This window comes from Simochromis diagramma, unplaced genomic scaffold (genome assembly GCF_900408965.1).
Source record: "Simochromis diagramma unplaced genomic scaffold, fSimDia1.1 OVJJ01000293.1, whole genome shotgun sequence".
In the NCBI taxonomy this organism is placed as follows: domain Eukaryota; kingdom Metazoa; phylum Chordata; class Actinopteri; order Cichliformes; family Cichlidae; genus Simochromis; species Simochromis diagramma.
In genome coordinates this window covers 9,761,916-9,897,675 of record NW_024386801.1, presented here as the reverse complement: position 1 = coordinate 9,897,675, position 135,760 = coordinate 9,761,916, and the positions used below count along the sequence as shown (strand labels likewise).

The 135,760-nt window shown below is 40.3% G+C and overlaps 5 protein-coding genes across 9 annotated transcripts; 3 read left to right on the top strand and 2 right to left on the bottom strand.

Moving 5' to 3' along the window:
- The first annotated feature begins 13,168 nt into the window (after window positions 1-13,168).
- slco3a1 (solute carrier organic anion transporter family, member 3A1) lies at window positions 13,169-52,196 on the top strand. Of its 4 annotated transcripts, XM_040025668.1 has the most exons (12): window positions 13,169-14,097; window positions 14,760-14,868; window positions 18,269-18,452; window positions 23,291-23,747; window positions 42,881-42,979; window positions 43,071-43,343; window positions 44,735-44,899; window positions 45,005-45,203; window positions 49,248-49,410; window positions 49,851-50,023; window positions 50,118-50,182; window positions 50,573-52,196. In XM_040025668.1, exons 3-12 carry the CDS (start codon window positions 18,294-18,296, stop codon window positions 50,923-50,925), a joined length of 2,106 nt encoding a protein of 701 aa, XP_039881602.1. In that variant the 5' UTR covers window positions 13,169-14,097; window positions 14,760-14,868; window positions 18,269-18,293; the 3' UTR covers window positions 50,926-52,196. The 4 variants fall into 4 exon arrangements, with proteins under 4 accessions (XP_039881602.1, XP_039881601.1, XP_039881604.1 ...); XM_040025667.1 differs by having other exon boundaries at window positions 13,169-14,868; XM_040025670.1 differs by lacking the exons at window positions 13,169-14,097; window positions 14,760-14,868 and adding an exon at window positions 17,088-17,190.
- Window positions 52,197-65,084: 12,888 nt separating this feature from the next.
- Window positions 65,085-79,807, top strand: st8sia2 (ST8 alpha-N-acetyl-neuraminide alpha-2,8-sialyltransferase 2). Of its 2 annotated transcripts, XM_040025662.1 has the most exons (6): window positions 65,085-65,574; window positions 67,021-67,077; window positions 69,343-69,483; window positions 69,578-69,835; window positions 72,196-72,489; window positions 76,214-79,807. In XM_040025662.1, exons 1-6 carry the CDS (start codon window positions 65,477-65,479, stop codon window positions 76,524-76,526), a joined length of 1,161 nt encoding a protein of 386 aa, XP_039881596.1. In that variant the 5' UTR covers window positions 65,085-65,476; the 3' UTR covers window positions 76,527-79,807. The 2 variants fall into 2 exon arrangements, with proteins under 2 accessions (XP_039881596.1, XP_039881597.1); XM_040025663.1 differs by lacking the exon at window positions 67,021-67,077.
- A 1,648-nt stretch (window positions 79,808-81,455) lies between these two features.
- Window positions 81,456-83,757, bottom strand: fam174b (family with sequence similarity 174 member B). Its single transcript, XM_040025665.1, has 3 exons — window positions 83,118-83,757; window positions 82,305-82,436; window positions 81,456-81,551 (listed from the first exon to the last, which is right to left on the bottom strand). Exons 1-3 carry the CDS (start codon window positions 83,393-83,395, stop codon window positions 81,548-81,550), a joined length of 414 nt encoding a protein of 137 aa, XP_039881599.1. The 5' UTR covers window positions 83,396-83,757; the 3' UTR covers window positions 81,456-81,547.
- A 4,251-nt stretch (window positions 83,758-88,008) lies between these two features.
- chd2 (chromodomain helicase DNA binding protein 2) lies at window positions 88,009-115,669 on the top strand. Its single transcript, XM_040025666.1, has 41 exons — window positions 88,009-88,198; window positions 89,625-89,691; window positions 89,839-89,899; window positions 91,932-91,988; window positions 93,177-95,044; window positions 98,636-98,870; window positions 99,587-99,673; window positions 100,894-100,955; window positions 101,390-101,506; window positions 101,867-102,040; window positions 102,638-102,777; window positions 102,869-103,094; window positions 103,186-103,286; window positions 103,650-103,828; window positions 104,916-105,040; window positions 105,129-105,345; window positions 105,430-105,519; window positions 105,602-105,792; window positions 105,896-106,084; window positions 106,204-106,366; window positions 106,515-106,667; window positions 107,327-107,398; window positions 107,757-107,906; window positions 108,004-108,152; window positions 108,238-108,334; window positions 108,422-108,514; window positions 108,633-108,806; window positions 109,926-110,095; window positions 110,210-110,251; window positions 110,370-110,509; window positions 110,603-110,741; window positions 110,847-110,997; window positions 111,270-111,392; window positions 111,494-111,616; window positions 111,753-111,893; window positions 112,015-112,131; window positions 112,235-112,413; window positions 112,533-112,632; window positions 112,712-112,901; window positions 113,006-113,252; window positions 113,813-115,669. Exons 5-41 carry the CDS (start codon window positions 94,983-94,985, stop codon window positions 114,096-114,098), a joined length of 5,394 nt encoding a protein of 1,797 aa, XP_039881600.1. The 5' UTR covers window positions 88,009-88,198; window positions 89,625-89,691; window positions 89,839-89,899; window positions 91,932-91,988; window positions 93,177-94,982; the 3' UTR covers window positions 114,099-115,669.
- Window positions 115,670-117,988: 2,319 nt separating this feature from the next.
- On the bottom strand, window positions 117,989-130,293 carry rgma (repulsive guidance molecule BMP co-receptor a). The gene is made up of 4 exons (XM_040025661.1): window positions 129,718-130,293; window positions 125,973-126,088; window positions 124,030-124,547; window positions 117,989-120,979 (listed from the first exon to the last, which is right to left on the bottom strand). The coding sequence occupies exons 1-4, from the start codon at window positions 129,729-129,731 to the stop codon at window positions 120,287-120,289; spliced, it is 1,341 nt and encodes a 446-aa protein (XP_039881595.1). The 5' UTR covers window positions 129,732-130,293; the 3' UTR covers window positions 117,989-120,286.
- Window positions 130,294-135,760: the final 5,467 nt, after the last annotated feature.

The following is a 135,760-nucleotide window of genomic DNA, read 5'->3' as shown; positions in this document are numbered from 1 at the left end:
TTAAAATATGGAATAATATGGACCTCTGCAACATTCATTGGATAGTTATGTAATATAACCTCAACAACGTCCTCTCATCAAAGGCTGTTTCACAGGAACCTGCTTCATATCTGTATGTGCTTAAGCAAATAAATATTCTTCCTGACTTAACTCACACTCGCTTTATGTGTGTGATAATTCTACCTTTCCTTCTTCTGCGGATATGATAAGGAAATGTGGTTAAAAAAAAAACAAAAAAAAACTATCCTCACAATGAATGGAAAACCAATGGAAACACTGGAAAGCATTCCTTATTTATATCAACACTCTATTTGCAATTCCATGAAATTTCCCACTCTAAATAAAAATGTATAAAACTGAACTGAGGTGAGTACATCAGAGATATGAACATTTTAAATTAATGTTTAAGTTCAGCTTAATGACATGCTAGTTTGTTACAGCATAAACATGCATCATCCACTTTGTTATGCACACCTGTTAAATTGGTCATTGTCAGCTAAGAACAGGAAACTGCGGCTAAAATTCACACAGGCTCACCAAAACCGCACGACAGAAGAATGGATCAATCCTGTCGCACTTCAGTTCAGTTCAGGTTGCTGGTGGTTGTATAATGGGGAAAATAAATAAATAAATAAATAAATAAATATATATATATATATATATATATATATATATATATATATACACATACACACACACACACACACACATACATACATACACACACACAGTATATATTTAGATCTGGTCACCAGATCTAAATCCAATAGAGCCCCTTAGGGATGTGTTGGAACAGGAGATTTGCATCACTGAATAAAATGTTAACATGTCAGTATGGAAGTGCTTGGAATACCTTGTTGAATGGGTGCTGTGAAGAATTAAGACAGTTGTGATGACCAACCAAGTACTAGCAAGGTGCTACCAATAGAGTGGCCAGTGAGGAAGGCATGCAGATGTAACACAATCAGTCAAAGTGTATAGAGCCCGAGTATATGAAATGTCATCATATTGTAATAGCTGGAATTTCCCAGCTTTTAGTGCATGCATTTGTAGACGTGTGCTCAGGGTCAGCACAGATTTTTGTTTTTAATCTCCGTCTTACTGGTTTATATCTTTCCATGTAGCTTACAGTTACAGTTGCTGCTGTGAAGAAGTCATGTTGCACCATCTTCACCTCCCTAAGAAGGAAAACATTACTGTGGTGACTACCTATTTACATATTCAGGGGAATCATTCTGTGACGCAAGTGCAATGTTCAGCCTCCTTTTAGCATTTGGTTTACAGCAATCCCAAGAGAGAACTATCCAGCTATTTAGCTGTAAATTATTTTGGTACTGGGCAATGGAAGTAAAGTGAATTGCCGTTCTTATTCAAGCTTTATTACATACTGATTGAGCAGATGAGAATAATAAAAAAAGAAAATAAAAACTTCAGAACTATAGAGTTGTTAACCATAACAATATATCACTCCAACTATAGCTAATGTCATCTGTGCCCTTCCTAACTCGACATTAACAGTTGCTGAAATATAGGTTCAACCAATGTACCGCTCCATTCATTTAGCTTAAACTGTCAATTGATCGGCTTTGAATACATGTATTATGGTAACAGCAGAAATTTGCAAATGATGAAAAGATGCCTAACAGAACTCATTATCTGGATGTCTGAAGACAAAGACAGATGGATCTTTTCAGGCCAAAGCAAAGGGATAATTTCACCAGGACTACTGAAGCCAGTTGCTTGCAGCTGATAAAACTGAAAGCATCCATCATTAGCAGGCACTTATAGGCTGATGCTCTCATCAGACAGCTGTGATACAGGACTATAGAAGAGGGAAGAGCAGGCCATTAGCATATCATTTCCCATACAGGAAGGAAGCTTTCAGACTTGCACCATTAGAATTACTGAGACAATTAATCCACCTCTATCCTTTCCAGTATTGGCAGGAAAAGACAACCAGAGTGCCTGCTCAAAACAAAGTCCAGCAAAAATGGAGAGTGGCTACTAAACAACTACAATGCTTTACAGAGTCCTTATTTAAATCCTGTTTTTAGCTTGCATCTGATTTGAAATATAACTCGTTTAAGTTCCCCTATTTGACATATACAAATGTGATTTAACTGCACATCGCTTGACTCGACTTTACCTAAAAGCATATCTTCGAGGCTGCTGTCCCACTGCAAAGCGACCATATGTTCACATGTTGCATTTCGTTTGGTTGCATTTGACTTTCAAGAATGGTTATGTGCTTGCTGGGAAAAGTGCTGCTTGAATATTTCATAGTATAAATATGGTAAGTGGTTTGTAATGGCCCCTGAGAGCTCGTCAGAATTTTACATAAAGTCCTCTCCTATCATTTCCATGTTTGGTCTTAGCTTGTGCCACAGGATATTTTCAACACATAAAGAAAATTATACAATTACAGGCACACTTTTTTAGTAAATTGTCTACTATTCTAGCCATTATTTTGCAAAAGCACGAAGAAGTATCTAAAACTATTTGGATGGAAACAAGATTTTGTAAATCTTGTATATATATATATATATATGCCCGATTCTTAGAGAAATCCAATTTTCAAAACTGTCCAGCACCAAATACACATAGTTAACAATTAGTCAATGAAATCTGCCGCACATATACTAGTTAAGGACAGTGAGGACACACAGTATTTAGGTGACCAGAAACTACTCCAAATGAATGCTCATGAAAACTTTAAAAAAAAAAAATAAAATAAATCAAGGCTTTACTCATGAAAACCTCATCAATGAAAATTTTTAAATTTTATAGTTAGCTGAGGATAAAAACGGACATTTGAATAGAATAGAATAGAATAGAATAGAATAGAATTCAACTTTATTGTCATTGCACATGCACAGGTACAGGGCAACGAAATGCAGTTTGCATCCATCCAGAAGTGCTTTAGTGATATAGATATATTACAATATATATTAGCAATAATATAGATATGTGAGTATATTACAGAAATGGGTCTATTATGGTATGTTATAATGTACACGGTATGAAGTATGTTGTGAATATTCTATAACTATAAGTATGTACAGGCTGTAGTGAGTACAAGCTATGTACAGGCTATGAACAGGATATAAATATGAAAAACTATACAGAATATGAAATAAATAACTTTACAGAATCTGAGATATACAGCTATACAGAAATGGGAACTATGCAAGTTGTAAACAGTTGTAGGGTTAAAGATTATCGAATGTACAGAATGATTATTTACACAGAGCTATACAGTAGTGCAGTTAAGATAAGTGAGGGTGTAGATAGTTTCTACAGAGGCTATATAAAGTGCTAGTGGTTGTGAGTGGTGGTTCAGTCCATGTTATTATTGTGTGTTTGAGGGTACAGTTGTCCATTGTGTGTATGTTCAGTCCATGAGTTTAACGTGGGTCAGATGTCAGGAGGCAGAGTTCAGGAGTCTGACAGCTGTGGGGAAGAAGCTGTTCCGGTACCTGGTGGTCTTAGTCCGGAGGCTCCTGTGGCGCCTCCCAGAGGGCAGGAGGGTGAAGAGTCCATGTGATGGGTGACTGGGGTCTTTGATGATTTTCCCAGCCCTTTTCAGACACCGCTTCCTGTAGATGTCTTTTATGGCAGGAAGTGGTGCTCCGGCGATGCGCTGGGCAGTTTTCACGACCCTCTGCAACGCCTTCCGGTCCGAGGCAGAGCAGTTCCCATACCAGACTGTTATACAGTTGGTCAGGATGCTCTCGATGGTGCAGCGATAGAAGTTCACTAGGATGTCTGAGGACAGGTGGTTCTTCCTCAGAGTCCTCAAGAAGAAGAGGCACTGGTGAGCCTTCTTGACCAGCTTGGAGCAGTTGGTCGTCCAAGCTGGTCAAGTTTACTGTTCTTGTTTACTAAAGTTCTATATATGTGTAAAAATGGCTAGGGAGTATATATATTTTTACTTGTCATTAAAAAAAAAACGGCTGCCATTTAATATTTATACACATTATATTGCAAATTTGTCATAGAACAAAGGTCGGTCAGATGACTTGCATGTTTGCATACCTTTTGCAGACAGGAAGGTTGGGCGACATGATTCCTCTGTATTTGCATAGATTTACTTGATTGAGCTCAAACTGTCTGCCCCAGCAGTGCCATCAGACTTCATGTCTGTGTTGAGGGTACCAGGAAGTATTGAAATAATGAGAAATTTGAACTAAAACTAAGAATGTGAGGAAAAAACAGCAAAGATCTGCTTTGTGACCAGGATTACTATCGAGGCCAGAGAACTCGCACGCATATCTCGTTCTTTGCCGAGGGAAATTTGCAAGTGAATTATCTCTTCAGTTGCATGAAATCATCTTAACTCTGGCCAGCCTCCAGTGACAGCGAGTCTTTTGGACGTGGTGCCCAATTAGTCAGCTTTCCAATGTGAATTATCAGCCCACCACTTGCCAAACGCTGACAATCAAAATGTCACTGACTAAAATATCTTCGCTGCAAAATGAGCAATGAAATGTGCTGAGTGAAGCCTACAGAACTGTTTCAGTTCTTTCATGCTTAAGGCTGTACTGCAGAGTGCCGTTACTGTGTCTAATAAGGGCAGCTGTCAAATCTAACTTTGTGGATAATGTAGCTGATCTTAAACAATGCTTTGCTTTAACTTCCCCTGTGAGTGCAGAGTGGTGACACTGGATTTATGGATCTATTCCTCCATAATTGCCAGTCGTAGCAAAGACTAGAAGTCTTTAATTAAAGGGATTGCAGGCAACGTGGTAATTTACATGACTAAAAGTTTGCATGACTAAATGTATAGTTCTTGCACTCGCAGCACTCCATCCTCATCCAATACACTTCTTCCACTGGAGGAGTGCTCACTGTGTTTCTGATTAAGGGTTTTAGTTCATATGCATTTATTATTTATCTACACCCATTTTATCTAGATCTTACAATAAAATACACACAGGTTTTAGATATAAAGCAAGATCTTGGGGGTATCTGTGTATATCGGCTACAAACAAGGTCCTGGTGACATTTTATCAAGGGCTACACCCAAATGTGTATCTGAAGAAAGCCTATGTGCTGAAAGGAATTTGTTTTTTTCTTACTGTCTTGTGATATGAAATACTTTATATACATACATTCACTAGCTGGAACCACATCCTCATTTTGGGTTCGACAGCATTTCTAGTAGGTAATGGCAGATGGCTTGAACATAAATTGAGGCTGCAGTTTGGGGAAGGCCTCAGAGGGGACTGGCGGTGGCTCCTGGGCCGGGCAAGGGAATTAATTGAGAAAGTGGAGGGAGGGTGGGGCACAAAAGTGAGAATGAACAGGAGTGTCATATATAAATATAGAACACGAAGGGGCACGTATGGAGGTTTGGTCCCACTCCTGAAATTCAAAGAAATTATCTTCAACATATACATGTAATTGGGAGTACTGAAGTTCTTTAGTTCAACATTTATATGGTTCAGCACTCTGAATGGTTTGTTTGGAGTTGAATGTCATTTTTTGTTGTTTCTAATAAAAACACCTTTTCCACTTGTTTTTTTTAACATAAATATCTAATCATTCATATTACAGCAGCTCAAGACGTTTAGACCTGCAGGTGTGTTCAAGATGACATGCTTGAGCTGAAAACACAGTAGAGGATAAAGGTGATGTAAGTAACTCTGTGTGTGACTTGGTTGTTTCTGAGAAAATACCTCATTGATGTCAGAGGTCGGAGAAGAATGGTCAGACTGCTTGAGTCACGTTGAACCTTGAATCAGATGGTCTTCAGCAGCAGAAGACCAAACCAGGCGCCACGCCATCAACTGTGTGATGCTATTTTGTCAATCTGGACCAAAACCTCTAAGGAAGTTCCCAGCACCTTGTTGGATCTGGCAAAAGATGGCTCCATCCTGTACTAACAAGATTTAACTAATGAAGTAACAACTGAGAGGATATAGAATCAGAAAGACTTTATTTATCCTGTTACGTTCTTTGTCTAGACGTGTATTAGACGCAACAAAAAAAAAATTGGCCCACTCCCGCTCCAACAAAACAAGAACCCAAACAATAGTATCTTCTAAAATGCTAAGCAGCCATTTATTTGCTTCAGCAGTGAACAGTGCCAAAAATAACAAACAAAACTCCCTAATGGTCCCTATGCTTTCCTACACAAAATGAAAACCAAACAAAAGACAATTCACTTACCTAACTTTCTACATGAAAAACAGGAGAAAACTTAATCAACAAAAATGGCTTCTCACGCCTACTAGGCTGCTGCAGTGAACAATATATACAAGGTGAACAAAATACTCAGTTGCTACTTTACAAATCTATTTACAGCTATTTACAAAACTAAGATACCAACACATACACGGTTATACTTGCAACTCACTGGGCACAGACACTATCAAAAAACCGAATCAAAAGCTCATGCTATTTGTTGGGTGGTGGAGGCTAGTAGAGAGGGAGCCAGGTGGCTGTCATCTGGTAGCTAAATACTGGAGGTGATTAGCCAATTATCCAATCCAAGGACAGGAAGAGACTCCACCCAACTACTCGGCAGGCACGCCCAGGTGTCCAACTCCTAAAAGAGAAAGGGGAAAAAACCCACAGCCATCCTCTGGTGGGAGGAGTCACGCATAAAACAAAACACTGACAACATTGGATCATAACAATCCCCAAGGGACAATTAAGATACAATAGAGCAGCATGACGTTGAAGATAAGGACAGGGCATAAACAGGCATAGCATAAACTCTCATGTCTAACTGGAATCAAAAAAACATTCTTACTTCTTTTTTTTTTTAAACAGCTTTTCTACATCATTTAAATATCATACCCAGATTTGAAATTAGATGTATAATGCATGGTTTTCAAAATATCCAGAACAGTGCCTTGCTGTCGGGTGAGGTGTAATTTAAGGTGATATCAGGCCTGGAAAAGTGATGATGAAGCAACTGTGAAGAAGAAACTCAACAGCACCTGCAATTATATGAACAGATAATATGATTGTCTCCAAACACATAAACCAAGTCCAAACATGCACTTTGCATACAGTGAGTATCTCATAGGGGCAGACTAAATGAGTTTGAGTTCAGCTGCAGCACATTGTGGTAAGATGGTTCAGAGGCCTGTGGCTGCTGGTTGCATAAGGTGTTTTTTCTAAACTTCGTAGCACAAGCTACACAGTATATAAAAATTCTTGCAGTAAGCTCTTTAACTAACTCTGAATTTTAGTGTTCCAATCTGTTTGCCATGACCTTAAGGATGTTTCAGTTTCAAGTGCAACCGTGGGATTATCCCACAACACTTAAACAGTACTTTGGGATAATATCCATCTCGATGCAGTTCACCCAGGTCATATGAAGATGAGATCAGAGGGCCTTGACTCTTTCTTGCTGTCGGTGGCTGTAGCTCAGGAGGTGGAGCACGTCATCTACTAGTTAAAAGATTGGTTTGATCTCTGGCTCCTCCAGTCTGAATGCCAAAGTAGCCTTAGACATGAAAATAAACCAAAACTTGCTCCGCAATGCATTCGTTGGAGTGTGAATATTAGATAGAAAGCACTTAAGTGTAAAAAACCAGCTTCTATGAAAAAGCTTCTATGAATATTGTTAACTGTGGCATTTTCTTTTGTTTTGTTTTGATTTGAGTGTTCAAGTAGAAAAGCGCTGTATAGGAACCAGTCTATTTACTTGCCGTCTGAGTGAAGCAAACTCATGTTTGCATATATTGTTTTGACAAGCAAATAAAGGGCAACGCAAGAAAAAAAAAATAGTCTGACTCAAATGTCCTCTCGGAAGTTTCCATTTGCGATCTCCTCGATCTGTCCTGCCATTGTTTCCATCTTACCTCACTTGTAACTCAAAACTTTCCAGTGCATTTTTCCCATGCTCAGCTGGCTCAAAAGTCATTTTCCTTAGGTGACTTTTTTCATGTGCACCATCCAACTCGCTGGACTGGTTTTAGCAGTTACATTTTGTATGCTTGTGAATTGTATTCGAGGTGAGTCGCACATTACCTGGAATTCTCCCATGAAGAATCCTTAGCTATTGTTCAAAGATATCATCAAATATGAGAATGCAACATTTGGCTGCTGTGGATTGTGTTCAGAAACAACAATTTGGCACAAAGTCAGGAAAACAGCAGGCTTATCAAAGGCCATTTTGCGTTTGTAAATAAGCAAATATAGCCACTGGCTTGACTTTACCATGGAAAGGAAACCAGACCATGTTGCTTTATGTGTGTCATGCTTGAAACCCTCTCCCCAGTGGCACAGATAATATTACGCTATTTTAAAATCACACGCTGCCCTCTCTTTTGATATTGGTGTAAAAATAGAGATCAGTGCAGCAGCACGAAACAGTTTGAAATATAGAACAGACAGCAGGAAGCTATATTTAGAATGGACACAATCACAATAAGTGCCTGGTGACATTTCATCAACTCCCTACTGAATGCCATTTGGCTTTCCTTACTTTCATGCAGTTTTTATACACCCTTAAGATCTCTGCTAAAGTCTAAAAGGGGGTAAAATTGAGTTAGTGATTAAACTTCATTTGTCCTTACTCACAGATTATGACATTAGATATTGCTGCACCATTTGGGTCTCACTCTCTTTCTCATCTTATCTGTGTCGTAAGAAATTAGGGATCAATGTTGAGAGAACTATAGTCACATATTTAACAGTTAAGCATACGTCACTGGCTTACATAGCTGCGTTCCAGCAGCTAAAGTTGAGTTTTAAATTTGTGTCTTTGTTATGGTGCTTGGCACACGATTAAACATTAAAAAAAAAAAAAAAACGCTGAAGTCACTGAGTAGTATGAATGCGGGCAGGGTGATTTGACACCACGGGAAACATGTTGGAGGTTCTCCAGCGAAAACATTCCTTCAGCCATGCACGTTTTAAGTGAGCACATCCTCTGCAGAGGCAGCTCCCTCCAAGTGAAATTTAAGCTCAGCAGCATTGATCGGCACCCAGAGTCTCAGGATGTCACGTTGAAAACGTTCCACACTCAAAGAAGAAGAACATGCAATGAACTTCGGCGAGAATATCCACCAATATAATGTTGTTGAAATAAGAAACCTGTACATGCTACAACAACCAACCGGTTCAAGCTGCAACAATGGTAGCACTAGTAAAGATAGTTACAGCTTTATTCTGAGAAGTCAGCTTAAAAAGATAAGGAATGATAAGTTGATAAGTATATGATGGGTGTAAAATGCAAATATAAGGGGGAAAAAGTTGCCTGTGTCATAATGTTACCTACAGCAGTTCTTCTGGCAAAAGGTTTATGCACACATCATGTCATGGTAATTTTGGACTGTTTTTTTAAAGAATTGGATGAACACGTTTTTCTTTATCCCACACAGGGTCAAAAGTATACATACAGGTACTCATACAAGTATAGATACACCCCTGTTAATGTTTGGTTAAATGTCCCTTAGCAAGTTGCACCTCAACCAGAAGCATTTGGTAGTCATCACAAACCTTCTGGTATAATTCTGGTTGGATTTCTGACCACTCTGTAGCAGTACTACTTGAAGCAAAACATCCCCAGAACATGATGCCACCACCACCACGCTTAACAGTTGATACAGTATTCTTAAGACTTGAAAGCCTCACCTTTACTCTTCCAAACGTACCTCTTGTCATGCCAAATACCTCAATCTTTTTCTCATCTGACCACAAAATTCTTGGACAGCTGCAAATTTCAGTCAAGCAAAAAGGTGTCAGTTTTGGAGCAGGCTCCTCGGTCTTAGTCAGCACCCTCTCGATTTACGATGACGTAAAAACTCACTTCACTGTGGACAGTGACACTGTGGTGTTCCAGCAGTTTCCAGTTCATGGCAGGCTTGAGCCTGAGTGGTTCCTTGGTTGTTCCTGAATATTCTAAGTAATTTCCTATGAGGTTGGCAATTTGGGTCTTCTTCCAGACCCTGGCAAAGTGGTGATACATCTAAATAACTTGTTCCTATGTAGAATTTTTTGAACTGCTAAACTTGCATTGTCATTCATATATCTTAATTAAATATATCGTATTGTTTAATAATATAAAACATCTAGTGATCACAGAATATCATAAACCACTGCATTTTGTTAAGAAATATTTACAACATGTAACATTGTCTAACACTGGAAAATAACTCAAAATGTTAGAAATATTCCAGTGTTAGAAAATCAGCACTGCTCAGTGTTAGCCATTGTTAATCTTCAAAACTGACTAGGTTACTTTTAAACATATAACACTGTCAAAAGTGTTAATTTAACACTCAACGGTGTTGTATTTAACACTCAGAGGTGTGGACCCATATAGACACTCTCCAGTGTTAATTTAACACTGGAGATTTTGCTGTGTAATTGGATTATAGATTTCTGTAATTTTACAAACATTCTTACAATCATCGCTCAAATGATGATGAGAAGAATGATTTTTTACATTTACTACAGCAGCAGTTCTTTACCATGTAGAAAAACTGACACATAATGTTTAAATTGCTCTTATTTGTGTCATATTAAGATATCTCAATACATAGTTCAACTTTTTACACTGACAGAAACTGGAGTTTCACTGGTCTGCCCCACATACCCACTGCACAAAGTGACGTTGTAGTGACGTCTTTTTAAGTCATTTTTTGGAGGTGCAATTTTGGTCCGCAACAACTTTTGTTTTGATGTCTTTTTAAAAAATTTTTTTACATCTACTATACTGTACTTCTAGTGTTGACATTCATAGGACCTATGTGTACGGGCTATTTATAGTCCAACTGTGGTTGTTGACAGGCAGTTTGCAAAGTATGTCCAGTTCATACACACACACTTGCACATACTGTCGGTTGCAACTTCTTTCAGTCCTGCTACCGATCACAAACATGTAATAGCCTACTGAATAAAACAATAGGCTAATACATAATAAATTGTGTTTGTTTAAAAATAATCCACATTTATACGTATCATGTTGATAACAATGTTGAAATTTGTAAATAAAAAAAATTACATTTCTTAATCATGTAAGTTTCCTGCGCCTGCCATAGACATCCACATGATGTTCAAAAAAATTACCCAGTCCAAAGTTCAAATGTTGAACATCATACTGACGTCCAGGTTCGGTGATGGTTGGACATCCAAATTGTGGACCAAATTCAGATGTCACACAGATGTCCAGAATTGGTATATATATAAAAACATGATCTGCACATCTATCTGACGTCCACTGTTTAGTGGGTAAGATCAAAGTGGACCATATGTGGCCTGTGATTTAAAAAGAGTTCGACATCCCTGCATTAGCTGATCTCATTGGTTACCTCCCTGGACATTTTTGGGGGGCAATAATAATGTGCAGTAAACATTCACTCATTCTTTTATTTATTTATTACGTCAAGTCTTTTTTGCTCATACCTTTTTTGCACTTTAAAAAAAAAACCACTTTAACATCTGCTGTGTGTTGTTGTGTTGTGTTTTGTTGTGTTTAGTTGTACTTAGTGCTGACGTGGGACAGTTTTCAATTTCGTTGTACTATTGTACACGGTCATTTCTTATCTTATCTTTTCTTATCTTATTAGACCAACTCCACATCAGTCAGTTAGATGAAAACTGTTTTATACAGTTTACTTAACTAAATATTAAAGCTATAAAAGGATTCTTATGAGACAAAAATATTTATAAAAAATAAATACAGTCTTTATAAAGCCAATTTGGCATTAGCGGTTGCCCAAAATGACCAGTGGGGTTTTACAGCGAGTCACATCACATTTCCAATTAATCTGGTGATAAGTTCACAACATAAAAATAAAGTCCCTCTGCACGGAGCCTGCTGCCCATATCCTCCAGGAGCTGTTTCCATAGCCACAGTGGCGTAAGAGAAGGATGAAGAGATTTTGTGGACGATTGCTGAGGCCTAATGAAATGAAGACTGTAAAATGATTGGTTCTGTGTTCTGTGCAAACTATTGCATAACTCTAAGATCAGCACTGAGCTGAATATATATATATAGAGAGAGAGAGAGCTGCAGGTGTTCAAATTGTGGACCCTGCCTAAATTTGTGTTTGATGTTTCGGTTGCAACAAGGAGACAAAAACTGACAGCTGCAGGTAGCAGACGGGGAAGGAAAAACTGCCCCGAGCCCTTTACCAGAGGTGAAACCCTCTGCGGGACTCAAAGTGAGGTGAGCCGTGAAAAGTCAGAGACACTGCTGGTGTGTGAGAGTAATGTTTTATAGCTTTTTCCACATTGGCCCTGTGTAAGAAATATATTTCATAAAGGAAATATTTACACAGAAAAGATTAGATTAGAGTCTCCACTGTAGTAGCTTCTACTACAACCACAGTATTAGTGTTCAAGCCTAACTGGGCCAGTTGTGCTTTTCCTTGTTATTATATATCATATGTAATGTGGATGCTCATAATAAAGTTTTAAGTTTAAAGCCATGGGGCCAATGCAAAAATATTCATTCAGAGCCAAAAATCTCAAAACATTTAATATTCAAATTCTTTTCTCTCTTCATGGCTCTGTATGATGTCAGTAAGAGGGGATCTCCCTAATATGGTCATGTTAGTCTCTGTGAACAGAAAAGCCTCGAAGTTCTGTCTGTGAATGACAGCCAATCACAGGAAAGATATATTAAAGGGAGGGTGCCATTAAAGAGGCATCAGCTAAAAGAGTTTGTGTCAGAAAGCTGCACCAAGGGCCGATATGAGCTGATCAAAAAGGTTCTGAGAACTAAAAAAACACAGTTTTTTCACTGGTTGTTCATTTGATGTTTAAAGTTTTAACATCTAAAGTGTTACTGCTTGTCTAATTGTAATTTTAATTGCGAATCACTATAGTAGAGGCTACTGTAGCTTCTGCTATAGTAACATAGAGACCTAGAAGTGTGCCGTAATTGAATATCCGGGAGTTAAAGTAAGCTTTCTACATGACATAAAGATAATGATGACAGAAAAAGATAGATTTTGATAAGGAGTACTTTAAATGACTAAAAAAAATACATGTAGCTTTTCTTTGGCCAGCATGCTTTCCTTTGAAATTTAAACAGGAAAAGTTAAAGTACACGACTGTTTGTACTCCCAGTCATTCCTCAGACTCCTTCAGTTTTCCCCACTGTCTCCCAAATGGGCTGGGCTTTTTTCCCGCAGTCCACCCTTTTCCAAATCCTATAAATAGCAGCTGTTTCAGAAGGCAGAACAATACTCTGCAGACTTCTCCATTCATACATTCCTGGCACCGGACCAAGCTGTCTCCACCCTCTGCTGGTTACCTGACTCATGTCTCTGCACGTCTACTGTATGTAAACAGTGGTGCACACACACACGCACAGAGCAGGAAAGAACTCAACAGAACCACACACATATCTGCTTTACAAATGGCTCTTGTTAAAACTAATGTGAATCACAAAGTACAGACTGATGTAATGTATTTAAAATACTAAAATAAACTGTATAAACATGTTTTCTCTCTGGCAGATTTGTCCATGGATGTAGCATCTGTTCTTATCTTAATTTCCATCTTATTTGTTTCAAAAGAAACACTGCAAGACTCTCTTATCTCACTAAAATACCTAAAGCTCTATAATCTTCAGTGAAAAACAACATTGAATTTAAGAAGTAGATTTGTTTTCTTTGCCTGCTTTGCTTTTGACCAATGCAGAACATCACCGACGGTTCAGACGACTGAATCCTGATTGTAGTATCATGGTGGTTTGCTGATTTTGGCACGAAATGTAATTTAAGGTCAAAAATCCCCCTCTCCTTCTTCCTGTTTCCTCCTTCACTTTTGCTATTGCTCAGACTGATTCATCAGAATGGTATGAAACATGAGCTTCTTAATATATCTTCTCTTCATATAATACACAAATGGCATGTTTTATAATTGTAACATATCCCTAAAAGGAACTCTAATTTTTCATAAATGCACTGCAGCCCACTGCAGAGCAGTGAAAAAGCAAATGTCTCACAGTGTTTGCTAACTTGTTGGCTCCGTAGAAGTCTGTATGAGGTCAAATTGCGGCTATGTTGAGCCAGTTGGTGATATGTGTCCTGCACTCTCTGTCCTTGGCTAATTTAAACATTTCCAGCACTGAATCAGTTCTGAAGCAGACTACTTCTTCTGTGTGTCCGATGTTGAACCAAGGTAAACAGATTTCATTCTACCAAAATTTTATGGATATTGTGTGAAAATGCTTTAGAGTGTTTAAAGCATTGTGAGGAGGGAGAGGGGGAAATGCAAAAATTTTACTGTTTTAATAACTGCTTTTAGTTCAGTGTCTTGATGGCATCCTGCAGCATACAGTAGCTACACCCTCCTTCAAAATGACTGGAGATCAAATCAGTCCTGAGTACCTTAAAGCACCTATCAACAAGTGAAAAAGAAAGTCACAGAAATTGTCAGCTATGTATGAACAAATACCAGCACACTTGTTTATAAGCTGATCAGCATCCCCATTGGTGAAAGCAGGCAGACGGCAGCAGGCTAAAGAGGGTGGGAGCCTTCTGGGAAAAGCATCGGTGATGATGGAGTCACTGAATATCATTGATACTCCCCAAGTGTCACAGACACACGTTGTGCTTCAGCTGTGTAGGGTCTGTGAACAATTTGAAACTAGCAAACCACTCTGCTGTACCTTAGATTTCCATTTCTCACTACACTGCTCGTTTCAATATTTACATACATGTCTCGGTTTTGCCACATCGTTGCTCAGTCGGAACTTAAAGGCTATGCCACAGTTTGTATAATTGAACCATGTGACACTAAAACTGTCATCTTCACGCTCTGTGTTTTGCTTTTCCCGACAGGCTGAACGTAGGAAGCAGTGTGGGAAGCATTTTCGTGTGGGAGTGTGCCGGTCAAGAGTGAGGGAACGTCTACTATTCATGATCATCTCGCTTTGGACACCTGCCAAAGGTTTCTGAAAATGAGGGGGCTGGTGGCTGAAACACAGTGATCATTTATTGTTTTCATTGTGCTTTGGCTCCTCGTTTGTCCAAAGGAAGTGAGAAAGAGTCTGTTTCAGGTCTTCTGGGTTTGTCATACCAGTGGAACTGTAGGTGAATGTTGTGAATAATGTGAGATCAACTTCATTTTTAGGTTGCTTTTTTATTTTTTACACTGTCACTGGTTTAAAAATATTTATTATTGTTGACATTTCCCCATATTTATGCCATTAAAAAGGACACTGACACATACTGAATGAAAAAAAAACAAACACATTTCGCAGTTGATCGATTACCAACTCATCTCCGTGACCTTTACATGTGCTGCTTTTCCATCTCTTGCTGCTGTATCTAAAACTGTGCGTAGACCCGTGCAGAAAATCCTGACAGCCTTTACGCGATATTTTGTTTATCGTCCTGTTTATTTCCACACCATCATTATCACATTATGTGGTTACATTACATCATAGCCACTCCATTACCTCGTGCCAGAAATGTTGAGCATGATAATCCAGTGATAAAGGTTGGAAAAGGTTGTGCAAACATCACAACTCCTGCTATATGTTTTAGCAAGGCAGTGTTAAAGTGATGCAACTGCAAGGTTTAGCTGATTATTACCACATGCGACACCGTGCCTGGTGCTGTTTTTGCACTTACAATCCGCCTGTGTGTGTGTGTGTGTGTGTGTGTGTGTGTGTGTGTGTGTGTGTGTGTGTGTGTGTGTGTGTGTGTGTGTGTGTGTGTGTGTGTCATCCTGCCAAAATGTGGTCCTGGCAATATCTTCTATAGTAAGAAATACCAAAATGATGATTTGAAGTAGTGTTTGAATACCTCTTTGTGTTTCAGTGGAATTTTTTTTCCTTGGTGTAACATGGAAGTTCACAGAGTCACAGTGGTGTGGTGGTTAGCACTATCACTTGGGTGAAGGTTATGAGTTTAAATCCAATCTGGGTCTTTCTGTGTGGAGTTTATATATATATATATGTGACCTGTCCAGGATGTACCATCACCTCTCACTCCTTTGACAGCTTGCACATTCACCCAGTGTATATACTATATGTATATATATATATATATATATATATATATATATATATATATATATAATGTTCTTCCTCTACACCCCCCCCCCCCCCCCAATTTTTGCACATGTCGAGGAGCGTGTCAGGCTACATTTCACTGTGTGTTATACTTGTATAACTATGCATGTGACAAATAAAGAACCTTGAACCTTGAACCTTGTTCCAGCCAACCCACAACCCTGAGTTGGTTACGCAGAAGAAGATGGATCACAGAACTTTAGAATAAAGTCAAATTTGAAAATGTAAGCTCAGGGTTGGTAGCAGAGCATATGCTAATTGATTCCGATTCACAAGATATAAATTTGACTTTGCTATTTTAAACCATATATGCATACATTTATAGCCTGTCCATAGCACTGATGCTGCATAGGCTATACACGCATGTCCAGCAATTTTCTTAATTTATAATGTATTTGTAAATTCTCAATAAGTTGTATCTTTGTCTTTCATTTTAGAAATGGAGGTGGTCACACTTGCTGTGATGTCATTACAAGATGATTTTTAGTTTTATTATTCATGCAACTTCTTACAACTATTTTAATGATTGGATAACTATTTAAATGGCAATTCTTGAGGCTGCTGTCACTTTGCCGTGAGTTAGATAAAAAAGCAAACAGATGAATGCTAGCTTCCCATAAGCACTACAAACATGTAGGAAATGTGTCATAAAACTACAGTTCCTCACATGGCCACTAGAGGAAGGCTCCTAAAGTTTAATTATTCCCCAAATTTAAAATGGAACAGCTATTCCCAAACTCACCAGTGCTGTGGCACACTTAAAAACCAGAAAATCTCAATCTTACATTTTCACTCTAATTAAAATACAAGAGAAATTGGTATATTTCCTTGAATTTTTTGTGTTAAGTTATAAGCCCAATATGTGAGCCACCTGCAAATTAGACACAAAGGTCAATACATGTGTTGTACATTTAGGTCAGAGTATTGATTAATAGCACAAGCTAACCCCCTTATATTGCCAGTTTTATTTTTTTTATATGAATAAATGTATTTATATAAATATGTAACTGTACATTATTATTACTTTGGACCACCTGCAGTACCTTTGTGGCCCACTATGGAGCCCCTGCTAGCACTTTGGTAATCCCTTCCTACTGTGTGCTCAGTTTAGCTAATTATTTGTTTGTGGCAACTAACTATAAGGATATTTGTTTTAAAATAACTGACCTATTACAAGTGTAGGTTAGAGACAGGTGGGTTTCATTTCTGTCTTCTCTTATACTAAAAGACAGTCTAAGAAGTTGGCTGCCAGGTTTGTCCAACATGTATATAATTTTTTAGCCTGTTTTACATGATCGAAAGTTAGAACTGTATTACTGAAGTAAATTAGCGATTCTTGCTACTCAGTTTAGCTAGCCAGCTAAGTTAGCTTACAGCTTCTACAACTGGTGGTGTAGAAAAAGGGCACAAGATGGCGGTAGCTAAAATGCTTAACTCTGAAGCCTGTTAAAGTCCTGGTCCGTTTTTTGTCTTTATATTCTATTTCTATATTTTAATACTACTAGTATAAAGTATGGCATGTCAACCATATTGTATTCTTCACTTCATTTGCATTTTTCTTAGGTAAATTACTTAAAACTGTAGTTGACAAACGAATCGGTTTAGCAGCTAGCCTCAAACCAGCAAAAACCACATAAAAGTTTATGGTGTGAGAAGATGGCAATTTGTTATAGTTAAGTGTTTCTTAAACACGTGTGGACAGTACAAACACGAGGCCCCACAGGACTACTGTAGTAGATGTAAGTTGAGAGGAGTCGACGCTTCTCTGCAGCGCCTCTAGGGCCGCACTTGTGCTCGCAGAGGAGGAGAGTAGTACAGGGAGGTGGGAGCGCGGAGGCAGGGCAAGCTCTGTGTGAGTTAGGGATAATGACAGACCGGCACGGCCGGAGTTTAGCAGAAAAATAAGAACCTGGTGAGCAAAATCCAGAGCCGCCGCGAAAAACCACTAAAGTCCGCGGCGGAAACATGCGATCTGACAGGAATCTACGTGTCCGCGTCTCACTTGTGCCTTTGCTAACACCTTCAGGGAGTTCACATGTTTCTGCGCGTCGACAAGGAGGCAATGTTTAGACGCAGACGAGCGACGGAGCCCCGCGGAGTTTGGATGTGTGTTTGGTAGCTTGTCAGATGAAAGAGTACAGTTTGTTGAATCGAGAGGAACGGCGCCAAGGAGCACCCCGAATGTAGCCTCCAGGGGAAGCGAAAAGCGAAACACTGTACCTGCCAGTGTGTGCCTTTGGTCACCCTGCTGTGTGTTTCGATTTCTCGTAGTTCTGTGAGGCTAACGTAGGAGAGGATGCAGGTGAAGAAGCAAAGGGACCCGGACCGGAGCGGCGGGGACATGCTGGAAGCAGACGGTCCCCGCAAAAACTCCTCGTGCTTCTCAAATATCAAGATATTCTTAATATCGGAATGCGCCCTGATGTTGGCACAGGGCACCGTCGGAGCATACCTGGTGAGTACAACACAACCCGAGCTCACGCAGGACTCGGAGTGCCTGCAGTGTGAACTGAGACCCCACTGCAGTGGGGGCTGCTCAGATCTGTGTTTACTGGGACTAGGCTATTGCATTTGGGGCTTTTCCTGTTCTGCATGCTTTTGACTAATGCAGCAGAACAGTGTCAGGACAGAAACCTGCCTTCTTCTCAGTAAAGTCTGCCCTTTAGGATAGTATGCCCTTTACCACTCTTTTGCTTGTGTTTTTATTGTGAGGAAAACATCTATAGCTACTTTTCACTCATGTCTAATTCATCTCTAATGTGTCACAACTCAAACTAAATCATCATTTACCATCCATTTACCAGAGGGTGACTTTAAAACTCTGGTTAGCTTTAGTAATAATAGCCTAAACATATTTAGGATGTCAGAATTTGGCTGTTTTGACCCCAAATGACATTCAAGGTCAAAAATTTCCCCTCCATTACTTAAGCTTTCACATTTACTATTACTCATACAAATAAACTGTTAGTATGAGAAATAACATAATTAACACCTGCTCTCTTCTGATGAATCTTCGAAATGTGTCTTGGTGATGATGATGATGGAGTGTTACAGTAAAATTTGAACACAGGAATGCCTAATATAGATTTTGTTAAACAAAGCTCCCTGAAGTGCTTCAAATTTTTCCTCAAAGGGTCCCAGAGGATCTTTCACAACCTCGGGCGAACCACTCTGAACATTTAGTTTCAACATTAGCAGTGTTTATTCTCCAAGAATCACACTGATTTCTCAGCTTGCTTGTTCAATTATTAGAGTAAAACCCTAAATATCTTGTCCATATTTGGAGTGGAACATCTTATCTTAACTCTTACTGAACCTGCTGAGCATCAAGCATCCTGTGGCCCAGCAACAACAGAGCACAGTGGTGCCACTCGGGAGTCGCTTACGGGGAGGAGGGGGGTCTTTTTTTTCACTGTTTATTTCAGATTAAACAGGCAGTTGCAGTTTTTTTGTAGTTTATTGGCACTGGACACCTGTTTAAACAGGAAAGGAAAGATAGACCTGCAGGTGAGGTTTGGAATCATTCACTTAGTCAAACGTGCCAAGCTTTTGGGCCTGTTTTTGTTTGTAAAACCCACCGAGCTGATTTACATGGAATATCATTTACTCAGCCAGGACTGAGGTACCTGGCTTAGTGACAGTCTAATGAGCTGGTGTCGACCTGCATGAGCTAATGCGGTGTCTGATTGGATGAAGGTGCTTAGGAGTGTTTGCTGGCAGCAAAGGGGCAAAATTTAACTATCACGACCCCCTCTGATTTCTGTGAGCTGCTTACAGCACAAGACACTTACAGTAACAGCACGCTGTGCCTCCTGATTTAGCAGCTCGACTACAGGGGAACGGTTAACCTGCACAAACACATGAGAGCACACATGTACGTCTGCAGTCCGTGATTTATTAGGCCTGCTCTTTTTAGTTGTGCAAGTGAACAGAGGGAATTAACGGCTTTGAGTCTGAAGCAAATAATGAAAGATTGTTCTAGGCAGTTGAGTTCAATGGTCTAATGCACATTAGGGCTATAACTTTTTTCTTTTTTTTCCTGTCATTACTAGGTATGTTACAATACTAGACTAATAGTACAGACCCAAAGATATTCAGTTTGTGATGAGATATTATAAAGACATATAAAAGGCTAAAACCAGAATATTTCCATTCCTTCTGCTTGGTAAAATGACAGAACTGATTTATTAATTGCTAAAATAGCTGAAAAATGAATTAAATTTTTTGATTCTCCGGATTAATTGACTAATCATTTCAGTTTGGTGGACACAGAGTTTGAATCACAGTATTACAGGAAACTAAAGTCCTGGCTTACAATCACGCCAAAGCTTTTTAACATAATGTATGTGCACTCAGGATATGGGCTTTCAATAGGTAAACAAACAGCAACTCATCTGAAGTATGGCCATTTAAGCTGCTCTATTTTGCCGTGGTTAAAAAGGTATTTTGTTGCTGCCTTTTGATATCAATAGATCACATGCATGATGAATATATTCAAACATCCCTTAAATAGTGATGCCTGATTAAAATTTTAAACTTAGGGTGTGGTGTTATATGTAAATCTATAAATAGAAAGCATTGGTCAGTTTTTGTATGCAGGGCCCAAGAGTTCAAAATCTATTGCCTATGTTATCCATTCTCACAAAACCACCAAATCTGACACTTGAAAGCTTTGAGCTACAAAGTGCAACAACTGAACCTCAACAGTGTTTGTCTTGGCGCTGCAGGCCTGTCACACCAAGTGTGTTCAAACACAAATGTTAATTTGAAAACTGCAGTACATTTCTAAAGAAGTGTTCAAACTATGCTATACGAGTTATTTAAAAAGAGAAAGTACTAACTAAAAGTTCATCTCTTTGCCCATGGCCTAAACTGTGGAGGCAGCTTCTTTTGGATGCCACTAACAGAGCTCTTCAAAAATAACCTATGCAGTCCTGTTCGAATACCTTTAGATAACCTTCAACCTGCTGTAAGCCACACCTCATAAAACAGAGTGGATTCCATTCTAATAGCAGAAGCTTAGTTATAAACAGTTGCTCTCCCATCACAAATAGCACCATTTCTGCACATTTACATCAATGCTAAACCTCAATGTGCAGAAGTGACTGTCAGCAGTGAGCAGCTTTCTTCTGCATGTTGATAATTAAATGCCTGGTCAGTACATCCTGAGAAAAGTTGTCTCCTCATGCTCACATAAGGTTTGCTCTTCTCATATTTGATGGGTTGTCAGCACGACGAGGTTTGTTTTGTTGCTGTGAGACAGATTAAACATTTCCACAGTCTGAGTTGTGATGCGGAGAAAATGTGGCTTTGACCACTGACCATTAAGCATTCCTCTCAGTTTTTCCTGTGTATTTTATGCTTGTAAGTGAAAAAACAGTGATGGAAAGCTGGCTGTTGAAGTCAGAAACGTGTTGAACCTGCAGACCAGAGTATGACTCATCCAGAGGGTTTCCACTGCTCAAACTGTCAGTCACAGGTGCTGACTGCAGGCTCTCGATAATGGGATGAGATGATGTGGTGGCTTTATTCCCTCTGTTTCAATGTTAATGTCTGTGTAGAGCTGCAGCTGTTATGTTAACAGGTTGTTGGGGCTCACTATTGTTTCTAACAGCTGGGTAAAACAGGATTGAGCTTAGATCCCAGCTGGGCAGAGCCAGCCAGGCATAAATGCAGCCCATCTAGTGTGTTTGCATTCCCGAGAAAGAGCCACCCAAGGGGCAGAAACGTCATGACTCATTCTGAAGTTTTCAATCCAACAAACTTCACTGAAGGACTCCGGCATGAGCCGCTCCCAACAATCATCTTCTCCGCACTTTGATAAGTAGTGAAAGAGTCACTGCAGTTGTGTTCAGAGAAGTGCAAAAATGACCTGCTGTCACATCTAACTTCTAAAAGTCACAGAAGACAGCTTATTTTAAACCCAAATGGCAAAACAGATAGACTGTATAGCATTGTTTTTTTTGTTGGAAGTGACAGTCTACGCACCTGTTGTGTAGTAAGTATTGTGCACAGGTAAATAAAGTAAAGATAATGCACCCAGTAAACCCACAGATACAGATTGCAGTTCAATTTTAGGACAACACAGTGTGTTGAGCTGTCACTGAAAGGACAGCTGTGGAGGAAGTGAAGGTACTAAATACAAGAAAAGCTGAAAATATATTCTATGTTCTACTGTTTAAAAATATAAAGCTGATGCTTCACTGTGATTCCTCCTGCAAACCAAACACTTAAAATGTACAGCATCAAGGTAAGGAAACATTCAAGTGTGTTTGCATGATGGACGAAAAGAGCAGTTTTCCACATTTAAGCCTTAAGCACAGAGCCTCTTGGAGCCACAAAGATTATGTCTGCATTAAAACTGCTTATAAACCTAAATCAACTGTGTACATTAAATCACCATAATTGGAAAAGAAATGTGTAAAATGCTCCAGCAGCAGAAACCACAAGTTGACTGGTGGGGCCCTCTTTTCAGGGGATGTTTGTGTTAGTAGGATCTTTTCTTTCTTTTTTTTAGTAGCTCAATCAAAACTCCTTCATAGTGGCAGTTGGGAAAAGGGAAGTAGTTGTGCCCTTTAAAGGACAGTTTGAGCCAAATATATAAATAGCATTTTATACTCTCTAAAATGTGCCACTGTGGTTCACATTGCTCAGAGAGACTGTTCCCACAGATCCGTCTTTACTGAGAAATCATGGCATGCACACATCTAACTAAATTTAAAGTGTTATTTGTCCCTTTCTGTATATCCTGACTATAAATGTGGCCTCACAGTATTTATTCCCTGACCTCTGAATCGTATCTGACAAACAGGGTTGCCAAAAAACTATCCTATACAACCTTTCTGTTGTGTTTGCTTTGTTTAGAAGTTACTGGTAAGCTCTAACTCTTGCTCTGGATGACAGCTGGTGAACAAGAGAAGCAATGAAAGTAAATGTTGCTGTGCCCAGCTAATCAGAAACAGAGGCCTGTTGCCTGGGAGGAGCCACGGCGTGGAACATCTGAACAGCTCGTTATTCAGGATGTTCCAGTAGAAAGGCACACTTTAAAGCAATGTGACTGATGATGATGGAAACACGTGATTTATAGCAGTGCTTGAAAGAATCAAGCACAGGCCCTATTTAGATCCACTAATAGTTAATGTGTGTTTTTATGTTTGAATTGTCATGCTTCCTCAATGGCTCTTGTTTTAAAATCCAGATATGTATTCGACATTTTTTTTGTTCATTCCACATTATTCGCATGGCCCCACAATTTACTTATTTGTTCCTTTTTTTTTGTCCTCTTGTTTTTAGGTGAGTGTGCTGACCACCCTGGAGCGGCGGTTCAACCTACAGAGTGCTGACGTCGGAGTGATAGCCAGCAGCTTTGAGATAGGCAACCTGGCACTTATCCTGTTTGTCAGCTATTTTGGGGCTAAAGCACACCGGCCCCGTCTGATCGGCTGCGGTGGCATCGTCATGGCACTCGGCGCTCTGCTCTCAGCTTTACCCGAGTTTCTAACAAATCAGTATGAGATAGGGGAAGTGTGGAGGACTAATGAGGGTCGGGATTTTTGCTCCAATAGTAGCAGTTCAGAGGCTCAGCAAGCGGAGAAAAATGTATGCGACAACAAGGCCAACACCAACATGATGTACCTGCTGCTGATCGGAGCCCAGGTCCTGCTGGGGATTGGAGCCACGCCAGTGCAGCCCCTGGGGGTCTCCTATATCGATGATCACGTAAAGAAGAAAGACTCCTCACTCTATATAGGTGAGCCATATTAAAAATTCTTAGGGTGTCATCAAAGGAAGAAACGTTTTGCTCTTTTTGAGCAACACATTGATTTCCCGAGGAAATGTAACCTCGTGTGTTTGTTCATCGCCATCAGGTCTAATGTTTACATAGCTTAAGTCAACATATTATGCATGTGCACTTCTGCTGCACACCATCTCCCTTTGTTCCCAGCGCAGGCCTGTTCATGCGAGTGCCAGGTGAGCACATCTTGGAGCTGTTTAATCTCCATTGCAGTGGTTTAAGTGGTTAAGAGGCCAGAAATGGGTGAAATGTGTCGGTCTGCTGTGTTTGCGCTCCTCTCTCAAATCCAGGATGCTGCTGATGTGGCTAGGTTTAAGGTGAATTCAGAGTGCTTTCTGTGCAAAAGTGTGAATTCACAGTATCTGTTTAGAGATTAGAGAGCAACTAAATCTGAGGCCTTACAATTTGTAAGTTATACATGATTAATCTTTCCCTTTACATGTAAGCCACAGGCAAAAATCCCAATCAGTCTGTCTCTATGTTTTGACTGGGCCTGTAATTTGTTATCCAGATTGAAACATCAACCTTTGATAGAGTGCATGAGATGTGTCTGAATAGCAGGCAATGTTTGTTATCAGTGTGCAGCAGAGACAATGAGAGCCTGAATGTAGGATGAGTTCAGGCTGGTACACACCCTTCCTGATACATTTGCACAGCAGCGTGCTGTGTGTCACTCCAATACAGATGTGACCTGTGGACAAAGCCAGCAGTGTGCTTTGTAATCTCATGGCCAAAGCTGATGTTCTTGATTGCCAGTCATTGTGTTTATTTCAACATGTTTTTTGTTTTTTGTTTTTTAAAAAGCACATTGTCAGGATCTCTATGATTTCAAACAGAGCTCAGAGTATCACAAAAGGCTTTGACATTTTCGCACCACAGTGTCGATGCTTGTAATCGGTTTATAGTGGGAAGTGGACTGTGAGTGATTGAAGTTGGTAGGCACAGGGGGGGAGAGATTTGGTCCTGCCTTCCTCTGATAAGCTGCTAGGAGAGCTGGAGGAAAAACAAGCGGTGAGCAGCGAGGAACAATGTGGTATTGAGTCGTGCTCAGCTGATCGTCCTAATCCTTCTGCTGCAGGCTTGTCATGTGCCCCCAGCTCCATGAATGGTGTATATTGTCTGAATTTCCTTTCATATTTTGTTACATTTTTGGATTATTCATTCAGTTTACTTCAGTAATAACAATGTTGAGAAACACACCAAGTTGTGTTTCATAAGTCTTTGTTGTTCTTCCACTGTGTTTGGTTATTTACTGCACATTAATTAATTTTAAACAGGTTCTGTGGCCAATGTCTTTAGCTTCAGTTTCATAGTTCACTTTAGCTCCCTACACTGCAACCACTGCTGTCTCATTTTCAGCAGAATGATGATACATTAAGACTTGGACACGTTCACACTTGCAAGTGTTAACAAATAGTCAGGATTTAAAGCAGAAGAAATATGTTTTTACGTATTGTTTATTTCACTATCATATCATTTTAAACTCAGCACCGGTTTGAAAAATATTGGCACAATTAATGATCCTAATCTGTAAGTGATGGTGTTTTTATCTCAGCACAGCTGTTACCCGTCACTGTTGTCAAAGCATATTTCCACCCAGTGATGAGTTATTGTTAAGATTAGAGTCTGAACTAAATGGCGAGGTGACGAGCACATACCTTTGAAGAGGGCAGGTCTCGCGCCATGTTCAGTACAGTGGTTCAGGGAGAGTGTAGCATAGAGGCCTGGAGAGGAGTCATAATTACAGAGTTAGGCAGGAATGCCAACCAGCCAGCAATGAGGTGGGTCTGACTGGGCCGGGACGCTCACGCATACCACACAGGCCTATGAAAAACAACTCCTCGAGAGGCTCTGCCTTCCTACTTTTACTGTGTACACTGCAGCAGACATGTGTCTCTACTCTTTTAACAACAACTGTAAAACACACTAAAGGCTGGTCTGTTGTGACTCTTCAGAGAGCTTTTTGGTCTCTTTCTGATTATAATATGTTTTCTGTCATTGTTAATAGATTTTATTTTGCTAAGCCTCCATTGGTAAGTGGTAGGCTACATGTTCTACTTAAAAGAAAGTACCTTAGTGTTCTGAAGAAGTCAGTTTGAATCACGTTGCCACCGCAGAGTCGAGCATCATCAGGTATTTTATTGGATGCTGTTGTCTTGGTTTGTTTTCCAGTCTAGATGTAGCCACTGGTCGCTGGCCAAAGGAAATAAATATGATTGGACAGATTGCGTCAACAGGATCTCTATTCCCACTTCTCCATGACCTTTCATTATTCACTTCTAATTTTGGCTCTTCCCACAGGACCCCCAACTGCATAAATACAGTGTCCAGGACAGTCACACAGAAGCCTCTAGAGCTGATGTTGTGTGTCTTACTGACTTCACACAGCTGTCTGTTTAGGTGTCAGACGTTTTAAACAGCCTCTGATTACGTCATCGTAATGTAAAGCATGCGTTGCCTGCAGTATAGTACACACAAGGGTTGAGTGGAAGTATGAAATGGATTTAAAAAAAAAAGATGTAGTTATTTTAGGATAATGAATCAAACTTCAATCATTTCTGGAGCTAGACAACTAATATGGCACATTCAGGAATAAATTTGTAGGTTAAAATTATTTATATCATTCACAGTGCTCATTGTCTTTGCAGTTCAAATGTCTTTGTCTGTCTGAATAGTGAGAGAACATTTGTATATGCCCTATTGGCCACAGTCATCACTGAAAACACAATGAAAACACTATTAGGAAAAGCAGTTTGTTAGCTAGCAATCTGTGGTCTCTGTGATTTAATCTGCTAACAAACATCACAGTCTGTGATTCACACAGTTATAAGCACAAATTTGTTCTCAGTCTAAGCGTTGGTTAGGGAAGTTCCTGGTGACTAATTTCCTAATTGGGTAAATGGGAGGGAAGAAAGTCGGAACAAATCTACAAGTCTAAAAGTTACAAATAGTCAAAATGGAGTTCAGTTGAACATATATGGTTAAATATTGCATGTATAATCACAGACACAGTAATAGATCAGTTTGCTGAGTGTGGTTAATTGGCAGTGCTAGCACCACAGATTATATGGCTGCAACCAACATCCTTCTTTCCCTGCAGGAAAGCTTCCTTGCACCTGTATAGAAAGTGTTTACGCATTACTGTAGTGATTATAAGTTTTGGGGTGGGGGTTTCTTACGGCCTACATACAAACTTTCCTTTACAAGATCAATTCTATCTTATTCTATGCCGCTAAACTGTGGTGGTCTGTGTGGCTGTCACCTGTCTTACTTTCCACTTGTTGTTTGTGTACAACTTCCTTTCACACAGAGAGGTGTTTCTGTCTCCTTTTGACAAAGAGCTGTGGTAAACTTTCACAGCCACATCATACCAAAGAGACTTCTACCTGGAAAGTCTTTAAAAATGTGTTTCCTGTCTTTGTACTTTTCTTCCAATCACTTTTTTGTATTTTATCTTCAGCCCTCATTATTATCTAGGGCAAAATGTAGTGCTAATTTATTCAAACCTACATATTTTACCATTTTTGTTTACTTTAGCCCCTCAGAGATAAATTTAGCTTCAGGTTTGTTAAGAAAATTGTTGAGTGGTTGCAGTGACAACGGTCTCGGAGGGATCCTCGAGAAACTTGTCAACATTCCTCCTAAAATGCTTTGAATCCAAACCACTGCTGTGGTATGGCGTTTATATAAGCTACTTAAAGTCGGCGCATGGTAATGTCATCTTGAAGGATTAGATCCTAAATGGGTTTTTCCATCCATGGTATAAGCTGCATGCAAAGTTTGCCTAGCAACAGAAGTTTGGTTTATCTCAAGATGATAAATAGGGTTGCAGTAACCTTTCATCAATGAGCCGCTGCTTCCCTGCATCACTGTAATGAACACTATCTGTCCGCCATATGTGACAGCATGCAACCGTCTGCTGCTCTACAGGCTGATTGGCATAGAGGAGTTTACAGTGCATTGAGTTGCAGGCCCTGATACAGTGTACTCCCTGCTCAGTTACTTCTACTCTGGTTCTAGAGGCTATAGAGGGCAATGAACACGAGATTATCTTGTATCCAACCGGTCAACAACATGCGGTCCTAGAGCTAATCACTAATTATCCCTGAATACTCTGAGTAGCACGTCAAGTAAGAGTCAGAGAGGAAGCAAGGAGACATAGTGCAGAGCAGTGGGAGTCTGCACCCTTAACAGTGCTCCAGTTTTGGTAAATGGGGAAATCACTATAATTGATTAGCAACTTGCCCTGAGTGAAAGGTTCATTAAATTTGTGTAAAAGGAGTTGTTTGATGCAAGTCTTCCGCCATTCCTGCCTCTAATGAGGTAATTTCTCAGTCCCGTGCAGCGATAAGACAAGACATACTGATCAGTTTATAGTTAGATTTTGCACAAGCTGCTGTTTGCAGACAATGAGAGCCAATTAAAGAGTTTGTTTATCTAGAGGAATCAAATGAGGCCAGTTTGAAAAATTATCTCATAATGTTTCATTAACCTCACACTGGTGTGAATTTAGCACAAGGGGTGATTTGTAAAATTCCAGATTTCTGCTGTGTAGTAGGAGCACTCGTCATCTAAAGTGAATCACCTCCCTGTCAATTTGTTGTTTTTGTATTTAATATTGCACTCATGCTGTGATTATTCCACTTTATATTTGGCTGGGCCGATTAGATGTAAAGATAAACAGTTTCACTTGTTAACAACTAAATTGTTGTAATTTAATTACATTTACAAAGTTTAAAAGGAATCAAATAAAAAAAACAAAAACAAAGGATAAACGCCTTAAAATGTGTGAAAAATAGTGTGAGAATAGTGAGAGAAGAAACAATTAGCCAGTTAATGAGCATTCAATAGACAGTTACTATATTGACAAGGCTCCTTTACAGTCCTGTGCACCTTCAGAGCAACTCTACCATGCTAACATGAGTCCCATCCTTAACCTTTAAGATTAAGGTTTCAAGTCAGATTGTCATACAAAACTGAACAAACGGTTGAGACAATAGGTTCGTCCTTCTAGCTGCTTGTTCCCGACACTATCAGTCATGCAATACACATCTGCAGAGTTTGACCAATTTGTGACTGTTTTTTTTATTTTTTTTTATAGTTCCGCTGATGGTGAAAGACCTTTTACAGTCTGCAATTGCACCATCAAGGAGTGAAAAAAAGTGTACATTTGGCCTTTAAAAAATAGGTCAGATGATATGGATCATCACAGGATGGCATGATATGAAAGCCTTAACCTCTGTCACTGAAACCTACACAGTCGTACACTGAAGCTCCTGGCTGCAACCCATCTAATCTTATTATTAATTTTTTCATTATTATCTCTATTGTATTTTTGGCACCCTGCTGTATTCACAGCCACTGTTTTGGTCTGAATATGCTTGTGACACCTTTTCCTCTTCATCACGAATTCCTGCCAACTCTGCTGCCAGGCAGTCTTCTAGAGGCAATCTGGGTCAGGCACCGTCACTGCTGATTAAAAAGGGGATTTTTTTTGTCATCCATTGAGGGAGGAGCACTGGGATAAGAGGTGGGATGAGACAGATCATAAACACAGCGGCATCAACAGACTGTTGCCACAGAAACGTCCGGTTGTTAGGCTTCTGTGTTTTTTTTGGGGGGGTGGAATTTTTCCTATCCTGATGCAGTGATGGATACAGCCACTAGTCTGATCTTAAAAACAAAAATCACACACAGATACACCTTTGACTTTCCATACCTGTACCTGTCCTTTTTAAGAACTTTATAGCAAGCCCTCTCCTTGGACAAGGTCTTACATGGATTCACATGGCTTTACCACAAATCCCAAACCTCATTGATTGAGTGGTGCGTAAGTGGTTGCTCTGTGGGCTCCTAGGATTACACAGAAGCATGTTCAGCACTTAATCCCCATATCAGTGATGGCAGAGACTGAAGGATAACAGTGCCTAATTAAATGGACTCTGATCAATAAGTAGGCAGTAATCATAAGTGACTGTTGGACTCGGTCAGCCTTTATTTATTTCTCCAGTCCCACTGTGTTATGCTCCTTTCAATAGGTGTTGAATCAGAAGGCTTTCTGTGACACTGCAGTTTGATTGACATTAATCTGTATTAATATCTGCATAGAAGCATAATCTGAAAGGGACAAGATTTTGATTTAGCTTCGGTGTCTGTTTCTGATCATGTTTGAACAGGCTTTGGTTTCCTGTTGCTCTCCCTTGGAGCAAAATAGGGATTGTATAATTTTAACCTGAACAAGTTGCACTCCTTTAACCATTTGCTATTAGCAATTTAGCTTCTCCATTCATTAACAATGACCATGAACACTTCTTGGCCCAGATATCTGCTGGCTAAGGTGAAATTTTGGCCGTTGTCCTCAGAGGCTGACTCAGCAAAATGGCTGATGGATTGATCATATCCTTCTCCAAAGTAAGAGTCCAGAGTGTATTGTATGATTGATTTCTGTGTTAAGTACTTAAAATTAATTTAAAAAGAAAGTAAAAAAAAAAAAAGACTTTTTGTCATTATAAGTTGAATGTCTTTTGGTTTTTGGACTTGGTTTTAAAAACAAGAAACACAAGTTTGAGGCTTTGAAAAAATGTCGTTAGTGTTATGTAACACTTATGTAATATTTCACACACCAAATGACTAAACAGTTATTAATAATACACAACAGATTAATCAGTACTAGCAGAAAGATTAAAAGTTTGAGTAGACTTTGTTTGTTAATGCTGTTTCTTAGTTGCACATGTCTAAGATGACCTCGCCCATCTAAGGTTTCATTTTGACTCAGACTGTAATTACACGGATCTGAGACATTAGTATAAGACCTAAAATAGTAGTTTGTTCAGTCAGTCTCTTATCACTTACAGTAAATTCCTTCAGTAAGTAGTGAAATCCCACCTAAAGATGAGGTCACAGATGAGTTCCTCACATTGCGTTGTACTAACTCTAAAATTAAGAATGAGAGAGCTGTGACAGAGTTTAGGGTCTGGATAGAAATATGATTTTAGACATTGCCCAAATGCTTTCTGCCTTTTATTTGTCCTCAAAACACTTCACTCATCATATCTTCCACATCAGTTCTCCTTTTCCTCAGGATGCAGCACAATTAGTGCTCCATTTTATTTGGTGGCGGACATGATGTTGTACACTTGGCTGTGTTTTTATGTGCCTGCTTCTCCCATCTTCCCGAGGAAAAAAGGAGAGATGGGCTGCTGGCATCTTTATTCTAATAATTAAGCCAAACCACCTGCTGAAGAAGCTGTTACCAGCTGCTGTCAGAGAGTCCAGAACCTCTCTGTGCTCCTCGTCTTCAATAGAGCAGCTGCAGCTCTCCAGCACAGACCATATATGCGCTGGTCTTTTTGCCCCTTGCCTTGATCCAAGCAGCCCACTGCTCAACAGTGGAGACTGTGTCTTGCACCGTCTCAGCTCCAGCGTCTAAAAGCTGATTACAAACGGATCACTGTATGACCGGGCTTCACTCTGTTACATTAACTCCTACACACCATCTACCCGTCATTCTCTCCCTCTGTCTCTTTGTGTCTGTCCTCCTCTGCTGACCCTGCGTTCACAGACTTTGCAGTCTGGCCGAGTCCTCTGAGCTTCTAGCGTCACATCAGTAGTATGTTTGAAAGCATGCCCAGTCTGCTTATGTAATCGTACAGCACAAAAAGACCATCATTATTGTTGTAATAGCATTCAAAGCATCCATTACCCAAATATTTGGAAATTGCTATCCTGCAATTTCCAGAAAAGGCCTTACTGATCATTATACTGATAATGGCATGGTTAACTAATTGGGAGTGTGGATTTAAATCCATAGGACATGAAACAAAAACAAATGCACCTCGGTCAGATCCAGCTAATACTGGTGCCATTTAGGTTAATGAGGGCTTTCACTGCTTCCTGGAACAGTTTAATGACATAAGGTTAATTGGACTCAAAGATTAAGTTACTGCATTTCAGGCTAAAGTAGCATACTGTCATTGACCTGGGAGGTGAAAGAAAATACAGATTATAGACACACTTAGAACAAGCCTCCTGGATTATGAAGTACAACTGTATGTGGGAGGACCTCTCATCAGTGTTGGCTGTAGGTTTGGAAATTTGCCCTCTGATGCATTAATTTTTTGATTCTAAATCTTCAAAATGGGGCTACATGTAAAGACATTAGTCTGTGAACTCTTAGGGCGACCGTGGTTCAGGGGTTTGGGAAGCTCATCTTGTAACCGGAAGGTTGCCGGTTCAGTCCCCAGCTCTGTCTGTCCTGGTCGTTGTGTGCTTGGGCAAGACACTTCACCCTACTGCCTACTGGTGTTGACCAGAGGGGCTGATGGTGCGATATGGCAGCCTCGCTTCTATCAGTCTGCCCCAGGGCAGCTGTGGCTACAACTGGTTTGCCTCCACCAGTGTGTGAATGTGAGAGTAAATGAATTGTAAAGCGCTATATAAATGCAATCCATTATTATTATTATTATTATTATTATTATTATTATTATTACTACCAATGTACTCTTGCCTCAGTGGTGAAATGAAATACAACTTTTAAAAATAATCATTTTTAGCTTCTTTCATCTCTGGCTAGGCCTTTTTAAAAATGTATTTTCCATAGTCCAGCATGTATCTGTAAGGAGACACACAGGGTATGAACACACTTTTTTTTTTTTTTTTCCCAAAAGGTTTAATATGATGGCCTCACTCTGTTTTATATAATGTATGAGGTCCAGATGAGGATTGGTTTTTTTGTTTTTGTTTTTTAGATTAAAAACGCATTTATTTCCATGACAGGACTACAATGTTCCAGCTCTGTCTTGTATCTCACTCGATAAAAGGCTTTTTCTTTTTCTTTTACCATCCCGCCGCACAGTGTTTTACTTAAATGATTTTTCTCTGTATTGTCATCCAAAGGGAAGTGGCAGCTCAGCTGTGCCAGCCTCTGAATTATAAAAGAGGATAAAGATTGTCTGACACAGATGATATATCATATAGTATATAGTTTTTATACCTCTTAGACATGTAATGGTTTGTATGAAAATAGTAAAACAATATATAATATAAGCAGGACAACTATATGTGGTGATTAATTTTTTAGTTTACAATATATCAGCGAGTGTATCTGACCGCAACCTCAAACTCAGTGATATCCAGTTTTAGTTTATACAAGAGAAAATAAGCACATTTGAGATGCCTGAATATTTGAGGGTTTTGGTTTACGGTACAGTTAGTTGGGGTTTTTTTTGTTTTGTTTTGTTTTTTGGTGGTTCTCCTATATTATATAAAGAGTATTTTACTCATATACATTGATTAGTGTGTAAATACATCTAACAAACTTATAATTCATCCATTAATAATATGCAGGAGTGGGCGCTGGTTTGTGGAAGCTGCCAGAAGTTGCCTTGCCAACTTGAATACAGTGGCCGAGATGGACATCAGTATTTTGCCTAATTATGATTTATATATGTAGCTCACGGTGTGGAGGAGAAGTGTTCCTGTGGCATGGAGGGAAATTTTTAGACTCGTATCAGGAGACAATAGGGTGCTAACGTGAGGATGTGTAGCCTTTCGCGAGGCCCTATTTAGGCCACGACCTGTCTGGGCTTAAATTGAGCCAGAGTCCAGATTAACATGATGGGGTGTTGAGGGGAAAAAGTCCTGCTGGAAAGCTGGTGTGTCAGCCGGGTGGAGGTCTGGCCGTGTTCTGCAGTAACCTCCCCACTCATCCTCAGGGTCAGAATGCTAATAGTATTAAACGTGTCCTCAAGCTGCAGTTTCTGTGTAGCAACCATATGTCAGTCAGTGAAACCATTTCCACACACAAGCAGCTGTTTTTATATCAGATCCCGGCTGAGTGTGCGCGAAGGGTTGGTTTCAAATTTGACATGATTTGACGTAAGCGGAAGTTAAAGTAGGATGATCCTGATGTAATGGCATTTGAATGTGAGTTGAGAGCCTACTTTGAGCTGAGGCTTTTTATTTAGGTCATGGCTGTGTAGAGTTAACAGGTTATTATTGGGTACAGCTGACTAACAAACTGACTCTTTTTCTCTCCTCCAGCTTCAACGGAAAGCTGAAGTCAGTTGATCAGAAAATTGATTAAGTTCTTCGACTTTAGTGATTTTTTTTTTTTTTTTGTTTTGTTTTTTTTGTTTTTTTTTTAATTCTCCTTCCTCTTGAATAAACCATCTAAACATTCTCTGGGATAACTAGAAAATAATTAATAGGCATTTGAAAGTTTGCAACTGTCTGGATTTTGGAAAGTTAGTGAGACTTCCTGCTTATCGCAAATGCTTTGACAAGTGATGGTGACGTTGATACTAAAAGCTGGGTGGGTAAAAGCTTTGCTTCCTGTGGGGAAGGCTGTCTTCTAATTCTGTTAGTACTTTCTTACGGATAGCTAAAGATTTGGTGACCATTAATCGCCTTTGTACCTCATCAAAATAGGTTTCACCTCAGAGGCGACTATGGCATGACTTACCTGTTAGCAGTAATCCTGTTGGCATGAGGGAGGCTGGGTTTACATAACAAAGATCAGTATAAGGTGGTGTCCCTCTCTTTGTATATGTGTAACATGTGTCATACTTAATGTTTAAACCTTAATTTGTGTCATAACACAATTTAAGAACATGGACGGAAAAAAATTCTGGTCAAACAGATAAGACACTGCAAGCTTCTTTGTGTTTAAAGTTTTCCTTATCTTTTAATTATTTATTTATATTTTCAGAAAATTGGTACCGGTAATGAGTCATTATGGTAAAAAAAAAAAACATCCTGCAGGTACAGCATGGCTGTCTGTGTTATTGGCAGAGATATGATGCAGTAAAACAAGAACCAGAAATGTTGTTACATGAAAGCGCTTGAGTAACTTTTTACTCCTAAATGATTCAGGACCTGATTTCTGGATATGCTTGCTTTCAAAGTGTTACAGGAAGATTGCAACGTCTTGTGAATTGCGTAAAATGTCTGTTTTTATTACAGCTCATGTCTAGATGGTGGTTGGAAAAAGTCTGTATTTAGTGATGACAAATTGAAGCCACACACCAACCAGAGACATGATTCTGCTCTGAGGTCAAAGTTGGAACAACACACTGATGCACACCCCACACATTTATCTAGAGATACACAATACATGTATTTCACAGCAGCCATGGTATGAAAGGTGAACTCAGGTGTTACTAATGACATTAATTAGGCTCTGTTCAGCTTGGGCACAGAGCCTTCATTGATATGATTAGTAACACCTGTGTTTAGGGCAGGTGACAGCATTGAGTCCTCGTTGTTGCTATCATCATTCTTAAATTGAGCATGTTGAGGTTGTAACTCTTGGCTTTTCTAAAGTTTGGAAGATTTCAACTGACATTTAACCAATGTACCAGATAAAAGATTCTGAGATCTTTATGAGGACTCAGGAAAAGACACAAAGCAGGCTGTGTGCAGTAGCTGCCCCTAACTTACTTCTAGCTTGTAGTCAGCTGTCTGACCAGGCAAGAAGAAGGGCCATCAATTTGTGAATGAGGTGGGACAAAAGGGCAAAGGATTATCAAGACTCTTGGTGAAGTGTGCTGAAAGTTTCTTAAATTTATCTATCACAGCCCTTTAAAGCGAACTGTATTTTATGATTTTGCCTGTTAGAACAATAACAGCTAACCTCAGCCAGCTAGCAATGATTAACTAGCATGTATCCCAGGCCAAACAATCCTCCACCACAAAATGGGCTGGTACTCAGCAGTCAAGTCATTACTTACATCTTGCTCGTAGCAGGTTGGACCCCCCTTTTTCCTTTCAGAAATGCCTCCGTTCTTCATATGATAGATTCAGCTAGGTGCTAACCACAGTTTCCTGTTCTCAGCTCTTAGGTGTGGCACCCAGTGTGGTCTTCTGCTGCTGTATCCTATCTGCTGCAAAGGTTCAAGTGTTACATTCAGAGATGCTCTTCTGCATACCCTGGTTGTAATGACTGGTTATTTATGTTACTGTGGACTTATTGTCAGCTGAAGGTAGTCCGATCATTCTGGCATCTCACCTCTGGAATCATCAAGGCATTTTCCTGCTAGAAACTGCTGCAGGATTTATATTTACATTTCAATTTAAATCCAGCCATTCTACTGTAAACCCAGTAGATCAGCAGTTTCTGAAGTACCGAGACCTGTCCGTTTGGTACCAATAACTATGCAGCATTCAGAGCCACTTAACTCATCTTTCTTCCACATTCTAATGTGTGGTTTTAAGTATGGCAGGTTAGAGCAGGGCGATATGGCCAAAAATATATATCACGATATATATTTGAAAATTTGCGATAACGATATAACTGACGATATAATTTCTGCGAGACAAAATTCAACTCCACAACTTTACTAGCGCAAAAAAACCCCCATCAATTTATTTTCACTTAAACAAGCAGCTGTTTTTTATGTGCATTAAAGCTATATAAACATTTAACAGTGCAAATGCAAATTCCTTGCTGAAAGTTTAACCAAAAGGCATTTCCAGTAGAAATGGGCTGACATATCCTGAGCATAGCCATGTATAATATCTACTGAAGTTAAAAAGAGGAGCTTTGCAACAACGTCACTGCTGTTTAGTTTCCTGTCTTCATTTATGTTGGAAGTGATAGCAGAGCTGTACGTTTGAATTTTTTCAGAAATCTCTCAGTCAGAACATGCTTTATCATGCTTAGGTAACTAGCGAAACTAGCGAGCTAACTTCCTGCTAACTTCTACAAAAAAATGTGCTTTGTTGTGTATCTGACGGACAAACACCAAACCAGTGAAGTTGCACCATTTTTAAAAACCAATTCTGGTTCATCCGTTTCACTCAACAATCCTCTTTCCCCCTTCTCATTCTCCGTTGCCGCCGTGCTTTTTCGGCCATGTGCGTATGAAAACAAAGGCACTGCGCATGTGCGTTTCACCCATATTCTATCGCGATATTTCATTTTCTTATCGTTGCCTAACATTGTACCGGTATTACCGTGAACGGTATAATATGGCCCAGCCCTATGGCAGGTCAAGTCTACATATCTAAATGCACTGAAGATCTATCATGTAATTGGCTGATTAGATAATTGCATTAAGTCAGTTGTACCTAATAAAGTGTCCAGTGAGTGTATATATCTACTAAAGCCACATGCAGCCATTCAAACAGCACTTTGCTCTATGCCTTTAAGTGCTTTCTAACTATCTCACACACTCTAACTCAGATGGATGCATCGGAAGCAATTTGAGATTCACTATCTTTTCCGAGGTTGCTTGGGATCAAACCACTAACCCACTGATTAGTAGACGATTCGATCTACCTCCACTGCTTCTTGGTTAGATGATTTTAAAATGGAATTCATATACGGGAACTTTGTACCACACAACTATACAACTGTTATCTCATTAATAGTTTACTTCAGCCCTGGACTGTCACAACACTTAGCACTCTGTGTACACCAAGTCACTTTATTACACTGTCCACTGCTCTCTGTTATACTCAACCACTTTAATTCCATCTGACATTAGCTCTGCTTGTTTTTCATGCAGCCATTTTTATTGTGTTATCTTGCTTTATTGAATCTATTAAGGCATTTTTTTTGTCTTCGTAGAGCCTCTTTGTTCTACATATTCAATTTCTTACATAGTGTTTTGTTGTGTTTCTTTTATTTTATTTTTTGTACTTATTTATCATTGTACTTTATTTAGAATTTTATTGACTGAACTCTTTTATTTTACTTTTAGAAGGTCAGTAAGTAGAAAAAATATTTGGTGTAATTTCTATCTTATTGGGCTATTTTATTTTTTTGCTTTTTTTTAAAAAAAAATTCTAGTTTATTTTTTATTTTTTTGCTCATTTCCCCTTTTGCTTTTGTTATTTTTACAGTGTTTGGTTTCAGTTTAGTTGTAGTCTTTTAATCTTTCAAATATGAATGGTATTTTTCAGGGGCAAATGAGGACAAATTACAAAATTCAAAATGGGTATTACAATGCTTTTAGTTGACTCTGTCACATAGATGTCCCAGTCTACACATGCATCAGTGCATACTTAGGCTAGTTGTGTTCACACTTAAACTAAAACTAGGGGTCATTTTCACTTTAGGTTAAAACAGCTATAGTTGGTCAGCAAACGTTCTACTGGTGACAGCTGAAAACTAAAGTTAAATTAGATAATGCTGCAGAAACTAAGCCCTTAGATGCATTTCATGAAGACTTGCTCCTAGAAGTACTTCGGTCCATTGCACAGTAGGAAATTTCTTTTCAAAACGGTTAAAAAAAATTCAGTTTTTACAAGTTTTGTGCTGTAGCTGAAGCACAGGACTTTTCTTGGGTGTAGTGTGTGACTTTTCTTAGTTAAAATGTCGTATTTGTCTGAATCTCTGTCAGAGTGACTGATGCCATCTCAGTTCTGTGGAGCAAATTGTCCATGCTCCTCTGACACGTCTGGCCTATTTGAGCATTTCTCAATGTTCTTTAATCTTAAAAATGTCTTTACCCTCCTACCCAGAGGATTTGATGACCTGATAGAGCAGAAGAGGAGGAGAGGTTTTGGTGTGAAAGCTCTTTAATCTTCTAGCGTGTAAATGTTGCAGTCACTTTGATGTGACCTTGGAATCTTGTGCCTTTTCTTTTCCCCGTCTCGACCAAACCTTGGGGTTGAACGCGTATTTAGGTTTCAGATGTGACGAGTTGGGATGCTGGTTTTATCTTTACTGGTCATTCAGCTCATTCAGGTTCAGTCTGGTCTCTTGTGAAAGTGTCACAAGCTGTTGTTTGGCTTCCCACACTACATTGTCCCTCTGCTGTTATTTAGCTCATGAGATTACTGAGCCTACTTGAGCAGGATTAATGGAGGAGTCGAAGGAACTCTTTGTACAGTGAGAGGAGGAAATGAACCAAGGGTGGTGCACTTGTCATGGATCTGACATTTCGATTACTCTGTGTGTGTGTGTGTGTGTGTTTAACCTCACAGTGTGCTGGTTTATAATTTCAATACCCAGATTAAACTGAACTTTGCAGCTAAGGGCTTTTATAGAGTCTTTGGGCTATGTGAACGCATGCATTATATCTATTTCTCTGGGTTTCATCTGGCATTAACCTGAGTGATTGTTATGAAGAGCCTGTCACTACCTTCATCATTTGTGTTATGGTTTAATCTGTGCATGGTGTTTTAAATACATCATTATAAACATCTGTAAGACAGATGCACTAATGCATTGTTGTTTGAGCGGAAACACTATCAAAGTGTTCAGTTAGTTTAGCATCAGGAGATTGCTAAACCACAAGAGTTGCATATGAAATGGAGATTCTGATCTACAGTTTGAATGATGCCTCCTGTTTTTGCGGGAGTATTTTTATATTCAGCCCCGGTTTAAGATGCATCTGTGGGTTAATTAATATGGACGTGGCTTTTCTGGCTTTTTCCATTGGTCTCTAAGTCAATTACAGGGAGACAAAAACACTAGACCCAAGCTTTGTTATTAAATTACGTCAAACATGCTCCCCAGAGAGTATAATTCACAGGGTACTAAAAGGCTTGAGTGAAGTACAACATGAACAAATTAGTTTGTTTTGTACTTATCTTGTAACGGGACAGCTAGAAGGGAAAAGAGAGATTACACTGCGGTTGTGTATTGTCCTTCATGCAGGTTTAATGTGCTTAACTTGGGTTTTTACTCCTGCTGAATCATATTGTGGAAAAAATATAATAATTTATAGTCAGTGTTGCTACACTTGTTTGTTTTTGTTTTACCAAAGAGTCAGGGTCTCAATTCAGATGTAAAAGTAACCAAGTTGTTCTCTTAATGCATCATTTTGTCCATTTAGTCTGCTACTTTTTGTGCACAGAAGAACTGAAGAAAACTGATGGATTTTTCTGGATTTGGGGGGGTTGAGGAGGCGAGAAGAGACTCTTTGATTCGGAAAAAGTCCTCTGACCATTGATCTCTGGTGACCAAAGACAAAAAGAGTGGATTAGGAATTTAGGTTCCTATTCTTTCCACACATCCAATAATTCAGTAATGTTTATTATTATTATTATTATTATTATTATTATTATCATCACACAATAAAATCTGACTGGACTGACTAGACTACTGAAAACACACAAACCAGAGTAATGGAAGCAAAACTGGAAAAAATTTAACTTGTGAGAGATGAACGCATGCAAGGATGCATCAAAACATCAGAGCCATGCACAAACTCATGAGATGAACCTTTTTTGGATCGTTTTGTTGCAATTCACCCAGTGCTCAGTGAATACTGTGATACTCCATAGTCTGACACAGTTTGTGAGTTTAACTTTCTTTTTGAGCCATGTTACACACTGTGACATTTAAAATGGTTGCATTGTCATTGTTTGTGGTGCAGCTCTGAAGAATCTTTAGATAAGAGCATAAAAGCGGTACACACAACAGATATTTGCTGACTTAGTGGTGACGCTCATTATGGCGAGAAACGGCTAGATTTTGTAGATGTACAGACGACTGTGTATCTAATAGCAGCTCCAATGTGGGAACAGTTAGTCGCCATGTCAAGAAATAACCTGACACACAAAGCACTACAAATTTTGTTGGTAACTGTAATTTAGCTTTTTTTGTAATGCTATTATGCAGGCCAACTCATGACATGCCTGCCTCTGTTGTTATTGACCCATAACATATAAAAAATGTAAAACCCTATCATTTTAGGTGGGGATTATCTCTGACTTTCAAATTGCACTGCCCTTGTTTCTCCTCCAGAAGCAGCAGATTGATAAGGGGCCACACTAGATTACTAACCTTTTTTTTTTTTTTTTTTCTTTCATGTGAGCCATGTGGCTTAAATGTTATCATCAAGATACAGCGTTTCTGAGAGCAACCAGGGGTAGGCAGAGACATTTATCCTCTCAGTGGTTGCTGATTCGTGGACTACTGAGCTATCATCTCCTGGAAGGTGATTTCACTAACTGAATTTCCTCTCTGGGGTTTCCTGTGGTGAAAGCAATTGTGATGTTGCTATGTGAAAGCAACACTTAGTTTCTAAGGAAACGCGAAAGAAATAGTGCATAGGCCTCATTTGCAACACCACAGGCAAATTTTGTAGTCACGTAGTGGTGGCTGCAGTCCTCTTCTTTTTTTCTTTTTTCTTTTTTTTTTAAAGTGCTTTAAGCAAAACTCTTTGTTAGGTATATAGTAAACACTTCCTAATGAAATACAACAACTTCCTCTATGTGTGTGTGAACCTCTCTGTGTGTGTGCGCGCGCGTGTGTGTGTGTGTGTGTGTGTGTGTGTGTGTGTGTGTGTGTGTGTGTGTGTGTGTGTGTGAGTTGACAATTTATTTAAAAAAAAAAAAAAAAAAAAAACTTCTCACATTTGGAAGTCTTTCATTCAGACAGCAACGGAAATTTGTCAGCCACCTGCCAAAATCTCAGAAAATAGCAGAAGGAATAGGTGAAAACCTGTCATGATCCAGTGCCTCATGACTACATCTGGGTCTTTGTTCATTTCCGTGCTGGTCTGACTGTCAACCACAAAGATGTTTCACTTGTATTCTTCAGAACAACAGCCAAATGTTCCCATCCCGACTTGAAAGGCTCTTTCTGTTTTGTTTCACTCCTTGTCTAGCTTAAATGAGCCTGTTTATATCGCATTAAAATGGAGAAGAGTGTATAGGTAGTAAACGCCACCTAGCAAATCTGTGAGCCATTTCCTTTATGCGAAGAATAAACTGTGATGTGAATGAGGCTCATGTGTTGACTCCCTTCCTATGTGGGTGGTCAAGGCAGGAAGCAGGCCTGATGCATTTGCTCTCAGTACAATCAAAGACATACACAGCTTAGTCACAGTTTCCATGTTTTTTTGTTTTTTTTGTTTTGTTTTGTTTTTGTTAAGTGGCTGCTTTTGGCATGCAAACAACATCGTCCTGGTAGCAGAAATATTTTTAATGCCCCAAGAGAAGGAAGCAGAATTAGCAGGGATGTTTTCATTTCATTTTGATGGTAATTCGAAACTGCATTTCTTGTGTGCAGCAGTAGTTAAACTTAAACTCGGATCTGGTTTGTCGCAGTACAGCTCTCCACACTCAGGTCTAATAATACCGCAGATCACAGGACAGACTGTCGGGGGGATATTTGTCTCCTAAATTGAGCTTTGAGTCTTCATTATCTCCCTGCAGTCTGAGTCATAGTGCCAGACTTCCACCCCGCTGACAATGCTCTAATGAGGATTTTTAGATCAAGCTTCAAGCTGCCCACTATAAGACTGGGACAGAACCACTGTTTTCCATTGTCAGGTGTGTATGTTATGCTGTGAGTTTGATAGGGCTGAGCCATGTGAGCATAACGAACACAGTCGCTGTGTGCTGCCACCAATAGCATTGTGGTTTTTAACTGACTTGATCTTTCATGACAGCTGAATTGCTTCTGTGTTTGCCGTCATGCTCCACAGTGTACCTACTGGATAGGACCGCTGAAAACGAAGAGAATACTGTGGAAGATTTGCTGTCGTTCTATTTTGATACGTTTTGAAATTGAATATCTTCAAGTAGCTGCCCAGAAAAAGTAGGACAATTGAAGGTTTCACTTTTAGGCTCTTAGAACTTGAGCCTTTTGTACTATATTCAGACCTTTTATGGGCTAAATATTAAACCAGTTTCCATCCATCTGTTTTCTTAACTGCTTCTCCAAGTAGGCTGGAGTTCATCCCAGCTATCATAGGGTGAGTGGTGGGGCCACTACTCATTTGATAAACAAACGAGTAGAGTACAAGGAATCAAGTGCCCTCGTTAGGTGTTGTTTGTACTGTATTCTGATTTTCCTAAATCTTGCTCCTCTGTAAGAACACCCTCCATCTTACAAAGACTAAAACTAACTGTGTAGCTACTTAAAAATAAGTTAAATCTAAAGATTTTTAATGAATACAAACTCAGATGAGCAAATTAAATTAATTAAAACTGCTTGATGCTTTCTCATACTATATGTCTGTTTACCATAAATGTTTAACACTACCCACAACATATTAACAAGACTTTGAGGAAAAACAATAAAGCATTTAGGTTACTTTAGATATTTTTTCCCAGTATAAAAATATATCCTAGAGTACTGGATGTGTAGAAATCAAACATTAAACTTTATCAATGTTTCTTTGCAGGAATCCTCTTCTCTACACTGGTGTTCGGACCTGCCTGCGGCTTCATCCTTGGATCGCTGTGCACTAAATTCTATGTGGACGCCATCTTCATTGACACCAGTGAGTTGAATTTGTCCCTACTCTGTGATCCTCTCGTGTGTTCTTTTTTTGGCATGTGCAGTTTATTGACCGACACCATGCCTCCCCGCAGGTAAACTGAACATCACTCCAGAAGACCCGCGGTGGATCGGGGCCTGGTGGGCAGGCTTCCTCCTGTGTGGTGCCTTACTCTTCTGCTCTGCTGTCTTGATGTTTGGCTTCCCTCAGTCGCTGCCAGCAAGGGAGTGGGAGGAGGGAGCAGATAGCGAGCAGGTTATGCTTCCTCCCTCTCTGAGCTCAGACTGTGATACTCCTAAGCCCAGCAACGGAGTCGTAGTTAACCATGAGCCTGCCAATAGCCCCACCTGCTGTCAGCAACTCAGGGGTGAGCATGCAGCATCCAGTGTGGTACTGCAGTTTTTTTTTGGTTGTTGGTGTTGTTTTTTTAATGCAAGCATGTATGGAACAAAAACACACAACATTTTATATTTTTATTTGTTGTATTTGCCAAATGCTATGAAGTACTGACAAAACAGAAGTGCTACAGTCCTTTTTAAATAAAACCTGTTAGTGTAAATGGTACTAGATTAGTTATAATATCATCCTTTGTAGTATTATGTGTTGTTAAAGATAACCTATGATTATTTTTTTTTCTTATTTTTTTACTGTTATAGTGACAAGTGCTCATGTTAAACATGGTCAGATGGTGAGGTCAACATATACGTATATAATCCCAGTAAACCAAAAGCTCAGTTTCAGACTGTGCTAAATGCTCTGGTTCAGACATCTATCATTAGTATGGTCATCTCAGCTTATGTTCAAACTTGCTGTTTTCAAGGGGCAGCCGATCAGAATAAAGCTGACTCAAAGAAAAGGAGGCTTGTATGAGACAAAGGATAAACTTAGAAGCTGCTTCAAGGCCCACTATATAACACATAAGAATTGAACTGTAAATCTACTCTAGCTACTGGAGTCTAGACTAGGTCCCCACATCGCACCATTGCAAGTTGTACTTGTGTATATATATTTTAATTAACAACAAGTTTGTAAAATATCTGTCTCATTAAGGGGAAATACATTGAAAGAGTATGCAACTTTTAAAAGTAAAATGAACTACTAGAAGAACTTGAACACTAGTTTTGGATTAGTAGAGTTTTTTCAGCGTTTTGATGGTCACTGTAGTGGCTATATTAATTTCTTAAAGTTCTCTCTTATATTTAATATAACCACACTACGGACGGACAACCGCCTGTTGTTATGCGTTGTCGTTAGCAGCAACAACGACGGTAAAACCATTGCGTGTCCGCTTGTTTATTTTCCACATAAACCTTTCACAATAAAGCTCAAGATCCTGTTGAGACCTTTCAAAATAAACTGAATCACGTGAAAGAGTATGCAGAGTGTTTACGGATGAGAAGTAAAAAAAAAAGAGCCGTCTGGTGCTAAAAAATAAACCTTAGACTCAAACGTTAGAACAGGCTTTTCCCCGCAGCACGCCGTGTAATAAATACTCACAAAGCAAACGGCGGCCGTTACAACTTATGTCTAAAAATGTATAGTTTCATGCATCGGTTAAAACACTCAACTGCAGGTACACGACGCCCAGCTGGAAACACTTCATGCAAGCTGCCCGAGATTCACAGAACTTTCAGGAAATGTAAATTTTTGTGATTTATATTGTTATCGGGACGATAGATGTCTTATATCGGGATATGAGATTTTGGTCATATCGCCCTACCCTCAATGCTTATCTTTCCTCTTTCCTTTTATGTCCAGTGATCCCCACGGTGACCAAGCAACTCCTGTCGAACCCTGTGTTCACCTGTATCGTCCTGGCGGCCTGTATGGAGATCGCCGTCGTAGCCGGCTTTGCAGCCTTTCTGGGGAAATATCTTGAGCAGCAGTTCAACCTCACCACCACCTCTGCAAATCAGTTGTTAGGTTTGTATTCTGTGCAAAAAGTCGCACGTATGCACACTTTTTTTTTTTTTTTTTTCTTCTGCAGAGGAGCATAATAAACAGATTTGGGCCTATCTTGTGTTTAAGGTATGACAGCTATTCCATGTGCGTGTCTGGGGATCTTCATGGGTGGTCTGCTGGTGAAGAAGCTGAATCTATCAGCGCTGGGAGCAATCCGAATGGCCATGCTGGTCAACCTGCTGTCCACCGCCTGCTACGTCTCCTTTCTGTTCCTTGGCTGTGATACGGGTCCCGTCGCAGGAGTGACCATCCCGTATGGCAACATGTAAGAAAAAATATTTAATATTATCACTTGTTACATCCTCTGCTTAAAAGCATCAACGAAAAGTGGAAACTGAGTTTGTAGAAAACACTGGTTTTAAATTACTTAATAACCACAACTAAAAGGCTAAAAGTGGCATATTCCTCACGCCAACCTCAGCTGTGCCTTGATCCAAGGCGAGTAGGGGCTGCAGACTGATGTAACACAATAAATAAAGCAGTTGAAGTAGCTGTCAGCCAAGATCATGTGAAGAGGTGCAAGTTGAGATTATCTTTTATGTGTGAAAGAGGGACGAGTTAGAGCGCTGTTGCTCAGTGTGGCATTCTGATCTTCAGGCTTCTGGCCTATGTTTACTTCCTGGATAACCCCTTTTTAAAACTACCTGTGGTTACATAAAGTTTGGGAAGCCATCTTTTTTGATATCCAATTCAGTAAGCAGAGACTATTTGAAAGAATTGAACTCAATGTGTTGAAGCGCAAAGTTTGGGTAATAAACTATTTGATGATTAGACTCAGATGAAGCTACATAGCAGAGCACTCCCACCAGTGGTGGGAAATAGGACAGGACCACCCTGGAGTCTAGACGCTGCTGGTGGTGATGGAGATAAAGCAGATGGACTCGGACGAGGGTATCTGAGCGAACAAAATGAAATCGAGATGTAGTGGAGGCGGGCCACAGTGAGCACCAAGATTTAAAGCACAGGGAACAGAGGCTGATTGACTCGCTGAATAAGGAAATAAAGTTACTGGACCAGAGATAATGATGAAAGAAGTGATCTAACAACAGACTAGCAGCCCAACCATGCAGGAATGCAGGGAAACGAGTTAATACTAGGTCTTCCTCGTTGAACTTGCATAGAAGCTTCATTCACACGTCGCCAGAAACTGTGTCCTTAACGTAAGATGAGATGAGCTCATCAGTGGAGGAACGGCAGATATCTAATGATATATTTCTGTTGTCCTCACTTCAGCGTGTTTTCATGTCATAGGTTGAGGAGGAACAAAATGCACTGTTAGCATTTCAAACCCAGTTTATCGAACGAGAATACAAGCAGTTAACAAACTCTAGCAGTGAAAAGCGGTGCTGCTGCTAAGGCTGGAGGACTTTTTTGCAGGTGAACTGTAGGGACTATAAATGTGTAAATAAAAATTCTTATCACTGCTGGACATTGGGGCAAAGATGGGACAGAAGGCTTTTTATTCAAACAACTTTGTGTCATTTTGTCGAGTCTATAAAAAGATTTTCTGTTTGGAAAGTGGCCTCGAGGGCTGCATGAACTGAATATGAATGTGACAGACTTCACTGAATCAGACACCAATAAAAAGAGGTTTAAAGCAAAGCTATTATGCAGCAGGACACGTTATTCACTTTCATATTGATAAACCTTTCAACTGAAGCTCTGTTGTTAGAAGGGACTTTGTATTTATTCTGTCGTTTGTCATAAATTAGCATGAATCACTGTCTCATGCGCACACTTTTTAACTTAAATTCTTTACTTCAAAGGTAAAAAGACAGTTTGTTTTTATAAAACCTAAAGAAGTACATGAGGATAAACTCGTAATTTTACTCCACAAAGCAAATTATATGATAATATAACAAATATGGTGTTTGGCTTCTTCCTTCTAATAGAAACAAACATCTCAAATCAGAACAGACACATTGCATTCCTCTTCACCTTATGCATGTATCTTGAATCCAAGGATATCAGCCTGTGGATTAATTCGTGATATCAAGATTGCTCCCTTTTCTCATCTCATGTTTTATAACTATTTGTGACGGCATGAAGTAAAATGCCCCCATTTTGACCTGTATCTGAATAGTACTGTCAAAAAATCAGTGAGTGAGGCAGAGCTACACCTAGGCATACACCCCACAGATCATCTGACGTGGACACACACAGTATGTGGAATTGTAGGTGGTTATTGCTCTGTTAACCCCCCAGCAGGGCTGGGTCTAACACCTTTTTTTTTCTCTCTGGTAGAAATCTAGCTTTACTGCGAGTGCTCCTTTGTTTTGTTTTTCACAATCCAAAGTCTCCTTTTTCTTTTTGTATTGGATTTGAATTTAGAGGGAATAATCAATGATAGCCTCTCAGAATGATAAGGAGTCCTTTAAAAAAGAAAATCTAGATAGCCTCCATATGTAATCGCTTCGATCTTGCACCAAGCCTGACAGTTTTCATGCAGATCTACCCTTAACTTCTTAGTAATCCTGCCAGTGGCATCTTCAATTGTACTACCTGCCACAGAACAAAGACCTTATTTATCATCTTAGTAACTCTGTCACTTCTTACTGGGGTGCATCACCATAGTAAGGCTAGAGATCAACCTACTGACCAATCACAGTGTCACCACAGCTGGGAAAAGCCTCTGACTTCTGCACAGATAGTAGAAGGGTTTTACTTTTTAATGTCTAATTTCTGATGCAATACACAGATGACCATTAAGAATTATAAATTCTTAGATGCAAGTTTATTCCTTCATTGTTTTTCCCTATTACATTAAATTTGCACATAGTCTAAACCTAAATTTGAATTCTGTTTTTAATGTGTTCCTTACTTGCTCTCAGATTCTCCTGTGTCCTAATACACAGGATACAGCTGTGATATTGATGATTCTGTTTACTGTCAGTGCAGTCAGCGTTTTGCTGGTTTTCTTTCCTGGCTTCAAATAAGCTAAATTTTATTATTATAGCAGCTCTTTTCCAGTCTTATTGACCAAAGCACTTGAAGTGCCCCTGCATTCATTCAGGCCTTTTAATACTAAACTGCTGTGCAACGCTTCTCCTCACACACCGCTGCTTAGTCAGCAGCAGAAATGATGCTTTCAGTCTGTATTGTGCGTTTAACCTCTTTATATTTTTCCCCATACTTTCCTCATAATTTTATCTTCCTTGGCAAAGTCACCTGCTCTGGTGCCAGTATACTTATCTAAACTTTTAATTTTGATTGTTGTGCCAACATCAAACCTTTCAGGTGAATGTGCGATTGAGAAACCCTGGGTAACCTTGGTGAGTTGGTTAGCAGCTTCTTGTGGCTGCTTATCGTGATTTTTGATGTTTGGGTAAATGAATTCAGATAATTAACAGATATCAGAAGTATGCTGAACTCGCTTCATAGTGCAAAGCCCACGTAAAAAAAAAAAATCTTCTGCCAGCTTTCACTGCTCCACTGTTTTCAATGCTTTAATCTTGTTATTGTACCACAGCTAAACCTGCAACAGCAGCAAATATTTGTTTAATCAGTCAATCATCATATTTTAGTTAAAAATGATTACTTTTGGTTGCTGTGTCTCATTTAAGTCTTTAAGCCTGTTTAAGTCAGGTAATCAATACATTACATTTAGCCCTAGTGAAGCTAATTATTAGTTACAAATGATGATGGTGTTTATAGAACGGATGTTAATGTAAGTGTGCGATATAAACAGGGGGCAGGAAGTAGATTAAGAGGAGGATAATTGATCTGTCACACAGGGGCTGTTTTTGAGGAGGGGGAGATTTTACACTCACACACACACATATGCAGAAATCCAGCTGTGTTTTGCACACAGATGTGTCGAGGTTCCTCGAGAAAAGCGTACCTGTTTGGATCACTTTGAGACCGATAGCACTGTATTCTGCGGGGGTTTTGGTATTGAGCTCCTTCTCTATCTTTTTATCATTGTGCTAGTAAAAGATATTCATGTGTTCAGATGAATATTAAACACCTCCTTTTATTTGCAGCGCACTTTGAGACCTCTATGAGTCCAAGGTTGCTTCTTTTTCAGTTAAAATAAAAGCATTCAGGCTCAGTCTTCAGCCTCGGTGTTGCTTTTATCTCTTTAATAAAGTGTGAACTCAGTGATTTAGTCTGTGTGCTCATCCTGTAGAAATACTGAATGTTTGGGCCGCTTTTGAAATTGGTGGCCTAAAACCAACTTGTTCCAGAGCGGGTTAGGAGAGCTGCGTCGTTTCCATGGAGATGTTAAAAGTGAAACAGTGTCCATAATATCTGATAAAGGGTTCCTTAGTTTTACAGATGTAACTTACAGCTGTTTCTCTCTGTTTAGGACCCTGCAGGCGAGCAGGAAACCAGAAGCTCAGTGCAACAGTCAATGCAGCTGCTTCACCTCCTCCATCAGCCCTGTGTGCGGCTCCAACGGCATCACCTACCTGTCCGCCTGCCTCGCCGGCTGCAGCCGAACTGGGATCCCCGCATCCAACATTTCTCAGGTTTTCATTTTGCTTTTGCCCTCTGATTATGATGAGTACCAGCAATGTTGATGAGGACTGTAGCACAGAAAAGCCACCAGAAACCTTTATAGTGTTCACAGATATGAAGTCCCAGTATTTCACAGCTCTGTCATCAGCATGCACATGCTGGGCAGTCAGGTGGTAACGTGCTTGTTTCAAGATCAGATGCTGACTGCAGATAATGTCTTCTATATTCAAATCACATCAGCTCAGCAGCACAAAATATCACCACTTCACTGCTGCTGAATTTTTTTTTTGCTTTTCTTTTTTCAGTTTTTAAGTGCTCCTAAAACAAACACACATTGCTCATTTCTACTGAGGATTTTGATCCAGACGTGAGGAGCAGGTGTAGCATGTGTGTTCCTGCAGGATGAATGGCTTGTTGTTGTACAAACGTCTCTCTCTCTTTCTGTTGACAGAATCTGACCGGCTGCTCCTGTATATCCAACGACAGCGAAAGTGCCACGGCGGTTCCCGGGAAATGCCCAATGCCGGGATGCCAGCAGTCTTTCCTCATCTTCCTGTGCGTGATTTGTGTCTGCAGCCTGGTCGGAGCCATGGCCCAGACTCCCTCTGTCATCATCCTAATCAGGTATCGTTGTGGTTTTATTTTATTTTGTGAAGAGACTCTCAATGCTTTAATTTGAAAAATAAAACTTTTTTTGTTCTGTCTGTTTCTCTTGAAGGACTGTGAGCCCTGAGCTGAAATCATACGCGCTCGGTGTGCTGTTCCTTCTGCTGCGACTCCTCGGTAGGAACCGTTTCCAGATAACACATCACTTTCACATACAATCGCTCAGTCTCATTTCTCTCACTCGCAGCACAAATCCTGTTGAGGCTGCAAGCGTGTGGCGTTTTACCAATGCCTCCAGTGACGCACTCTGTTAATGACGGCAACCCGTCAATCGCTGATGCGCGGCTGCATCGACTTTAGGTGTTTTCAGATGGAAAGCAAATAAATCAGGTCACGAGAGTGTAAAAACAACCTCACGTTCAGGAGGCAAGAGAAGAAATGGAACATAAGAGAGACAAAATGTGATTTTTAAATCATTTCAGTGCGTACGGAGTGATAGTTTGAAGATTTATGATTCTCCTCTTACAGCCAGCAAACCTTAGCTCAGTCCATGTTTCTCTCTTGCAGGATTCATTCCCCCTCCTCTGATTTTCGGTGCTGGGATCGACTCCACTTGCCTTTTCTGGAGTTCGGACTGCGACAAGAAGGGTGCCTGCCTGTTGTACGACAACGCGAATTACAGGCATCTCTACGTGAGCCTGGCCATCGTTCTCAAGGGTGTCGCCTTCCTCCTTTACACCACCACGTGGTATTGCTTGCGGCGGAACTACAGGAAGTACATCAAAAGTCACGAGGGCCACTTGACGCCAACTGAGTTTTACCCGTCCCTCACCGACGGCCCCAAAGTCGTCGACAGGACGAAGTTTATATACAACCTCGAGGACCACGAGTTTTGTGAAAATATGGAGTCTGTTTTATAATTTGTAAAGCAAAAAAAGGACAATATGGACATTTAAATGACTATTTTAGGAATGTAGTTTTTTCTTCTTTGTTAAATTCAAGAGGTTTTGATAAAGGCGATCTATTTTACGGCCCGTTGAGGTCCTCGGTGGCTCTCGACTGCGCTACACGTCCTCGATAAAATCAAAAGGGTCCACTGTAGTTGTTTACGTCTGAGCGAGGTGTTGTCAGGTGTTGCCAGTGAGTTCCCGTGTTGACTCTGTGGTAGAAGACAAGCGCAGTACCGTCCCACTCAGTCCTAGTCTGTTATTAGTGAGTGGACATGATGCTACTACAAACTATAGTTGCCATATTGTTTTAGGTCCGTCACGATTCCAGTGACAGTTTCCTTTCAGTCAGCACTGTGTGTTTTTGTTCCGTCACTCTTCAAAATGACATTTTTATGGTTAAAAAAAAAAAAAGTTTGGTTTGTTTTTCAGTTATTCATATTTATAAAAGTTGCCAAGTGTTTACAAACTACTAGTTGATGCATTTTAATTTCACTGCAGGAAATTTTCCTATTGAAAAATTAAAAAAAGAGAGAACAGAAACACCCTCACTGGGTTATTTTAGTGGCCTGTTGGATCTTTTAACTGCTCAGTTTCCTGTTCTCTTGCTGGATCATAGACACTGTTTTTTGATACTTCTTAGACTAGACGTTGAGGTCTTGTCTTATAGGTTGAAATGTGCAATGTTTCTTCATGATAGCATTTCCATGTTGTTTTTACTTCTTTTCAGCCTAATATGTCTTAATAAGGGATAGTTTGAATAAGAACTTTCTATATGTTTTCTTTTGGCTTTTGCACCCAGTGTCAAAGCAAAGGAAATCAAAAGTAGTATTTTTATGTTGTTCATCCTTCAAGTGGAAGGTTTGTTTTCATTTGGCCCAGAATGTTTTTATTAGATTGTTTTCGAGTATAAATTATATGTAATCTAATTGTCTGGGATGTGTGTGTGTCTGATGTTACAAAAGATCTGGGACAATTCACATCTATGGTGTGTTGCCTGTGTCTTCAAACTAGGCCTGTAATAAGATACAGAGGTTACAGATGTGCTAAAGGAGACTGTGTGTACAAGGTTAAATAAAGTTAAAGGGCACTGAATTCATATCCAGGTGTGACTCACTGCACATGTGACCTGTTACTCAGCTGAGCTCTCTGCAATTATAGTTCGTCCCTTTTCTTACACTTTTTGTATGGCAGCATATTGTTTATTTTACTCTGGAAATAAATTATTTTTCAGAAAATTCATACAAATTTGAGTTCTTTTCTTTTGAGTTCTGTTTGTGTGCAAGTGGCTCCATAGTGTAGTCGTTTACACATTCGCCTAACAAGTCAAAGCTTGCCAGTTTGGTCCCAGGAGGAGGCACGAGTCCCTTGGGGTTTGCATCAGGAGGGACATCAGGTGTGAAAATCTGCCAAATCAAATATGCAGAGCCATCCTGTGGTGGCCCCTTGTGAATAAGGGAGCAGGCAAAATAAGTTTTATTTTGCATGTGTGTAGAGCTGAGTTGTTCAGTGTTTTTATAAACAACCACTGTTTCTGCTGGCTAGCAGGGGGCGACTCGAGGGGCAAATTGTCACAAAGTATGGAGGAGTGTCTACAGCCATCTGTAAAATATGGTGGAGGCTGGGTCATGGTTTGGGGCTGCATTTCAGCCAGTGGTGTTGCGGTCAAAGTTGATAGAATTATATTGGTCATATTTTCATCCACAATGCAATACAACCTGTAAAGTGTTGTGGTCTTAACTCAAAAGAAGTAATGTATTATAGCGATGAGGAGTACTCCAGATTTTGGTATCGATCTGATACCGAGTAAATACAACACCGATGCCTTTAATGATACTTTTAACCTTTAAAGGCAGCTTAGGTCAGAGAGAGCAGTGTGTCGTGATTCATGAGATGAATCAATTTGCTAAACCTGGATACATTTTAATGGCCACTAAATCACTGTTTTTATGCAATAATTAGCTAACATAACGAAATGCATCTTTTAACTTTTCATGTATTTTAAAACTGGATTTTCTGGAGACCTGGAATGCCCACCCTCCAACAGGTCTCGTCAGATGTCTGCCCCTCCCTGCACCAGGTCCTGCCAGAGGTTTCTTCCTGTTAAAAGGGAGTTTTTCCTTTCCACTGTCGCCAAAGTGCTTGCTCATAGGGGGTCGTCTGATTGTTGGGGTTTCTCTGTATTATTGTAGGGGTATTTACCTTACAATATTAAGCGCCCATATGGGTGGCTGTTGTGTAAGTAAAATTAAAATCAATTTAGTTAAATTTAAACATGTCTGTCTCTAAGGCACTTTGGATCAACTTCTGTTGTTCAAATGTGCTATAAGTAAAACTGACATGAGAGTTGATACAAAACGATTCAACATTTGTCATAGTCTGTGTTTAATGCAATTTTTTTTTCATTTCTGAAAAAAATAATTCATTTAACATGATTATATTACATTAAATAATATAATGCATATTTACAAGATAAAGCAAAGTATCTATCCGATAACAATACCAGCATCGGTATCAATACTATCAATATTTGATCTGCCCACCTCTGATATATTACACATTACTCATTACTTTTTTTTCAAGTAATGCTGTATTTTACTTAATTACTAAGTGGATGAAGTAATTTGTTACACTACTCGGTACTTAACTTTGTTCAAATGGCCAACAATATAAACCTGAGGCAGTTCCACACACCAACACACAACTTATTCTATTTAGAACACAGATGCAATATTTTAGTATGTATTTATGAACAGAAAATTGACAACTTGAAGCAAAGCTGAAAACGAGCACAGAGAGACTTCAAAGCGATTGCCACAGTCAACTTTAGAAACATGAACAAGTACAAACGGAAGCTACGAGGCTGACGGCTCATCACTGCCTTTGTTATCTGCTGAAGTTCAGGCTCTGGTTGCTAGCATGCATTCAGCTTTAATGTCACTTTGGGGTTTTGGCTAGCTTTGTGTTAGCATGCTGTCTGTGCAGATACTTGGAAAGAGCTGAAGATGTGTTATCAGCAGAATGCGATTGATTCTATCTTGGATGTAGTTTCAGCTTTACCATCGTACTCTTGTCCTTTCATAAAATAAACAGTAATGTCCATATCTGGACTGCAGGCTGCTCCACCGCGGTCCTCCTCCCTACAAGTAACGACACAATTGCAACGGTAATTTATTAATGAATTTAGTGCAGTAACTGCACCACTGAAAAATATAATGTGACTCAATGCTGTTGGCCACAACTTCATTTTTCAGCATGACAATGATCCCAAACAAAGTGCCAATGCAGTAATAGCATAGCTGGACAGAAAAACATGCAGGAGTCGCAAGAGTTCAGGCTGTGCTGGTCAAACAAAATATCGATTTTCAAACTTTTTAGAATTGTACAAACTCTGTTTTTGCCCTGTATACTGTATTTCTATTCATGTTTGCACATATTTCAATAAATTGCTGCACTTATTTACCACACCGGCTCAGATGTCACCTGGCTTAATGAGGTCTAGAAGTAGGCTACTGGAACAAGATATGCAAGGACCGAGAACATGGAATTGTTGGTGTGTGTGTGTGTGTGTAATCACGGTTCTATTTTTCAGATAGGCTTTTTAAAGATTCTAATATAAGTGTTGAGGCACTGTTAAAATAAAAGCTCCAGCTCAGCTGCCAGTTTGTATTCACGGCTCAGCACATATTCCCAATATTATACCAAGTCCTCGCCCAGCGAGATGCTTTATATAGACACGAGAAATTAATGGTACCACATGAGGACAGAGACTTTCCATATTTTGATTTGCACAGTGGATTGGAGGCTTAGTTTAGCCGTTAGACTTTAGCTCTCACAGTTTGAGTACCACAGAACCACTGAGAGTTTGTAAAATATGCTTCTAGATATTATGTAAATCAATACATGTTTCTGCAAAAATAATTTTAACAAGTGCTACTTAATATTTTTACTGTATAAAAACAATAAATAAATCAAAGAACAATTTTACCTTTTGAAGTCAAATAAGCATGAATGTTACATGAGGATGTATATAAGGCTCTCTAACAGCAAATGCTGCTGAGGGAAGGACAAAGTGTGCAATGAGAACTTTCAAATTCAAATTCAAATTCAAATTTTATTTGTCACGTACACAGTCATACACAGTACAATATGTAGTGAAATGCTTGGACAACTGCTGGTGACCTAAAGAAAACAAAAAAGGAAAAGGCTATGAATAAGATAGGAAATAAATATGAAAAATTAAAAAGGGTAAATTTAACTAGGAAGGAATAAAATATAGATTAAGGTTAAAAATGAAATAACTGTACAAGACAAATTAGAATTTGTGTTGTACAACACAAATTTTCTTTTTCTTTTGTTTAATAAAGGCTTTCAAAAGCAGCACAATTCAAAGTTCTTCACTTCATCACATTAATAGACGTGAGAGTTCAATCAGACCTCAAGTTTTCTAAGGCTTTCATTCCTGATATATGACATGTGAAAAGTGAAGTAGATTCAGTCCCTTATAAACCAACAAAAGAATATAAAAGTCACTTTATTGACACACAGGGAGCTGGTACAAGATGACTGATGTGGTCCTCTCTCCTGGGTTTCTAAGAAACACTTGAATAATAGCTTTCCTGGATTTCTGGACGTAGCACACGAGTCCTTGTGTTCTTGACATCATGTAACTCTCAAATGTCCAACCTTGAGCTAAAACGACTGAGCAGAGCTATATATATATATATATTAGGGGTGCAACGATACACAAAATTCACGGTTCGGTTCGGTTCGATACTTTGGTGTCACGGTTCGATATTTTTTCGATACAAAAAAAATGTTCATGCCTTTTTAATTTGTCATTTATTAAAATTATAAATATATATTTTAACTCAAAAGTACAGTTTTTAAATTTAATGTTGCTGAAACAAAAGTAATTAAAAAAATAAATATATCACTGTGATTGAGGAATCACTCATCTTTGGAAAAGAGAGTTTATTACAGAGAAATGGCTCTTTCCAAAATAAAAGTTATACTATACGCTTCTTCTGGGCTATATTCTCAGCAGCATATTGTAGCGGGTCAGGGCTGTTCGGGGTTCTGTTTGTATAGTTATGTTTTGTTTATGTTGCCATAGTGACGGGTGACGCCCTTTCGCTGCGACGGTGTGTCCTTCCGGGGTCAGAGGGCGCCCTGTGTGTTGTTGTTGTTGCTGTGCGGTTGCCACGCTGAGCAGTTAGCTAGCGGCAGTGTTCTTCTGCAGATGTCAATAAACGGCTGTGCTCCCTGGCTAGCTCACGGGAAGCAAGACCAAACGACACCTCCGTCTCCTCGTTGTCTGAGCTCGCCACATTGGTGTCAGAAGTGGGATGATGGTGGCACCCCATGTTCTGACCCGAGTGACTTTTCCCCTGCCGGTCGTGACCGGCCGGTGCGCCAAAAGAAGGCACCTGGACATTTGCAGGACTTTGTGTGGGGCAATGGGGTCGTCGGGGACGACTGACCCCTTAGGTGGGGGCTATGTAGCGGGTCAGGGCTGTTCGGGGTTCTGTTTGTACAGTTATGTTTTGCTTATGTTGCCATAGTGACGGGTGACGCCTTCTCGCTGCGACGGTGTGTCCTTCCGGAGTCAGAGGGCGCTCTGTGTGTTGTTGTTGCTGTGCGGTTGCCGCCCTGAGCAGTTAGTTAGCAGCAGTGTTCTTCTGCAGATGTCAATAAACGGCTGTGCTCCCTGGCTAGCTCACGGGAAGCAAGACCAAACGATACCTCCGTCTCCTCCTTGTCTGAGCTCGCCACAATATTAAACATATCAGGTCCCCATAAGGAGAATCATGTGCTAACGGCTGTCTAAATGACCCGGGTAAAGTTTGTAGCATGCATGCTTGTTGTTTTTGTCTGCTTCCACTTGTCTTTGCACTAGGATGATGTCGGTGTAAATGTGCAGTCATATTCGTTGTGTTCCCACTAGTGCTGTCAGCGTTAATCTCGTTGAAATGACGTTAACGCCACAACACGGCAAATCTCCGTTAACGAGCTACCCCTGCCTGGGGCTAGACGGCTAACGCGTTAACGAGCTAACTGCACGCTAACACACTAGTTCCCACCCATGTAATTGAGCATTGCGTGGCACATCCAACATACTGTTTTACTTTAGTCCATGACCAAAATAATTCCAAACGCCAGATCTGAATGAGGGTGGGGGAGGTTCAATTTGCCATGTTGCAAGGAGAGCTTAACTTCTGTCTCGCTAGCTTGCCCTGCGCTCTTCCTTCTGACTATGCTGTCTGTGTTGAGCGCTCAGTGGATCTGCGCTCGACAGTGCAGCCTAGGCGGAGTAGTCGAACACAGATTCACTGAGCGCTCAACACAGACAGCATCGTCAGAAGGAAGAGCGCAGGGCAAGCTAGCGAGACAGAAGTTAAGCTCTACTTGCAACAGGCAAATTGAACCTCATTCAGATCTGGCGTTTGGAATTATTTTGGTTTTCATGTGACGTATGACCCTGAAGGTAAGCGAGTCATGGACTAAAGTAAAACAGTATGTTGGATGTGCCATGCAATGCTCAATTACATTGGTGTGAACTAGTGTGTTAGCGCAGTTAGCTCGTTAACGTGTTTGCCGTCTAGCCCCATGCACGGAGCGATCGGCGGTAGCTCGTTAACGGAGATTTGCCGTGTTGTGGCGTTAAGGTCATTTCAACGAGATTAACCTGAAAGCACTAGTGGGAACACAACGAATATGACTGCACATTTACGCCGACATCATCCTAGTGCAAAGACAAAAACAACAAGCATGCTACTAACTTTAGCCGAGTCATTTAGACAGCTGTTAGCACATGATTCTCCTTATGCTGCTGAGAATATAGCCCAGAAGAAGCGGATAGTATAGCTTTTATTTTGGAAAGAGACATTTCTCTGTAATAAACTCTCTTTTACAAAGATGAGTGATTCCTCAATCAGATACAGGGCTTGCAATATCGCTAGCCCGACGTCCCGGAGCTAGCGATTTTTTTCAGTCGGGCTACCAAAATCTATCTCTTCCCTGCCCGTCGGGCTATTGTAGGAAAAATATATGTCAATGCTTTTGCATTCTTTCAGAAATGTAGCTGGGTAATTATGTCATTGGCATCGGTGAGCCACTGTCAATATGTGACATATTGAAGTCGCGTTTGAATTTGCGCTTGTTTTTTTGCTTTCACTTTGCAATCGTGCGAACTGTGTATAGAGAGCGACAGCACTGATTGGTGAGTGATGATAATTTGTGCACCAATTCCTCTGACATCGTCTTATTAATCGTTAGCTTACTATGCAAACATGACAAGTGAAATCTCCCGCAGCAAGCTTAAACATGTGAGAGGTTGATCGCGCAGAGAATCGCTGAGCTTATGTGAGTGAGCGTGTAAAAGCATTTCAGTTCTGCTGAGCCAAATAAGACAGGTCAGGGTGAAGAAGTGACAGCCAAAGAAAAGCTTACCACAAAACGGAGAAGTTATGACAAATCAGACTATAAGGCAAAAAGAAAGTGCAGCTTTATGGTTTCATGGACAAAAGAATTTCTGTGGCTGCAATATGATGAGCTAAATAACCAGGGCTGCACATAAGTGGTCCGCAGGTGCGCATTCGCTGTCAAAATAAAAAACACGCACAAGGGTTAGGGTTAAATTTAAAAACTGTACTTTTGAGTTAAAATATATATTTATAATTTTAATAAATGACAAATTAAAAATGCATGAACATTTTTTGTATCGAAAAAATATCGAACCGTGACACCAAAGTATCGAACCGAACCGAACCGTGAATTTTGTGTATCGTTGCACCCCTAAAATATATAAATATATATATATATATATATATTTATATATTATATATATATATATATATATATATAAATATATATATATATATATATATTTATATTTACTTTCATAGGTACAGCTGTTTAACTCAAATATTAAATCGTCCAATCATCTGACAGTAATCCATGGAATTTCAGCAAGCAGACATGATCAAGTTAACTTTCGGAAGTTCAAACCGTGAGAAGAAAAATTATTTAAGTGACTTTGAATGTGGCATGGTTGTTGTGGCAAGGTTTACAGAAAATGGTCTGAAAAAGAGAAAATATTCAGTGAGGATCAGTTGTCTGGGTGAAAATGCCTGGCTGATGTCAGGGGAGAGTGGCAAGACTGCTTCAAGCTAATAGGAAGGCAGCAGAAAATCAACCAAGCTATGCAGAAAAGCAGCAGATGGGCTACAACAGCATCAGAAGACCACACCGGCTGAAGAACAGAAGAGCATCTCTGATCAATAACCTGTCAATCTCGCTAAAATCAGCCTCGGTGAATCTATGTCACAAATTAAGACATTTCTCGTCCTTGTCATACCGCTGTGCTGATTTCTGTAAATAACTAAGGTAGAAAATACGGTAGTGAAATCCCATATGACAAATGTTGTAGCAACTTTATATTAACCCATATATGAAAACAGCATCCTAATGATTATGCCAGTTATCCTTTCTGGGCAAAAACAAACACACTGGAATTAATTCCTGTTTTCAGCCTTAACAAATATTTAAGGTGCAAGATTTAGTCCTACAGTTTGAGTGTCATTAAAATGTAACCAAATGAGAAATAAGAAGGAAATTTTGAAAAAGTGTCAATAATATACTTTACAGGTATCGACAAAAAAAACCCCTAACCCTGTCAGTCAGAAGCTGACCTGTAACAGGTGGGAATTACACTAAAAACAGTGTTGCAGAGCTGAAGCCTGTCTGCTAGTGCTGTGGGATACTTATACTTTTGGTATAGTTTAGATACCAAGTATCACCAATACCAGAACTAATACCGATACTTTTGACCTATAAAGGCTTACGTATCATGGTTTGAGATGAACCATCATCAATTTGCAACTCTGAATACATTTCACTAATTCACAGATTTATATTTTTCACAATAATTAGTTGTATTAACCTAAATTTCAAAGTGTGCTTTGTTGTATTAACAAAAAACACTAAAAATTTTCACATATTTTAAAACTAATTTTTCTTTTTTAGTAAAATAATAATAATTAAAAAAAAGGTTCAACACAATGAAGTGGGCTACATACTGAAGTAAGAGGCAACAAAGTATCGATCCTATTGCATTAGTATGTATCCAATATCTATACCAATACCAGCATTCTTATCGATATTATCTTTGGATCGAGCCCACCTCTGCTTTCTTCGGTTCAAAAAAGCCAAACATGATCTTATGGCAGCACGGTGGCATAATTATCTCTGTTGCCTCACACCAAGAAGGTCCTGAGTTTGCGTGTTCTCCACGTGTTTGCGTGGGTTCGGTTAATTGAGGTTAGGTTAATTGGTGATTCTAAATTACCCATAGGTGTGTATGTGACTGTGATGTCTGTGTTAGCCCTGCGTCAGCGTGCCTGGAGCCTCTCGCCCTGTGGTAGCTGGGATAGGCTCCAGTGCGCCACACGACCCTGCCAAGGATAAGCAGAAGAAAATAGATGAATGCATCTTATGACACATGTAAAGCATGTATAGAGGCATCAAGGTACTATTCCCTCATCTCCTTAGTCTTATCAAATTTAAGGAAATACAGTCTGCTGGAGCAGTTATCTTATGATATGCTATGTCACAGATCTCACTGATCTTACATGCAAAATTAATGGCCTCCTCATATTTGTTGCTTCTGAAAACGACATCTCATAATTACAATGACACCTCAGCACTTGCAAATGTGGCTATAATGCGCTTTAAAAAATGAGGGCGCAGTGTATTTCTGCCTGTCTTTCAGCGAGTGCCGTTGTCAGGTGGTTGTAAAGTCTAATAATAGCTCAATGACACTCCTGAACAAGACACACACACACAGAAAGAAAGAGAAAAAGCTTGTGCATGACAGCAGCAGTATCAGTATCACTGCATCTGTCTCAACAGCCTCTGATATTCACCTCACTCCTGATACTTGTCACAACAAAGATGCACAAAATACAACAACTGCGATTCCCCGGGAAGGTGTCCTTGTTGAAAGGCAGAGCAAAAACAAAACAACAACAAAAAACAAAAAAAGCCAACAACAACAACAAGAATCCACCAGCAGGAAACAGACGCTGCTGCAGGCAAGAGTTTTCTCTCTTAGTCAAGAAGTGTCAATTAGCCTAATGGCTGCTTTAGTAAGACAAAGCGTTACACAACAGCTCGAGTGGAGAAAATAAAGCAGTAAATCCTCTCTGGGGTGCCTCGACTTGCATCCTTCTCAAATTGCTGATACACGTTCAGTGACTGTTAATCTGATAGAGTGACTGAATTCATCCTGCTCTCATTTGGATTTTCATCCCAGAGTGGAAATGCGACGTACATGTTCCACTAAACACACTGAGAGTGAACTGTGAATTAGCACTGGATGTAAAGCCAGACATCATATGTGTAAATATAATTATGAGTCATTATGCACAATCTCAGGGCTCCAGCTGCACTTTTCAATTTATGTAAATTAGACCTTTATTCATGTCTGTGAATCGCAATCGTGTAGAAAATGTATGCCTGGAATATGAAAACAGATAGCACTTTCCCTTTAGATTTGCTTTGACTGCATAATCCCTAATTTACTTTCATTATATATCAACTAACTAACTAGCTAAAGACTGACTGAGGGCGAAAATGATGCTAATGATAGGAATTGTATAATGGAGGGGTAACACATTTTAATAAATGACTTTTAATTACAAGGGAATGAAGTATCGATGGCGACTATTCAAACGTTTGTACTTATGAAGAAACTCATCTGCTAAAGGAACGGCAGGAAAATAAAAAAGCAAACATGCTCAGTTAGCATTTTGGGATAAACATAAATATATTCAAAGGAAAAATCTTGGCACAGCATAACAGTAATAAAGGGGTGCGTAATAAGATTCATTTCTTTTCCAACATCAGCACTCTAATTATTTTATGCCCGAAAAGTGCTGGAATTCCCTGAGCAAAGCAAAATAATTGAGAAAATTTTAAAAATGTGTTTGGAAATCACAGAACAGTCCAACATTTATGAGTCTGTGAAGCCGGGAGGGAAAAGTTCAGGTAGGGAGGGAGGGAAGGAAGAAAGAAAGAAAGAAAGAAAGAAAGAAAGGAGGCTGAATTGCTTTCATCTCAGCCATCCTCCCAGTCAATAAAAGCAAAAGGTCATCTTTTACAAAAACAGGATGAAGTGCCGATAATAGTGGCTTTAAAAATGCTTTGTTTAAGGGGCAGAGTTGTATTCAGAACCTAATTCAAAGCACAAACATGTCGATAGTTTAGCCTTATCAGAAAAATGAACTCTGTGGCTGATTATTATGTATATCATTAACACTTTACACTGCAGCTCAAAAGTTTGTGGAGGGGATAGAGGCGTTTTTTCTTTAGCTAATGGTCCTTTTTTTCATTCCAGTGAATGAGTTGTGTGCTCATATAACGACTGAATCTTTTGTGGTTAACTGAAATATCCCCGCTGTTCACAAACACACACACACACAGTGTTGTGATCTCAGCCAGCGGCTGCACAGCCTCTCTTCTGGTGCCGTGTACAAGCAGACAGGTTGATAAAACATGGAGGAGCCAGTAGGAAGGAGAATGGGGGAGGTTTTTGATATTTTTTTTCCTGATTGTAACATCAGCAGAAGATTTTTCCTGAAATTGTCTGACAACCAAGAAAAATGTGAAAACTGCTGTCAGAACTTTATGTTACAGGGGTTTTAGTTAGCAAATGAGTCTTGTTCTGAGATGCACAGTATGACTTCAAAACAAAGGTTTGTGTGACATGTTTTCAACGTGAGTTGACTTCCAGGGGTGATTAAATTAAAATAAATTCCCCGGCACGATCAGGTGGCGCGTTTACCTGCACGTCTGCACTTGCTTCCTCGAACAAATGACACAAAAGCGGCCTGACGTCGAATAGAGCTGTCGGTTTGTTACAATCTGACTCTTGCAATAAATTCAAGCAAACACAAAAAGATGACAAAAGACTAAATCGTGCCTGGAGGCGCGTTGACTAAGCTGGGAGAAATTTAAATGCCGAAAGATGAGGATGATTACTTGAAAGCAAAATGCATTTTACTCCAGTAAAAGTCAGCAGGCATTCCCCCCAAAAAAGTTGCAACTCGGTGTGTTAGATTCACGCAATAAAGGAAAAGAAGTGCTTCAAACTCAGAGTTTCCTGGGGTTGGACGTCTAAAGCTCCAGCTAAACCCCAGGTCACATCTAATGATTAACAGAATGCTTCATCCTAAATCCTAAATCTTTTCTGATTTTAATGAAGTATCTACACAGTCACACAAAAGCCAAACCATCCCTTCCACACTGTAAAAATGCAGTGTTTTATCTATAGCTACAAGCGAAAGGAAAAAAAAAACTCCTTCCAGTTGTTTTTGTGGATTTGAAATCCCATTAACGAGTTATATAGTTAGCTGGTCAAGCGTCTACGCCTATGTTTGAATATCAAATTGTAGTCTCAACATGCTCCTCAGTGTGGAAAGTAGTAGTTCACAATGCCTGATGACAACTTCAGTTTTTGACAGTTTCCCAAAATCAAAATGTTCTAATTTTTTTGAACAACACTTCTCTGATGAGTGTCAGAGGAAAGTGTCTCTGAGGGGCGTTTTGATAGCACAAACAAGACTGCATAAGTGATAACACAAAGCACACTACTCCAGTCGCTCACAATTTGCTTAAACAAGTTGCTGGAAACGCTCTTCAGTCCATATTGACAGGACAGCATCACACAGTAGCTGCAGATTTGTTGGATGTACATAGATGATGCTGGTGTCCCGTTCCACTACATCCCAAATGCTCTGTTAGATTGAGATCTGGTGTCTGTGGAGTCCATTTGAGCACAGTGAACTCACAGCTATGTTCTAGTTTGATGTGATTTGAGCTTTGGGACATCTTTTTGTGACACTTTGGTCATCCATGGCACTCAGGTAGGCTGTGCTCAGTTGGTACTAAGACACTGAAAATGTGCCAACGCCAGCAGCAGCAGCAGCAGCAGACGTGTGGGCTTCTGCCACACATCTGCTTCAGAGATGCTCTTCTGCTTCTGTTTTGTAGCAGCCCTGTAATGTGAACTGTTTCTAATCAATTTCACTTTTAGATATAAGATATTGTATAAGACAGAAAGAAAACGTGTCTATAAGACAAAAGCAAATTATGCTTTGTTTTTACAATGCAGTGCATTTTATTTTTACTTGTGTGTAATCTTTGCTGTTTGTGAGGTAATAGCTTTGATTTCTTGCATATTTGGCCCATTTATAAAGTGCAGTGGAGAGAAATGACTGCTGAAATGATCGACACTCACTGAATCGACTAAAAACTGACAATACGCTGCTTTTTCCTGCAGACTCACAACCAGTGAAGTACAAGTTTTGTTGTTAACAACAGATTGTCTTTTATGCACTTGACAGACCTCCTTCCACCCTTGTGCCCTTCATACTATTTGTTGAAATTTGCCAAACAGGGTGCACTCAGAAGCTACTGTGACGCAGATAGATGTGGGATCCGTTTTGGCTTCTTTTTCTTGTTGGATGTGTGAACATTTTCAGTGACATCGCTGTCCACTGACTCACTGCTGCAAGGCTATTTACAGTTTTTTTTTTTTTGATTTGATAGAAGATTTTTTTTCAATTGCCACTCCGGTCTGGTGGTAAAGAGAAGATGTGCCGCATCTCCTTTCCAAAGATGTGAATTTCACTCTTGTTACTGACAAAATTTGGGATTCATTTTTAAGTGGAAATGTGAAGAAAAAAGATAGATATAGGGCTCTCTGCTGCTCTAAACAAACTAATGACTAAAGCTGACTATGAAATGCACACAAGTAGTTTCCAACAGTGGTGAGCACGGCTACAGAAAGATGTTTGACCTTTATTTTGATAACGTGGGTTTTCAGACCACACATGCCTGCTTGAATACTGCACTCAGATGATTCATGCATGCCTGATTTTTTCTCTTTTTTAAAAAATTTTTAACCACTTGCCTCATACACCTGTGCAGGCTGGCTCCACACTGCTGCAGTCTCTCACCTCTCCTCACACCGTGCGCCAGCAACACCTGGAGCAGCAACCTGGAGAGTGAGATCAAACCGGCTGAGTGGATGGTGGATGTGGAGTGGGCGGGTGGGGGGGAGTGAAGATGGGAGAGTTTGGCCCCTGCGCCTTTAAGACTGCATGTGGTCCACATCTCGCTGCTCCCATGGCAGGCTCTGTAGGTGCACGCGTTCAAAGTTTGACTGGGGAATAGAGGGAAGAGCGGAGACCGCAGCAGCGGCGGCAGCAGCAGCAGCATCGCCCCGTCGGGAAACAGAAACACACACAACTGAACATCTGAGAAGAGAGAGAGGAGAGAGGAAGGACCGCAGCTCGCCGGGGAGTGTCCGACTCTGGCGAAAAGAACAAAGGCACAGATGACTGAGCGGATTTTCGCTTTCTAAATGGAAAACACAAGGAGGTTCATTTAAGTCAGTGTTCGCTAAACGGAGGGACTCCCCCCGGCCCCCCCGGCGGCTGCAGCCTCCCCCCTCTCAGCCATGCCGCTTGTATTCCGCACACTGTTGTTCGGCTTTGTAACGCTGCTGGTTGTGCTTTTGATAATTGATGATATTGCAGAAGTGGAGGAAGAAACTGCGTAAGTATCCCGCCGTGATTTATCCACGCAGTGTGTGTGTGAGAGAGAGAGAGAGGGAGAGGGAGAGAGAGATGATGCCCATTGTTTTCTTACCCAGCAGGTTATTTCCTTCAGGCTTTCTCAGAAGATTTGAGGTGCGATGTGTGATGTGAGGGGAGGGAAAAGGGGGCTGACTGAGTGGAATAAACGAGTTTATTTGAATTGAAATGAAGTTCGGAGTTTGGGGTGCCGGAGTGTGCGCGGTTTGTTTTCTACATTTGTAACACTTGGGTGCAGCAGGAGCAGCTGTTCCTACAGCAGCCCGCCTGCCTGGGTCTCCAAGGATTAGGCTATTTGTCTTGCAGCAGGCTGCATGCGGGATAGGATACATTTACACTATAAGAGAGAGGGGGGAGAGAAAGAGAGAAGGGGGAAGCGTGTGTGTGTGTGTGTGTGTGTAAGAGAGACAAAAGAGGTGAAGGGGCAAAAGAACGACAAAAAAAGAGGGTCTCCTCTATATATTTTTCTTCTTTTCATTTTCAGAGTTTGAAATGTTGCCGCAGGATTCCTCCAAGTCACACACACTCGCGTTTGACCTGCAAGAAGATCCATTCTTAATTTAGCATGAAAAACATGCAGGCTCCAAAAAAGAAAAGAAAAAAAATCCAACCAGACCTCAGCAGGGCTACATCCTCCTCTGCTTCTCTTCATAATCATCACATAGATGTAAAGATGTCCTGTTACCTGAATGGCAAAAAAAACAACAACCAAAAAACAAAAACTCACTTTTAAAGAAAAAAAATTCTACGTCTCTATGCAGCTTTTGTCTTCTTGCATTTCTCCCCTTTGAGCAAGAACATTTTGTTTTGAAAGCAATTACCCGGCTGTGGCTCACATTGTAATGAGGTCACATTGGTTTGTGATTTGCCGTGGGAGAAGCACCAGAACCAATTCCACTCCTGCATAAAATTCAGGCTAATATGATTATAACAATATATTTAAAGGCCACCGGGATTGTAAAACGAATGAAAGGAGCCCCGGTAGCACTCGGGTGTTTCACTTCTTCACTCCTATATTTAAAGTCGTCTATTAGATGTGACCAAGGTCACGATTGCAAAATTGCTCGAAGCTTAACAATCTGAATGCATATACAATATATTTACTGTAAATGCATTTTGCCTGATGCATTCAACACCCTTGTAAAGCGATCGCTCTTTTCCCCCATGAAAAGAAAATCTTCTTTTCAGTATAATGGGGCCCCATTAAGGCCACATTTCCCCTCATTACATCAGCAAATGGGTCCACAGTGAAGTTCTCTAAAAATGCCTTGATGTGTGCTTTTCACCTTTATTCTGTCTTGTAAGAGTGATGTACAGTACGCCTGCTGCTGGATACAGCTCCGTGTAAGAATCCACACCGCAGTAAGTGATTCATAATTCAATCTAAACCTTTTTTTTTCCCACTCAGAAATATTGGACATTCAAAGAAGATGAACTTGCACCAGCTCATCCCCAAACCACACAGGTCTGAAATCTTATCTACTCAGACACACAAACACACACACACACACACACAGCTGTAGAACACCAGTGGGTAGCTAAATGGCCTCTCTGGGTAATTTTCGCTTGCTATTGGTCACTGAATCCTTTACAGCTATGATGCCACAGTGAGTCAGTCACAGTGAGCGTCTCATTAGTTTTTTTTTAAGGCGAGACACAGCCGCTATAAATACCCATCAAAGTATGTGTGTGTATGTGCGTTTGTGTGGTATCCATGTGACAATGCAAACATCTGCCATGTGAGCAAAGCTGGATTTAACTTTAAGGAAACTGCAGTATTTCGCCGAACATCACTTTACTGCATTTAAGTTATTGTTCATGTCAAGGAGGTCCTTTTTCGGAGCAGTGGCTGAATGAATCAGATACTTAAGTAGAAGTAATATTATCTGTACCTACATATAGCCTGCCGCAAGTCCTTAAGAATCTGAAGCAGTATTTGTGCTCATCAGACACTTCATTAGGTACACCTTTTTACCGTTGGGTTGGACCACTCTCTTGCTTCAAGAGTGACTTAATTCTTTGTAGCACAGATTCAGCAACATGCTGGAAACATTCCTCAGAGATTTTGGTCCATATTGACTTGATAACATCACATATTAGCTGGAGACTTGTCAGCTGCACATCAGTGTTGCGAATCTCCTGTCCCTGCAAAGGTGCTGTATTGTATTGGGATCGAGTGACTGTGGGGGCTGTGTGTATACAGTGAACTCACTGACATGTTCAAAAAAAACAGTTTGAGATGATTTGAGCTTTGTGATGTGTTGCGTTATCTTGCTGGAAGCAGTCATCAACAGATGGGTCCACTGTGGTTGTAAAGGGATTCACATGCTTACCAACAATACTCAGCCATTAGTATTGCTGGTACATATTAGTCCAGAGTATGCCAAAATATAATCCCCCACACCATTTCGCCACTGCTGGCTGCCTGAACCATTGATACAAGGCAGGATCGATCCATGTTTTCGTGTTGTTCTGACCCTACCGTCCAAATGTCGAAGCAAATCAAGACTCATCACACCAGACAACGTTTTCCCAGTCTTCTGTTGAGTCCGTGTGAACTGTAGCTTCAGTTTTCTGTTATTGGCTGAGAGGAGTCCCACAGGTGTGGTCTTCTGCTGCCATAGCACATCAATTTTAAGGTTCACCATGTTTAATATTTAGAGATGCTCTTGTTTGTACTTTGCTTTTAAAGGTGGTGATTTGATTTACTTTTGCCTCCATGTCAGCTGGAAGCAGACAAGAAGGCAACAGACCATTGTCCTTTGACCTTTGACATCAACGATGCTTTTTCTCTTCTTTGGACCATTCTCTATAAACCGTAAAGGTGGTTGCATGGGGAAATCCTAGTATATCAGCAGAATCTGAAATACTCAGATCCCATCTGGCACCAACAACTACGCTTTTTTCAAAATAACTTAAATTACATTTGTTTCTCATTCTGATGTTCAGTTTGAACTTCAGCAGGGTGTCTTGTCTGGATGCCTAAATGGATACCATGTGATTGGCTGTTTAGATTTTTGCATTAATGAGAAGTTGAACAGGTGTCCCTATCAAAATAGCCAGTGATAGAGCAGCCCCATCAGATGTCATGTTCCAGTTCAAATTTTCATCTTAAGTTGGACCTATCTTACTTTTCCTCATTTTCTGGGCTTACTGATGGTAGATGCTCCTATTAAAAATGGCGAAATTTTCAAATAATGGAGCCGGCATGGGAATAACTAAAAATGCCATATGTGAAAAATTCAGGCTTCAGTGTATTAAAAAGGTTCACTTTCATATGTTACTTCCTCCTACTGGCTCTCTATTAGGTCACAAAGAGGGGATAGCCCTAATCGGCAATCTGCTGTTTAAACCTTCTGTTTGCAAGTGGCAACCAATCAGAAATAAGTTGGGTTAAAGGAAGAGGAAGTGAAACTAAATTTCACACATAGAAGATGAACCAAGGGACTGGAAAAGAGCAAAGCCGGTAATAAACAAAGCATGGAGTCATTTGTTAATCTAGTTTTCTTGTACCGTAACTCTACCTTGGTACACTCAGATTCACATATTTTTCTTGGTTACATTCTATACAGCATCTCTGTTTTTAGTCTGTTCGGAGAAGGAAAAGCTTGACATAACAGCCTTTAGATTTAGCAATGAATGGGGCAAATTCTAACAATACATGGAGGAGATAACAGGCATAATTTTTTTGGACTGTGTGTTGGTAACACAACTTTTTCTTATCATTTAGAAAAGCTGCAGTACATGTAAACCCCACTGCTTTGACAACAGCAAGCGCGGACACATATCGTCACCGTCCAATCTACAATAACACTGCCAAACACTCGTCAAACAGCTGGACTTTCAATAAGACCCTCTCCCACCTCATCAGGTATTTTTATCACCCTCCACAATTATCTCCACAAGGTTTTACACTTCGCTGTAGACGGGCGGTCATAATTGGCGCATATTTTCTCTTTTCACAGGAAAAACATTCTGAGATTCCTCGACCCGGAGAGAGACATCTCGATTCTGAAGGGCACGCTGAAACCGGGAGATATCATCCACTATGTTTTTGATCGCCACAGTACCACAAACATCTCAGAAAATCTCTACCGTCTCTTGCCAACCGTATCCCCCATGAAAAACCAGCATTACAGGCGCTGTGCCATCGTGGGCAACTCCGGGATCCTTCTGAACAGCAGCTGTGGGCCTGAGATCGACTCTCATGACTTTGTTATCAGGTAACATGGGTGATTTAAGTCTTAGAAGCCTTTTGCTTGAAATAAATCATAAAACACAGCAGTTAAAATGGACTATAATTGAAATAGATTGGTGCATTAAGTTTTAGGCTTGTCTTATCTCCTGCACTGAGTGTATAATTCATATTAGTATGATAATCGATAGCCGGTGGCCACACGGCTGGAAATATTTTAATTGCGCATTTGAAAAAGCTGTCAAAGCTTCTCTGATGGCTTAAATTTGGGAAGCAACTGTCAAGCTGAGAGCTGTTAGATGAACGATTATACATGAAATTGACATTTTGAACAGCCTTTGCATCCAGCGGTAAGACGTTGTGCTTTTCAGAGAAACACCAGTGTTCTCCTGGGCCCTGCTCTCATTTAGCAGAGCGCGCTGTTTGCGAAGCCATCGGCCAGGTCTGTTTGTGTTTGGGTGCAAGCTCGCGAGTCCCTGAGTGGGTTATGTATCACCATTCATACCTGCCAACAGAGGTAAAGAAAAAAAAGCCTGTCAAGGCTGTATTATATTTGGCAGATGGGAAAAAAAAAAAAAGAAAAGTGTTCTGGTTTAAATTATCTTTGGAGTTAGGCATGATCGAACAGAACCGCCCAACCTGCACCCTCTCAGAAATCAGTGTTGTTAGAATTAGAGCAGCACCTCACTGCGCTGGTTGATCGATAGCTCAAAGTCTTGCACACCTTTCACGAGTGGATTCTGTCGTATGCCTATCTGTCTTGTATCTTGTGCTGCCGTGTTACCCTGATGAGAAGAGGTCATGATTTCTAGACTCCCTCAGCATCATGATAATGCCAGGCGATGGCAGTAATGGTCAGCTGAAGTCACAGAACAGGAAATGTGTCATTTTGAGAAGCGGAGGAATTTGCTTCTGTGCTCACATATCCGATCGGCAGATAATGTTGCAGCTAAATATAGTTCCCTGCCCTCCGCTCAGTTCCCACAAAGTAGGTTGACAGCGTTCGGGGTACATAGATTGCTTCAGCTCATCATGCACCATCTGTTCTTTGCAGTGGGTACATTAGCTGCTGTGGACAGCGACAGCAACCATTAAGATGTAAAACACAACACCCCAGAGCGGAGAACACCCACACAGATAAAAGATCCAGGGTTCATTTGCTCAAATTAATTAATTAATTAATTAATTAAAAAAATCAAATCAAATCTGTGGCAATTAAAGTTTTAACTCCAAAGCCTGCTGAAGTTTTAGCAAATTTGGCAAATGTGATTCACTTTATAATTACCGTTTAAAACATAGATTATGAAAGAGATAGCATGGCGTTGGCGGCACCTGACCAGTCACAAAAAGGGAGCAATTAAATAAACACGAGGCTTACAGAACAAAATCATTTTTGTTTAATTAAAAATTGCCTTATGAGGCTTTGATGTATTTATTTATTTATTGAGATTCTGAATTTCTACAAGACTGTGATTTCAAGAGGTTCTGTGTTTTATAATACCTGTACTGATTTTACTAAATCTTGCCTCTGACAGATTCCCTCCATGCAACAATAATTAATAAAGACTAAATCTAAGACTGAAACTAAATGGAAACAAGCAAAGTCACAGTGGATACTAAGTGAAACAACTGAATTTAAAAAGATAAGCAAAAGCTGGGACAGGCAGCTCTAGTTAAACTATGGCTTTTATATAAAACTTGTCATTAATCTTTAGTTAAGAATCACTGCACTGAATTTTGATTCTTTTTACACTGATGTTTCAGATGATGAAAGTTTGACTGAAAGTAAAGAAGTCCTGGCAATTTATCATTGAAAATATGAACGAACCCCGCAGATCTGAAGTGCTCAGACTAAACAAACACTGTAATCAGTGTGTAGATAAGAGAATAAAAACGTATTAACAACAAGGCCTCCTGATGTCTCCTCCCCGCCTACAGAATGGAGATGTTTCGCTGTGAGGATAATTACCAGCTTAGTGTTTTTCTGACATTTACTTTCAGGCGGAGACTAACATCAATGAAGAAAATGCCACCCTGCTTTCCTGCTGAATTTCACCTTTACTTCTGCTCTGTTTCACTCTTCAGACTTTGGGTGGTGGGGGGGGAAACAGATGGTTGCTAAATTACGTGGAAAAAATAAACAAATAAACAAAAGTTTCTCGTCAAGGTTTCACGATGAGATGATCGAACAGCTTCCACGATTGGCTTAATGTAACCCGTCAGTTATCCACCTGTGTTTCATTAATCAGAACCACGTAGGGAGGTGAAAGTTACTTAAAAGTTGCCTTCATAGAGGATATCAGAGCTTTAACTGTAACATAAAGGTGGAAAGTTTTGACTTTCTTTACTTTTGTATACATGTTAAAACTGAACGCTCTTTGCTTTAAGGTGTAACCTGGCACCGGTGGAGGAATACTTTCAGGACGTGGGATGGCGGACCAACTTGGTGACCATGAACCCGTCAGTAGTGCAGCGAGCCTTCCAGGACCTGGTCACCAATGAGTGGAAGGAGCGCTTCTTACGGCGTCTTCGAAGCCTCAGCGGCAGCGTGTTGTGGATCCCAGCCTTCATGGCCAAGGGGGGAGAGGAGCGCGTGGAGTGGGCACTGCGTCTCATCCTGCTGCACACCGTAGACATACGCACCGCCTTTCCATCGCTGCGCCTTCTCCATGCCGTCAGAGGGTAAGATGCTCAAGCACAGACTTATAAGAACACCTGTGAGCAGCACACTCAAAGGGGCTGACGAAGCCAATCTGCAGCCCAGGTGGCTATTTTTAAGCACAGCTGATCACCGGGGGCAGTCGGTGAGATAAAGCTACTCTGCCTTTCTCCACTCAAGGGCCCACCTATCAAATTTACCTAAAAGGGAAACTGTTATGCTCATTTTTCAGCCCTATAGTTTTATTCTGGGTCTCTGACTGAGTAGCTTTGCATGACTCACAGTTCCAAGAATGACTTATTTTGGTTAAACGTCCCTCCCCACTGTGCAGCCTTTAGTTGATCTTCTATTTGTAACAAGTCATTTTAGCTCACTTCTGCCTCCATTTAAGCCAACTTACTGCTGAAACTGTCAGCGCTTTTGTCTTTGGGAAAGCCAAATTGAGTATTATTTTGGACAATAACTTCTTTCTAATAATTTGAGGACTCTCGGTCTGTCCGTCCATCTGTTCTCCAACTGTTCTTTCAATCCACTTCAAATTTTGCAGGGGTATTAGTGGGGCCCCTGGCTGAGTGCAGTGCCCAGTTTGACGTCATTTGAATGAACGGCTCACAAGATTTTGACTAAAAGAGTGACAACTGTGCTGTGCCGTTATCGTTCTGTGCTTCACTTTTGCCTCTCAGCCCTAAGTTTAGGATCACAGCTAACTGCCGAACACTAACCTGAACCTAATTCTAATTTTAACCCTAAGCTTAGTCTTAACCCTCAAAAAGGGCCTTGAAATTTGAAAGCATGACAGAAAAGTGCCAACTTTTAAAAAATGTAATTAAAAAAAAATCGCACGAAGACAGCTGAACAAGTATGAACGACATTTCTTTGTTTACACTTTTATCTCGTTGTATGTGTTTGCTTTCCTGAAACGGTCTGTCTGTTCTGCACAGGGCTGTTTTAAACAGGCACCATCGCACTCATTTGTTCGGTTGCTGTCTCCTTTTATAGCTGTCCTCTTTTCAAGTCTGCAGCTTTAGGATAGCCTGCTTGTGACACATTTATGGGACACTTGTAAATTGTGGAAACTCGGGGAAAAAAGGGAGGAAAAGAAATGGGTTTCTTTTTCCCAAAATGAGCACTGTGACAAAAAAATAAGGAAAATATAAAATAGGCCCACTTTATATATAAAATACCAATTTAACCCTGGATACAATGTGATGGGGTCAATTTGGGAAATGTGCTTCTTTCACATGGGCAGATGTTGATTCAGCTCTAGTCTTGTCTGATGTCATGTCAGGTAAGAAGCATTTAGCTTAGTGTGAATATCTTGAGGAAAGGAAAGGAAAAGTACTAGCCTGGTCTCTTTTGGCTCAAGTTGAATGTTTGCATATGCTGCTTAGTTCTGTCCAACAGTGCTGCACCCGCACAATGCTGAATGCTTGCTTTGAGGGGAAGGTGCATGAGAGGATTCAGTACAAGTCCACAAGGACACGCACGGTGTTTAAGTCCATCTCCTTGTGCACACTTTCCACTAAAGCTGCTTGAGCACAGAGGGAAGTTAAAAATTCTCTAGAAATTGGGTGCTGTGTCTGCCCACCATGCTTGGGAAAGGCTTTTCCATAGTGCTTAGCACGCATGGTAATCAACATGGTGCAGCAGACCAGTCTTTAAGCAGCTGCTGTACTTCACAGCAAAGATACCGTGGCTAAAAAGTGTGAGAGTCACCCAGCGTTTCGTAATCATCCACAGGAGCTCTGTGTGGTTTGATTAGATGGTCCTGCTCAGTTACAGCTGGGAGAGGTTAACCTGCATCATCACTCCAAAATGAAACCAAAATATCATCCTCATGGTGAAATCAAAAGAAAAGTCACGGGGTCAGAGGTGGTGCTGGACCAAAATATAATATGACATTTCCATTGAGTCACAGCGCTCCCACCATTTGACTCTATCTTGGTTAAAAAAAAAGCAGGGAGCAGCGAGTCCTGCACCCGACACCGTGACATTGCCAGGCAACCAGCAGAGATGCTGCATTAAAAAGCTGTGTGGACTGACCTCATGGTGTTCATAAAGTCAATCTTTTGACTTGATTCTCTGCAAGAAAGCAAATACACACATTTCACAATTCAGCGTCACGCTGAGGCTTCACTGATGAGGCGAAGTCAAAATCTCGGTGATCACATGTTCCCGTCAGCTCTTTAGCCTGATTTATACGAGCTTGTGAAAAGATCAGTTTGCCTAATTATTTGCAAATGTTGTTGATTTGTTCCTTCTGCTGCTTTTTCCGGAGCTCCTGAATAGCTCAGATAATAGGAAAAGCTGCTGCGCTGTGGTTTAATGTGTTGTGTTTAGTGCATTTGATTAATCATGTTATAAATTCCATTTATTATCATTAATGTTATCTTTTTTTATTTAACAGCTTGTCAGTGATTTTTTTTAAGAAGTCCTCTTTACACTGATGTCAAATGTCCTAAAGTGCATTTGGACATTTATAAAAATCCCTCTCTGCTATTGTTTGTGTGTCCTCGCCTCTGTTATCATTAGCACACTCTGCCCTGGTTCTTTCCTGCCTCGTTAAAAGCCTAACAACCACCGCTGGTCGGTGACCAAATTATGCGATTTTCTATGCTCCAACTCACTCTCGGTATTGCAAAGAGGCACAACCAGCCATGATTTTTCTTGTTTACAGACCGTAAGAAACAGTCTTTGCCCTAAATCGATAGTCGTGCCTGATAAATGCTCCCCTGACCTTTCCTCGGAAAAGCTGAACTTTAAATCGTGCTAGTTTGCAGTAGAGAATAAATCTTGTGTGCTCATATTCACCGTAACCAAATCTCAAATCTCACCTCGGATGATGCCACTGATAATTAAACCCTGTTCTCCTGCCCACTGTTTGTCCTGCACGGCTCATGAGCTGATTAGAGTGGGAGGTTACTGCTGCTGCATCTCAACACGAGCTTCCACATTAACTATAGAGGGTGTTAGAGGAGAGGCTGTTGTGGCCTCAAGGCTGGGCAAATGGGCCAGTGACTGGAAAGGAAAATGAAGCTGATGCAAGCGAACGTGTGACCATCTGTCCCCGAAGCTGCTCCCAAGGGGAGCGTGTGGCACGTCACTGTCACAGGAGCTGCTAGTCACCTCAGGTAGAGAAAATAGTCGTGCAGAGCAGCTGTGGCGTCTGCAGCTTTTGTTAAAAAGGCTCACGCAGTGAAAAGAACATACAGTCTGTGCTCCAACTCTCGACAGATAGAAGTCATTTTCTTTCCCCTGTAGATGCTACCAGCCTTGTGCTTAATAGAACTGCAATAATTGTAAACCACTGTTTTTTAAAAGGGTCACAAAATTAAAAAATCCCATTTCCTACAGCTTCAACCAATCACCAGTGGAAAACTCAAAGGTAAAAGAGAGAGAGGGAAGAAAGCAGCCAGTCATCACATTTGAAAGACTGAAATTATTAAACCAACTGACCTACAGAAGACTTTAGGAATATGCGAGACAGTTGTGAGGCCAGTGTGTTGTTGTTTACATCAGAAAGGTGTCGGTCAAACTCTCTATTTTTGCTTGTGTCACGCAGGATTCAACTCCTCTTACTGAAGGAGAAAAGTGGTTCTTCCCAGTGAATGCAGAGCTCACTGTGTACCCAGAAAAGAGTTATGGACACCTTCATTGCTCATCCTTTTGTTCTGGTTCTGTCCGAGTGTCTCCTGTTTTGTCCCTGAATGTCTTATCTTACAGCTCTGTCTCTGTCTGCATCTGCAGGTACTGGCTGACGAACAACGTCCACATCAAACGTCCGACCACCGGCCTCCTCATGTACACAATGGCCACTCGCTTCTGCGAGGAGATCCACCTTTACGGCTTTTGGCCCTTTTCGCTCGACCCGCAAGGCAAACCGGTTAAATACCACTACTACGACACCCTCAAATATGAGTACACCTCCAGCTCGAGTCCTCACACCATGCCTTTGGAGTTCAGGACCCTGAGCACGTTGCACAGACAGGGGGCGCTACGGCTCCACACTGGGGTTTGTGGCATCCAGCAGAGACCACAGAAAGATCTCCAGAGCAAATAGCAGAAGGTTCTGCGGCAAGCAGACTTGAATACGAGCAGTTTTTCTCGTTGCTAGCACTTTTATGAGACTTGAATTAACTTATTTTCAACAGCTGGAATGAACAATTTTTCTATTTCAAGCTCAAAGAGTGACCAACTCCACCCTCAGGCCTGAGGTCTCTCCACAAGCACATCTTTTTTTGCGTGTCTGTATGTGTGTTGATTAAATAAATTAATGAATATAATTTCATTTTTATATTCTAAATTAAAAGTAGCTGACATCCCACAAGTGTTAAAAGTTAATAAGGCTGGCTCTGAAATTCATATTCCAACTTTGTGATGATAAGACTCAATTTAGGGGTGTTTTGTGAGCTGTTAAATTACTGGTTCGCTTGTTGAGCCACAAGATGGAAGCACTTAATAATCAGGAAGAATGATGATAGAGGAAAAAAGGGGACCAACATTTCTTTTTAAAACACTTTGAAGTGGAATCTCTTAAACGCTTTCTATGACATAACCTTACTTTAATGTTAGAAGGTTAATAACAAGCAAAAACTCAAACCTCCAATAAACCAGAGCCACAGTCTAATAAAGTCAGGTTACCTTGAGAACCAAATCAAGAAAGGAAGGCGTGAGCATAATGGAGGAGTGTACCAGCTGTTCACATACGAATGTTTACTTAGACTTTGCCAACGGTAAACCCACTTTGTAAACTTTCCTCAAACAGCACCAGCCCTGTTTCCTCACCGGAGGGCGAGACGGTAGCTGGATGTTTGTACTAAGAAGAGGTTTACTTTTTGAGATGAATGTATTCGTTGGCTTCCTTACTGGGAACAAGCAAGCTCCATGATGTGCTTTTAAATTAACATTAAGTCGCAATCAGCAGCTATTTCAGTGACATATCACTGAGAGGACTCCGAGATGGACATATGTATGCCTTTATTCATGTGGAGCAAGGGTTCTCAAGGTTTTTATGACCAATGTAGGGAGAGGAGGTCTGCACACATCACAAACACTGGAAATGTGTGTGACGTGTCTGTTATTTGTGTTTTTAATTGACTTTTCGCGACATTTAATATGTTCAGTGTTGCATTTCTTGACACCAGCTATATATGTCAGTGGTAGAAAGGTTTAGTCTGCTATAATGGCTGTAACACAGATATGTGCTGCTACACTCACTGGCCACTTTGTTAGGCACAGCTGTTCAACTGGTTGTTAATGCAATTATCTCATCAACCAATCATGAGGCAGCAGTGCATTTGGGAATGTTGGCAAATGTGGTCAAGATGACCTGCTTAGGTTTGAACTGAGCATCAAAATAGGGAAGAAAGGGGATTTAAGTGACTCTGAATGTGTCAGACAGGCTGGTCTGAGTATTTCACAATCTGCTGATCTGCTCGGATTTTCCCACACAACCATCTGTAGGGTTCACAGAGAATGGCCTGATAAAGAGAGGAGCTCACTGGATCGTGAGCAGCAGTTCTTTGGGTGGAAATGCCTTGTTGATGTCAGAGGTCAGAGGAGCATGGCTAGACTGCTTTAAGCTGACTCAAATTATTGTTACAACCCAGGTATGCAGAAGAGCTTCTCTGAACACACAACACGTTGCACCTTGAAGCAGACGGGGCACAGCGACAGGAGACCACAACGGGTGGTCGTGGAATGTTTCCAGCACATATCCCATAAAGCATTAAGGCAGCTTACTAGCAAGGTAACCTAATGAAGTGGCCAGTGAGTGTAAAGGATCGTTTGATGTGTGGATTAGTTAAATATAAACTAGTGCATTTCTTTCTTTGTTGCCCTGAAAGACCTCGTAACATGTTACCAAGAGCTGCTACGGGCTCACAGGTCACACTTTAAGAAATATGGAGGTAGAGTGATGTGTTCATTTTTCTTGTAGAGCATGTTTGGAATTAGTATTAAACCAATATAATAGTTTGATACATAGTATTGTGCCTATAATAAATCAATTCCACCAGTCCCTAAGTGGACCATCCCCATGCCCAGACTCTATAAAAGGTTTTATTCGGCTGTGAGTTCTTTAACCTAGTTATCAATTTAAAATAAAAACAGAGTATGCAAAAAACGTCTCGTCTAGGCCTCTGGTCAGGATAGAAACTCCTTTTTATGTACATTTTAAGGCCAGTAGTAGACTGGCTTTTCAAACGGGAACATCTTAACACAAGATTAAATTATATTTTTGTACTTCGAGGATCCACCTCATCAAAAGGGGTTTTGTTTTGGGCTTTTTCTTCCTTTTTTTTTTTTTTTGGAGTTATCTCGATGTTGATATTTTGGCCAAGAAGCTCTGGGTATTTTTCTGTAACAATATGCCTCTGTTATAGAAAATTAAAGGAAGCATTTGAAATATTCCGAGAGCTCCATAGCTAAACAAATAGCCTCTCATGCGCTCTCAGCCATGTGATTTGTCCACAAAAAGTGTTGTTTTGACAGGATGCGCCTGTTGACTTGCATGTCGACCTTATTGCGCTGCCAATTAAGTTAAGAATAGACATGAAAGTTGTACTAGAGACGTCAGCAGTCTGAAGCAATGAAAGGTTTATTTGTGTGAGCTTGTCTGACTTTGGCAAAAATAGAAACGGTTTGTGACCAACGCTATTAAGTTAATTAACCCAGAATGTGGAGTTTGCCACAGATGAGAAAAACTTTCTCACACATGTTCCCTGCTCTGAAGATTGTACAGTTTTTATCTTGCCCCCCCCCCCCCCCCCCACGTACCCTGTTAACATCTGTTTAATGTGCAAATTACAGCAAACTAATACTCGCTTTTGCATGTTTGTCTTGTGTTAATGGATACAGTTTGAGCATATTCCAGTCTTTTTGTTCGTTTTTATGATCCTCAGTGTGACTCACTGATGCTTAACGTGTGCATTTATGACAACGTGAATGTACTTTTCTGTGGCAAAAAAATACACAAAATTTTTCCTTGACACTTCAAAGGAAGCGGGTTTATTTCAGTGGTTTTTCAAATAAATGGAAACTGAGGAAACAGACAGGGCTACACGCACATCTGTGTCAGAAACCAAGCAGGGGCTTGTTTACTATAAACTTTTAAAACAGTTCCACTTGTAATTTTTTTTTTCTTTTTTGTTTTTGGGTAAAATGTGGAATCATGGAAATTAGTTTCACCGCTACAGCTTTAATTTCTCTTTACGAGCGACCATGTGCAGCAGATGATTCGGTGAAGTTTTTCCATCATTTCACACAACTCCAGCCAAGAAAAAGAAAAAAAAAAAACGTTGACAAAGGTTGGCATCTTTGTCTGAGCAGGCACAAACACATTGATCTGCAGCTTTCTTCACAAACAGTTAAAGACACGGGACAGAAGAGAAAAAGTGGAAAACAGTAAATAACAGCAGCCAGCTTGAGGAATATTACAGAACATCATATTTCAAAAAATACAGTATGTTTACAAGTTTGATTCACATATGATTCAATGAATGATTCTGTCAAGACAATAAACACATCCAGCTTTACCCAAAATGCCAAAAACACTTTATTTCAGACAGGCGTGGGGAGAGAAAGAAAACGATAAATTGATTGTGCAAGTTTGGTCACGGCAGTCTTTTTATTTTCTTATTAAACCGAGGATGGAGGTCATTTGGAAACAGCTGCACCTGCAGGCCACAGTGCACTATCAGATAACAGTTTGGATTAAAAGAGAAGGTCACAGACGGCAACCGCGCGACCGTGTGCTGCAGAAAAGCTCATCTGTGTCTGTTCTGCCTCGCTCCTCAAACAATGTAATTATCGTTATTGGGCAGACGGAGACGTGAGGGTCTTGTGATCTCCTCTGCTTTTCCTTTCATTCACTTTGAATAAAACTTTAGATAGATAATCGTAATTTAATTTTTTTTAATATGAGTTTTTAATATAGTGGTTTAGTATTTATAAAAAGTAACAATCACTTTTCCCCAAATGTCAAAAGTGGCCTTTAATACAATCATAGCCCAGGAAAATTTCTTCTTTTATGAGAAGAAGTCAGTTAGCCATTAGTGGATATTACAGTGAGGGACTTTAATTTGTTAGCTGGTATAAAGAATATCAAATTTGGGGATATTTTTTAAAGCGAGTAACTGGACTTTGACCCTGAAAAGTCAAACTTTAACTTGGCCTTGAAAGTAAGATACTGGGCGCATGTTAATCACTGTGGCGGCATGACCGCAGTCTCCACAGGCAGCGCCGATCCTGCTCAGCGGTTCCTTTTTTAAGGATTAAGCGTGTTTCAGCGCACTCGATAACAGCAGATTCACATTCATAGCAAACTGGTATATACTCCATAAATATGACACAAAAAGTCTTTGCGCTTCGAGTCAAATCTGATAACCTTAAAGGTCAACGTCAGCTGTGATAGCAGCGAAACAGGAATGTCTGAAAGAATACACGGTAAAAAAAATATATATATATGTAGCGTATGCTCACTCCTGACTGGAAAGCCTTTAACAGTATATACGCACAACAAAGTGGTTAGTACATATAGGTAATATTTGGTTTTGGTTAAAAAAAATATCAATTAAATTTTACAGTTGAAGAAAGTACTCTTGGTAAATGACTACTTTACGCATTAGGCGATGATCTGTAGTGACCACCATGTATTTATTTAGTTATTTAAAGTGTGATTAACCCTGGATTACGGACATGGCTTCAAAGCAGACATTCGCTGAAAGACTTTTGGAGCCTCCTTATCTCTAACATTAGAAATAACCTGGGAGATTATTTGGCTCACGTGATAGAAGCTTTAGGAAAGCAGCGAACAGTGATGTCAAAACACTATTTAACCACAGATACAAGCCATGCACAGACAGCATTAAGTTGCTGATATGGTAAGACTTGGAAATGCGCGCGCGCACACACACACACACACACACACACACACACACACACACACACACACACACACACACACACACACACCCACACACAAAAAAAAAAAAAAAAAAAAAAAGTACAGGAAATCACTTGTACTTGTCCCGGGCCAAGTGGGAGTCATCAGCTCAAACACGCTGACGTCCACGCCGGTATTCACCTGCAAAGCAGAAACTTAGAGTTACTTAACGAGCACACAGTGAGGAGGAAGTGTGTTTGCCCGTCAAGAGTCCTGTCTGACTTGGAAGTCAGGAATGTCAACTAAACAAGGCGTCCCTTTGAGGAAGTGACTGTGTGAACAATGGAAAGCACGGAAGGGTGAGACCTAAAGTCAACAGTGCATTAGAATTAAAGTAGTGTGTTTCTTTAGGATGACCAAAGCTGGTCAAACACACAGTTTTTAATCAAGCTTTGTACTTAAAAAAAAAAAAAAAAACAAAAAACTTCCGGGACGGCTGGTAAATTTGCCGTTGTGCAAAATTTCACAGTCAAAACCAAAGTGCAATCTTGCATAAGCAAATCAGGGTTTCAGCATTTTATGGCTGTAATAGTAAAGATTAAGGCGCCTGAGGAAAACGTATCAGTGTTTTAAAATCTACATTAACCTTACATTTGCTGTGTAAGAACCTGTACAAAGAAACTTATGATCTGTCTTCAAGGCCATCATTTTTAGTACTCATGGCTTCTCATGGTCAGCATCTCATCCACATCTACATTTTCTCTTCTCTGATACACGTAGAACATTCTCAGTACATGAGGCTCTCATGTTTTCTTTCTTCTCTGCTTATGTGACCAGTAGAAATTGAAGAAAAGGAGTTTTTCCTCTGGTTCTGCTTGGAATATGATGAATGTAACATGATGAACTTGTCATTGCTTAAGTGATCCAAAAGAAATAAAAACAAAACAAACCAACCTGTATTTGACATCGAAAAGGGTTGAGTCATCCTCTTCATCGTTTTCTTCATTGAGAGGCGCCATCTCGACGCGCTCTGCAGGTGTAGTGATAATATCATACTTCCGAGTCTTCCTGATTCTTCTGCCAGATCTGCGAGAAAAGACAACCGTCACACATGAGGTGAGCAAGAGAATTAAAACTTTGCCTTTTGGATCACAAAGCCTACAACCTGAAGTTGTAATCTTCCTTTAGTTCTGCCATATGGAGTGTGTTAAAGTGCTCAGACTGACCCAAAAAGTGGGGCAAATATTATTTCAATATGGTGATAATCAGTTGCTTAAGTAAGCGCCAACCTCCCAAAGAAGAAGTTCCAGTTTATTCAATCTTACACTGTTTTTATTTACATCAACTTCTTAAATGCTAGGGACTAAAAAAAACCCTCACCGATTAATTAGAAATATGATCAACAGTCTGACTGCAAAGGAAAATAGCAACTAGCAGAATTAGATCTGACCTGGATGAGCCCGAAAATAAACTGTGCAATCAGAGAAATGTAAACAGAGTAACAATGTAGCCTACTTCACTAGATTCAAGGCTTACGGGCACATAAAACGACTACATAAGGCAGTATGACGCTAAACTTATCAGTGCCTAGAAATCCCCGTAAGATGAGAATCAACAGGCCCAGACCCTTCTCCATCACATCACACGGGGACAAATCAACCACACGCAAATGTATAAACAATCCTGCTCTCATAATGTCTGCATGACTTTTACAGCTTCACAACCGTTGCAACGATTGATTTGTTTTTTCTGCGCCAACCTGCCTACCTGACCACTTTGATGACCAGGCACGTGATGAGAGCAGCTGTTAACACGCAGATGAAAATAACAATGTTTTTCAGGGTCGGAAGATACGTCATTAGAGATGAAATCCGGGATCCCACGGCAGCATCCGTGGCATTGTTAGTCAGTGAATCTTGACTGATGACGGATGATGATGATGTTGAATTTAAGTGCGTCGCAGATGAAGGAGTGAGCAGTAGTTCGCCGCTGACCCCCCAAAGAGCCGCGGCAATAAAGGTTAAGGCCAGGTTATGAGCCACCATTGTCCTGAAATAATAAAAACGCAAGCGGGATACTGCCCGTAGTTTCTCCCGAAATAGATGAGCGGCGACAGCAGCTGTCACATTATAGAGAATCCGCTTATCGGTGTCAGATTTGGTTGTTTACACAATAAAGCCAGAGGGAGAGATGCGCAGACATTTCTCTACACGTCCAAGCTGTCCTCAAAGCTGCGCTTCCCCCGTCGTAACTTGCATTTGATCCCAAAACGTGTTCCTCTCGAGGGGAGCTACAGCGATCCCTTCCTGACTGTACGAGGACTTCGCGCAGAGAAGGGGATTATCCGCCTCCGGAAGAGCTCTGCAGGCTGACCCGCTGCTCCCGGTGCTGAAGAAGAGCATTATGTGGGCTTGTGCTGCGTTCAAGCTAATCGTGTAATTTCAACAACTTCGTGCGATTGGGGGAAAATTATGCTGGCAACTTTAGTTTGACCTGTTAGTAGCTTACCTTAATAAAAAAACAAATAAAAAAAGCTCAGAAAATACAAGAGACATATCACAGAAATGTGCAGGTCCAATTTCATGGATTTCCTTTCAACACGGCTCATATTTTGAATTATTAGAAGTTATTAGAAGTGTGGATGAGACTTTCCTTAGCTGACAGAAACAACGCCTGGTGTAGTTTTATGTTGCTGTGGCCCATCTACTTCACAGTTCAAGATACTGGCTACTGATATGGTTTCAGTGTTAATAGATAACAGCTTTTAAATGTATTTGATTTTTAGAAAATGGTCATTTTTAGTCATCAGCGTTTAAAGAGCTATTGAAGGAAATTAAAAAACAGTTTATTCTGTCCCATCCAAAGCTACTTTTCTTGGTATTTTACAGTGTTTTCATTTATTTATATGTGATTTTAGAACAACATATGAATTTCTGTTCATGTGCACACGTTTATGGCTCCATGAAATGTGGTTTTCATTGTTACCAGACCACCTGCACACAAACAGTTAAATGGGGTGGGGTAAACATTTATGTCCAAGTTTAAGCAAAAACACATACCATAATTTCTTCACAGTGAAATTTTCCTGATAGCTGTAATCAAAATTCAACATTATGCAAGTAGTATAAAAATTAATCTAAGAATAAATGCAATCTCAACTTGTCTGCAGGTATGTAGTCAATGTAAAGTCCTGGACAATTTTACTTTATCATTACTCTCTGACACGGTTCATAGGTTGAAGAGTATCCTGACTTCTTCAAGCACATTTAAAGATCGATTGGTAGTTCCCAAATTTCCGACTGTACTGAAGGCAGCCCTTTTCCCTTCTAACGGTGGGCCGTAGCATACGCAATTTTACAAGGGCAGCAGACATCGGGTTCACGACCGCAAATTCCTGGGAATCTTGACCAGAAAATACCTAGAAGTCAGTGGGTCAGTGATAACCACTGACAACCACATCAGTAAGGATTAAAAAACGACTAAATCAGTGTCTTTGGGTCTGTCTTAAAATAGATGCAAATAATGATCCCCCTCCCCCAAAAAATAAAAATACATTTAAAAAAAATTACGTCTTTAACCAGAATTATTGTAAGAAAAACAAAAAAACGAAGAAGCGATATTTACAAGTTATTTTTACAAGGGTTGCCTGTAACTGAGAGTAAGGAAGGAACTTAAAACTACAGTAGATGTAGACATCAGACCACAGACAAACCTGTGGGGACTCCCTGTGTATGAAAACAAAGACAAAAGCTAGTCTGATTGTGTGTGTGTGGTGTGTTTAATTATTTCTGTATTTTTGTACATTTCCCTTACTAGAACTCTTTAATCTGAACAAGGTCCACCAGATGGCAGCACCAAATAATAATAGAGCAAGCATTTTCTCCTCAGATGAGGTTTCAACATGCAGCACACACTGTTTAGCGAAAACCTCGAGAATCAGAGGCATTTTGAAGCAAACAATCCATTTAGTGGTTGACTCTTTTTTCATATTTAAAGAGGTATTTTATGACGTAAGATCTAACACGGATTAGTACGCAAATTACAATAATGTCAGAGGAGCTTAAGTGAAGCACAAATACCAGACAGACCCACAAAACAACCATTATAAACTGTCCAAAGGCTGGATGTATATTACATATAATCATTTTTGCTCAGATGTATTTGCTTTTTGTGGTTTTCCCCATGTGGGGCAAGAGTTTGTTTCAAAAGGGAGGATACAAATTTTTAGCTGACAAGGATATTGTCACATCCTGAGAACAGGGCTTGAACTTTGCACAGAAAAACAGCTCAGGTTATGACCGAGGCGATCATGTCATGCATTTCCTTAAACTAGATTGAAACACATCAATACTCTATAGGATCTATATTACCTGTGCTATGAAATATGCTCATTATAATCCATGGTATTTATTTTGAATCTTATTTCTCTTTACCTTCAAAGATGGTTTAAGCATTAATTTCCTTGTTTGACTGTCACATTTTGTGTGTATTCACATCTTTCGAAGTGAAAAATCAAACATAAGAACCTGTTCTTATGTTTGATTGTTGGGTCAGTCTTTGCTAGAACCAACATCCACACCTTTCTACAACAGTGCTGCATTTACAGGTTTCAATTCTGAGAACATGTGTTCCAAGATAAATGTTAACACTTTACACTTTACCTTTTTCATCTCTAAAGCTACCATTATAAGCCTAGTTTCCCCAAAACTACAATCTTTTTTAAAGAATTGTTAAGAAAGGATGAAGAAAAGAAGTTGCAAGTCATACACATAAAAAACACCACAAATAACAGTATAAAAAAGGTAGGTCGGACACTCTATATATCATTTATCCATACATTTACTCACATAAACGGTAGTCCTTCATATGCTAACACGTGTGTTTAAAGTATTCTAATCACACTATTTTCCATAGAAATGCGATTCTAGTGATTAATTTATAATTTCCTACCATTTTCCTACCAAACTACGCACAAATACATCCTCCATTATCTTTGATTTACAGGTCATTTTGTCAATAAAATGTACTACATGTATCATACTTTTCCATATTTAAATTAAGGGGAGTGAGTTTTCCACTTGTTTACTGGCTCTATAGTTTAGTGTTGGTCATACATTTGCCCAGTAAGTGAAAGAGCCTCAGTATGGCCCCAGGAGGAGACACAAATCTCTTGTGAAGTTGTGTGTAGAGGTTTTAAAACCCTGTTCTACACTCTATTTTCTTCCCAAAATGCATTTATTAATTTCATTAAAACTGGAATCTATACATAAATATAAAATCTTACATGACTGTAACTACACCACATTAAGGACATTACATAAAGCAACATTATAATAAACACATTTAAGAACCAAATAGGAGTGGCACTTGTACAATTGGGGCACAGCTTCCCCCTGTCAGTCTCTCAGAGCACAATATTTAGATTTCAGCATTCAGGAAGGACCATCCATCCAACCAGTCATTTAAAATAAGGCCATGGTCACTTCACTTGTGGCGTCTGAATTTGTAATACCTCAGCAGGGCACTCCTGTTGCTAGGCTGATGATCTTTTTATAGAAATTTTCCACTGGAAAGAGCATGCGCTGCTGTGTGGAGCATCTCATTGGCCCACGATGGGGGTGGAGTGCGTGCATACCAGAGTCTTCGACAAATAGTGTCCAACAAAGGCTGCATTCACTGAACAAGCCAAGCTTGCCATGTTTGGCTGTTCTCAATAGATTTCTCAATGCATCCATTACATTATTAGTTTGAGTTTTCCTTTCTATTTCTTTTTGTTTATTTGCAGTTAAGGTTAATGATGGGCTGAAATCAGTAGATTTTTGCCAGGTTGTCACAAGCAGTGTGGACCTCTGTTATCTATTTCACATCTGTGCTTATATCCGGCTACATCCTCATGTATGTCTTAACCCTGAAGTAGATTTGATCTTTCCAGTCCATTCAATTCATCTTTTTTTTTTTTGGGGGGGGGGGGGTTATGCAGTTAAATATTTGAATTTTCTGTTCAAAACTAACAAATAAAAAGTTCATTTCATAGCACATCTAGCATGGCATCATCTTAGGCTAAGAAAGACTGTGTGCAAGGCCTCAATGAAGCTGAGTCACATGGTAGCAAAAAACATGTATTATAACTTAATAAAGTGTTATTAAGGTCCCTGGCAAGCCTTTAAGGCTATAAAAAGGAAGGGGGTCAAAGAAGGCCAGCATTATGGTAAAGAAAAACCCCCCAACAACAACAAACTATTTCACATTTGATTTGTGAGAAAATAAAAGAAAAAAGGGTAGCCTGAAAGCACACACTAGATTCAAGTGTTGGTATACCCTCAATAAGCTAACTGTAGCTTCGTGGCCAATGTTAATAATAATATTCGTACAAAGTTTTCTCATATACCAGCAGTTCACTTGGACTTCTAGCTAGCGTCATAATGTAGCTCTATCTGACAAATATACAGCTACACTTGGCCAACATAATGTTTTGTTAACTTCTTTCATTTACGACAATGTTTTAAATATGCTGTTTTTAACGTGGCATGAGCTCAGCCGAAGAAAGAAAAAAAAAGGAGGACATTTCTTTTACGTTCAGTATGATGCTAGCGCTAGCTAGATGGGGCTGTAGAGGAAGTGGAGCTTGGCTTACGTTGAGAGCAAAAGTGGGCAGAGCCGCTGAAGGATATCAGCTCAGGCAGAGGCAGAGAGGAGGACACACGCAGCAGAGGAGCAAAGCGTCGACGACGGAGTGGAGGAAGGGCTCAGCGATGCAGCTCAAAGACCCACCAAAACGGCGAAAATCGCGCAAAAATGCGGCACTGACCGAGGCAGATGACGGGGGATAGACACGGCCCGTGAAATTGGTAAGAACTTAAGAGTAATCATACATTAATAGCTGAAAAATACGAGCCAGGCGTGTAAAGCAATATGGTGGAAAGAACGACAGATAGGCGCAGTGTTGGTAAAAATGGCTATGGTGTGCTGTTAGCGAAGAAAACAAGAAAACGGTCTGCAGAGTTTAAATTGCATGCATTTGTTTTTTAGTTTGTGGATTTTGTAGGTTTGTAAGGGCAGTTTTGAGTTAGCTTAGTTTAGATTTTTGAAAGTGTATTTGTTCGCGACCTGTTTGGAGTTATTTCAACCTACGCATTTAAAATTTGCTTTGTCCTTGAAAGGGCAAATTGCCCTTGTCTGAATTTGTTCGACAAAACCAGCAAAAATAAGCAAAAGTTTCGTTTTAAAAATGTTGTATCGGGAGCTGATTGATATTAACGCAACAACCTCAAGTACATTTTTGCTTATTTTCACAGTATTCGGTTTTTGAGGTTTTTCATCGAGTTTTAGATGAAAAAAATATTTAAAAATCGATGATTTCTTACATTTTATTAACACAGACCGCTCAGATATAGTTTGTAGCAAGATGTAACAAAGTATTATATACTCATTGCTTATTAATTAAAAATACTTTACATAAATTGTGATAAGTTGCTAAAATGTCCAAAATATGACTATTAATTAAAATCCTTTTATTTTAGACACCGTACATAAACAGTACATAACTTGATTGTGAAAATGTAGGTTCTGTACCTTATAAAAGCCAAGATATACTTAGAAATACAAAATAGGGTGTTGGCTTTTAACCCTTTGAGGTACTGAAGGGAGAAGTCATTTAAATATTCACATAAATTTTCTTCTTCAAGTCACTTTACATCTGTAAATCATGTAAAGAAAAAGTTATGCTAGAAAGCTTCACCAAAAGTATGTGAATTTAAGGAAATTCTAAATTCTGTAATAAAATTAAATAAAGACATAAAATCATGTTAATATCTCAGTCTCATGGATGAGGTTGTTGATTTCTAAACATATAAAGGGAAATGCAACACATAATAAAAGCAGATGATATTTAGTCTTTTATGGCATAATACATCTAACTTTGACTATATCGTTAAATCCAACGGATTAGTACCACCCTACACATAACAAAATGTCCTCCTTAAGGTATTCTCTAGTGGATGTTACTGTTTAAGACAAATTTAGTCGTGTTTCGAGTCAACAAAGCACGCAAAGATAAAACATTTTTACTAAGTAACAACTAAATATGTAAATACTTATTTAGGGTTTTTGTAATATGGTAATATGTTAATGAGGTCTTGGATAATCCTAAAATATTGCTTTAAAAAGGTATTAAAACAGATGGCTTGCTTATGACTGGCTTGTATGCCAATGTAAGTTCTGATTTTTTTAATTGCGACTACTAGAATAATCAAAATAATGTTTTGTTTTTTGCAGGGATTCGGTGTGATGTTTCCCAAATGACGTCAAAGAAGAGCGGAGATTGCTTTGCCTTATCTAAATGGTATGTTTTATATTTGTACCAACCAGGGTATTTTGCGTAGTCTTACCGTTCGTTAGTCTTTACTGTTGCATACCTGCAGCCAGTAGGGCGTGCTGTTGTCACAGTTCCTTTCTGAAAAAAGTTTTTTTGTTTTTTGTTATTTCAAAGGGTTGACATTTAGCCAACGTGAATGGAAGAATTTGAGTGATCCGTACTGCAAGTAGACACTGTAAGTATCATTTTAAGGCAGTTTGAGTGTCTTTAGAAGAATTCTTATAAGCAGTTTGAGCTTTGAACTCTTAAAAAAATGTGCTGAATTATTTAAAAAAAAAAAATCACAATAACAATTAAAAAACAATAACCTTACTAATTTGATTTTAAAAAAAAGCAACGCTGTAAAGTCCACATTTATGTTTTTTGCTTGTACATCAGAATCATTATTAGGAAGTACCGCTACGTCTACGCTTCTGAACAAACACAGTTCTGCCCCCTAGTGTATGATGTAACACATAAATTCCAAATGTATAGAAGTGGGCTCACTTACTATGGATGCCAACGTTACGCGGTTATTTCGAAATAATTTTCCCTCCACTTAGAATAAAGTGTACTGCAGACACGTAAGATCACTTCGCACATTTTTATAGCTTACAGCACATTAATATTTAAATTGCTTAATATTAAACTGCTATTGTGTTGTTTTAAGAGAACATCTCTATTTGCAACACGTTGATGATAATTTTACAATTGACTAGCTAACCTGTGAATAATCTTAAGGATTGTTCTTTTCATAACTCTTGTGTCAGATTTTAAACGATGACACCAATTGTAGTACATGGGCAAGAAATGCGTTTCGTATGTGATCGTAAATTATACTTGAGACAATGTTTTTGTAACCGATGTGTAAACGACAGGCTTTGGAAACTTTAGCACATCATCATTAACGTTTCTGCTTTTAATGCTTTACCACTTAAGAACTTTTGTTGCATCTCATTTGCAGGTGTACTAAAACTTAAAGTGTTAAAAACCGCAATTCAACTCCTCTAGGGCAGAATTGTTAATCATTTATACCTAAAGTGTCACTGAACCTTTTCTTTTCCTCTGAACTTTTGTGTCTGGAAGCAGTTGACAAATTTTGCAAATGCTCCACATTCAATTACATCTTACATTTTAAAATGTTTGATAAATTGGGAAGCAAAATTCAACTAGAAAGTCACTAACTATAACATAAAAATGGTTATAGTCCCTGGATTGTGGGAATGAGCGGGTCTCGTAGAAGTACTTGGAGCCAAGAATGTGACCATTTTGCATTTTGGAAAATTTCTTGCACAGATGGGTAACAAGTATAAGTAACTAAGAATTTTCTCAAAATGGAAAAAACAGATTATTTCCCATAAATGTTGCCAAACCAATTAAAGTAGCAACCACAATTTGTTCTCCGCACAGAAATTCAAGTCTCTCGGTGTCCTTTTCAGGTATGATTTAAAAAAAAAAAAAAAAAAAAAAAGTATTCATTTATTAATCTTGTCTTCTAATCGTAAGAAGTAACTGTAAAAATCCTAAAATAAATCCACAGGTTAGATATCCCCACACACAGAACATAAAGGAAACACTCTCCAGTGAGCAATACAAAGTATTTCATTTGATAGAATAAATTTGAAAAGAAAGAACTGCAATAGTTTTAACTTGCGAAGCTACTTGAGTTACACAGCACATAAATGTATCATACACCAACACCTGAGTGTCTCGACAGTGACTTATAAATTGCCAAGTATTTTTTATCTGCATTAGATAAATTATAAGTCTGCAAAACGACTAAGAAGATCCTGCCAGCTCTAATTGTCATTCAGTCCAGTACATCTACCATATAATATGTACTTGTGTGTGTGTGTGTATATATATATATATATAAGATCTTTTAAAGCACAAAATACTGATTTTACATTAACAACAAAGGTTGAAGTCAGTATGAGTTTAAATATGACCATTTCTCCTTAAGCTTTATGTTAAATAACATTATCTTTCAAGTCATTATTGCTGTAAAGGTTGGTTTTGTTTTCTCAGAAATGCGTTCCTCACATTCAAATCATTCTCAACTGGAAACAACGAAAATGAGTGTTTGGAAGCCATCTTTGACAGTTAGAATTAGCATTTATAGATTAAAAGGTCCAAGCACTTAAAGCTCATTAAAGCCTGTAAAGCTGGAAATCTTTCTGTGAATATTTTAAATGGGTGTCATTCATTGTTCCTCATCTTTTCTATAGTGGAGACAGAAGACACTGGAGAAGATTTCAATTTGTGAAGAAAAAGAAGACAGCTCTGTAAGTTCCTTTTTTTTTTTTTTTTTTTTTTTTTGACCTGATTGCGTTTGTCATGTGCTTTTTGATTGGCAAATTTAAGTTTCAACAGAATATTTACATTTAGATCCAGTTCAACTAGGTTTTCTTTAAGTAGAGTTTGTCCATGTTTTATGACTGACGTTCACTTTTAGTTCTAAGAGGCTAGCAAAAAACAGCTGTGAAAATGAATTAACAAAGGGGAAGTTTGGGACGATAAATTTCATTGTAGGATACACACAACAATTTCATGTGGCTACAAGCAATTTTTGGGGATGTTGCCTGTATCGCCTCCTGTAGGCATTTAATAAAAAAGCCATATTTACCTATATACTTAATTTTGCCAAATCTTATAGATTTTCATTGTGCTGAAAACCTGATAGAATAAGACCAATACCAAACCACAGTTACTTGTTGCTGAATAGTGGACAACTGAAAATGACCATAGTTTGAACTGTTGCTTTAACAGTTATTGGATGCTAATGTGTTGTTCATCTGTTGCTCATGTAATTGGTTAGTCTGGTAATTGTTGAAGTGGATCATATTTTTCATATAGTAATATTTGCTTACAGACCTGTGTTGTGCTGTTTTACTCCTAATTTGTGTGAACATCAAAGCTGTTGCGTGAATAGATTGCATACGTAACTGATTGATGTGACTTTAGGTGCAACTCTAGACTCATTTTACCCCTGGTGGTCAGTTGAGGAAATGCTTTTCGCAAATTGCTGGAAGACCTATTCAGCCCATATTTCATTGTGCTAATTACTTTAAAACCCACACAATTTTTTTTAAAAGCACTACAAAAAAGTACCACAGCCATTAAAGCTTGGGACCAACACAACATTGTCTTGGGTTTCATTGTAAACGTATCAAGAGTTACAAAGTTCAGTTGCGAACCCTATCGAATTTAAATTCGCATTCAGTACATCGCTATGCCATTTTATTACAGTTCACTTACTATTTGTATCCTTTTTAATCAATTCCGCGTTCATAGGAACACTTAACTCTCAAAAAACAAAATACACCTGCACAGTGATCGCTAGCGCAGCTGAAAGCTAGCTACGTATGTTGCTTGACTGGCATAATTGTAATCTAGTTTAGGATACCTGGTTTTAACTGCTGGACATTGCACTGTGGGCTTACAATTCTTCCTTCTTTTTTTATCCTATCAAGACCCCATTCAACTGGATATTGCTGAAGTGGAGACTACGTTGTTTAACGTGAAGATGGCAAGTTATTTGGCGGTTAGCCAAATTTTGACAAGATGAAACCTTTTTGTGATTGGACTTTGACATTTGGATTTTTATTTTTTTTTATTTTTTACCTACAACATGGACTCTGGAACACCTTTGCTGGCTATGTAGTGGACTCGTTGAAAAGTTAACATTTGATTTTGGAAAGTCAGCCTTTTGTACATTTGATATTCAAATGTTGTTTTAAATAAAGTATGTGACCTCGTATATTTTTTCCTGGCTTTGTTTCATTAGCAGAGAAATATCAAGGGCACATTTGCAGAAAAAATTTGACAACGTTGAAGTACCTAAAGTCGGAAGTTCGTTTTTGTATTTGTTAATACATACAAAATATCACACTACTTTTCATTGGCTTTGTGTCAATAATTATCAAGGTATGGCCATAGAAATTGAGCTTCAGACTCGTGTTGGAATTTATCAAGTTGAATTGTAAGATAAAAGAGAAAGGAGTGATTAAAATTCCCCTTTTTCCATTTAATTAGCCCCACTGGTGAAGCTTAACTAACCCTAAAACACCTGAAAATACACTTCACTTGAAAGCTTTCTGGTCAGAGCCCAAATGGTTTCCAAAGGCTCTCTAAAATGGCTACTGGTCGTCCTTCTTCCTGCCTGCGCAGGAAGTGATGTAATTGGTGCAAAATATATACTTTTACAGCCTTTCAGTATTCTTACCTTTTATCAAAGGGCAAGAAAGATTTCACTTTGAGGCTTGTGTCCTGGGGCAGAAAATGTATGTAAGTTCATATAAACGAATTTTAAAAACATAATAAAAGGGGAGGGACTTAAACATCACCTGAGTGTGGGCTAAATGGAAATAACGTCAATCAAAGGCAAAGCTTTCAGAGCAGGGAAGGAGCTCTAGATGGCGGCTGAGCCTTGGGAAGGGTGCCATGGGCTTTCGTTAGACCGTTTCTTTTGCCTGTTTTTCGTCCGAGACTGCTCGATTTTTGATGAAATTTTGAGGGCTACGATCGTGCGCTCGTGTTTTTAACAAAAATCTACGCGATTTGTGCCGTTTTAGTGCTGTTTTTTCGAGCCGTAGGAGCCGTCTGCTCCGGCGAAGTGCTCGTCGTTGTTTTCCATACTGGTCTCTGGCAGCCATGGCGCGCCTCCATTTTTAGTGTGCTGCTGCCTCTCCTCTGTCGCTCTCTCAGTAGATGAAGAATGCAAGGGGCCTACGAGCTTTATAGAAACAAGGCTGTTTTTGTAATTTATTAAGTAATTATCTTTACATCTTTATTTTTATTCGAGTCGGAGGCATATTTAAAGTGTTATAGGGCGAACGAGATTCTAATAGTTCGTTTATGGACTAGCACCTTTCTCCACGTTGAATTGACATGTTTACACTGTGTCAAGCTTAATTTACTGTTTTTCTTCATGTTTAAATATTATTTTTCTACCGCTTCGTCTGATGACGCAGTTAGAATTAACGGCATGCGGCTCGATCTGTGAACTATATTGAAAGACATTCAAAGGCATTTAACTTATTGTGAGAGCACCTGTCGTTTTTGTGAGGTCTATTTAACCCAGCGATGTAAATAATGATCCTTAATTTCTTCGATTTGTTGCTTTTTTCCCTGCTCGTGTCGCACCGCCGAGGCTTTAGCTGCCACCTGAGCAAAAGCAATCTTGTGGGACTTGTATGATAGTTCATGCTTCCTCTTAACTTTTTGGCAGTAAATACCAGGACAAAAGCAACATCCATTCAGATTTTCAGGATACAACAATGATGAAGAGTAAAAGTAAAAAACAAGAGGATGAAGGATCGACTCAAAGCAATGCATCAAGGTATGAGCCTTATACTTTTTACCTTTTTTTCGTTGATGCTTTGATTGTTTACGTTGTCAAGCTTGGTTGATCACCTGTGTTAGATATGCGACGTGGTTTTGAAGACGTGCACTAGTGTCTTGAATGACCTTGCTATTGTTTAATAGCCACACCCTGATTTTTTTTTTTCCCCCCTTACCATTTCTTACACTCAATACTGAGGTTTCAGGCCTGTGTTATGGATCTTTGCCCACAAGATGCATGTGTTAGACCACTGGGAAAGCCTTTCCTCCTGTATTATTCTGCAAAAAAACTTGTCACAGGTGTCTTAATGTCCGTTCGCTATAATGTTATATGACCTTGTCTTGGAGTTAGTACTGCATTGCACCATTTTTTTTTTTTTTTTTTTTAACTAACGTTGTTGATTTTGGGGTTTGATTTATTTCTGAAACGGTGCACTGATTTGTCATTGGACACTAATATATACAGTGTTACAACTATTTTATATGTAACATACTTTACCAGATAGTTTCTGGACCTTGCAAGTGCCCACAACTCTCACTTTATGTCAGTCTCTACTTATTTTTATTTTATTCTGTATTTACATTTTTGGCCAAATATTTTAAAGTTTTACCACATCTACCTTTTAATACTGGATTATTTCTGTTTATTAAAAAGCCATTAAAGCTCAGTGGTTGTAAACAGTTTTTGTGTTGTTTTGTTTTGTTTACAGCTGCTAAAAGTAAAAAAAGAGGTTATGTCAGTGTTCACATCCTTACATTATGTAACAGAATTTTAACATGTTTTAAGGTGTTATTTTTACTTTCCTGTAAGAGCATTTTCAATTCGAAACTTTTTTTTCTCTTATCCTCATGTCCACTACATTTAAATGATTATGGGGCTCATTTTATTTTGGGTATATGGATGTAAATGTATTTTTTGAACATGTATATTTTGATGTTTGAAGCTAAACAGTGGTAATTTTTACTTAAATCTAGCTTTTATTTGTATTTCCTGCTAGGTTGATTGTAAAGGCCTCTGGCCTGGAGTCTGAATACTTTAACACAGTGGCATTTTCTTGCCCTATTGTCCACTTTTATTATTGTGTTTTGTTGATGTCTGCAAGGCCCTGTGGTCCTCAGGTACACCAAATCTTCGTATCAAAATCAGTGGAAACATCTGTTGATCAATAAAGATGTCATCAAATAATCTTGCATGGTTTGAGGATAATGCTGGGGTGACTAGCTGCTCTTTTTCTTCAGGATCTGTTTGTTCTCAGTGCATAAATGCTGTATTCTAACAGTATAAGAATAACTGCCATGTTGTCAAAGCAAATACTGCGACCTGACCTCAATAGACTGTTTTTAAAAAAGACACACATCAGTTTGCAAGCACCCTCACAGCATTACACTGGCTGTACACTGCAGTTAGGTTACATCACACTTGTAGTCTCTATGTGTGTGATCCTGTGGCAGCCATTTTAGTATTTTCCTCTAGTGTGACTGAAACGTGTCCTCTGCAGTGTTGACAACCTGACTTTGTTAGACAGAGAGCTGAGCACTGAGCATTCAAACAAAGCAACCAAAATAACAACATGAGGGAAATCGATCCGGTTTGTGTAATTAAATGACATGAAAGTAGTATTTACATACACTCCTGAGTCACAAAATGGCCCTTGCTTTGTGTACCCAGCTTGCTCACTTACCAGTATTAAAACTCAGCTCAGAACTACACAGAGGAGGAACAGGAAGACCTCAGATGCTAGGGAGACTGCATGGAGGGCTGTGATAGGCTAGGTGGGCACCTAGCAACACGCCAGCCAATAATAATTCGAGAATGTCTCTATGACCCGCCCACTCCTGACCTCACTTAAAGCGGAAGAAGCCATCTACTTCCGAGTTTGGTCTTCGAAGGAGCGCAACATAGAGGTTGTGCAAAATAGAAAGTTTTTTATGTGTATGCTGTAATAGCGTACTTTCAACCATTTTAATTTATTTTTTGCCTTTAGCATAATTCCCATCGTCTAAAAAAGGGCACGAGATGGTTATTATAAGCACTTTCTCCATTTTCAAAATAAAAGTAATGATGCTCATTAGACGAAATGACACCAAATGTTTTTAATGAAAACATTTATGGGACACGATGCCGTTTTCATGGTTTAAAATGTGATCCATTGTAAAAGGCATTGATTGCTTGAGATTTATGCCCAGCCATGCTGGGCTCTGGTGACGCCTTGTGTCCAAAAAGATAACTGCACACAGAAATCTATCCACCGATAACCCCTGTTTACTGAAACTTCCGGCCAAAACCTATATGTTTACGCACAAGGCCAGTTCATTTGAATCAAAGTTGAAAGCGTCAGAAAAAATATTAATCTGAAGAGATGTTTAAAATTCGTATTGCTTTATGCATTATAGTTTTATCTCATTTTGGCTTATGAAATGTCTCTTTTTTTATTTTTTATTTCATTGAATCCTTATACATCTTCAGGCCTCTATAAAACTTTCATATAAAGTACAGCATAGAAGAACGTAGCTTTATTAAACTGCTCACAGCCCAAGCTGCCCTTAAAACATTTTAAACTGAAGAAATGTGCACTTGTGGTCAGAGCTTATAGTTATAGTTTAGGGTTTTTTGTAAACGATTTAAATTACTTTCCACAGTAATTTTGCTTGTTTCAGTTTAGCTTTGATTTGTTTCAGTTTTAGTTTCTCTTTTATTGTATGAAGGACCCATGCCACAGGAAAAAACAAGTAAGTGCATTACAATAAAAACTGACAACTTTCTGGAAGCAGTTGACTTTAAGTCTTGTAGACTTCCAAAGTATCAAAGCCTCATCAGCAATATCATGATAACATCTTCTTACCAGATTAACTAGTACTAGTAGTGGTAGTAGTAGTAGTAGTAGTAGTATTTTTGTTAGTTTCCCAACTATATTGACCTTCCTTGTGACCATTCATGTGGTTTTAAGGGATTGAGTTAAAAGATTAGGAGTGAGTGATCAATAAACACTGAACAGTGACCATTCTTGCAGATGGGTGCGGTGCTTCTGTAAATTCTTTGGTTGTTTTTAATCTTTTCTACGGATGAAATTCACCTATTTATTGCATTTTCTAATTATATATTTCTTGTGGTAATTCATAGCTTTGCATTATGCCACAAGCATTTAGAGGATGGCAGAGTGGAAAAGACTGATCCTGCTAAATGTGTTTGACCCAGTTTTAATGTATTTTAGTTGTGAAACCAGGTCTGTTCACTGCAGGCCTGTTTAAAATGCCTGTAAGAGGATTTATGAGCCTTGGAGAGAAAGAGGTTTATTATAAGATGGTTAGCTGAGTAAGGAACATGGAGCATGATGTAATGAGGCTTCTGCTTCCTCTCGGCCAAGTCACGAATTACTGATGCCATCCAGCTTTTGCAGTTTCGCTGTGCCCTTCATGTGGGGGTGTGCTCTGAAATTTAAGACTTTCTTTTTTTTATATACATAAATATTTATTCTTTTTATTGCTGCCACCGACAACTCCTGTTACTGCCATGATGCTGCACATAGCTCTTTGAGCAATAGCCCATCATTGACTGCAAAGTCAAATGAACATATTCTTTTTCCTGTAGCATTTCGGCTTCAGAGGAATCCAACCGCTCTGCGTCGGAGTCGGGAAGTCAGTCAGAGAGCGAACATGGCAGTGAAAGGAGGAGATCGCACAACTCCGAGTCAAACAGCTCCTCAGAGTCAGAGAGTCACTCAGAGTCAGAGAGCGAATCTGCAGAGTCCAAGTCACAGCAAACCACAGCAGAGGTCAAAGACAAGCCAGTTAGAAAGAAGGAGCGCCTGGCTGATGTGAAGAAGGTAAAGGCCATCGGAGACTTTCTGTGTTCAACCAGATTGTACTTCCTGCCCTCTCGCAGTGGTGATGGAAATGACTTAATTCATGAGCGTGGTAATCTGATCATGAAGGTGTGACATGCAGCAAACTTGGGCTTTAGCTCTTTGCAGTAAAAGCTTTTCTTTATCCAGACTGTCCTTCTATCTGTGTCAGGCTCTTGCTGTGTCCTAGGTCATCGTGATTATGCAATGTGCTCACATTACTCTCCCACAGACGTGATACAGACACTCAGCCACAAAGATTATTTGAATTTTAGGTGGAGCTGGATAAAGGCTATTCTTTAATGATATAAATCCTTGATAAAGGCCATAAAAGGTTACAGTAACAATTAAGAGTCAACAGAACAATTGATGTTCTGAAAAATCCCAGTTAATGTTTAACTCGTGAGCGAAGATTTGCTGCTTTTCTTTTCTCAGCTAATCGTAAACTGAATATATGTGTACACTCGTCGTTCGTCTGACAGAGCTATGCATTTTGACGTGTCACAGTGGCTTGTGGATGGTTTGCAGTAATGACGAAATGAGCTGAGGCGAAAAATCGACACACACTCATCGTTACTTTCAGCCCTGTAGTGCAAGCTTACAACAGCAGAGTAGAAAAGACGACATGTTACATTTACAAAAAGAAATACAGAAACCCCGTGGCTTCTTTTATAGCATCTGATTGTTTTCTTTCAAAGATGTGGGAAGAACATCCAGATGTGTACGGTGTCCGGCGGTCCAATCGGAGCAGGCAGGAGCCAGCTCGATTAAACATTGGAGCTGGGGTAAGCAGATGTGAATGAGCAGTACTGGTTTGCAGTTATCTGCATTGACATCAGCTGCTATAAACAAGCCATGCACGCCATCTAGTGGATGTTTTGTAGTGTTGGTCTGTTTGACACTTATTCTCTCTGCCAAGGTGGTTATTTTTGGTAGCATTTGCGTGCGTGTTTGCCTGTAGCTTTAAAGATTGCAATGAATTCTGATACAATTTTGTGGAGGTACAAAAGTGGCGTCATGTTAGCGGTACATACAGATTTGCCTTACAGCCACCAAGATCTTTAAGGTCAACTTAACCCTTTATTACCCAAGTTGCATGCAGGCCTAATGAACTTATACGGTCATTTTGGCTCATCTTTCAGGCAGCATTTGAACTACCTCTCTAGCCCAGAATGATTGAAAATTTACGGTAATCTGAAGAATGCTTGATAAGATCCATGGTTGAGCTGGGTTTTTGTGGGTATTGTTGTTGCCCAGCTGGGCAGGCGGACACCCAAGTTTGTGAATGCGACAACTCGAGAACAAGACAATGTTGGATTTTAAAATTCAAAATGCAACAGGACGACCTGCTAAAAATCTTGGACGAGTTTGAATTTTAGTGACCTTGAACTTGAGGACAAGGTTGAAAATCTTGTGAATTTCATAACTCAAGAACGAAGAAAAATTCATACCACACACCTATCAGCTAGTAGGCTGATGGGTAGCACTAGCACAGCAGTGTGTGAATGCCTTGTGTTAGCGTGACACACCGAATATCCCTGTAAAACTCGTCTTTCTGAAACCGTCCGTTCCCAATTTTCTCTCATTCCAATCAAAATGATTATGTCATATAGGCATATAGGATATGTTTTATGGGGATTGTAAATGTCATGTTGCTGTGGACCTTTGACCTCTTCTTCAAGGTCAAATAAGGTGAAACTTGCATAAAATGTCTTATCTTTAAAACTACGCTTAAAATTCTGCTGCCTTTTCTTGTATTGGCAACGTTTATGAAGTGATTCTGATAAATGAGGATTCTAAATATCACATTTCAAATTTTCATTTGACCTGTGATTTCACGTTTACATTTCACATCTGCTTTTCTTTCAAGTTGACCCCAGAATGCTTTATTTCTTCAAAGAAAGTATTGTTAAGGGAGGGAGAGAATAAGCTGCCTTGGTGGAGGGTTTGCGCTGTCGGGGTGCTTCTTGTTATTGAAATGTTTTTCTGCTGGCTGTTCTTGCAGGGCAGCAGTGAGTCTGAGAGCGAAAGCCCCAAAAGGAAAACCTCCCGGGCTAAGAAAAAGGAGTAAGTATAGAGACTGTCAATACCTTATTGAGGACTATAATCTCACCATTATTTCATTTATTTATAATTTGTCAGTACAGCACAATATTGTTTTCAATATTTTTGAATTTTCATGACACGTGCACTGAACTCAACCCATGTTTTTAGAGTTCATGTCAGTTTGTGTCATTCTGCTGCCAGCCTGTGTTCATATTGTGAACCTTATCATTTAAAGCTTATTTTAAAATGGGTATCTGTTTGTCTCAGAATGGGCTCAGTTAGTTTTAGCCAGCCAGGTGCTGTTCGACATTAAAATCCAATTAGTGGCTTAACCCTGGTTTTAAAAAATTGGGCTGTGATGAACACCCTACGGCCATTATTTTTTCAATTAAAATCGGTAAAATGGCAAAGTCATGGGCGTGGAGGGTGAACTTGTGGCATTTCTTTGTTATAAGAAATATCTGGAAAGATGATGACTCAAATGATGAAGAGGAGGAGGAGGATGCTTCCGACAGTACAGACAGTGAGCAGGAAGAGAAAAAAGTTAGATCCAGACGACTTCCTGCTAGAAGGTAAGAGTGAAGTGAAGCCTGGCCATCAGACAGCTACCCACTGGGCATCTCTAAATCATTTCATATTGTGTGAGCGAGCTGATTGGTTTGACTTTTCTTTGGTTTGAGTAAAAACGTTTTAACACTCCAGCCTGATGAAACGGTGACATGTCCGAACATCTCATTTGTTTTTGCTCAAATTGGCTACAGCTGTGCTCTGTGTGAAATGCTATTGGCTGCTTCAAGCTTTTAGAATCACCTATGAAACAATCAGAAACCAAAGAAAAGTGTGAAATGAACGAGCCAGGAATTTTGGTTTAGCGTGTCTAAGTGGATTTTGTCTTTCTTTCTTTTGTTTTTGTGTTTAACTCTGTTTTACAGGCCTCAGGGCAAATCGTCAACAGCCAAAAAGCAGCTCTCTCAGAAGGCGAAGAAGTCCCGGAAACAGGAGTCGTCGGCAGAAGAGGACGACGACGATGACGACGACGACGATGACGATGAGGAAGACACTCCAAAGAGGCAGACGCGACGAAGGGGTGCCACAAAAGTCAAAAGGTGAATTGCTGAACCTAAAGTTAAGGATATTTTCTTAAAAGTAATTTAGAGTTTTCACTATGACCAGTGTTATTAACCCTTTATGAGTGTCCGCACTCATTTCAATGGCAGTAAAATTTTAGCCAAATGAGATTGAGAAATGTATTTTTATTTTGCATATAAAGCCAGATGAGTTACACTTACATATCAGGAATTCAACATATCCCAGAATGCCTTTGCCTTTCATTAATGGGTTTGTAGAAATCAACAAAAAGTGCACACAACAAAATAAAATTATAATCCAGACGCAGGTGCTTTGTCAGCTGTTCATAGCACTTCCAAGAATGGAATATGTGTCGTCAGTCTTGCTGTATGAGCTATGAAGGAAGTGATATTATTTTCCTGGGATTTTTTTCCCTCTTTCCTGTAAGTCCTACCGCAGCTATATATGCATTTTATTTTTATTGATGTATAGCAAGTTTAAATGCTCCAAAACTGGCACTACAGCGTGCAAAAATGTAAAGATAAGTGCTGGTGTTAAAACGGGTTGAAGTCCAGTAACATTTTTACCTCTCATGCACCACCTAATCTTCATCACATCTTTCTGTTGTGCTCTAGTTATAAAGAGGACCAACATGACTTTGAAACGGACTCTGATGACCTGATCGAAATGACAGGTGACGCGTGTGAGGAGCAGCAGGACGACGACAGCGAAACCATCGAGAAAGTAATGGACGCCAGGACTGGCAAAAAAGGAGGTGATACTTTTTCACTCGTCTCATTATTTTTAAACCTATATTCACTCAAATGCTTTCTGTGGAGTCTAAAGGTCAGCGTTGTCTCTTGTAGCCACTGGGGCTTGCACTACTGTGTATGCCGTGGAGGAAAATGGGGACCCGTGCGAAGGCTTTGACCACGAGAAGGATGAAGGGGAGACTCATTACCTGATTAAGTGGAAGGGCTGGTCCTACATCCACAACACGTGGGAGAGCATGGACTCTCTGACACAGCAGAAAGTCAAGGGGATGAAGAAACTGGAGAACTTTAAGAAGAAAAATGATGAACTGAACTCATGGTGAAAATCCCGACCCTCGCATTTACACAGAATTTCTTTTCAAGTGTGCACCACCCCTGAAATTCACCATCAATTTTGTCCGTGTTTGTAGGTTGAGGAAGGCGTCCCCTGAGGACATTGAATTTCATAACTGCCAGCAAGAGCTCACCTCTGACTTGAACAAGCAGTTTCAGTTTGTGGAGCGTATCATCGGTAAGAAATCATTATGTTCTCGCTTTTGCAGAAAACACAGTTTCGATGTAAGTTGTGGGCAAACTATATTTTTGCGGCGACTGTGGCTCAGGAAGTAGTTAGGGGTTTAATCCCTGGCTGCTCCAGTCTTGGTGTGCGACTGTTAGAAAGTGTTTGTGCATGGGTGGATGTATGAATATAAGAATAAGAACCAATTCATTTACCATTAAAATTATTTTTGTTATTAACAGCAACAAAAACGGGAAAGACACCAGGATCCTCTGACTTTCCCCTGTAAGTTGCTAAACGTTTTCCCCCACCATCTCTGCAACAAGAACAGTTTTAACAATCATCTTTCTAACATTTTTCTCATTCAATGAACAGCTCATAGTCATAAGACTCCGTCCTCCAATGAACCAGAGTTCCTGTGCAAGTGGATGGGTCTGCCCTATTCCGAGTGCAGCTGGGAAGATGGAGCTTTGGTTAGAAAGAAGTTTCAGCACTGCATAGACAGCTTCATGAACCGAAACTCCAGCAAAACAGTTCCCTCTAAAGACTGCAAGGTAAGGCTGCAAGGAGTCCTATCAAAGCACAGTTTAATCCGACCCCACGCATCAGGGCGAAACAGTTCAAGGAAAGCGTAGGATACTCACACTCATGTGACAAGCGACCAATGGATTTTCAAGCCACATTTGTGACTCCAAAACAGCTGTTCCTGTAACCACAATTAAAACCTTTTGGGAAGCAGCTAGCAGGAATCCTTCCTCCAGCACCTGATCAACAAACTCTGATGTGAAGGAAAGCGAACCTTGTTGTTGTTCAATCCACTCCTGTTTGTTTTACACAACAAAAGTCTGCACTAGGCCTCTAGAAGTTTTATTAAAACATGCAGATGATCTGTCAACATAGTCTGATACACATTTAACTTATACAGCATGCTGTATAAGTTAACTGTAAGTTAACGGCAGCTGTCCTATTTTACATGGATTCGATACCTGCAGCAAACAGGGGTGAGTCTAAAGGGGGAATGGGGTGTACTACATCTGATTAATTATAAGGCTTTCATAACATTTTTCAGACTGAAAGTTAAATAATATAAAATATTGTATTAATTAAACTGCGTTAATATTTGAAAATATAAAAATAAAAGCTTTTTTTGTAAGCCAATAGAAATATACTTGGGCTACTTTTTTATACACATCTGATTTTATTGATTTTGACCTTTTGATTGTACTTTAGATTATTTATATATTTTTGCATAAAAAATGTAGAAAAGAATGTTTTCTTTAAAAAATGCAATTTAATATTGCATCTCAATACAATTGAAAAAGGGTTAAGTTGTTTTATTATTTTTTTTGACAGATGTTTGCATTAAAACATTGCAATTTCTGAAATGGAAACCAGTGAGAAAAGTATTTCCCATCCAATTAATCAATGGAATAATCAATAGATTACTCGATTACTAAAATAATCAATAGCTGCATACCAAGTGTGCACAGTAGAACGTGGATCCTACTGAGTGCTATGAGTAATTGTTTGTAAAAGCCCAGTAACTACAGGTCTGTCTCTTTGTTTGTTTTGTCTTTTTTTAGTTTTACGTGAGCATGTTTTGCTCCTCATAAATGAAGGAGTGTGTTTCTATCATTTCAGGTATTAAAGCAAAGACCAAGATTTGTTGCTCTGAAGAAGCAGCCGTCATATATTGGGGACTCCAACCTTGAACTGAGAGATTATCAGCTGGATGGGTTAAACTGGCTCGCTCACTCCTGGTGCAGGTAAATAAATATAACCAAGGCCGCCCCCTTCCCCTCCAAATAGGATTTCACAAAGCCTGCATAACTATCTTTTTGTCCTCCTCCGTAGGTGCAATAGCGTTATCCTCGCTGATGAGATGGGGCTGGGAAAAACCATCCAGACAATCTCCTTCCTGTCTTACCTGTTTCACCAGCATCAGCTCTATGGGCCCTTTTTACTGGTGGTGCCTCTGTCCACGCTCACTTCCTGGCAGCGGGAGTTCGACACCTGGGCCCCTGACATGAATGTGGTGGTCTACCTTGGCGACGTCATGAGCAGGAAAATAGTAGGTCGAATTCGAATACTTCTGTCCTCCTGCTGGCTCTACAAATTGTTGCATACTTTGAACTGGTGCTTCTGTGTTGTGCAGATCCGTGATTATGAGTGGGTGAACCATCAAACCAAAAGAATCCGTTTCAATGCACTACTAACCACTTATGAGATTCTACTTAAAGACAAGGTAGGCTTCTTCTTTTTTTCTTTTTTTTAAATGAATGTTTATACTTTGAGATAACTGACGGCATCTTAAAATTTGACTCTAGGGGGTGCTCGGAAACATCAACTGGGCGTTCCTGGGCGTTGATGAAGCTCACAGGCTGAAGAATGATGACTCCCTGCTCTACAAAACATTAATGGAGTTCAGGTCTAATCACAGGCTCCTCATTACCGGCACGCCGCTACAGAACTCGCTCAAAGAGCTCTGGTCACTCTTACACTTCCTCATGCCTGACAAGTACGTCCCGATTCACACTTTGAGCATTCTACTGAACAAAAGCGGGGTAAATGGCATCCTGTGTGACACGAGTGGCATTTCCTGTATCTGCTGTGCATCGTAGGTTTGACTCCTGGGAGGATTTTGAGGATGAGCATGGGAAGGGAAGGGAAAACGGCTATCAGAGTCTTCACAAAGTCCTTGAGCCTTTCCTGCTCCGGCGTGTCAAAAAAGATGTGGAAAAATCTCTCCCGGCCAAGGTGGAGCAAATCCTCCGTGTTGAAATGTCCGCACAGCAGAAACAATTTTACAAGTATGATTCTATTTCTTCCTTCTGTAACATTTATAAATTTATAAATTTCTTATAAATGCCATTTGTAGCGGCTGCATTTCTCTTCTTCATTAACTTGATTTGTTCCTGAATATTTCCAGGTGGATTTTAACAAGGAATTACAAAGCTCTTGCCAAAGGCACCAGAGGCAGCTCCAGCGGCTTCCTGAACATCGTAATGGAGCTTAAAAAGTGCTGCAACCATAGTTTCCTCATAAAACAGCCCGAGGATGGAGACGCTGAAACGCAACAGGAACACCTGCAGGTATATCTCAGTGTGAACCCGATTTAGCTCCGAGCGTCACCCCAGGATAGCTCTGCTCTGCAAAAGAGACTAGCTGCAGTTTAACACAGGAAGAAAACACGGCTCTTCCCGCTCACTGATATTTTGCGTTGACTTTTGTGCCTTCTAGGCTCTGGTGAGGGGCAGTGGGAAGCTGGTACTGTTGGACAAGCTGCTGACCAGGCTCAGAGAAAGAGGCAACAGGGTCCTAATCTTCTCCCAGATGGTCAGGATGTTGGACATTCTGGCTGAATACCTGTCTAAGAAACGATATCCGTTTCAGGTAAGATTTGAAAAAAAAAAAAAAATAGAAGGCTAATGTTAGATTTCACTAAGGATTGATTGGTGTGGTTATTCAGGCTGTGGTGTTCAGTTTTGTGATTTCTCCAGGGTTAGGAGGGCAGTGATGCACCTCCTGTGATGTGCAATTTCTTGCTTGATAAGTTGTTAGAGATCAGGAGGACCTGACGGAATATAAAAATTAAGTATTTTCATAACCTTCACCATACATTTGGTGCTGTCGCCTTGCCTCCTGTTCATGATAACTACGCCACCATCAGTGGGAACATCAGTGAATAGAGGCAGGCCTCAGACTTTGACTGTTGCTTTTATTGGTGTTTACAGCGAAAGCGCCTTTAGGGATGGCTGCACTGGGCAGATTAGACTCGGCATCAGATGTCAGTGTTGTTGCACGCATACTTCTCCCGGCCTTAGAGTTCATGTGTTTATTTATATCTACAAGTTATTTTCTACCGAAGACCAGACGGACTCCTGCAAGTCACTCGACTCGGGTTGTTTTTGCTTACAGTCTTAGTCTTAGGCTGCTGTGGTCAGTTTAAACATATAGATCAGTGCAATGCGTGGCATGTAAGGACGAGTAATGCAGAGGTTGGCGGGAAAATCTTCAAAGGGTAAATTTCTCTTTGCTTGTCTCCTCTTCAGCGGCTCGACGGCTCCATAAAGGGAGAAATCCGAAAACAAGCACTTGACCACTTTAACGCAGAAGGCTCAGAGGTATGTAAATAAAAGAGTTTCAGTTTTTATTCTAATCTTTTAACAACGTAGAATACACTTACAGCAATTTCTTTATTATTGGCTCAACTGCTGACCAAATCGATGACCAAATGTTTGGGGCATAAGGCACGTGGGCTCTAATGCCCTTAATAGCAGAGTCCTCAAGTGCACCCTGGCCAGCTGGACCATTTCCTGCATGTCCTCACATTTCCTGGGCTGCTCTTTATTGCACACACAGAATATGGCAAATTTGGTGAAGGATATAGTTTATAAATTATACAGTAAGGCCCAAATAGCGCCATTAGTTAGTTTCCAGTTGCTCACATAATCGTTTCTGTTGTTTTTCTTTGTTTTGTAGGACTTCTGCTTCCTTTTATCCACCAGAGCTGGAGGTTTAGGTATTAACTTGGCCTCGGCAGACACCGTCGTCATCTTTGACTCTGACTGGAACCCTCAGAACGACCTGCAGGCGCAGGCGAGGGCTCACAGGATTGGTCAAAAGAAACAGGTAATCTTAACGCTCAGGTTCACGTCTGTAATCGTAGGTGTGCTTTGTAACTAGTGAGATTGTTGTATAAAAATGTATCTGCGCTCTTCCCTCGTAGGTGAATATATACCGACTTGTCACGAAGGGAACAGTGGAGGAGGACATTATCGAGAGGGCGAAGAAGAAGATGGTTTTGGACCATCTTGTCATTCAGAGAATGGACACGACTGGTCGAACTGTTCTGGACAGCAACTCAGGAAACACAAAGTAAGACTTTGAGAGTTTAGCAGTGAGGGTTTTAGGGGATGTGGACGTTCTTTGTGTGATTAACACTTTTAATTTGGTTTAACAGTTCAAACCCGTTCAATAAAGAAGAACTGACCGCTATTCTCAAGTTTGGTGCAGAAGATCTTTTCAAAGAGGCTGAAGGCGAGGAGTCTGAACCACAGGTATCAAAATGGGTGAATAAGCTCGTGTGTGCTTAAAATTGTTTTCACATATTTGGGAGTTAAAACAGACGATCTTTGTTTCTATAGGAAATGGACATTGATGAGATTTTGAGGTTGGCCGAAACCAGAGAAAGTGATCAAGGCTCAAGTGCTACAGATGAACTTCTGTCACAGTTTAAGGTATCTGCAAGCTGTTACGGCATCCTCAAAGACCAACCCAATTTATTTTATTTTTTTTTTATAAAATACTGATCAAAATTGTCTCTTTTCTTTCTCTCTCATCGATGTGTCAATCCAGGTGGCCAATTTCTCCAGTATGGAAGAGAGCACTCCAGAGTTCGAGGAGAAGCCCATTCCAGAATGGGATGACATAATTCCCGAGGAGCAACGTCGCAAAATTGAAGAGGAGGAGAAGCAGCGGGAGATGGAGGACATCTTCATGCTGCCTCGAAGCAGAAGCTCTAATAAGCGGGTAGGAAAGGTTATTTGTGAAAGCAGCACTGGTCTCTGTTTCATATTGCATACATATACAAGAAAGAGGTGAATGACAGCATCTACCTAACAAGCTTAAGCCTTGAAAGCTTGCAAGACTATGAAATTGTTAACTTCCACAAGACAATTGAATCTCCCACACTGCATGGCCAAATGGAAGAGCCCTCTCATTACTCATCCAGCCTCCATGAGGGCCTATGAATAGTGAACATACAAAGTTAATCAGTTTGGTCTTATTAAAAGTTCAGCTGAAGTTTATTGAAGCAAGATGCCCCTCTCCTGGGTGTTGATGTGAGGTGGAGGTTAAGCTTTCAGGCTTTGCATAGTGCTTTTCCCACTGAGTACCTCCCAGCTGATCCAGTGTAGCATCGATCGAAAAGAAAAGCTGGAATGTAATGTTCATTTGAGTGACTATAAGGGAGACAGGTGTGAAAATGCAAGGGGCATGGGGTATTGAAGGTGGATGAGTTTAAATACTTGGGGTCAGCCATCCAAAGCAGCAGACAGTGCTCGAGTGAGTTGAAGAAAATTGCCTGGAAGTTGAAGATTCCAGGCAGGGTGGAGATGAGTGATAGAAGGAAACCAGCAAGGCTATAAAGTGTGGTTTAGAGATGGTGGCACTGACAAAAAGACCGGAGGCTTAGCTGGAGAGGCAAAGAGTTCATTGTCCAGGACAGGATTAGGAACGAGTACATGAGAGGAAGCTGGAGCTGCCAAGCAGGAGTAACACAGGAAGACCTCAGAAAAGATTCAAGGATGTAGTGAAGGAGAACATGAAGGGGGTTGGTGTGACAGAAGAAGATGTTAGGGATAGGGTGAGATGGAGGCAGGTGATCTCCTGTGGTGATCCTTAAAGGGAGCAGCTGAAAGAGTAATAATGATGACAGTTTTCGATTGTCTGGTTTTAGACTTTGCGTTGGCTTTATGTCGACATTTTCTTTGCATTTCCATTATTTTTCCTGCATCACCCTTAATTGTATGAACCCATAGCCTCGTGACTGAGTATATATTATGGATTATGTCACTATTACACATAAGAGTTACAGAAAACTGGGGAAAAAAAGGCAGCTGCTCAATATGTGGCTCTTTTGGCTTTCAGGCTCAGGCCAATGACAGTGACAGTGATGTGGGCTCCAAACTGAAGCACCGTTCATCAGGCTCTGAAAGTGAGACCGATGACAGCGATGATGACAAGAAGCCAAAGAAGCGAGGAAGGCCAAGAGCTCGCAAAAACAACGTGGAGGGTTTCACTGACGCGGAGATTCGCAGGTAAAACTTCTCCCGTGTGTTGTTTTTCTTATTGTTCTTAAAGTGACATTCGGTTTTCTTTGAAAGCATCTTTTCGTCAGCACAATAAAAACGTATTCATAATCTCATCGTCAGGTTCATCAAGGCATACAAGAAGTTTGGATGTCCACTTGAAAGGTAAGCCTATTGTCACAGATGTTAAGGTAGCAGTAAGCAGATTTTTAAAATTTATTTATTTATGTTTAAATTCTGCATATTTATTTATTTATTTATTTATTTATTTTTGTGTGTCCAGGTTGGAAGCCATTGCCCGAGACTCTGAACTGGTGGACAAATCCATCGCAGACCTGAAGAGGCTCGGTGAACTGATTCATTCTAGCTGCGTGACTGCAGTGCAGGAGCACGAGGAGCACCTTAAAGAGAACCCAGTCGAAGGTATGTCGCTTTTAGTCATTTAGCTAATAAAGAAACAGTTTTTTGAGTGGCAAAAATGAGGAAGCATCATCATTATTATTATTATTATTCCAGCTAAAGGTCCTGGGAAGCGACGAGGAATTAATATCAAGATCTCAGGAGTGCAAGTCAATGCAAAGTCCATCATCCAGCACGAGGAAGAGTTCGAGCCGCTGCACAAAGTTGTGCCCTCCAACCCAGCTGAGAGAAATAAGTAAGATATCACTGTAGAAATAAGAAGGAACACAGTGTCTTGTATCATGTTGAAGATTTGATGTTCTGTTGTGGATTAAAACTACCAACACTTTGCTTCTGCCAGGTTTAAGCTGACGTGCAGGGTGAAAGTGGCTCACTTTGATGTAGACTGGGATCTGCAGGATGACATTCAGCTCTTGCTCGGCATCTACGAGCACGGCTTTGGCAACTGGGATCTGATCAAGACTGATTCTGACCTTAAACTCGCCGATAAGGCAAGCGTCACATGCTTACTTTTACTGCTAAGCTGAAAAGTAGAGCTTCAGTGTAGAAGACAGCAAAAATGACACAAGCACACGATGTAAAATAGTTTTATTATAAGCATTTAAAGAAAAATAGCTTCATGGAGCTATTGTAAAAGCTTTCGAAAAAGCTGTTTTAAGTTCTTTCCAGTTTTATTTCTGTCTTCATATTCACTGCACTCCTTATGAATATATAAAATTTACAGATTAATTAAAGAGTCTAACAATAAAATCTGTCTGTACAGATTCTTCCAGATGATCCAAGCAAGAAGCCTCAGGCCAAGCAGCTGCAGGCGAGGGCAGAGTATCTTCTCAAGCTGCTTAAAAAAGAACAAGACAGCACAGATCAGGCTAAAACCGGGGAGGAGGTGTGCTACTATTAATCACTGAGTATCTCATTAACTTGGATTTGCATGTACACAAAGGGACTTTCGGTACCTCAGCCTCACTCGTTGTCTTTTCCTTCAAGGTCAAAGTGAAGAAGAGGAAGCCCCGGGTGAAGAAGGAGAACAAGATTCTTAAAGACGAGCAGGGAAACGACATCTCTTCCCCTCGCCTGTCAGACAACCCGTCAGAAGAGGGCGAGGTCAAGGTCGGTCAGACTGAATTCTACTTCTTTATGGATGTTAGAGGCTGCGTGTGGACGCAGGCCTGCCTGCAGTACATGTAATGGTAGTGAAAGTAAATAAATAATGACTAATGACCTGCTGTTATATGTTTTTAATCAGGAGGATGGAACAGAAAAGTCCACTGTGAAGAAGAGACAGAAGAAAAAGGACAACAAAGAGAACAAAGAAAAACAGGGAACTCCCAAAAAGGAAAAGGATGGGGACAAAGAAAAGAAGGGTGCCAAGCCCAGAAAAGAAAAGGTATTTCAGAGACGCTGATAACCTGAATTTAAGTGCCTTCCTCACATTTACACAGGCTAAATCGGACAGGATTTGTGCTTTAACGTGCAGCTGAAGAATGTTTTGATGTCTGCTCTTTCAGGCTAAAGGAGCCAAAGGGAAGAAGACTCAAGGTCCAGTTCATATTACAGCTGGATCTGAACCAATTCCCATTGAAGAAAAGGAGGACGATGAACTTGACCAGGAGACTTTCAGTATTGTGAGTTTCTTCTTAGCTCTGATGAACAAATCACATTTCTGCATTTATTTTTTGAATGCCCAAGAACAAAGCATTGCATTAATCATTGTCTGTGTGTTTGTAGTGTAAGGAACGCATGAGGCCTGTGAAAAAGGCCCTAAAACAGCTGGACAAACCAGATGAGGGTCTAAGCGACCAGGAGCAGCTCCAGCACACACGCACATGCCTACTGAAGATTGGAGACCGCATCACAGAGTGCCTTAAAGCTTACAGCGATCCCGAACACGTCAAAATATGGCGAAGGTGAGAAATTAAAATGGGAATTTTCTGTGTGTAACTGAACATGACGATTGTCTCTTGAATTCTGCTAATCGTTTATTTATTTATTTATTTATGTTATTTTTTTGGGGGGGGTTGGACAGAAATCTCTGGATTTTCGTGTCCAAGTTTACAGAGTTTGGTGCAAGGAAGCTACACAAGCTTTACAAAATGGCACAGAAGAAGCGATCGCATGAGGAAGAGGTGAGCAGCTGTTTGGGGTTAAACCTGACCTGTTATACTGTGGCTAAGCAGCGCTGAAATTATCCTGTGACATTTGCAGAAGGAGCAGAAGAAGAAGGAGGACGTTTCAGGGAGAGTAAAGTCATTCAGGCCAGAGCCGTCTGGTTCCAGTCGAGACTCCACGGGGACTCAGCCGTCCTCCAGATCTGCATCGCACTCCACTCAGCCAGGACCCCACGGACACCACAGAGAACCGTACAATGCTAACAAGCGGCACTTTAGCAACGACGGTACGTGTGTTTGATGATTATTCAAAGGGAGAAAAATCAGACATCGGTCAGTTAATGTCAGCTTGCTTGTGTTTTTTTTTCTTCTTTTTTTTTTTTTTTTACAGATCGAGGAGACTGGCAGAGGGACCGTAAATACAGCTACCCAGGTAACAGCAACTCATCGTGGCAGGGAGATCGGCATCATCCCTATGACCCTCATCGCTATAAGGACCACTACGGTGATCGACGGCCGCACGGAGACCCCTACCGCAGCTCGGGCGGTTACCGCAACAACTCCTCTCCTCGAAAAAGACCATACGAGCAGTACAGCAACGACCGGGACCACAGGGGTCACCGACCCTACTATGACAGGTGAGTTTACGTGAATATGGTGACCTTCTGAGGCGAGTAGATTAGCCAGAAACTATACTGGAGTAAAAATGTTTTCACTTTGTTGAGAGAAGTCAAACTATGTCGCTACTTCAGGTTTTGAATACAAAAATGAGGTGTCACCAAAAATTCCTCTATTCAGGAAAAACCAGAATAATTAACAGACAACAGGAGGAAATGGGAAAAGCGTCAGGCTCGATGGTAACACCAACATCTGTGAAGGGATGTCTAGTATCAGGTGACTTATTTAGGCTCATTAGGAGATAATGGGGCAACATTTTAGAGAGAGCGCTCTGTTTAATGCAGGCGTGTTCACTGTGCATAATAAGCTCTTTTCTCACCTAAGTTACAGAGATGTTAGCTCCATTATTATTACTGGAACGAATTTATTTTTAGTGATAAATAAATTCGATTAATACTATACTAAATCACAACACAGTTGCCTCAAGGTGCTTAATATTTTAAGGTAAAGACCCTACAATACTACACTGTAAGGAGAACCATTGTTTCTTTAGTTTAACGACCTTTCAACTATATTTCAGGCATCCAGACCCCAAAAGAAGACGTCCTGATGACTTCCGCCCTAACTACCACCAGGGAAGAGACGGTCCTCTTCAGGATTTCAGGAGGATGCCAGACCACAGGCCTGCAGGTCCTTCAGGGCCAGATCATTACAACAGGCCGTTCCACCCTGAAAAACCTCCTCCACTTCTAGACCCTCGTTCCCCGCAGGCTCAGAAGTCGCCACAGGACTCCCGCTCTCCACTGGAGAGGCCCGGAGAGCTGAATGCCATGGCAGATCCGAACTGGAACAACAGGAAAACTTAAGTCTGCCCAGAGCAGGCTGAAAAAACTCATTTAAGTGTTTAGTCCAGGGTCAAAGCCACATGCTGCTGCTGATGGACAAGTCTGGACTGGCCAAAACATAAGCTCACAGTTGAAAAGGGAATCAACACGTACCCTCTTTACCAGCAAAACCAAACTATTTTTTGCTCTTCCCCGCCCCCGACAGTGACTGTGGCTCTGAATTTGTGCCGTGAAGGAAGAACTTTGTTTTCTGTCGTAAAGATGGAAAAACAAAGAACCTAAAACATGCAACTTTATTTAAACGAACTCATCAGTTAATCACGGAAAGACTGAGTGGCGCGCTCATGGATGCTTAGTCCCATGGACTATTATTATATAAAGAAAATTTAGGATACAAGAACTAAATCTCCATGATCTCCATCCTAAAAGTGCCTGAAGGTGTTTTGGCCTTTTTGAATGGTAAATGTATGGGATAATTCCCAAAGGAACCATGACATGAACTTTTATTTTTGCGTTTAGCTTTAAGTGCAAATGATGTCATAAGAAGGTTTCCGTACGATAGAATGTGTACCGTGTTCTCACCTGCACCTTCAAAATGTTTTGTGTCGAACATGTAGCCGAACCGAACCATGGGGGTTTCACCATGCGGGTTAAAATGAGATCTGTTGACACTTAAACGACGAAACAAGCCAAGTTGTTTCTTCTACAAGCGCAGCGATGGTTTTTAACAAAGTCACGCTTCTCACGTGTTTAAAAAGGAAAAAAAAAAATCATTGTGTAGTAGTATAAATCATTGAAATCCTCCTGCTCTGTTGACTTTAACCACTTTACTGTTAGTAGGCCCGATGAATCGAAAGCTTTGGAAGCAGTATTTATTGCAACAACTTGTACGAAAGTTTATAACACTACGACTTCAATCGATCCCTGATTATCAGTATTACGATGGTTAAATACTCAGTTATTTCTGGGGTGGGGGGGAATTAAGCGACATAAGCTTCTTCTTCTTTTTTCTCCTCTCTGTACTTAATCGTTTGGCAATATTTTTGTTCTTGAATTATAATTAGGAAGTTGCTGTTGAAATTTCTTTGTGTTTATTGTCTTTAGTCACTTTTCCTGTGCCAAATCTGACCCTGCTCCACCCCCATTTTTCTTTTTTTTCCTACCTTTTTCTTTGCTTCTCCGTTTGTGCCTTATTTACGTCTGTATTATCAAACTGTATATCAGCTCATGAACAATACGGAGGGCTCGCACAGGCACATTTTTAAGTACAAAATTGTAATTCTTTGCAAACTGGTGAAGGGACCCACTCTGGTAATTTGTGTGCTTTTTCCAAAAGAGTTAATGATTTGAGAAATATTTAAACAAGAATATAAAGGAAAATCAAGCGTCTTCTGTCCAGGGGTACTTAACCGATTTGTTACAGTGAGCAGCCAGCCCATGTTTTCTTCCACATCAAGCAAACTACAGTTCCTGTATCATATGTTCTTTAAGAAAGTCTAAATAATTTATATTTGTGACAAAAAAACCACTCTTAGTGAGAAATGTGTTGTACATATGTTTGGACATATGTAATAAACTTTGTTACACAATGACTTTCATCTCTGCTGTCTTCATAAAACTATGCCTGATGAAACTGATCTATTAGAACTGCTTCATCTTTTGCTCTACAAACATGAGAAGTGCTCAAAATGCTCTGAAGTTTCTCTGCTCAAAGTGTAAAAGCACTGCAGGAGAGGCAGGAGCTAAAATGCTAATCATGCTTTCAGAGGTGTGAGAGGAATACAAAGTTTGTCCTAATACCTGACCTCGTCTCCAACATGACACGGTGGCTTCAGCATCAGTTCAACTAAATGTTCACAGGAACCACATCTACAGTGCAGCCGGACGCTTGTTCCACATTTTGCCACATTACAAAGTACTTTTGGCAGCAATTGCAGCCTCAAATCTTTCTGAGTATGATGCTATAAGTTTGGCATTTTTGAGCAGTTTCTCCCATTTTTATTTGCAGAACCTATCGAGCTCCATCAGGTTGGATGGGGAGCGTCGATGTACAGCCATTTTCAGATAACCAGAGATCTGGGCTCTGTGTGATTATGGTTGTCATCCTGTTGGAAGATGAACCTTTGCCCCAGTCTAAGGATCGAGAGCGCTCTGGGGCAGGTTAACTTTAAGTACATTGCAGCATTCATCTGTCCTGCTGCTGAAAAACATCCCCGCAGCATGATGCTGCCGCCACCGTGCCTTACTGTAGGAATGATTTTGGCCAGGTGATTATTGGTGCCTGGTTTCCTGCATGAAATGTTTGGCATTCAGGCCAAAGAGTTCAATCTTTGTTTCACCACTCCTTTTGCATTTTGTTTCTCATGGTCTGAGAGTCCTTCAGGTGCCTTTCGGTTTTATTGAGGAGCGGTCACTACACCTGGTCACTACCAAACCATGTAATTAGGCATACCTCACCCTTTTCCAGCAGATAGTTTTTAGGCCTGACACTTCTTCTTTCGACCTCCATTTATCCAGTTTCCTCAAACTTTTAAGGACACACTGCACACTATGCCAAGATGTGCCAAATTTATGGGTAATCGCTCTTACAGAATCACCTTCTTGATGCAATAATGCTTTTTTATGCCTGCCAAACTGTGTTATTATTGACATTTGTCATAGATTCAGCTAAAGAAATGGGAATAAATAATGTTTTTGCAACAGGCTGCTCATAACAAGCAGCTACATTCATTAACCTGCTCCAGACCCCAGATCCTATAGTGCCCATGTGTACTGCATCTGTAGTACTTTCTTCTTCTTTATTAATAACAAACATGTCTGCATTCATGGCCAACCCCAAATTAATACGCCAATGATGGCCTGTAGTAGGAAAATGTGCCACTGGCACGCCACGCAGCACGGACTAACAGAGTTTCTCCTCAGTTTCATGTTTTCTGTTGAAGTCATTAGAGGAGAATAAACTTCAACATACATAAACCACCATTCTCACATTACACACACACACACACACACACACACTAATAAATCTTTGCTCTGTGTATATTTCTTCCTGCGTGGCCTTCAAAGACACCACTCCACATAATATTCTAACATGGAAACCTTCCTCCTGCACGATTGAATTATCCGATGTTTAAATGAGGGCATCACGGCTACAACCGATTGCGGTTCTCCTTCCAGTGAGGTGAAGCAGTTTCATGCTCTGCGTTTCGTTTCCTGCAGATAAATGTGAACGGACTAATAAGACAGGAAGGCTGGATCAGGGTTCTTCAGTGCAACAGCAAACAGTAAACCTGAGTGTTATTTTAGATTCATTTGGCTCTTCCAAACAGGATAATAACATTTCGGCATCACATTGATGTCCATACCTACTCAAATTCTGCCTGGAGCTTTCTGGAGACCACTGCAAGGGCAAGATGATCTTTTGCAGAAAGAGGAGTTTGCTGTTCCTCCCTCCTCTGGGTCAGAAAGACATGTTTTATGGACATTTTGACCTCACATTTTATTTAATTTGCAGCAGACTGATTCTGGCCTTGAGACTTCTGTATGAAGTTTGGACGTTCCTCCTACTCATTCCTCCTACTCTGTCTGCATAGGATGTTCAGTAAATTTGACAATTCTAGATTATTTATTATGCTTTTCTCTAAATTGTCGATACACCTGAAACGTCACTTTTACATTTAACTGTGTTTACATTTTAACTATATAAAGCTCATAAATCCCATTTTTAATATCAATTTTTAACTCCAAAGTCAAAACTTAAAACTTCTTAAAAAAAAAAAACCCAAAAAACATTTTAACATTTGCCAGCAGGGGGCAGTCAAGCACTGCAAAGTGTAGGCAGAAAACCCACACGGGGTGGTTTTCAAAAAATGCTTTCAAACTCACACCACACAGGACAAAAGGAGAGCTGATAAACGAGACATCTTCCTTTTATTTAATAAATAATTTACATTACAAACAGCTGGCATGTGGGATCACATTTACAACACAGTTTGATCTTTCTGGCATTTCCCCCATTCAGCTTTTTTTTGTATTTTTTAAACCCTTACAAGTCAAACAAAAGAGCTAAATGTCAAAGAAAACATAAAGTGCTTTAAACTCAAAAACATGAACGCCCCAAAAAAAAACACTTTGCAACAATCTCTTCTGTGGGTAAGGTGGGCAGTCTTGTTTGATACTAAACAACTAACGTTTATCACTGCTACACAGACCGATGTGTACGCTGTACTCAGTAAAGACTAATCTGTTCTGTGGCGTTCATGTTTTTGCAAAAAGACAAAAGAAAAATCCCTTTTCAAATTAAAGAAAAACAAAAGTTCACATTCACTGAAACATCTTGTGTACAAAAAACTGGAGTGATAAATTCAAAACACAACAGGTAATATACAAATTTAAACTCAACAATACACAAAAACCATGTACAGTCTCACATTACACATGTAGAACCATTTACTGTGAAACACACAAACACAAATTACATCTATCAACACAAGATTCAACATTACAATCATCAGTTTGTTGTATGTGTTTTTTTTTTTCCTTTTTTGTTGCCGTCAAACTGCACTGATACATATTCCAAATAGCAGTAGTAAGGCCTGCCAAATACTTCAGTGTAAAAAAGGATAAATGACCATTAAACTGCCCCAGCGGTAACGGGACCTACGGGGGAGGACTTGCACACTAACAGATACTGCAGCTGAGAGCCAAAGTTCAGCTGGAAACCTCGAAGCTTTATTGTGAAACAAGAAAAGCAAAGAGTGAGACTGCAGTAACAGAAACCAATGCTGCCTTTACAGTACGCGTTACTGTAATTCACCCACAAACACGAGTTATATACACAGGAGTCGCAAACTGTTTTTAAAGGACTGAAAGATGAAAATTCAGCTGTTTGGAAAAATGTTGGCACAAGGGCTTGTTCTTTGGCAATGACTTAAGCCATGAAATCACGTCTACAGACATATGCTTATCGTTTACTCACTAAGCCACAGTCAGCTCAGCACGCTGGTAGTCTATAAAAATGCTCAACTGACTAGAGGTGATGTCTTTACAGCGAGTACTAACGGCATCTACACCACCGACGCTTAAACGGAGATTTAAATTCACAAAATGCTCTCGAGGAGGTGTCGGGCTTTGATTGGCTGCTCGACCTTCTGTAAACGCTTTAAGTGCCCTTAAACAAGTTTGCACTTCTAAACCTTCTTCTTCGCTACATTCACATAACCGACCTAAAAGTACAAACGCTGTCTGATCCACACGTCAGCGTGTCAGTGACGGCTCAAAAGGAGGGGAAAAGGTTGCGTGACAGTGAAAAATGACGTGCAGATGACTATTTTTGAGTTCCCTTTTTTGGAATTTGCTACTTGGCTGATAAAGAGTCCACTAGATGAACTCGAGCGCTTCATCTTTTTCTATTTCTGAAATTTTAGGTGCAACACAAAGACATGGGAATGGAGTTCTCCCGCTGGAGGTTTGTTGTCTGGAAACTGCTGCACGCACAAACACAAAATTAACCACAGATGCTGAATTCGGCACACATATTGTACTAACGCGCACACACACACACACACAACCTAACAATATGACCCATTAATCTCCACAGCAGACAACTGGAGACGCTGCTCTGACATCCTTTTGGCTGAGTGTTTCTTCCAAAAGGCTCCAGCTTTTCCAAAGCTGGAAACTAATCAAACATAGAGCTGCTTCTGGCCTAAGGTTAACAAAAGCCCCTGTCAGGTCCTCTCGTTTTGCCACATGAGCCATAGAGCTTCACTGGCTTGGCACCAATGAAAAGGGGGGGGGGGGGGGTCAGAGGAGGGAGGAACAGCAAACTCCTCTTTCTGCAAAAGATCATCTTGTCCAGCTTCCCATAGGTATGCAGGCCCCATTGAGAATGTGGGATTTAATCCCAGGTGGATATCCTGAGCTCAGCAGTAGCTGGGCTCTCTCACCGCTGCCCTCTTCAAAGACCAATCCAATGAAGCAGCTAAATACGTGTGATGATAGGTGGGAGAACGCTGAGCTCGTCCTGTCATTAAGCTGACGTCAAGACACGACAATAGCACTAAAATGAGACTTGGGTCGAGGATGACCTACTTGCAAGCTACCTGTCAAGTCACAGAACCAGAGCAGAGAGGAGCCGATGTAGGACGCAGCGATGGTACTCTAATGCTCCTTGACAGACACACCATGAGGACACTGTTGTAAAGACACTATAGACAGACTGTCCACAATAACACAGCGAGGAGGTTGACGAGGAAGACTGAAAGTACATTTCTGCCCTTCTGTTCCGCACTATTCATTTCGGCATCCTTTTCAAAGATGTGGTATCTTTTGCTATTTGAATGGAGCATTTTAACATCCTCAAAAGCGTAGTAGGCTGCCATGGTGAAGTTTATGTCTCCGGACGAGAGGAGGTCGAACACGCAAGAATGGAAATAGAGATCCTCCACTGGAAGCCGCTCTTTGCACTTGGTCTTTGCAGACTGGTAGGTAAAGCCGTTGGCACCGGTGCTGCTCCTGGTCCTGCTGACGCTTTGGGCCTCCGCCGCTCGAGCTCTGAAGTTCCTAAAGTCGATACGCTGGTTGGCAGGACAACCGTGAAGACACAGGTACAAGTCCTGGTTGTCACCTTCCTCCACTGAGTTCACAACTTCTTCCGGCATCCGCACGGCAAAGGTTAGGTAGCGGCCTACCTGCCGGACTACGATGGTTGTTCCGATGTATCTCGCCTGAATCTCCACATGCTGCCCGGCAACCTTCTCCACCACACGCAGGGTGTTCGCTCCGTAGCGGTCGCCTCCGTTCTTTGAGCCGTCTGCAAACGCAGCCGGCAGCTCGTCCGTCTCTGCGTGGTACATCTTCTGGTCCACACATTCCTGGAAGTTCTTAAAGATGATCGTCAGCTGCAGAATGGAGAAAGAAATCGCATCAATATTCAACATTCATTTTACGGTCAACTTTTACGATTCTCAGGAAGTTATCAGTGACCATTTCCCTACCTACTCACGTACTAAATCCTAGTAAACTGCAGTAAATGTAAACATCGGAATGAAATGGGAAGTGCTTATACTTTTGCATTAAGAACAAGTTTGTGCAATCTACCACAACGCCCCACTTAAGAGTCACATTTCAGGGCTGGCTCAACATGAGGGAGGCCAAGGCAAACGCCTTCAAAAAACACAAGTCTCGGCCATGTAAAAATCAGGCCTCAGTTTGCAGACACAAAGACGATCCATTCATAGTACTGAAAAACCTGCCTGTGAACCCCCAGAACTATGCTCCATGGAGTGGCGTAGGGCCAGGACACAGCGATATACTCTGCAGCTAATTAAGTGAGACTGGCCAGGACTCTGTAAGCTTGGTTTCATCAGGACACCAACGAGCCTTTGTGTGAACATGGACGGCCTAGGAACTGGGATGTCTGCTCGTTTGAGACAGGGGACACAGGGTGGGGGTCCACAGTATACTCTTTAAGCTTGACAATTCATCTGCTGCACCAGCTCTCTCTCTCTCCCTCTTTCAATTTCCTTTATCCAAGCCACAATAACTTCTGCCTTTTCCCAGTTTCCTTCTTAAATGTTTAATAAAAGCAAACAAAAGAAAAAGGCCTGCCTTATCTACTGGTATGAAGATGGAAATAACCAGACAGTTTTATTTGCTGTAGCGAGAGCTATGTACCAACACGGAGCTCTGCTAATGCAGATCTTTAACCAGAAGGGCCTTGTTTGCACAGGTGGCATTGGCTGCTGCTTTGTTTTCCCTTTGTCCAGAATCATGATCTTTAAAAAGCCGTCTCATTTGCTTCCAAGAATAGCAGTACAAAAATGCAATTACTTTAAAAGCTAAAACCCCCCACAAATGCTTAATAGAGTATGATTAGAAACCTTGATTACAGAAAATTATAGTTTCTAAAAATGTGATTAGGGACAAAGTCCTCTTATACCTCAGTCTGAGTACTTCAGCTATGATCCTCAGCAAACGACTCAGGTCCTCAACCAAATGGTGCTGGAGCATTGCCAAGTCTAGGCCAACTCCTATGTTATGGCCTCCAGTTTGACCATTTTAGGGGCTGCTATCCAAACTAACCAATTCACTATTCAACAAAACATCAATAATGACTTGTGCACTGCTGATAAATCTGTAAGAAAATATCTCATAATGTGGACAAAATAATCTGCAGTTCTGTGCTCACTGTGTGCTACAATAAGAAGCCCAAACATCAGACTGAGCTCAACAGAGAATGAAGCTTCACATGCGACAAAGCACAGCTGTTTTAATACTAACATATGATTCATAAAGCTTATCAAGATCTATGAGATGAAGAAGCCCAGCCCAACAAATCTCAAAGATCTTGATAAGCTTTATCAAAGATCTTGATTTTAAGTATCAAAAGATTTTGATAAAGCTCATGGAGCCCTTTGAGATTTGCTGGATCGAGCTTCCTCATATCCTAATTTAGAACTCATCCAAATAAGCAGGATCCACAGTGTGACAGGAACACAGGCCCACAGCACCTTTCAGAACACATGGAATTTGCTATTACACCTGTATATGGCAATCTTATGTGCAATAATGTGTCGAGGGGAAAAAAAAATAAAGATAAATAAATAAATAACCCATCTCTTCAAAAAGGACCTGCAGGTCTTCCTGTAATGCTGATCTAATGCACGTGTATGTAACATGTTCCCCAAGCAGATAAGAAAGCAGGGCAGTAAGAACATCTACACACCTGCGGTCTCTGCAGCTGCCCATGTATATGTCAACAAAAGGAAATCATCCCAGCTCTTCACACAGACACATATGTGCAGCTGGTTAATCTGTACTAACATTTATGAAACCCTACCAGCAATATTGCAAGGATCAACAAATTATTATCTTAAAACACCTGTTCAAGTCACCTACAGAGAATGCTACAAAACCCAGTTTTGTTTGACAGTCCAAATCCTTACATACCATATATTTATACAGAATCAGGCAATGCTTCCCATTTTAAAAGCTGTACCCAGCACATTTTTGCTACTTAATTGAGTCAATGATAATAGAAATTGTTGATTGCGCCCCCCCCCCCCCCCCCCCCTTAATTACGGAGGTAACACAACACAGACAAGAGTCCTTTTCTTAACTGCGCATCAACCAAAAATTGTTCACCAAATTTTGAACAACTTCTTAGGAATGTGTAAATGGCCCTTTAATTGTTAACAGTGGCCCTAGCTGACTGACTGTTGGCTCATCCCAGCGATGCAACACACATAGCATCCTTTGAACTTCTTCAAAACACACTTTCAGCAGCACAGCATTTAGTCTGCACAGGGTCTTTTATTTTGAAAAGTGACTGGATGATTGTATACCATTCCTGTGTCAGACATCTTGCCCTCCTTTTCTGCTCTGTGTAGCTTTTAGTGTATTTTTAGTAACACAGAACAGAATCCCTTCTAGAATACTTAGTACAGCACATTTTGTGGAAAAATAAACATTAGCTTGATTAAGGATGATCAGTTCGGCATTAAGCCTCGATAACAATCCACTGCAGTTAGCTGTAGTGCATCCAGTGCAGTCTCTGTGGGGTACTCTGCACTGTCACAAAAAACTGGCACATGGACCCTCTTGGATAATGGAATTTACATCACTCAGATGCAAGCGGACTGACTGGATTCAGAAAGAAAAAACTAGCGCCACTGATGAATAATGCAATCATTGTTTGTCAGTGGTGCTAGTTTCAGTCATTATGCAAATGTGCTGTTTATAAGATTGGTGAAACCTGCAGTCAGCTGAGACTGAAGAAGTCACTTGGATGAGTGACGAAATGTTTCTGCCACTGAAAACGCTACGTCCAGAACAAATTCAACTTTTCGGGATTTTCTTACCTGGATGAGCATGCATCAAGACATATATTCAAAGCCTTAGCCAATCAGCTAGTGCTGCAGTCATACACAGGAACAACAGAGGGTCTCACCTTGCTTGTGGCGGTGGCGAAAGAGCCTGGTACTACGGGAGTGTTGGTCACCTGGACGGACAAGTATTTGTTATGGATGAGCGGCCAGGCTCCTTCCACCTTACATGTCTGGAAGTCGTCGCCAAAGGTTCGGAGGTGTGGGTCTCCAAAAAAGCCACAGTGGGTATAGTTAGGTGGCGCCGTGTTGCGTGGAAGACTGCGCTCATAGTGGCACACTTCTGGGCCATCGGAGCGTTCTTGGCTGTCAGTCATAACCGGCGGGGGTGCTGGAGGAAGCGGGGTCCGGGTACGTGGATGGGAAGTCGGTCCTTCCTTGGAGCAGTTGTGCTGGCTCATTAGGTCCTCTATGCCATGCTGTGCAGAGTGATATGTCAAGTCACCCCTGCAGGTACGTGCGGTCCGACGTACACAGCTGTTGTACGCCCGCAGAGCCGTGCAAAACTCCTCCTCCGGTCCAGAGTTTGAGGTGGAGGCCCAAAATTCAGAGTTGCACTTGAGGATCTTGCACTGCAGGCTCACTGTCAAGGAGGAACAACATCCAGTTGGAGCAAAAGTAATAAAGTCATCTAGAAACATGACACTTTAAAGCACACTCTCTATCCAAAAGGCTACTGTTGTGTTGTTCCTCCTTAAGTTAACCATTTTCTTTGTGCATACTATACTGTAAATGATAAAAAACAATCTATAGAATTAATAACAATTACAATAACATTAGATGTAATTTTCATCCAATATATACATTTTATATGATGTAGCCACAAACAAAAGCGAAGCCTGGAAAGAAGGTAGCTTCGCTTCACTTCCCTTTCAAATCCAGTTGTTTCCATTTCTCTTTCTTCATATGCACAGGTAAAAACTCGATTAGGGATACTAATCTACACGATAACCGATTAATAACACTACTCCTCTGGGGTCTCCAGCTTTGTTGCAATATCCGGCGAACTTTTGCACCAATGCTACTTTAACATTTCCCAGGATGAATCATTGCAACACCATGTTTGAATACTATCACCTTCGATTAATAAGGCATTTATTTATTTGAACTGGCTGTGAGAGGTTTCCGGGGGGTGGACTACCAGCACTTTGAAGTCAAACTTTAAACAACTCAAAGCGTCCACACCACCCATCCACTTATCAAGACGGCAATAAACTAATCTTGATCTCAGCTATCAGCGTATTATCACTTTGTTGTGTAACGGCATGTGATCAAAGAAGAAAACCGATAAGGCTTTGCGCTAAGTGAGCTGAAAAAGTGACTGACTGCAGTCACACAAATATATAGTTAATAAGATACATTATTGTGCTTCTACGGTGCAGTTCTCGGTTTGAAAAAACACTTTGAAGAAGCCAAAACCCCGAGACACGTCCCATCCCCCAACAAAACACTTTTGGAGAGCCGCATGCAGCTCCGGGAAGACCTTTCAGTGGTTTTTGTCTCAAAACTAATACCTGGCAAAATGTTATTTTTAAATGTCAAGATTTCTAACATTAAATAAATATGAAAAATTAATATTTTCAAATTAAAAACAATTATAAACGTACAAAGTAAACGCTTCGCTGCAATTCTCTAGATTTTAGTCACTTTTTGTATAGAGTTTGGTGGATTTTTAACTAAACGATAAGGACTATTATAAGCTTTCATACTAGTTTTCGGATTCCCGCTAAAACGTCACATTTTTTTTTGAAAAATAAAAACAAGTGGTTCAATAATAACAATGATACAAAATACAATATTTCGGCAAATAAAAAGTATATAAATCAGGCAACTTTGGACGCCAAGGTGGAGAAAAATCAATGCTAATAACTTCTGGAGTTTGCTAGCACTGTGATTAACAGTTACGTGAAGTCATATAAACCGTGTGTGTTGGCGTAAAACGCGCCTGTTGGGTCTAAAAGGAAAAAGGAAGAAAACGAAAACGGACAAAAAAAAAAAAAATTCTTACCAGAGGGGAAGAGTGAGAAAAGCACGGCGAGGACTCTGCACACTTCAAGCGCCGAGGGTCTCCCTCTTTCCCCCATAACCATCCATCCAGCTCGGGCTCGCACTGTACTCCTCTCCCTGGTCGCATTAAGGACAAAAAACAGTGGAGGACAGTTAGCTCAACTCGCCAAGCCTTCGCTAAGAAAACACTAGAAAGTCCATGAAAACGGTCTGAAGCTGGGGGTCCCGTCTTCTCATCACCGCCTGGTAAGAGGCTGTTTTGTTCCTCTCGTCGGTAAAAGTTAGGCAGCTAGCTGAAACAGCTCCAAGCAGGCAGGCAGGCAGCCGAGCTATCCTTCCTTTTAGGGAGTGCCGAGGAGGCGAAGCCTCTGCGGGCCATCGGACAAGCTGAACCAATCACGGCTGCCCGTTTCGCCCTTAAACCCCCACCTTTCTGCGAGACTCAAATTACACCTCAGTGTGCAGACTTGTTATACGACGACCGACTTTTCATGACCCACAAAGTGGTAGTCCACACCGCCATATAAAAGAAAGATCTGATTTGTTATAAGATCACAACAACAACCGCACCGTTTAAAGGCTTGAAATGAAAACTGTGTCATGCCTCCACAGAGCGTGTGTGGGCAGATTAACAAGAGGAAAACCACCAACAATACGAACAATCATCAGTTTTTTTCTTCATATCACTTCTCGAAAAACTATACATCATTTGCATCACCTTAATATGCTTGCTACAAGCCACGTTAACCATTCCACCCAATATAGCCCACTGTGGGCAATGTGCAAAGGTATTATTGAACAAGATGGTCTCATTACCACAAATACCCAGGATTGAGTGAAAAGTTGGGTCAAAATGATAAAGCATACATGTAATTGTGGATTCATCTCACTGATTTGCTTCCTAATTTCTCCATTGTGGTTTTTAATCTAGGGAAAAATCCCCATCACAGATTCCCAGACCCTGATCTGATCCAAAGATAATTGGGTTCCTGGTACACATAACAAGGAAAACCATTAAACTGATCGTGTTTAACATAGTGGAACGAGTGAATGTTTGGAGATTATCTTAGCTTGAGGATCAATATCTGTATACTGACAAAAAGTTGAATCATTTAATAGCGTACTTTACTAAAATGTTACCTAACTCCATGTATTCAGCCATAAGTCATAATTTTAAAAACAATTACTAGGAGGGTGAAAAACAAATTGCACAGTATTTGTTATTGCAAATGTTATCTTCTTATAACCATGTTTCAAGGCATTAACTTCAAAATAAGCATTTAACCATCCGCTATGTGTAATGTGCCTGTAATTATATGATGTAAACTCATCCTCAGGTTGTTAAATGACTTAAAAAAAAGAGAGAGCGAAACAGTGTGGAAACACCGCAGTTCTTTGATATCACAGCGGCCATAGTTTACCCAGCACAAGTCGTTTAAAGCACCCGGGCATGAGGTACTCAAACTTACAGTGAGCCCCACCTGATTGTAAGAATTTTGATGGCATTTTACAACTTAATTACTTCACTGAAATGAGAACAAGCAGCCCCTCGTTGCAGTGAGCATTTCCTCCATGTTGGTTCGGTGGATTTAAAAGCATTTCTCCAAATGACAAGAAGTGCAGGTGTTGATCCGCTCCTCTTTTTGATTAGCTTTGAATTGTGCTGATGACACATTAGTGGAGCATTTCATTTACACCAAAATATGTACCATCTTGCTCAGGTTGTGGCTGGCTGTACAGTATTTTTCCACAGAGCGCTGATTGTCTTTGTGGTTGCTGTCCCTCTTGCGGGTGATGGATATGTTCATGTACAAAGAGGTCCGAGCCTACACATGTTTTCAACAAGGGTGGCCCCCGTGCAGACTTACTTCCAAACCTAATATACCGAGCATTCACATCTGAAAGGAAGGAATGAGCGCAGCTGAAAGGTATAAGCTGCTCGGTGAAATGTTTTGATGAATTGTGGAATATTTTTGGATTGTAGCGTGGCTGCAGCAGAGGAATGAAGCTGTTCAGCAGCACTCTGAAGGGTTTGATGCAGCTTGTCTTAATCAGATGTCAGTCAGCTGCTGGGCAGAAGCAGCCCAGCGATCAATCTGCAAAATGCACCAGATCTGAAAAACAGATGCTGCACACACATCACCTGTTGCAGACTAACCTACAACATCCATATCAACCATCTACTCTCATTATGTGAAGATGTGTTTGCACTATTTGAACAACAAAACAAATAGAGGAAATTATTGTTGTTGTCAGTGCTTTAGCCAACTAGTCATTTTTATGATCCGTTTATGGAGAACAAGCATGAATGATAGTTATCTGTTGTTATCCAGCTTCATTAAAGGATTCAGTTATTACTATTAAAAGTGAATGAGAAACCAGTTGTGTCACAGAGGGTTTGTAAATATCAATAAAAAGTCACAGCTCTATTTCTTTGTCCAAAACGACCCCATGTATTCCTTATTCTGAATCACTAATTGTTTCTGCTAGAATACCAGAATAATAAATTACAGTATTAGTATCAGCTAATTTGATTGCTTCCAGTTTGATTAGTTAAATTATTTATCAAAGAGGCTCTTAAATCTCTCACTGAAATTGAACCTCTTTGGTGTATTTCCTGGGTGGGGAAATAGGAAGAAACTTCTGACATTTTATTGATTAATCGATAAATCACTAATAAAATAATCAATCAAAATGAGGTTAGGACATGTCTTTTCTAATCACCACCTCTCCGAGTCAACACACTGATCACTGAATTGCTTAGCTTAGTTATGTTTTTATCTACAGCTCAAATTTTTTTGCTTTTTAACCACCACCATGTTCCGTCATATAAATGAGGACATATTTATCCGGGAGACCCTGTCGTCCACATGCTGTAACAGGTAGCGGTGACACAATATAACAATAAAACATCTCCATAAATCCAGCATAATGGCTTTATGATGTGCTGCTTAAATCTCTGATATCACCTGTCAAACCAGGTTGCTGGGGGAATTACAGCAGACAGTTTTTTTTAAATCCTCCCTGTGTAATCTAAATAACAAGATGCTCCATCTCTTTTGTGTGCAGCGTTAAACTGGTTGCACAGGCCAACATATCTCTGTCCATTTATCTTTATCTCCACAGCCACAGGGACTGATCCTCTTTTCCAACAGATGGCGCTTGTTATGAGCTCTGATATGAAACCTCAAATCATGACACAAACGCACATGGCGTTACGAGGACAACCAAACCTGTCATTAAATTTGAGCTTTGTGGACAGCTCGGTTATTGGTCTAATTACAGGTAGCTGTCACGCAGTTGGGATTTAAAAGGTGAAAAATCTGCATCCGACAGGCGCATTTGTCCTGTAGCACCGTTAAGATCATCATTGACTGCATGTTGGATTAAAGTGGCCTCAAGGGTATTTTTAGTCGGGAGTGACTGCTAAATCCAGACAAAATAACATATAAAATTGTGATTAATAGTTTTACTCCCAGTTGTCCAATAATTTAGAAGTAATGAGGCGTGTAAATGCATTTTTTTTTTTTTGGTGGGGGGTCTGGTGCATTTCAAAATTCAGTTTTCTCCTAGTTTTTTCTTGTGTGACACTGGAAAAAGGATCAGGTTATTAAATCTGCTGAAATCCAAACACTCCGGGCAGGATGATAGGAAGACAAGACACATTACAGGGCTGAGCAGCACAAAACTGATCACATTCCTGCCTAATATGAGAAATAAGGAGTAAAATTTAGTCTCGAACCAACCTTGGCGACTGCATGGGATCTCCGCGACTCTGGAGTCCTGGAGGACAGCAGCGAACAGGAGCGAGAGGGAAGCAGACTCCTTAAAAAAAAAATCTCCCCCTGAAAACTACACAGCCAGTGTGTCACAGTAATCCGAAATCAAACGCACCCAGCGGCTTTCTGCGCGTAAAATCCGCCACTCTGCACATCATGTCCGCCGAACAGCTTCTCCAAGTCCGCGTTGCAAGGAAATCAAAGTGTTTCCCCCCTCTCTCTTCTCTCTTTTAGTTGTTTTCTTTTAAATTTAAACAACCACTTCTGGCACCCGGTGGCGGACTCGGAGCTCTTCAGCCATCGCTTAACTCATTTGACTATCAGCCGATCGGAACGGGGACGTAATGATAGATTAAGTCCGGTAATTGGCCTCATCCGCGTGCCGAATTCAAATTGTTAGTTATGGGTCGACGTCGTGTAGGAGAAAAAACGAAAGAAAGAAAAAAAAGCCCTGAAGGTAAAACTGCTGCTGCGTACAGCTCGATCCGCTGTGTGGATGTTGTGAAATGGCTAGTTAGAAAGTGTGAGAGAGACAATGATCGGCTCTGCATGACGCCGCATGGGAGCCCCAAATATCAGACCCCCCTCCCCTCTCTCTCTCTTTTTTTAAACTAGATGCTTTGCAGCGAAAAGAGGTCTGCACTGAAAACCAGGCAGAAACGCACTTTTGAACACTTTTTATCTTATAAAAAAAACCGAACCGAACCCATGCGTAGTGACAACTCTGCTTTCACTTAAACCAAATGGCTTTTTTTTTTAAAACCAGGCAGTGAGGATATCTGCATTGCTTTCACCTCTATTTTTACATACTCATATTTCTGTAGTATTTGGATCAAGTTTAATTAGTCTCATTGATTGGCAGCAAACAGCCCTTGCCAAATAACCTTTATCAGTCCCTTATCTTTGCAAATCACCAATTTGAAAAAGACAAATCCATAATAATCAGGATTTAATGGAGGATCAAGTGGACAAACACTTTGCAGCTGGGAGGAGGGGTTGGGGTGGGGTATGCTCAAAGGGCTGCAAGGAACCTGCACCTGTGTTTTAGGATCAGGCTGCATGCAGGAAAATACCACCACAACCCCCCACCCGCTCCTCTCTCCTCAAGCGTTTCAAACCTCCAGCATAACTGTTTCTCTCTGCTCCAGTTTCCCTCGGACTAGCAGCGTCTGAGCGAAGCAGCAGAGTGGCCGGGAGAAAGCCAGCAGAAATGCAGAGCTGACACAAGCCTTTCCTAATGAGCTTCTGATTGCACCTTCTATTGACACTGATGCTGCTTGCACTGAGCCGCTGGCCAGAACTGTCACATTACATCATCCCTCGGTGCATCCAGCAAGAAACTGACCCCTGTGAATCCTCTCATTTTACTATCACAGCCCAGACCTGCCCACTCCAGATGGCCACTGAGAGGCAGCACATTTTACATTGATGTAGCAGAAGAACATGAAAGAGTGACACCCCGGTGTGAAAAGAATGGCTTTAGAGGTGCCGGATGCCGGCCTCATCTTAAACGCAGCTGGTGTACACGCTGCCTTGCTGAGGTATTACGGCCAGTTAACACAACGGCTTTACATGTCACTGGATTATTATAATGCTTCAATTTTGTGTGTGTGTGTGTGTGTGTGTGCGCACGCCTCCGTGTGCATGTGTGTGACAATCAGCTACATTACTATTATAGGAACAAAAGCATTGGGTGATGCCTATATGCTCGGGGTGCTGTGTGATTTCCTTTAATCGTCTGTGATTTAGTATGTTATAAAATGTGTTAAGCAGAAACTATATGGTAGAAACCAAGGAGAGATGAAGATGCCTGTGAGACTAATGTAAAAAAAAAAAAAGATTACAAGGTCCTTGGTCTTGGCAGAAACATTTATTCTTCACACTTTGTAATGAAGAGATTACATACTTGTATACTAGAAGAAGACTGACTGATTCATTTTTGCTCAATCTTTCCCGGAGACCGCAGTTTTAAGAAAAAGGTTTCTGCAGCACGATTAATCATAAACCACACAGACGATGTGGACAAATGCAGATGAGTAATTCTTGCTTCACTATCAGGTGATTTCCTCAGATCATCACATGCTAGGCTTCCTCATCGCCGGATCAAAAGTTCAACTGTGAGATTCTCGGGACAGAACAGTTGCACGGTCTGTGATTTTGGGTCATAAATTCCTCAGAGAAAAAATGGTTTCTGTACATCTTTAGGTGATGTTTCAGTCTTTCGACACAAACTACATTCATCCACACCCGGCCGGTTGCGCGTTGGGCGCGGATGAACTGTGTAAGAAACCCGATCTATTGCAGTATTTCTGAGTCAGACAGGGATTAGTAAACATCATATGCTCGAAGTGACCTTCCGGACGCCTTCTGCACTCCTGCAGCATAACAATTAGGCCATCATAGCGTTGCTGGGCTTTTCTTTTCAGAGGTGTCAGACTTAGAATCAAGACTGGGCATCACTTTCTCGTGTCGATTTAATCAACAAATCGACACGAGAAAGTAATTTCTTATCCACAAACGCAAAGAATTAGCTTGCTGCTATTCTTTGTCTTGTGATGCTAAACTGAACAGCTTTGATTCTAATGGATTCTAATGGCATCACAACAAACTTTGTGCTCTGCATTTTTGCCATTTGCTGACAATATTAATTCAAATAGTTAATCTATTCTTTGGGCTTTGCTAGACTACTCAGCAATAATAATAATAGCAGCAGCTGAGTATTAAAAAAAGAACGACGAAACCTGAAAAAGATTAAAAATACATTTCGGACTTTGATGAAGCGTCTCTGTATATATTTGTGCAATTTTTGTGCTGGACTGATCAGGGAAATATTTCTGCTTTGTTTACCTGAAACAACATTTCTAATGGATATTATTGTCTATACAATATATTAGAGACAGTTTTATTCCACAGACTCAGTTGTAGGTATAATATCTATATAAGGAAGCTATAGTAAATTGAATATGCCACTATGGGCTGACCTCATGGGAACGTGGAGTATTTTTAGTGTTTAAATTCAACTTGTATTGCAGCCAGAGGTTTCAGCAGAAGGGTGTTAACCTGTGAGAGTCCCTTTAGCATTCATTGATAATACAAACTGTCTAAGATCTATGTTTCATGTGCACGATTGGCATTTAAAAAGAGGGGGTGGTGTGCACAGCAGGACTGTCTTTGGTAATAAGGTGTGGGCATGAATTCAGAAAACTCTATTAAGGGCTGATATGGGAGGCTCAGATAATTTGTGGAATTACTGCCACAGTCTGAAACAATGCGGATGCAGGAGGCTTGCAAATTGGCCTGTTCATTCACACAGACGGAGGGACTTGAATGTGCAAACCCTCGTTGCAGATTCTCTCTCTCGTACTGAGCAGAGATGGACTGCAATCCAACAAGAATTATGCACACTGTTTAATTCCAGACATGGACCGAACTAGACAGAGTGTGTACAGGCCGCTAGACAAATAATTAGCTCTGCTGCTCAACAGAGCCGATCAGGCCAAATTTCAGGGAGAAACATTTGTGAATGGATAACTGTTTTTGACTGTGGATGATGAATCACTATTCAGCACCTGACAGGGTTTAAAAAACAAACAAACAAACAAACAAACAATAAAAAAAACCCCAAACACTCATACATACACACTGGTGAGCAGCTATGACTCCATTTGCATGCACGATCTCATAAATGTATGCAAGGAAAGCTTATCTCAATAAAACAGCTGCCTTTTTAATTTCCTGCTTTAAAAATTCTGCACAAAAAATGAACGACAAGCTATATATTCGGTTTATGAATATAAAATTAGATAGGGCTCAACGGCGCTCTGTGGAAATGATGAAAATGTGTGCATTATTCTTATATTTGTCTCCACAGCCATTAGAAAAACTGATGCTTTTTTCTGTTTGTTTTTGGTATTGTACACAGACCGGCGGTGCAAAGTTTTTACCCTTGGAATAAAAATGATAAATTGCTGTCACAGCTGTAATTCACAAGTCATTTTACATCATGGGCCACATACAGCCCACTTTAATCTTATGTGGCCCCGACCAGCGACACTGAAGTCATCCAGTGGGCCGGATTGGAGCCTTTGCTGGGCAGGTTCTGGTCCCCGGGGCTTATGTTTGACATTCCTGGTTTATACACTTGATATTTTTCTCCCATAAACTCCAGTTGTTCATCCTTGACCTGCGTAAATGACGATAAGACTGAGAGAGGAATGCAGACTTTATCATAACAACCTGACCCACACCGTTAATCCTAAGTAAAAGCTGCAAACACTGTCTGGGGATTCGGTTTTTAGAAAACAAGCAGTTCCTCGCTGCTCTTTTATGTCTTGGCTTCTTCTGCCTGGTTGTTGAACTTTGCTACATGTCCTGCGGCGTTGTCATGTATGCACAGCTGCGGGGGTTTCATGCCGCTCTCGCTTTTGTCCCATCTTGTCACAATAGCTGCAGCAAAAAAAAAAAACGATGCATGCAGAAGTAAAAAAGTGTCAGCCTCAAATTACTTAGCAGCCTTCATATTTTTGATGATAATGAGACTTGCATGGGGAATTGTTTTGTGTTTTGACAGCTTTTTATTGCTGCCACAAGCAAGCACCTTAGAGTCAATCAAAACTGAACCTCCAGTAAGTTGGTAAAATATATATCTAACCAGTCAAGCTGTAAATTTTCAGCATTTTTGCACAGTTGGCTTGAAGGTTTTTCTAGATCACCTCCAGCCCCAGCTGCTTCTTAGCACTCTCTGACTTCATTACTCTGACCACACACGTTGACTTTAAAGTTCCTCCAGCCAAGCTAGCTGCACCTACAAATCCCACCATGTGCACAACATTTCAATACTCCACTTCTCTCTTTTCTTTCTTTTTTACTATTTCAATCAAATACGGCCAACATTATATGTAGAAAATTTTCCAAGATGTAAAGTAAATTTGACTTTTCTGCATAAACTGGCTCTCCTGTCTACGTTTCAAACCATTACGGCGGGTCAGCTTTTCCATAAACCTTTGGTTTAGTCATTCCTAGTGCATCATTTTATCCTGAACCAGTGTAAAAATTAACAATTCTATGCCCAGAAAAAAAGAACATTACAATGCTGAAATATTTATAGTCTCTTTAAAATTGTTGAAGAGAGGAATTCTGAAAGAACAAATTAATTTGAACCTCATTAAGATGTATGCTATCTCCTCAGCTGGTGCTAGTCCCCGTTAGAAACATTTTAAAAAGCCTCTTCTTCACTTAGCACCCAAGTTCATGGCCCCGTGCAGCCTTGTCCACTCTATCTTTGTAAAGTGAAGTGTAAAGGGCTGTGGTTCATTAATGAGATGTCGAAAAGTCAGCGCTTTGGGTTTATGTTAATTGAAGAGCCCATGGACATCTAATTACAGGGGGAAAAAAGGGACTAAGAGATAAATATCAGGCTTCTTAGATGTTGCCCCCCCCCACCTCCCTCAGCCTGGAGCTAAATAATGCTGTTATTGATTGCATATATGTAAAATGATACCCTAATTATCTATCTTGGCTGCTGCAGTTGAATTGGATTAGACCTTAAAAAGGAAGGGGGGAAAAAGAGGTGGTGCTGAGGAAGCTATAAAAGTTTGATTTGTTATGTAGATACCTGCGCTTGAGGATCGTGGTGCAATGAGGTTAATTAAGAGTAAATTTAAGGGGGTGCAGAGAGAAAGAGCGGACCCCCTCCGAGTCCTGAGATGAAGAGGAAGAAATATATCTGGTGTTGGGTCAGGTGCTTAGAATGATGATGTGCTCTTGATGTTTTACTGACAGCTCCTCGTGGAAGCACCTTACACACCGTAGTTCTACCGAAAAGCTGCGAAATAAGAGGAGACTTAGACCCTCTTCTTAGAAAAGAAAGAAAGAAAGAAGATCCTAAAACCAGTGCCAAAAGAACATCCGTGAGTCATAGTTCCCTCAGGCCACGTTGACGTTTATCTTCAATGCCTCAACATGTAGACTGGTCCTCTTACCAGTAACTTTAATTAAAGCTCAGGTAGGA

Excerpts from the sequence above, each read along its gene's own strand:
- slco3a1 (XM_040025668.1), top strand. The coding sequence starts at position 18,294 with ATGCAGGTGAAGAAGCAAAGGGACCCGGACCGGAGCGGCGGGGACATG. Across the intron at positions 44,900-45,004 it reads CTCTGCAAATCAGTTGTTAG|GTATGACAGCTATTCCATGT; the intron begins GTTTGTATTCTG and ends CTTGTGTTTAAG. Across the intron at positions 45,204-49,247 it reads ACCATCCCGTATGGCAACAT|GACCCTGCAGGCGAGCAGGA; the intron begins GTAAGAAAAAAT and ends CTCTCTGTTTAG.
- st8sia2 (XM_040025662.1), top strand. The coding sequence starts at position 65,477 with ATGCCGCTTGTATTCCGCACACTGTTGTTCGGCTTTGTAACGCTGCTG. Across the intron at positions 67,078-69,342 it reads CTCATCCCCAAACCACACAG|AAAAGCTGCAGTACATGTAA; the intron begins GTCTGAAATCTT and ends CTTATCATTTAG. Across the intron at positions 69,484-69,577 it reads ACCCTCTCCCACCTCATCAG|GAAAAACATTCTGAGATTCC; the intron begins GTATTTTTATCA and ends CTCTTTTCACAG.
- fam174b (XM_040025665.1), bottom strand. The coding sequence starts at position 83,395 with ATGGTGGCTCATAACCTGGCCTTAACCTTTATTGCCGCGGCTCTTTGG. Across the intron at positions 82,437-83,117 it reads CTGGTCATCAAAGTGGTCAG|ATCTGGCAGAAGAATCAGGA; the intron begins GTAGGCAGGTTG and ends CTTTTCTCGCAG.
- chd2 (XM_040025666.1), top strand. The coding sequence starts at position 94,983 with ATGATGAAGAGTAAAAGTAAAAAACAAGAGGATGAAGGATCGACTCAA. Across the intron at positions 105,520-105,601 it reads AGATTCTACTTAAAGACAAG|GGGGTGCTCGGAAACATCAA; the intron begins GTAGGCTTCTTC and ends ATTTGACTCTAG. Across the intron at positions 108,807-109,925 it reads GCAGAAGCTCTAATAAGCGG|GCTCAGGCCAATGACAGTGA; the intron begins GTAGGAAAGGTT and ends TTTGGCTTTCAG.
- rgma (XM_040025661.1), bottom strand. Across the intron at positions 124,548-125,972 it reads TTTCTCACTCTTCCCCTCTG|TGAGCCTGCAGTGCAAGATC; the intron begins GTAAGAATTTTT and ends CCTCCTTGACAG. Across the intron at positions 120,980-124,029 it reads TCGCCACCGCCACAAGCAAG|CTGACGATCATCTTTAAGAA; the intron begins GTGAGACCCTCT and ends TCCATTCTGCAG.